The following is a 133,688-nucleotide window of genomic DNA, read 5'->3' on the forward strand; positions in this document are numbered from 1 at the left end:
GGTGATCTTGTATTCCGACGCCGCTGCCTTCATGGTATACAGTGGCTCAAAAAACCGTCCGTATGTTGGCATTTTTCACTATCTATGATATTGTGTGAGAATGAACAAATTCCTCAAGGACATACTTATACCACATTGTAGTATGGCTTCAGGGCTTTTATTTGAGCCCTACACCGTGGGAATCGGCGGAGATATGGTGGAGATATAAGGCTTATAAAATGATGACTCATGTGGACAGTTTTTTGAGTGTATATTAAAACTATATAAATCATTATTTATGACACCATAAAAATCATGCCACTATTATATAAATTATAAAGTGGTGTCATTATGTTATTTTATGACTATATCTAACTATATAAACCAGAATATCTCATGTATCATAGTCATAATCACCATGAAAGCCATCTCCTCTGCTCAAAGAGATAATATCCTCTCTCTGTCTTATGCTGGCCTCTCTGCTCGCCAAATTTCCTCTAGAACTGGAATATGCAAGTCCACTGTGGCCAAGTTCATCAAAGGAAAGCCACCCAGACAAGGAAAACTCTTGTGGAGGACGTCCATCCAAGCTTACCTCTACTGACAAAAGGGCTATTATCCAACATATCACTACAGGAAAGGCTGATAATGCTGTCCAAGCCACCCATTATATCAATTCCACCATCACTACCCCCTGTCTCTTCACAAACTGTGAGGAATGTTCTCAAGGCAGCTCATCTCAAGGGCAAGTAACAAAGAAGAAAAAGCCTCTTCTCTCCATCAAACATAGGCAGAGAAGGACTAGCCTTTGCCTTAGCTCATCAACACTGGGACTGTAGAGGACTGGAAGCATGTTATATGGTCAGATGAGACCAAAATCAATAGGATTGGGTCAGATGGGGAAGGTGTATGTATGGAAAAAAGAAGGGAGATGGCCTAACAGGACAGAGAGGTAATGGGACTGTCAAGTTTGGAGGAGGTTCTTTAATGGTATGGGGCTGTATGGGATGGATGGTGTGGGAAATGCTTGCTGAGGTTGAGGGAAGATGAATGCTGAGCAGTATGTGGACATTTTAAATGACCACTTGCTGCCTAGATTGGCAGAATCAGGGATTGATGAAGAAGATATCATTTTCCAACAGGATAATGATCCCAAGCACACATCCAGAAGAGCTAGGGAATGGTTTGAAGAACATAACATCAATGTTCTTGACTGGCCAGCACAGTCTCCTGATGTCAATGTCATTGAACATCTCTGGGAACACTCAAGAAAAGCTTCAAGCCTATGAAACCCCCCTAAAGGAGTATGGGAGCTTTGGGAGAGAGTAGCAGGTGGAATGGGGAAGATCACAGCTGAGGATTGCCAGAAATTAATTGAGAGTATGCCTAGAAGGATAGAGGCAGTAATTAAAGCCAAGGGAGGTCATACAAAATACTAGAATACCTGGTATTACTGTAAAATACTTGAGTCAAAAACTGTCCGCATGAGTCACCATTTTGTGAGCCTTGTATCTCCACCATATCTCCACGATTCCCACGGTGTAGGGCTCAAATGAAAGCCCTGAAGCCATACTACATGTGGTATAAGCATGTTTTTGAGGCATTTGTTTGTTCTCACACAATATTATAGATAGTGAAAAATGCCAAAACATACGGACGGTTTTTTTGAGCCACTGTACATATGACATATTGTTGGTTAGCATCTCGACTTGCCCACGGACACCGTCGACCTCCGACCCCAACATTCTTCCCAAGGTGAGATTTTTTTTGCACCGCTATCTTTGAGCGTGGTGCTCGGTTGGCCGTGAGGAGGAAGTTGGCGACGAAAGCCCTGATGATGTAGAGCGTCGTGCGTGCCGTTGTCCTCATGGAAGACGATGCAATGGATGATGGCAGTTTTGGTGAGCGGATGGGTCCACGGCCCATTGCACGATCGGCGTGGTTTTTGAATGTACCGTGAGATGAGCAATTATGTGTGTGTGTAGGGGGCAGTGAGGGGGAGGAGAGTGGGCGTTTGTTAGAGAGGGACGGCTGGATCGTAAGTCCTTCTTCATGCTCTACTTCCGCCTGATCCTCCTGCATGGTGTCCAGCTGCCTCCTCAAATCCATCATAATTGGGCTCCTCAACCCATGGTGAAGTCGTCGTTAATGACAGGTTCCGTGGTATCATAGGGTAGGTTAGTTTTGACGCTGCATGAAGGATTGGCGGCACTGTCAACACGCTCATCTTCAACATCACAAGTGTTGGGAGCATTGTCATGACGGCCATCGAATCTTCAATGTGACCGTCAGGATCAGGAGGGGGGGGCCCTTTTTCTTTTCCTTTGCTTGTTGGTTGGGTGAGGGCCTTAAGGTCCCTGCACGGTCTGTACCAGGAGCGGACGAGAAGGTTTTGGCAGCATACGCAGGGTATCCCTCCAGATTTCGTCAAGATCCTCATACCACGGGAAGTCATTTAAAACTTGCGCTACAACTAATTTAGTTTCGCCCAATTGTTATTTAAAAAACATACCTAGCAGATTGACTGCAGCGCCAGGATCCTCTGGATTGATTCCAGCCCCTGTCTGCTTGAAGCGCGCACAATTAGTCTTATATTTCCCCTTGAGACTAAATGTAGTGTTCAGTGTATATGTACAAAGGGGGGAGGAAGTATATGAAAAACATACTAAGTGAGACGGTTGCCCACGGCCTGTGTGAACTTTGCCTGATCCTCAGCATACACGGACTTATACATCTCATCCTTCTGGAATATATGTTTGGCGATTACTGCGTAGATCTTGCCCTTGTCACTCCCAGAAGGAGGGCCGTCATCATTAGGCTGAGATTTCTTTCCTTCATAAAAAAGTACTCGACGGTTGGCAGGATGATTGCGTAGGTATGTTACAAGTGTAGAAGTCCGATTGCAGTTTGGCGTTTCCCAGCGGATTTTGCTGATACCAGGAGTATCACCATGAGATGCGGCAGTGCTGGATGAGGGTAGCAGCCGTCCCACGTCCCCTTGTACCATGATTAGCCGCGCCCCTTCCCCTAGTACCCGCGTGCAGGCTGCATTTGGATAGCTATCGGCGAATTGGTGAGCTTTTGCACTTGGATCTTGAGTCGCTCTGAACGTCGTACTCGAGGGCGTATAGCAGGCATGGTGTACGCATGGACCAACTTCGAATTCAGACTCCGCTGGAAGTCTGCCGACGTTCCGTAGAGTGCTGAAAGAATTTGACAGCGTTTCAGAACCTTAATATTTTTACTTTGAATACCATTATTGTTGTCTTGAACTGCAGCACTGAGTCGCTGCTGACGACTAATTTGTAGTGCGTTCCAGCTCCCGAGTCCTCCAGATTTCAGACTTTGGCTTTAAAAGAAGATCATGTACTGGCTGCATGTTCTCTTTTGTTTTTCTACCTTCCAATTGAGTACGTCACAGAGCACTGGCCGAGGAGAACAAATCCGGATTCTGGAGAGACTCTTAGAAGTAGTGGTCACATCATATCAATGCTTCCGCATCCTCAGCCTGGCGCTTGTTTCATCCTGATTCGACTACCATTTATCAATCAAATCGTATATGCCAACTGATCTGTGGCTCTCGGCGCAACATGAAGTTGATAAGTTGATCTTGATAGTGATCATGGACTCGTCCTACTCTGTGCAGGAGGACACAGAGGATTATAATAAACTCATTGAGCGCCATCCTGCAACTGAGAGTGATGGGGTTGTTCACATTTGTGGCAGCATCATCAGCTTTGTAGACCATCTGGATGACAAATTCATGAAGAGTCTCCAAAACATCGATACCCATGGGACGGAGTATATCGACCGTCTTCAGGACGAGAAAGTACTTTATTGTACTATTAGCTGTTTGCAAGTTTTCTATGAACAGACGAGCCAGCTGGAACCCCTTGCGCAAGTGATCATGCAACAGTTGGAGCATATCTATTAGGTTGGTTGAAGTCAGTCCACTGCAGTACTTTTTTGATAATGTTTGTAGTCTGATGCTGTCATATCTACTCTTGGGTCTTCATTGGCTTCGTCGGAGATAATTCTCAGCTTTGCTCTGGCATCTTCTGCTACTGCTTTGTTCCTCATTCACTCCCTTTGTGTTCATCTTTACAAGCCAACAACTCCCTTCTGCACACTCGCACCATGCCCAGTCACATCAACCATCACACCTTGTACATTGGATTCTATACGGTATAAGACATGTTACTTATATTGCATCTGCAAGAGTCAATTCATTCTGCGGATGTTGCAATGCAGATCTTGTATAATTGGACCATTATACAGCTCAGGCTTTGTGCTTTCAGATGTAGGTTGATAAAAGAGGCTCAAGTGACGCTGCAAGACATCTTCACAACACAGCACGTGAAGGAGTTGCCACTCATGGTGTCTGCCAAACAGCGCTTTAATGTAGAGGAAGGGGAGACAGGACACAAGGAAGCCTGTGCAGTGGTCCCCATGGACATGGCTCGTAATTTGCCCAGGGTCTCTGTAATCAGACGACAAGAGTACGATGAACTTCTTGTTGTGTCAATATTTATGTCTTTGGAATGTATATATGTTTGTTAGCTTCCTCACAATGTTGGGAGTCGAGCCCCTTCAGTGACAAATCCCGTATTATACAGGTCACCCGACCCTAACGACTTTTGGAACATCGGCGATGACTTTGGTTCACTCGACAATGATTTTGGAGTGGCTGGGGAGTCTTTGGAGGAGAAGTATGAGGGTGCCGGGCTTGTTATTCGGAAAATGGGTCAACCTTTTTGGATGTATTTGATGCCGATGAATTTGTGGAGTACAGGAAGGGCAATCTCTTCTACCCTTTTGCGTCCAAGGAGGAATGGAAGTTGCTGACTATCTCCTTCGCTCATCCCTGGATATGGCAGCAATTGATGAATTCTTGAAGCTTCACATGGTATGGATTTGTACTCTGACAGTGATTATTATAATATAACTTATCTTTCAGATCCAAAATTTACAACTATCATTCAGCAACGCTAGTGAATTGTGTAGTCGTGCCGAGATGCTCCCCAGCGGACCAAGCTGGAAATGCCAGACCATTCCCTCACTTCATCCTACAAAACTTCCTATCCGCTTATTCTGGCGAGATCCTATTGAATGCCTGGAAAGCCTTTTCAGCAATCCTCTGTTTCATGATAAGCTCAATTTCATCCCTCGTCACGTGTACAAAACGGCAGCGCGGCTTCTGAGGGTATATTCTGAATGGTTGACAGGTAATTCTGCATGGGACGTGCAGGTATGTGCAGGTTCAGTCTACTCATTTTGCACTGTCTTGAGCCCCTTCAGTGACAAATCCCGTATTATACAGGTCACCCGACCTACATAATATCCCGTGTAATACGGGCCAGCGGATTATGGGCCGATGTTATGTATATACCCGATGTTGACGGGTGGGCTGGGAGGAATATTATTTCCGATGGAGACGGGTGGGCCCATCTATGCTGATGTTATATATATCATCGATGATAGCGGATGGGCCGGGAGAAATATTATTATGGAGATGGGTGGGCCCATGTGGGTAATATGTAGAGTAGGATTGACATATATTATAGACCTGAGGAGAGATGTATAGCAAATAGTATTATATAGACGGGTGGGCCGACGTATCAGTATTATTTTGTAGACGGATGGGCCGAGGGAGCGGTGAAATATTTATTAGATAGACGGGTGGGCCAACGTAGGGAAATATTAGATAGATGGGTGAGCCAAGGGTGGGGTGAATTATTTATTACATAGACAGGTGGGCTGATGTGGGGTAATATTAGATAGACGGGTGGGCCGAGGGTGAAGTGAATTATTTATTACATAGACAGGTGGGCCAACGTGGGGTAATATTAGATAGACGGGTGGGCTGAGGGTGAGGTGAATTATTTATTACATAGACGGGTGGGCTGACGTGGGGTCATATTAGATAGACGGGTGGGCTAAAGTGCAGAATTTTACATAGACGGGTGGGCCGACATCGGGTAATATCAAGTACCAAGTACTAAAACCCAAAACCCAAAACCCAAAACCTGAAACCTGAAACCTGAAACCTGAAACCCGAGCCCTGAACACCCAGACTCGGGACTCAAGAGACTCAAAACTCAAAATTCAAAACTCAACTGGAAACTCATACATTGTTACGAGTTAAGAAAATTCAAATTTAAGATGATATACATTTTTGTCATCTGGAAATACCGAGTACCGAGTACCGAGACCTGATACCCAAGACCCGAGATTCGGCACTCGGTAGTCAGTGAAATGAGTACAGAAATACATAAGATACTACATATTAGTTTCAAATTTTGACTTGTGAATCACCAGTCTCAAGTCTCGAGACTCGAATCACCGAGTACTGACTACCAAGTACCAAGTACCGAGTGCTGAGTGCCAAGTGCCAAGTGCCTTCCGAGTGCCGAGTGTCCTGATGCTTTCGGGCATTACCACCCAGATAGCCCTTGCTCTCAGGGGTCCATCAGAATTTAGATTATCTCAAACAGATGTGATTTGAGTGAGATATGAGCAAAATACTATATATCAGGTGAATTTCAGCATTGGAAGTTCAATGCTTTCGATGATTTTGATGTCGGGCCTCAATGCTTTCAGGCATTGATATGCAGATAGCCTTCACTCTCCGGGGTCCTTCAGAATTCGGATCGTATTTCAGCATCAGGAGTTTGATGCTTTCAATGATTTCAATGTGAGGCCTAGATGACTGTGTTCATTGACATGTGGATAGCCCTCAATGTCAGGAGTGTCGCAGAATTCATATGGCCTCACATGGACATATGAGGTAATGTAGGACATTCTCAACACATCAGGAGACACATAAAAACACATCATAAGGCACTACATCATGTCTTCAATAGTTATACCTATGTGTAGTATGATAGTGTGATCTTTAATATGCTGTTCAGGCTGACACTCATCAAGTATCACAGGTCTATTGTACAGACTTAGAATAAAATACAATAGTCTTAACTTGATAGTCATTACACAATAGTCTTAACTTGATAGTCATTACACGATAGTCTTCACTTGATAGTCTAATATGATTGTTGATTACTACATAATACATAAGCTGTGAGGGTTAGGATTATTATGGAAGATATGACAGTCATGGTTATTAAGAAAGCTTATATTATGCCTAGCAAGTCAAGACTATTGAGTTAAGACAATCATATCCTTAGTCTAGTAAGCACTGTCAAAGCTTGTGACCTTCTGGTAACCGTGTGGCAAAATCATATTTTGCTGATGTATATATCTTGTGATTGTAACTTTCTTGCACCAGTGCACAGTGATTGCCTTGAATTTCGATTTTTTTTTGTATTTAGAGATACATACCACTGACAGATACTGGTTCAGGGACTGGAACAGTACATTGGAAGCCAATCTATCATATTATACATAGGTGTGATCATAGCAAACCTGATGCAGTCCCTGATGATGTGTTTTTATGTTTCTCCTGATGTTTTAGAATTTTTCCCACACAAGGCTGACAACAAAGACATTGAACCTGCGAAGCTCAGACACACCCAATAAATTGTATTTTGCTCATATCTCCCTCAAATCATGTCTGTTTGAGGCAAAATATGATCCCCAACATCCCTTCAATAGTATATGCAATATATAAGGATACTAGGACAACAGGATTTATTCCTGTTGTGCTATGTGCTTACCCTTGGTGCAAGGCCTGACATCAAAAATCACCTGATATATAATATTTTGCTCATATCTCACTCAAGTCTTATCCATGTGAGACGATCTGAATTGTGACAGGCCCCTGAGATCAAGTTATATCTGCTTGTGAATGCCTGAATGCATTGAGGCTAGACATTGCAAACATGGAAAGCATTGACCTTACAATGCTGAAATACACACAGTATATGGGATTTTGCTCATATCTCACTCAACTCTTATCCATTTGGGATGGGCTAAATTCTGCCAGACCCGTGAGATCTAGGGCTATCTGCATGTCAATGCCTGAAGGCATCGAGGCTTGATATCAATAACATCAAAAGCATCAAACTTCTGATGGTGAAATTCACTTGGTATATAGTATTTTGCTCATATCTCACTCAAATCACATCCGTTTAAGATGATCTAAATTCTGACGGGCCCCTGAGAGCGTGGGCTATCTGGGTGTTAATACCCGAAAGCATCGGGGCACTCAGCACTCGGAACTCGGCACTTGGCACTTGGAAATCGGAACTCAAAACTCGGCACTCAGCACTCGGTAGTCAGTATATACATAGTATGGTGCAAATATCTCACTCAAATTATATCCGTTTGAGACAACGTGAATTCTGCCACACCCCTGAGATCGAGGGCTATCTACATGTCAATGCCTGAAAGCATCGAGACCCGACATCAAAAACATCGAAAGCATCGAACTTCTGATGCCAACATTCACCCGGTATATAGTATTCTGTTCATATCTCACTCAAATCACATCCGTTTGAGATGATCTAAATTCTGACGGGTCCCTGAGAGCGAGGGCTATCTGGGTGTTAATACTCGAAAGCATCGGTGAGCTCGGCACTCGGAACTCGGCACTCGGCACTTGGAACTTGGAACTTGGAACTTGGAACTCGGCACTTGGCACTTGGTAGTCAGTATATAGTATTTTGCAAATATCTCACTCAAATTATATCCATTTGAGACAATGTGAATTCTGCCACACCCCTGAGATCCAGGGCTATCTACATGTTAATGCCCAAAAGCATCGAGACCCGACATCAGAAACATCGAAAGCATCAAATTTCCAATGCTGAAATTCACCCGGTATATAGTATTTTGTTCATATCTCACTCAAATCACATCCATTTTAGATGATCTAAATTCTGACAGGCCCCTGAGAGCGAGGGCTATCTGGGTGTTAATGCCCGAAAGCATCAGGGCACTCGGCACTCGGCACTCGGCACTCGGCACTCGGCACTTGGAACTTGGTTCTCGGCACTTGGCACTTGGTACTCAGCACTTGGTAGTCAGTGTGTGGTATTTTGCATATATCTCACTCAAATTATATCTGTTTCAGACAATCTAAATTTGCCACACCCCTGAGATCGAGGGCTATCTACATGTTAATGCCCGAAACCATCGAGACCCGACATCAAAAACATCGAAAGCATCAAACTTCCAATGCTGAAATTCACCCGATATGTAGTATTTTGCTCATATCTCACTCAAATCACATCTGTTTGAGATGATCTAAATTCTGACGGGCCTCTGAGAGCAAGGGCTATCTGGGCGTTGATACCCGAAAGCATCGGGGCACTCGGCACTTGGAACTCGGAACTCAGCACTCGGCACTCAGCACTTGGGACACATTAAATCACATCTGTTTGAGATGATCTAAATTCTGATGGGCCCCTGAGAGCATGGGCTATCTGGGTGTTAATGCCTGAAAGCATCGGGGCACTCTGCACTTGGCACTTGGCACTTGGTACTCAGCACTCAGTAGTCAATATATTGTATTTTGCATATATCTCACTCAAATTATATCCATTTGAGACAATCTGAATTCTCCCACACCCCTGAGATCGAGGGCTATCTGCATGTCAATGCCTGAAAGCATTGAACTTCTGATGCCAAAATTCACCCGGTATATAGTATTTTGCACATATCTCACTCAAATCACATCCGTTTGAGATGATCTACATTCTGATGGGCCCCTGAGAGCGAGGGCTATCTGGGTGTTAATACCCGAAAGCATCGGGGCACTTGGCACTCGGAACTCGGAACTTGGAACTCGACACTTAGTGCTCAGCACTCGGTAGTCAGTATATTTTATTTTGCACCTTTCCTGAGTACATGCCCTTAATTTCAGAATGAAGTCAAGATGAAATCCAATGAAGTCCGAAGGACTTCCGGAGGCTGGCTACTCTGGTGGAGTGCTGGAGGACTTCTGGATGAGCACAGGAACCTTCCAGAGGAGTATAGGAACTTCTAGAGAAGTACAGGAAACTCTGGAGGAGTTTCACCTGCTGCATAGGGTCCAAAGATAAGACTTCTGAAGGTAAGCTTCCTAGATGGAAGCACATGGAGGAGAGACTGCAAGGGACAGAGTCCAAAGCAGGATCAGATAGGAGGAGTGGTCCAGAGGACAGGACGTCTGAAGGTTGCGCCATCTGAATGTTCAGATGTCCAAAGGTTAAGATGTCCAAAGGTTATGATGTCTGAAGGTCATGATGTCCAAAGGTTACAATGTCTGAAGGTTTTGATATCCGAAGGGTAAGATGTCCAGAGATCCAAAGGTCCGGAGGTCAGCAGGAGTGGACAGGATTATAGGATAGGAGAATAAAGGCTACCATGGACAAGGTCTGGAGTAGAAGCAAACAGAGGTAGGCTACACTTAGGTGGAGTCGGAGATAACAGGAAGTAGACATAAGTCTTGGAAAGACAGGAAGTGCCAGAAAGGCAAAGGTCCAGCTTAAGGAATCAATCCTTAAGCTTGGATAGAGATGGAAGGACAAATCCAAAGGTTTGGAAGTCCAGCCTAAGGAATCCTTCAGGTTGGACTCGGATCTCGGTACACTTCACTTGATTTTCGATATCCGGGACTCCATAGTCGGAACTTGAGTCTTAAATCTCGGGTGTCGGGTGTCGGTTGTCGGTTGTCGGTTGTCGGGTGTCGGGTGTTGGGTGTCGGGTGTCGGTTGTTGGTTGTCGGGTGTCGGGTGTCGGGTGTCGGGTGTCGGGTGTCGGGTGTCGGGTGTCGGGTGTCGGGTGTCGGGTGTCGGGTGTCGGGTGTCGGGTGTCGGGTGTCGGGTGTCGGGTGTCGGGTGTCGGGTGTCGGGTGTCGGGTGTCGGGTCTCGGTGGTCGGGACTCAATATTTGGGACTCGTTGGTTGGGACTTGATACTCGATTGTTGGGATTCAATGGTCAGGCATTGGGTTTCAGGACTCAAATCTTGGGCTTCGGGACTCGGGTTTCAAGACTCAGTAGTTGGGACTCAATTGTTGATTGTCGGAATTTGATAGTCAGGGCTCAGATATTGGTACACTTCACTTGATTTTCGATAGTTGGAACTTGGCATTTGGCATTTGGTAGGCTTGGATGATGTTGGCTTTCAAAGATCTATTATCATATATTGCTCAATGAAATACCAGACGATCGGAAGTGTGCTGGACATCACATATTCGTTTGTCGAGACCCGGGTCTTGGAACTCGGTACACTTCGCTCGAGTTTCCACTTCACCCCTTTGCAAGGCTCTGTGCCATACTACATCATTAGATGACTTTGAATTATTACCTCCATGATATACAACTAGCTGAGCTCCATCATGTCTACAATTATCATTCTCCTGGGCCCACCCGTTTATATTATATACCCCTATGTCGGCCTACCCGTCTATGCAATATATGTCTACCATTGGCCCACCCGTATATAATAAATCTTTCACCGCTCCCTCGGCCCACTCGTCTACAAAATAATACCAATACATCGGCCCACCCATCTACAAAATAATATTAATTCGTCGGCCCACCTGTCCAATATGATATATATCTGGGCCCACCTGTCTATGTGATAACAAGCACCCTTGATATACCCGGCTATTTGATACATATCTACCTTGGTACACCCATCTACATAATATCCAACTACCTCGGCCAATCCGTCTATTGAAAATTCATGTCCATCGGCCCACCCATCTACTTTACATATTCCCCACCTGGGCCAACCCGTCTCCATCGGGAATAATAACACTCCCGGCCCATCCGTCACAGTCGAGGATATATCTACCTTCGGCCCATGGTCCGCTGGCCCGTATCATATGGGATATTATGCACGTCCATTCACTCGTATAATACGGAGATATGTTACTGCAATATGTGCTGTCTTACCATCATTCCTGCAGAGCCAATATCCTAGAGGTGCTACAATCCTCAGCACTGTTTTATCTTCTGATAAAACAAATATCACTACCATGACTGGTGCCAGGATTGCCCATCCACTTCTTCTCGGCCTCGCCAACATACGTATGCATACTCGGACGAAACTCTCATCCAAAACATTCATGCTCATGGCTCTCCTCCCCATTCCGAAGTACCTACACCCCAACCAACGGATGCGTGGCATGCTTGAAGACTGCCTGGTGCATGAGTGCCTTTCAATTTTCCTGAAGCCCTTGATGATAGCGGCAGAAGTTGGCATCATGATGTCCGATCCAGTGGGAAATGTTCGACACTGTTTTACGCCTCTTGCAGCGTACATCGTCGATACCCCAGAGGCAGCCATGCTTGTGTGCGTACATGGGAAGACATCTCCTTTCACCATGGCTTTGTATCAATAGTTTGGGGATAATTTCCGGCACCCCCGCTCGTAAGCGTGCGATAACTCTCGCTCAGCTTGCCAGTATCGCAGTTGATCCAAATGATCTCGAGGCGTATTTTGAGGCATGCTCTGAACACTGTCTAAATGGTGTTCATGCACCTTTCTGAATGGGCTATCCCCGCACTGATCCCTCCATCTTCCTGATGCCAGAACCACTACATCACTGGCACAAGGAATTTTTTGACCACGACCTTCAGTGGTGTTTCAAGGTTGTTGGCGCCCAGGAGTTAGATTTCAGGTTTTCTATATTACAGCCCATCACAGGCTATCGCCACTTCGCAGGTGGAATTTCGAAACTCAAGCAGGTCACGGGCAGAGTTCATCGCGACATTCAGCGCTATATTGTTGGCCTGATATCTGGTTGTAGCTCCTCATCGCTTTGTGATTGCAATATGTGCCCTCATGGATGTCTGGTACTTGGCGCAGTGCCCTGCACCTGACGCCGACTTGCTGTCATGTATTGACCAATCCCTTTTGACATTTCATGAAAATAAGAATGTTATCATGACATTAGGGGCACGGATGGGAGCGAAGAAACCAATTGACAATTGGTTCATCCCCAAGTTGGAGCTCCTGCAGAGCATCACGTCTAGTATGCGCAAAGTTGGCGCCCTCATCCAGTGGTCCGCAGATGCAAACTGAACACGCCCATGTATCTGAAATTAAGGACCCTGCGCGACACACAAACGATAACGATTACGACCCACAGATATATCGCTATCTGGATCGTCAGGAGAAACTGCAATGTTTCACGATCACTACAACACTCAAAAGCCACAATCCTGCAGACGTTGCTGAGGAGAATGAAGGGGAAGAAGACAATATTGATCCTGATGAGTGGGAGCCATCTGATCCACGGACCGCCCTCCTGGAGGAGATGAATCAAACACGCATTACCACAAATTATTTCAGCAAAGCCAAGCAAAATGCTACCCTCAGCCGCAGAGAACTTGCTTACCCCCCTCGAACGTTTATAGGTGGTGCCACTGCTATCCATCTCAACTATGATCCATCTCAGAATGGAGTCAAAGTTGGGGACATTTCTGTTGACTACAATATACCGGATCTGCACGTCCTGCTTTCAGATTTCTTGCAGTGTGACGCGAGGGGCAGAGGAGTAGTTCATGAGGTCGCTTCAAGAAGGAGACCGTCAATCAATTGTCCTCCAATCCTTCCATTCGATCACATTCAAGTCTGGCATTCAGTTCGTCTACAGCAAACATCCTTCCACGATTCTAGCATCGTATTACCGCCCAGACTGTACATGCCTCTCCTTCGCGCCCTGGATGGCCCAAAGGCCGACGGGATTTTGTCCTGGTTAATATAGACGGAGCCACTGAATGGCCCAAATCAGGCCTAACAGGTTGGCACATTCACATTGCATATATTTATTCACCTATACAAATTGATGCACCCTTCGAAGGTCACACAATCTGTGAGTTATATCTTATCATATGTCCAATCGCTCAGCGAGGTTCTCGCATTAAATGGCGAGATCAATATCTCTGCTATGTACAGTGTTTTGAGTATTGGGCCAATTGATCCAGCCACCGGGATGCATACACTGGAACGCACAAAGCATGCTGATGGCTCTCCTGTTGGTAATTTCGTTCTGTTGAATCAACTTCGTGCATTCATCAGTGTTATCCCTCGACTGGGGGATGTGGTGGATGTGTGATTAACGAAAGCAACATCTTCGCATTACTCCCACTTGTTTTTTTTTGAATAAATACTTTGATAAAGAGATCTACGATGCCATTCACTATGCTTCACAATAATAGTATTAGTACTTACAATATTTACTCGTTGAACTGAATCGTTCGGTTGGTTCGAGAATATTTTTGCTCCATTAAGGGACAAATTTAGAAGCCCTATCGCACGAATGAGCGTGAATCATTGTGCATTGTGCATTGTGCAAGGTCTGAGCACAACATTGCTGTGTAAAACATGTCAACGACACAGTATTTCACCAATCACTATCTGCTGGCGACAGTTACCAGCTCCATCCCTGCTGGTGGCAATTTTTTACCTTGGATGAAGGAAGATATGGATTTATTGATGAAAAACGATCTCTTACCTATGGGTAGGGATGGCGCGCTCGCAGGAGGCAGACGAGTCTTATGGGAGGAGGGGATAAAAGGCAGGAAATCATCCATCCTGGATATCCTTATTCCGGGATCAGACCTCACAACCGAAGATATCTTGGGCATCAAATACATATAAAAAAAGGTCAAGCACTCTTACAGGGAGCATCTTTATTACAGAAACTGCGGTCTGGTCTAGAGTGGAGGCTCAATGGTGCCTTTTCAGGTCCTGTGAAGAAGTTAAGGCGGCGGCGGGAGTTGGGGAATGATGAGACAGACACAGACCTGGAGGAGATGAATGAAGATTCTATGATGGACACAGACGCCAGCTGGTTTGCAGCAATCGTTCGATGCTGGACAAAAGAGATCAAACCATCCCATCAAGACATCAGAAGAAAAAAGCTGGGAGCGCCTCTTGCGGAGCATATACTATGCTATGCGCAACATCATCCGCGAGGCCAATGACGAGTCCTCCCAACAAGACTCACTGAACCCCCTTCCCTTCAATGTTGTCCCAGATCCACGGTACTGGTCCTCCGAATTTGCCACCACACCCGTTCCAGACGCCACCGACTCGCGCAAGCCTGATTTAGTCCTCATGGACTACAGGCTGAAAAAGAATAAATCAGGCGAAAAGACCTGGGTGGATGTTCTCACCAATACTGAGATCACCAAGTCGGAATTGATTCAAGGAAAAGATATCCCTATATTCTTAGGGGTCGCCACCAAGGGATATCTTATAATGCGAGAACAGCCATGGCACCGTTTCGTCGTTTTGTTCAGCATTGCAAACCTCCAGCTCCGCGCTCATTATATGGACTGCTCTGGAATGATTATCTCTCAGCCCCTCCCAATTGGTGCCAATGCTGTGCGTTTTGTCGACGTTTTAAACACAATCACACTATCAGACCTAGCTTCCCTTGGGTTCAACCCTACCATTCACATTTGCACCGACCTCTGCTCTGCTGGTTCTCACAATGATCTTCCTGAGGGTATAGATCAAATGCCGGAAGGAACACAAGGCTGGGTGATGGACAATGATGGTGAGGTGTACTGGATCATGGCCATTTTATGGAAGAGTCGTGGTCTATTTTCGCGCGGGACCATTTGTTATCGTGTTCAAGAGTAGCACAGGACAGAATTCGCATTGAAAGATTGTTGGGTCAACGCAGAAAACCTGGATCATGAAGTGATGCTCCTCCGGGCAGTCAATGGCATTCCAAACGTGGTCAGTCTCGAAAAATATTGGGACGTCCAGTATGCCGGACAAACAGATTGCACCGAGAGGATTCGCGAACACATCAGTGAAAACCTTCCGGAAGCACCAATATACTCCAATAAGGTTCACCGTCGCATGCTATTGACCCCTTGTGGCTTCCGCTGACAACCTTCAAGTCCCTCCCTGAGCTAGTCAACGTTTTTCGAGATCTTATCATTGGTGAGTTTCTTTCGTGTTTGTTTACGTTCTTTGTAATGACAGCCGCTACCAGCTCACGAAGCAATGGTCACCCAACAGAACATTCTACACAGTGACCTCAGTCCCAACAATTTAATCATCCACGACGGAAAGGGTTACTTTATTGACTTCGATCACGCCAAATTCCTCAAAAACAATGCAGCAGTCAATTCGCGTGGTACTGTAAGTTATATTTCAATACATTCTTCGTGTATACATATCTCATATGCTTCAACCTTGAAGGGAACTGTACCCTATATTTCCTGCCGTCTTCTCAAGCTCATGGGAGACGTTCTGCGTCCATCCATGATTGACCACAGAGCCTCTGATGACCTAGAGTCTCTCTTTTACATCCTCCTCGAATTCACAACCACATACGAAGGACCCAGTGGTAAAACATCGGCCGAAGGAGTGCACCCTGTCAATGCCCCTAGGTGGCGCAAGGCTTACCTGATGATGGATGGAGATGGTCTGGGGACTAGTGGATCGTTGAAGAAAGAATTTCTCACAGAGAAACATCCGCCCTATGAACCAACACCATACTTCAAAGCTTGTCGCCCCATCCTTGAGGAATGGCGCAAGGCAATTGGGGACGCGCTGCACAACGAACGTGACTTGTCTCACAAAGAAATCCTCAAGATTATGCAACAGGGTCTGGAGAGAATTCTAAGTATGCCAGGTACCCCAACATCGCAAAGTGTTGCGTTTTTGCCAGCGACATCTGTCGCCACTCCTTCCCCTACTTCTCTTCCTCTCCCCATGCATCCTCATCACCCCATTTCTCTCCCTCCTGCTTCTCTCCCACCCCCTCATAATGAAGCTATGGCCCAGGATGCTGGTGTTCAGCCCCGTCGTTTGGGGCGGCAAACGCAGATGCTGCCTCCTGAACTCCCATCTGTTACCTGGGGCACAATTGCTCATTCAGCTTCTGGTTCCATGACATCACAATTCCATTCCTCTTCTCCTCCCCCCACTTCTGGCCCTATGGCCAAGGAGACTCGTCTTCGACCTCATCACTCCGGGCAGAAGAACAAAATGATTCCTCCTCCGCTCCCCATCATTGCCATTTATTGGCCCAAACGAACTTCCTGGCTCAGGTGCTGGCTCCATGACCGAGGAACTTCCTAGTAAGCCTCGTCGTTCTAAACGGAAGACTCGGAAGTAGGATTAATGGCACGTTTTACTGTGCAGACAATAATTTGCAAGGCAAGAAGCGCAGGCACGCTTCTTTTGCTCATTATTAGCTATCTTATTCTACCTTAAAACGAATACTGTATGCCATTGTTACTGCATGAACTAAGACCCTCGATATCGGATATCAGTCATTCTTTGTCAAGTGCTCATTAGCTTATGTAATACATTTTAAGTATTACCCCAACTGACTTCCTTACAGCTTCGTTTTCTTCACTCAATGCCTCCCAGGAAAAGGGCCAGACAAGGTTCCCCAGGCGATAGCTCGAGGAAGGGAGCCAAGGTGGCACGGGCAGATGCTGACGCTACTCGACGAAGCTCACGGTCCACGCGAGGGTATCGGTGGTCATGCTGCACAACTGCAAAAAACTGGTGAAACTCTAACGGCCCCAACAAGGCGCAAGAAGGCAGACGATCTCAATATCAGCGACTCCGAAGAAAATCCAATGGCTCCTTCGCAACTCAAGAGACGCAAGGAAAAGTTGCAGTATTTTTTTCAAATATTCAGTGAAAATACCCAACTAATAAACACTTGTCAGGCCAGCACTCCAAAGACTTCTGTTGAACCCGATTCTTCACGGCCAGAGAGCGAACGCACTCGTCTCCACATAGCCCGCCCTTCAGATAGGTTTGGTTTCAAGCCGTCCCAGTCCCAGGCAACCCATCCCGTCGGTCACAATCACAAGGAAGCCGGGTAGCGACGTCGCAGAGCAGGATTTGGAAAATTGTAGTGGATCGGGAGACTTGGATGATTTTGACGAGTGGGGGGAAGAGTGCCGATGAACACAAGACGCAAGATGAAAGACGAGCAGCTGACGATGATTTCGGGGGAGTACAACGATGGTCCAGCTTTGACTGATTCACCCCCAGGGGGTGATGGTAATGAACTGATGGAAATTGATGAAAGCCAGTCTGGACACAATGATGGGCGCACAGATACGATCCCTTATTATGTCCTTCAACACCATCAAGCGAAGAACGGACGTCGCAAGGCTCCTTCCCTGACCTGTTTATCAAGCGTGTGCCATTGGTTAAACGAATCACGTATTTGCTAACTTTCTCTAGAACTCTTGCAGCCACACTCTGACAAGTAACGCCTTTGGTCGTTCGAAGTCTCCTCGCCAATATTCACCCAAACATGTAAGCTCTTACTTTTGAATCTGCTTGTTTCTGATTTGCTACGCTACAGATCCCTCGTCGTCGGTCCCCTGAGACACGTACTTCTTCCACTCGCCTCAAGCCTCCCCAGCGTGCACCTCGAAAAGGGCCATCTGCAAAGGCTGGTTCTGCCCATGGGTAAGTTCAATGTTGATATTTACTCCCTATGCTCACTCAATGTCTCCGCATTCAAGCAGGGGTCGTGATCCCACGTCCCATGGACCATCTCGTCGACGCTCCCCGACTCGGTCAATGACTGCCTTTACTCGCTCAAGGTCTCCGCGTTCAAGCAGGGGTTGTGATCCCATGTCCCGTGGACCATCTCGTCAATGCTCCCCAACTCGGTCAATGACTGTCTTTACTCGCTCAAGGTCTCCGCGTTCAAGCAGGGGTCGTGGTCACACTTTCCGCAGACTGTCTCCTTCGCAATACCCCCCAGCTCAGTCAACAACCATTTTCACTCGCTCAAGATCTCCACATCGGAGTACATCCCGTGGATCATCTCCTGGACATTCCTCATTGCGGCCACCAGATAGGCGAGCCTCTCAATTCAATCACTCGCGGTCTCATACCCCTGTTCCAAGCCGTTCTCACTCGTGTACTCGTAGTCCCACACCTGAATCAAGGAACAGAGACAAACCCATGAACAAGCAGACGAATCCTTCGAAACTTGGGTTTTATCCACCATGTTGGCAAGCATTTCTCCAGGCCGCCAAATTAGAAATGTGCTTGCAAGCTGTTCTGACTCATCCTGTCCCAGAGCATCAGCATGTGCTACAGCTCGCACGAGAAGTCTTAGATGCAGTATTATGGAGTTACCATTCAAAGAAGATCAAAATGGAAAACAGTAAGTTTTAATTCACCAGTGTTGCTGTCATCTGATGCCCCTTGTCAAGGCTATTTCCCGCAGTATAGGGCACAGATGTCGCGCCTTGTGAGTCCTGAGTACTGACCGTGAACACGCTCACTGATTCATTGTCAGCTTTGCGACGACTTATTCACATTTCGCACCGAGCTCAAGAAAATCGTTATATCTATCACAAAACAACTGTACAGTATCTTTCCCAAAGCCAACATGGGGCAGAAGGACACCCTTCAATGGCATGTCGTCGAAGCGGCGTCGAAGCTGATCAAATCTGGCGACTATCTTTGATTGCCTGACTCATCATCGGTTAGTAACATCGTGGGGCAGTGCATATTACTGAAGCATTTTTCATTTAGGGCAAGTACAAGAATTTCGTTTCGCAAGTTCTCAAGGATGCATGTATCGACTTCTACTACGGTAATGGCAAAAAGGCCCTCAAGTTGACCAAAGAATTCCGCAAAACGATCCCCGTCAACGCGCTCATTCTCGTCAGCGCAGTTGTATGTTTTTTTAAAAATTTATTCTTAATGCTATTGCTGATGGTTTGACAGGCGAAGGGTATTCTAACTGGGTTCCGCAACACCAGCACAGACAAAGTCTCCGACCTGTCCGCTGATAAATGCAGGTCTGACTTCAACTCCCTACGAAGGTCGGTTGACACACTGATGGACAATTCTGAGTGTCGTCAGGAACTGGAAAGTATGCTAGAGGAATGGGCTGATGTGGGGATGATGGGTGAGTTTCAGGACGATTCTGATAGCACGGCAGGCAGCGATGATGTCAACATCGTTTTGTAGTAGTTTTTTTTGTCGTCATCAGTATCACATTTTTTTAATAGAATGACTGCAGCGCCTTACTAGGCCTGCACATTGTGTCTGTCATGTATTGTCTGTGTAGTACTACTGAATTGAATCTAAGTGTGTGTACTATGTCTAAACTGTGCAATGTGTCTAGTCTGTATAATGTGTCTAGTCTGTATAGTATGTCCAATGTGTCAAGATTGTGACTGTTTGTACAGGCTGTAAGGCTTTGTGACAAGCTTGTATAGGGGGGACTTTGTTGTGAAATTGTATTGCTTGTACAAGGGTTCAGTGATTTGCTGATGCGTCGAAGCGTGACTGAAGCGAATGACGTTCGTCGCTCACGTCATCGACGAAACGGAGAAACCCGAGCGTCACGCCGCCAGCGGACGGTTGTAAGTAGTTAAGACTGTCGTCCCTTAACAGTTACGCCAAAAGGCAGTGATAATCAAAGCTCAAGCTTGATTATCTCGGACAGTATCTATGTTGATTATGGGAACTCAGGTAAGCAACGAGCTTACAACGGTGTTGTTTTCGAGAGAAGTGTGCCACGGCCTAGGCCAATCAGAATGCATCAAGAGTGCCACATAGCAGTTTTTACCACATCACTCAGTACCACCATAAACTCTCGATGTCTGGTTTCCGTCGTGATATCCAGCTCCCACCACTCGATTAGGATGTTTCCTGCTGTCGGAAGTGCGGGGACTACGCAGCCAGTACATTTATGATTTAATCATGCAATAGAAAGCAAGTCTCTGTCCCATAACACTGATATCATGGAGTGTGGATGTCGTGGTTATAGGTTTAAATCGTTCACTCATGCTATTGTCTGCAGCGATCCTGGCCGGGAGGCTTGATTTCGAGGAAGGGATTGTTGTGGTAAAAGTCATGACGAAGTCATCAACAGAGTTGCCCCCTGAAAAGAGCCTGGGATCCTTGAAATACCCTGGGAGTTCGTACATTGGATAGATTGAATAACCATCGTACTCTTTCCGGAGAATCGCCTCATATTGGGGCGATTGTATTAAGCGGATCATCAACAAACAAATCGAGTATAGATCGGTCAAACATTGTCAAAAGAACTGTACAAAAGTGATGATAGCCTAGGGGACGAATGACCGTAAGCCTCAGGCTGTAACAGTAGAGTTGAGTTAACACCTCTTTAACTTTCGAGTAAATTTGAATTTCCGCAGGATCGCCATGTTGAGCAGCTGCATGGACGTGGCCCAATTGGCCGGCCCCAAGTCACACATTTATTTGAATAAGGTTCTTGAGCGTCAACAAGATATTTCCACACTGCGCATCTGATTAGGGCGCACCCTCCAAATAGTACATAGACCGGATCATTTAACATTATTTTGATTCGCAGACTTCTCATCATGCTCTGGGCCCCTAAGGCAATTACAATAATCGCATGTGGTCATGTCGTTCGAACACTAGATGATATCACTTCCAATTTTCCAGCTATCTTCATATGACATCTGAAAAATTCACTTACCCGCCTTTAAAAGTGATTATTGGAGCGACATGCTGGCTACTTTATACGGCAAGTCGTTGACCTTACTACTTCAGGCCTTCAAGCTTCGGGGCTTGTGCGGGGCGGTACAAAATTCAAATGCTGCAACGAGACCTTGGCGTGTACGCACATCTGCGACCAGCTGTACATGGTGATGGCAGTACTATGCTACTATCGACATGAATATAGCTGTCATCGTGGTATCAATCATTTTCGTCCAAAGCACCGTCATTCGTCCCTTGGATCAACCATTCACTCAGACGACAGTTTCGCACCAAGAAGGTTCGGAAAACGCGTCGGTTGACCGGACTCACTCAGCCATATTCACTTCTCACTATTCAGTCCTACAGAAAGCTCTCTTTTGGATCAAGAAGACGAGGATGATGATAGGGACGACGCTGCCATCGAACCCTCCTTCTCCTTTCCCGACCTAGACGAGCGGATAACAAGCTATCAAAGAATATGGCGCCGTCTTCCCAAAGCTCGATTTCTCCTCACCAAAGATTTCATCGATATCAGCCCTTGTTCACATCAAACAGCTGTTGACAGGACGCATCATGGGTGTTGCCATCATCCTCGCTCTGCAAATGCACATCCGAGTCTCCATTAGATGTCTACATCCTATCGAAATCCTCGGATTTCGTATCCCACGATCTCAGTGTCGAGTCCGACACGGTCTTTGAGGGGTGTCAATGCGATTACTCAAGCCCATCATCTTATCAACTCGAGCTTATGGTATCATGGGACCTGTAGATGGGAGTCGCGAGTTCAAGTGTTTCGTCCGTGAAGGCCGTCTCATAGATATGTTCCGCTTTCTCATCGTTGCTCAGACAAAACGACGACGATCATACTCATGTCATGCAGGAGTATCTCAACGCGACACAAATTTCTACGACTTCGTGAACGAGCCCGAAGCACGACAAAAGATTATCAAGGCGCTTCAGCGTCCTTGGGAGAATGGTCAAGTCCAAAGACTGTATGTGTCACATTTTCTTGTTGTAGTTCTTACGCTCATCGCTTTTATGAAGACATTGTTGATTTGTTGATGACCCGTGGCCTGTCTCGGGGACATGTCTTCGACTTCAAGCCATATCATTCCGAACGGATTCCCTCTTATTCACGTGAGAAGAGGTCTTGTCAGCCTTCACTCGGGGCAGTACATCTGAGCTCCGTATATATCAACTCACCTTCGCATCCGGTCACAAGACACAATGCACCAGTCCAGCAACACGATATACTACCAATCGAAGCCAAGTAGTGGTCAGAATATCGATGAGTTCTCAGATCTGTGGAAGGAGATTCAACAGTCTATCGACGGCGTTGATTAACAGATCCGATTATAACGTAGGATTACACTTTTAGAACCTGTCAAACTTAATACCTAGAGTCACTAGCACCACTGTCAGTGAATGCAGGACGAGTGGCAGCAAGACCACGAGCCATTCTTGTAGACGATGATGATGCCCTCATCCTCCACGAATTAGACAGTATCTGAGAATATATAAACTCCCTTAGACTTCCTCTATCCACTGGGGCATCCTCGAGTTTCAGACCTGCTTACTCGAGGCGCTTGCGAAGAACATTAGAAGTTTTCACAAATGGAATAATATCCAAGCCGATGATCCCGGGATATCAAGACAAATCCTCGAAGCAGGCGCTTTCAAACTTACGTGCACACGCAGGATGAGGAGTTGGTGGAGTGTGAGATAACGTGTTGCGGTGCATCGATCATCACGAGTCAACTAATATTCACCGTAGATCCTCACAAAATGAGCGGATATCACCGCAAGCCACGGAAATTCGACGCAGGAGATCATGGCGGGCCGGATGGTCGTCGTGTTTGCTCATGCCAAACTACAACTCATTGTATATGCTCAAATTAAAACGTGGATGTGTGGTAGCCAAAACAATATTTGCAATTGATACAAGAGTGGCCGCCAGAATGGTAATAAAAATGGTAGCATAGTAATAGGATAGCAAGGCTAGCCAGAAAATGCGAGCGCCAACACGGAGAGCAAACGAAAACACGCAAGTGAGATCAGACGTGAACTCGAACATGTTTCAAGCAACGGAAAACGAAATTATGATGTGATGATGCGAAGAACAGACGCAGAGCATGAAGTTGATGATCAATGTGCTGGGTCGGATGGATCATGGCACTGGCTGCAAATTCGTGGCAGTGTTCAACGGCCACTCTCATTTCTTTCAGTGAACGTATTCAAGTTCAAACCTGTGTACAATTGGGACCATAATTAGTGAAATACTAAGAACAAAGAAAATATACTTCTAGAATACCGGGGACTGTGTTATCAAGCATTGCCACCATCCCATTAGACCATGATCTAGAACGTCTCTCAACGGATAGAAATGGATACGAAAAAAAGTGCCAGTCATGTCACATGTGTGACTTCATTGTTCGTGGCAGTGCTGGAAGCTTGAGCGCTTGAGCACAGGCCTTGGAGCTTGGAGACTGGTACATGCGACGAACCGTAGGTATTTGCAATCGGTCGGTTTTTTGCACTACACCGTTTAAAAAAATCTGCTCATGAACTGTGGCACTGCAGATCTATGTGTGGTGTGGCGACTAGTTCCACTCAGCTGGACACTTCTATAACTGCAGGTTGCATCTGTCTCGGTTTCTATTGAGTTGTCTAAAACAACAAAACTAGGTTATGAACGCCTCTACTTAGGTAGTGATCAATACATGTCCTCCTTGGACCGTGAGCATACCTAACGTCTATTCCGCTTACAAGTACGTCCTTGACGCACGGATCAGAAACTTACTTCCGAGAACTCAACGTGGACGATGACTGCAACTGTTAGAACCGAGCAGATAAGCTCATGCTAAATATCGCACAATGTAGACGGGAACACCAGCTCCACAACAGGTATGTCCGTCCCAGCCGCCGTCCCACGGGATGCATTGCCTGGATTGTATATCTTATAAGCTGACTTCGCGAAGTCAATTCATTGCCATAAACCAGTATGAGTACTTTGCAAGGGACTCAACCTGATGCGTTCTTGTGGATCAAGGTGAGTGCTAGTTCTGTTATCAAGTCCATCCTAGATTGTTGATGTGTCGTCCTAGTACGGTTATGGTGCGGTTATTGTCCGTTAGCTAGTTTCATTTGTTGACCTATGTTTCTCCTCCTGATAGTTGCATTATCATCACTTTGGGTGAGCTATAGAAGTCGTCATATACTTGGCAATGGCTTACAATTTCAATTCAGGTTTATGAATATGTACTTTGCATAGCTGACTCGGTAAGTGGCATCTAGCTCGAATGTGTGACAGTGCGAGTCCTCTGAGTTTTACTTGCGCAGGTCACCTATCTTATCGAGTCCCCGTGGAGGCTTGGTACATTGTTTTATCTTGGCTGCAGTCACTTTCCATTTGCCTTCTTGTTACTAGGTATGCTTAGTGAGTATCAGATATGCACCTGCATATCGTCTTTTCTTACGTTGGGATGCCTCTTCAGCGATTTTTCAGCCTGATGCATCAAACGCTGTACGCACAAGTGATGCAGATATTTGAATTTTAACTCATACACCGATCATAGCTTTGTCGTTCCTATGAGGAAGCGAATCTCTGTGAGTCAAATGATACTCTACTCTGATTACATACAGATTGGGCATCTGACACCTCATTAGATATAGGGTTTTTGACGATTTTTTTCGCTGAGTGTAAGTCCCCCTATTGAAATAGCTGATTTTCCATTCTAACATCTGCAAAATCCCTGATGGTCCAGGTATCTTCGTACTTAGAGCATTGGCAGTATACCACCGGGACAGAAAGTGGGTGGTGTTTATGACCATCTTCGTCATCGTGAGACCAATACCAGCAAGCTGCAACCGACTCCGATATCTGACACAACCTCCACAGGTCCATCTAGTGCCGATGATCGTCTGCTTTTACAAATTTGCTTCATTGCTGTCTGGTGTGTGTGTTAGACTCTTTCCCTGCTCAGCTCTTAATCTTGATTTATTAACCAAGGAGAATGCTCGATCCCTGGGTTTATCAGATATGTAGACACGAAGGAAAAAATCTTAGTGTTGGTGATGTACATCTTACTGGCTTCTGGCGAGCTCGGTCGGTATCAGGAACTGCTATTAGTATGAGCTTGAACTGACTGCATGCACATAATTTCAGGCATATTGTTGTTTCTGTTGCATCGCACCGTCGATTTTCGGAGCAGTGGTTGGAAGATCGACAACCGTCTTAAGCGTGGTCTCTTGCACCATAATCTACTGTACTTCGGTTGGAGCTGTGGTTGGTGCTTGCATAACTCTAGAATATCCACTTGCTAAATGCGGTATAGCTTTTTTTGCTGGTCTCGGTCTCACCAGTAGGATCTCCTCGGTAAGTTACTGTGCACACTCAATGCCATCTCATTAACACGAGGCGTAGATTCCAGCGGCACACATAGTCGCACAGTTTGTTTATTCCCAATTTGGATGTGATGAGGATTACTTATTCGGCAGCAGGTATCATGTCGTTGTGCAAGCTCTCCTGGTCACACGAATGCACAGGGACTTCTGGAGATCGGACCGTGCCTTTTGTGGCATCTCCGGAGAGGATGTCTCTTTCGCAACATTCATGGTAGCAATTCCAGATATTGTTTGACGGTGCATTCCCCTCCAAATCACTGTGAAGCTAATTTATGCAGTTAGGATGGCGCTGGATCCATTCATTTTTTTTTTAAAAAAAAATCATTATTTATTGTCCGTTGGGGCAGCGCCCTATGGTAGACAATACACGTAGTATGTACTCTATCTTATAAATGATGTGTTCTCGGGTGTTGGGTCTTGTTCATGTTCAAATAATACATACATGAGATGCACATTTGCGCGCACTACCGTACTACCGTTGCCCAAGACGCGTGACTTCTCGTACTGGTAACGCTGTTGATTATTCTCACTCTTGGATAACACAACCCTCCTTTCCCACCTTCTCCTCCACTCTGACCGCCTTTTGGTATTTTCTAGGCTCTTTATGTCTCTGTAGAAGTTCCAATACATCCATATCAAGACATCATCAATCAAGCCCTTCAGAGTGCCAATCATGGGTGCATGACAGGAATTGGTAATTGTTGCAAGTACGGAAGCCTCGACTGATGAGCAAGGGGTGGAGGGCACTATGGACAGAACGTCGCAGGCGGTGTCATGATGATGTCCAGATCTACGGAAATTTTAAAATAGTATGTTCGTGACTCATCAATATTTCGGCCGTTTTCCGTCGATACGGTGTGGGCCAATTCTCACTGGGGTTCAGCCATATGTGGTCCAGTCCACGGTTGTTTTGATGATCCGACAGTTCTAAGTTCGGCTTGCGGAATAGCTGCAAGCAGACGACGCAGCAACAGCAAATCCCAAGAGATTTGACATTCAACGATGCACTCGTGGCGCCAATAGAGACATGGCCAGTGACTTGCACAGCAATTGCAACAGGACTCAACGTCCTCGTGCGAAAGCTTGGAAATTGCATTCATTTCACTAGATAAATTACAAATGCTCTACATATGGTCCAGCATAGGGCCCCGCTTCAACAATGGACAAGGATCTAAAATAAATAAAATAAGAACTTACTCATTGGGAGATCATTGGGAAAGCTTATCGTCTTCGTGAAATTTCGACATGAGCTTGACACCAACGAGATATCCTAGGAGCCACGTCAAGAGATATCGCGTTACCACGGCGTATTAGGTTGCTTAGTCGGACACACAGCAGATGCATGGTTCGGGCTGACTGCCCCTTACTGCCTGTGTATAAAAGTGAAGTCAGTTCAATAGCAAAGAATATCATCCAGCCCTGTCCTCAAGTGCAACAATGAAATCCATCTCACTCACCACTATGATTATGTCTGCTGCGGTGCTGGCGGGCATCGTTACAGCACAACAAACCCCCAACGGCCGCCCATGCTCCTATCCTGGTGAATATCTTCAGTATATGCGTATGCTGATGTCAGGACTTACGGGTACTTGCAGAACAGTATGAGTGCGGGCGATACGCGGGTTATAACAGGGGTTATCCGTATTTGTTTTTCTGTTCGGTAGACAGCACTATCGAGGTCATTGAGACTTGCAACTGTGGCGAGTGCTGTACGGTCATCGATGGAGGTATAGCTCCCAACGGGTACTTCACTTGCACGTAAGAGGAAAGGTGAGTCCGCTTCTGGCTTGCCATGTCAATAATGTCAGTGATACGCTACCGTGACAGCTGTCTCCGTAATTGGCACAGGCTGGCGCTGGGGAAATATGGTTGGGAGCTTAGGGTACAGAAACACTTTGTCGAGACTCAAGAACGTATTCAAATAAACGTGTGACTCCACGTCCTGCTGCAATATGTCAGTATTACATTAGGCTGCAGATATGGGCAGGACGAGAGTCTCACCAGACGTCATCGTCACCGCTACCTTCATCGATTGCTTTGGCTTCTCGACATATATACCTTCGATTATCCACCACTACCAGCACAATAGTGATGACAGATCTAATTTATCGATCCGCTGAGGAAACTGAATTGTGAAGATGCCTTGTGAGACTGGTCAACCGTCAGCCGGGTTGGTAATGATCTCAGTCGACAAAACCACTTTCCAATACAAGCGCAGGAAATCCACAGTTTTGAAGGCCTGTCCCTTGGTAGCGTGATCCGGCACAGCGTCTTTGTACGAGATGAGATGACGAACGAGCTGCAGACTGACGCGAACATACCTTGTGAGCTCCTCGAAGCGTTCTTCGAAAATGGATTTTCGTACAAGGTAAGACGACAAAGTGGCGTAAAATCAACAGCAACTCACATATTCGACACCTCATAGTGCACAATCCGACGTCCCCTCTTCATCAATATGATGTTTGCTATCGCTGAAGAAGGTGGGACAGCGCGTTTTGTTGATGCAAGAGTCATGAAGGTACGTCTGCAGGGATGAGTGCACAATTGTGTCCCAGGCCTGCAACGATGGCCACAGCATATGAGTACTGTCAAGGATGAATAAAAATATGTCAGAGATCTCTGTTCTTGAGAATAAATTCAATTTCAATACCTCTAGCGTTCTGACGTCCATGGAGTTACGAACAAAAGCCGCTGACTTCGGTAATGCTCTCGTAATTAGATGCGATCATTTTGTGCTCCTCACCCTGCTCTGTGCTAGAAAAAGCTGTCCAGGCCCATTAACCTCAACACTCGCGAATCGGATCGAATTCAACTAAGTAGTCTGGTCTCTCCAAGAGGCTCGTCGAGCGAATCGTACCTCGGACCAATCGACTATGCTCTGCTCTGCGCAGAAAAACAAGCAAGCCTGTCTGTCGTGGCGATTCCGGTAGAAATTGCATCAGCTTGTCTTCTGCAATGAGTAACACGTCTTGAACTGCCTTGATCTCATATGTGAAACAAGCCTAAGATTCTTCAGCACGCCTCCATCCGACTTCTAAGATAGAAACAAGACATATGCAGCCTGAGTTTTGGGTTCGCGAAACGACGAGCACTCGAGTGATGTATGAATGTTATGAATGGTAGCGTGCAAGACCGTGGCGGAGCTTTGTACGAAGTGATGTCCATTGTCGCTAGCAGACAACGTGGATGACCCGGTGTTATTGGTGAGCCTTGCTGGACACGTGTAGGGCAGGCTTTTGTTTACAATAATATGAAGGTTCGACCGAACGCAACGACATGCCACAGAGTCTCAACCTAAGTGACTGGTCACTGAGCTGAACTACCAATGGCAGCCTTTGGCAGGCTGTAAGAAGAGTGTACCTAATACCTAATACGCGCTTGATACAAACAAATGTAAACAAAGCATAAGCGTTGAAACATAAAAACTGGCTTCCCTCCAATTTGCTAGACCAGCATCAACGGCGAGGATGACGTTCTCACCTGTTCGTATCACGAAGGTCCCTTCTATAAAAAATGCACCGCTACTTGGTTTAGCAGAAGGCAATGGTTACTTCTCAAATGCTCAACTCGCTGCTCTCGTCCTCGTCGTACCATGGATCATCAAACGCATCCTTCCCTTTGTAAACCGTGGCGGCCTTAAGACATATCTCTTCATGCTCGTCATCACAGGTATCCCTGTCACTGTCGCTTATTGGGCTGTAGCGAGCACCTATGGTCGTCGCAAAAACGTCAAAGTTCTTATGCCCGGTAAAGACCTCGAAGACTACATCACTATCCACGACCCGGAACTCAAGGAAAAATACCACGGCAACACGAAAATCCCAATGCAGGTCTTCCACGACGCGTACTTTGAAGGCAAGATTGACTTTAAGGGTAATTTTTATTTTTGCGTTTCTGCTATGATTTCACCCTCACAACGCGCACAGGTGACGTGTTGGACATCATGGAGGAACGTCATGATTGGGCAAAAATGGTCATGACACCTGAACTTTTCAAATACGTCTTCACGAATCTCCTTCCCGAGGTCATCGTTCACTCTCAATCTCAAGACGAAGAACAGGTCCGCGACCACTACGACAGTAAGTTGTCTTCTACTTTTGTATTCACTCTACTTACTTGAACCATGTAGGAGGCGATGACTTTTACTCATGGTACGTGTCCTCCTCAATTCGACGATATTCTTTCTAAAACATCACAGGTTCCTCGGTCCACGCATGATCTACACCTCCGGAGTCATCAGCAGACGCCAACAAAGACGCCTCCCTTGAAGAACTCCAAGACAACAAACTCCGCCTCGTCTGTTCCAAACTGAACCTTAAACCCGATGACCGTCTCCTCGATGTCGGCTGCGGCTGGGGTACCCTTGCAGCCTACGCAGCCAAGAACTACAAATGCTGACGTCACAGGTATCACCCTTGGTAAAAACCAGACCAAATTTGGTAACGAGCGCATCAAGACCAACGGCGTCACCCCCGACAAGGCTCGTATCCTATGCATGGACTACAGGGATATCCCAGGCGGCCCTGGACACTTTACCAAGATCGTCAGTCTGGAAATGGCAGAGGCAAGTACTGCTTCCTCCTCACCTTCTCGTCTAACTCTCAACAGCATGTCGGAATCAGGCGCTACGGTTCATTCATGCGTCAAATGTACGACCTCCTCGAGGACGATGGCATCTTCGTCCTCCAAGTTGCCGGTATCCGTCCTTCATGGCAATACGAGGACCTGATCTGGTAGATGTCGTTGTCGTCTGATATCTCATACGCTAACGTCGCGCAGGGGTCTCTTCATGAATAAATACATCTTCCCCGGTGCAGACGCTTCTTGCTCTCTCGGCTGGGTTATCAATCAAGTCGAAGCCGCCGGGTTTGAAGTGAAGAATATCGATGTCTTGGGCGTGCATTATAGCGCTACTATCTGGAGGTGGTATTTGAACTGGGTTAGCAACCGCAAGGAGGTGTGTCCGTCTTCTTCTCTCTTCCTACTCATTCTACTCACGCGATACTGATCTGACGCGTCCTAGGTCGTAGAGAAATACGGCGAACGCTGGTACCGAATCTGGGTCTTCTTCCTCGCCTACAGCACCATCATCTCCCGCCAAGGTAGTGCCAGCGTCTTCCAACTCACCTTGCACAAGAACCTCAACGCCTACCACCGTGTTCTGGGCGTTGAGAATCATTGGAGTTTGCAGGTGCGCGATGGGAGGGATGCGGAGATTAGGTGAGTTTTTTTCTAGATTAGTTATGCTTTGTTGAACTGGACTGATGCGCGCGTTGGAAGCTTGGTGGAGTGAAAAACTACGTATACATATACGGACGGACGATGCGCGATGCGCTATATACCACTTGCTTGAATTAATGTTTTGGTCGTACAATATACCGACTTATTTGGAGCCCCAGCGTGATGTGCTTCTGCTGCTCCCTCCTTCGTGAATCCCGCCCTACACAGTATTGCTCAGATATGCGCATATATGATATGAACGTTGCGATCGAGGTGCCAGTATTGCTTTACATTTATTTGTCTATGATCCGCACGTGCACGGCGGGAAAATTCAACCATTGTCTCACTCAAGTCTTACTTTACCTTTTCGTCTGCCATAAACGGTTTCCACGATTGCGATGTAACTCCTTATCAACATCAGCGTCCTTGCATGATACATGTGCTTATGCGTCATCTCTGACGTGCATCCATGTATTAGGCATGAGACGTCTACAGCGTCACGGCTCATGGACTTGGCGTTGGCAAGTCCGGGTTAAATCTCGAGAGTTGATCGTCCCTCGTTCATATTCTGTTGGGGCAGTGATGACACGTACTCATTCTGAAGATGTCGAGTATCGGGGTCTGGACTGTTCTGATGGGTCCTGTGGAATCGTGTGGTACCCATCTCAATACTTGAACTTAGTGCAGCGCTCGATGCCATGTCAATGTTTACCATGCTAGTGTTTTTGACCTGGTTTCGACTATTATATCCCTGGTCGATCATCTGATTTGGGATCTGGCCGCTGACATCTGGCATCTAGAGCAGCGCAGATAATCGAACTTTTGTAAGTTTTTTTTCTTTGCGCCTTTTCATTGCAAACGTTCAGGTTCGAACCATCCAGTTTATAGTATCGATCCGACCATATCAATGGGCACTGTCACATTTTGACCATGATTCTATTCAGATTGTGATACACACTCCCTCAAAAGATGTTGACTCGCCTCAGGCTCTCAGCGGGCATTCCATCGAGTGGTGAACTACTAGTGGGGACATCATCGCTGCACGAGCAGCGATGATATTCGCACTAGCCACATCGAAACCTAGTAGCTATGGTGTTTGCACCTGAGCGGAGTGTTTCTTGGCAATAGCGGTTGGCATCTGGTATTTGGCCGTTGAAACGTCGACGTCTGAAGCGGCGCACGGAATACTGTACGAATCGAATTCGAATAGTAAGTATTTTTGCATCCATTCATCGCAAATGCTCATCGATATCTACGTTCGAATCATCTCTGTGCTTGTTTTGCTTTCATCTGTCGTGGTTTTCCTTTTCCAGGAACACCACGATCTTACCGACCTTGTCTGTTATATATATGGCGGTTGGACGTCGTCCCGTGGGGCCTCGCACTTTGGTGCCGAGTTGATATTTGAGAGCTCGAGCATGTACGTTTACGTGGACCCCCGCGGATCTCATTTCACAGCGTCTACTTCCCCACCACGGGTGCAAATCCAGACTTCACAAATACAAGCGCATACGGATAGAAAAGCGATGGCGATGGATGGCCCTTTGTGCTGCTGCACAAATATGGATGTGTCTTTGGATTTTGTGGATGTGTGATGGTGTTTTGCTCAGACAGACTCCGACTAACTTCGGTGCTGCTAGTAAGTACAACGGCAGAAATCCGAAAGTGCCCTGGATGACCACGATAGATTGCTTTGCAGCAGAAGGTACAATCGTCATCGAGTTACATGCACACGCTAATCTACAATCCATTTAATTGTATACAAAAACTGCAAGCCTCTCCAGCCCATCGTCCGACTGAGGAAAGACATGAGGAAACATCCACCACCCATGCGTCAAATCCGCATACTCCACAAGCTCAGCTATCCCGCCCGCATCTTGGATACCACTCACGATTTTCCGTGAGCTCTCAGCAACATTATCAGCTGTGCCGGTCATCACCAATGTCTTCGGCCAGCTTGCAGTGAATGGAATTAAGATGCCTGATGCTAGAGGGTCGTTGGCAGGGAAATTGCCTAGATATTGAGAAGAACAGGCTTGGTAACTTGATAGAGGTATGATGTCGTGAGGTACGGAGGTGGAGGAGGCGTAAGTGAGGTCTGCGTCTGGGGAGAAGAGTACGATGTGACCTGGCCTCGGCAGGGTAGATTGCGAGATGATGTACGTGAGGACAAGAGCTGGATGAAAGTGAGATACGAATAAGTAGTCGAATTTGTACCTTCGTCAGGCATGGAGTTGACGAGAACTGAAAACAACTTGATGGCGAGGTGCTGCAGGGATAATCGCACTAAATATGAAGTTCAGAATAGTACACACTGAAACGTGAACTCACTGCAAGCACACAAGCATGTGGATGATTCTGCAGAGATTCCCAGAATTTCCCACCATGCTAGTGGGTTACCGTCTTTGACTTGCTGATTGAAGGGCCATTCGTCACACCGAAACGCTTCGATCTGGTGGCACAACCCACTCACAATTTCAGCCGCAGAGAGTACCTTGAAGATAGAAGCCAGTAGTGCAGAGTCAGGATTTGTTGAATGTTACCTGTAACAATTGTGACATGTCACTCAACACCTTCATTCAAGTGCTCTCAGATGAGATTTAGATACTAGGCTATTCTGACATGGTGCTGGCTGATGCTGGATGCTCTATATAATTATTAACAATTATTAACAGGCTAAAAGTGCGTCTGACGTTCCTCGGTGTTATTAACCGGTTAATAACCGGATGTTAATAACCGATGTTAGTAACATCCCTATTTCTCACCGAGCCCTAGTTCCTATGGTGCGCGTCACTTAGGCACCACCAATTGTGTGCAGAGGCCAAATTGACTCGAAGTTTGTAACCCTAACCCTAACCCCTACAAGCCGCTGCCAAAGTCGACGCGGAGGATCAAAGCTACTCAGGCTCGTGCAGCTCGTTGGCCCAATAAGCCCACTTCTCCGTCTCGTTCACAAGCAGAGCATAGCCCCGTCGTTGATGCTATGCACAGCTGAAGGTCCAGCAGTTCAGTTCAACCAAGTACAAGTCCCACCGACGAGTTCCGGAGACTGTAGCACAACTTTTTGATTGACTGTCAGTAGGGTAGATAACAAGTGGCCAATCTGACTGCCGACGAAATTTTTATCTCCGTCAAATTTGACCAGATTGAAAATCGCTCTTACAGTTTTGTTCGTCTCATCAAAAGGAACATTTTTGTAAGAGGAATTAAAATTCTGACGTTTATTCAAGACAGTAGGACTTTAGCACACAATTGGTGGTGTCTAAGTGACGCGCACCATAGGGTGTTGCTCAATAGTTTTGCCCGATTTCTGTGAAACATCATTCTAGCATGAATTCAGTGCATCATTTCAGAGTAAAATTTCAGAGTAAAAAACGGCAATTTCAGCACCCTGATTTCAGTACCTAATGCCCTGAGTTTCAGACCATTATCATCCGATTTCGCTCACTGAATTTCACTGGAACTACTATCCACAGTGCAGAGGTGGCCAAATCAGGAAAGGAAAGCTTTAAACGTTTAGGGTCTGCGTAAGTAATTTACGAGAGGTTGGCCATAAGGTCAAGTCGACATTGACAACGACATTTTAGAATTGAGCAGCCCTTAGCTAGTATGCGCTGATAATTTTGTGATCGCACGAGAGGCTTCTGCGCCTGGCTGTACCAACGATTAATCAAAGCTAATTAAGGTTTAGTCTTCATCTTGTCGGTGACCTGATGTTAAAGATCTAGCAGCCTCTCTCACTATCAATATCCCACACCAATATTAGCGAAGAAGCTCGTCGTCTTTTTTACTTCGTCAGAATTTCCCTTAGCCATATTGGAACCTTGGTTGTTCTTTTGCTTCTCAACCTAGACATCCATCTCTTGCGATATCTTCATCTTACTACATACCATCCTATACCTTCAATGGCTTCCACTCTTGCACCAGTTCGTGTATCATCCCCTGCTCCAACACCAAGCAAGAACACTTGTAACACGCCTCACTGTCGCAAACTGTTGGGCGTGGACATAGAAACCAATCAAATATATTACATATATACCGAGGACCCATGGTGGGCTTATCGATCGAGGCATCATTCGCGAGGGTTCTCATAGCTAAAATCTAAGATTTCGATGAGCATTTTCCACTTCACGGCCGCACATGTTGTGCACCACTATTTCCTTACCAAAATATCACTGAAAATATCTGCAAGACTGCTCCGAGCTATACGTCACTGTCAGTCAACTCGTGTATGCCCTCTTGGAAAGCAATTGTAGTCATAACAGTCCCTTCATTAGAGTCGGCCAGAAGCCAAGCGTGATGTGCTCGGATGCTAAGGATGAGGTGTGGGCCCAGCACAAACAATTGCACGACGGAACCGATTTGGCTAACGCCGTTATAAATCTGGACTCCCACGGAAGAGGGGTTCTATAGGAATAATGATGAGAGGTAAGATTCAGACATCAGTCGCAGATTGTGCATACCGACAGATTGTTGGACAGATAGCCGAATGTGAATAAAGACATAACAGCAAAGCTAGCGCATGAGGAACTTCAGCAGAAAATTATGGTCACAGTTAAATCGCAAGCTCACGCTGCAAAGTAAAGCACGTGTGTCTTTATTAACACCATGAAACAGTCCTTGGTGTTCCATCTTGGTCGTCGTTGCAGTTCACGGAAGTGTTTTATGACAATCCAGACTGCAAAAGACAACGCGAGGACCTCCCATATGAGTCCAGTCACGTACTCCCAATCCATGCCAATCAAGAGTGGGGTGTTTGCTTCCGTAAAGTAGGTCATGCACTGATAGGCACCAGAGAGGATGAATTCCTCTGGGATTCGTCTCATGAGCCTGGTGCACTTGAATCTTTCATACAAAATCAAAACTTACCCGATCGAACATGGCTCTCGACTATCGCAAGGAGTACTCCAGTCGTGATCGTGAGAGTCAGGGAGATTACAGCAAGAAAGATGAGTATCTTTCGGGATCCCTGATACATGGCGTATATCCGAATGATCATGGCAACTTTGCATGACATTTCAGTGAAGTCAGTGCCACCGCAGTTCAGCAACTCACCGCCCAATGTGACTATTGTGACGACGGGCGTCCAGGTATGTAAGCGCCAAAGAATTTCGCCTGAAAACCCAGGTTACTGATGAGTCTCAGAGTTCCTTCAAAAAAACTCACAGCTGTAGGCGGTCATTATGTTAAACGAGCACGTTGACCAAGAATATTACTCACCCCTATGTAGAAGTATAGTTAGTTGGTCTGGAGTGGCAAGGCTTAGTGTGGAAGACCCACTGCATCATTCACTGAGACTGTCGGGACATAGACTGCATCCTGCCAGTCAGAGACAAAGAACACTGTAGGTGAGAAGACATACACAGGATAATGGTGCTGCTCGTGAGATGGCTTTTCAGTACAGCACCAACTTGACAGCACTAACGACATACCTACAGTAAATCACTCCAAGGCAGCGCACCTATCACTAGTCAGTGCAGCTTGCCGACGGTGATTGTAAGATAAGGTGCGTACACCGAGATATAGAACCGTGATGAGGGACCAGGGTTGCGACTGCCCAGAATTGAATATATTATCCATGTTGATACGGGGACTGTACTCACCCAGACGAGTTCGAACTATGGAAACGTACTTAGTGAGATGGCATCTCCGATAAATCCATCAACCTACCTCTTGTCCAGACGTTAGTGCTGAAGAATATGATAAGGAGATCAGTAATTGCTTCGTGATAAGTAGAATCTCGCTCACCCCAATTGTATATCACCAGAGTAGAGGATGCAACTGCGAAACCAAAACCAAATATTATCATTCAGTGAGAGCATCGCCAACATCTTCCGGCTTGTTTCCAACAAACCTGCGTAGTAGCTGTAAACGATCACAAAATTGATGGTTGGCCACCACTGTGGATCATTTGATGTATAGGTCATATTCAAGCGATTGGTATCAATGAGTAGTAACCTGGCGGACTAGAATCAAAGCTTGTAAACTTTAGCTGTTATGTAGTAGATCTGCTAACCAGTGTTGTGCGGAATGTTCGAATACACGGTTGTTGGATAGCTGTGGAACAGACGATTGTCTCTAAGGCTACCCATCATGATTCTCGAGAGTTTTTGCCAAGTACGCGCCTCAGGTCGAATTAGTAATAGCTATAGCGAAAGGCAGCAGTGGTCTGACCATATACAGTTAACTATGAGATTTTAATTTGTTCACCGGTTCACTACTTAGATCCCGTTCGGGCATCGTGAAAATGCTGCGCCACTGCTGCGACTGCTGCAGCAACTGCCGCGACCACTGCTGCGCTGCTCCCAAATAGTGAGTGCGCATCAATTACACTTACTGCTAGTCACTGGAACCTCCCAATCCTTGTCCTCCAAACGAACCATGGAGTCGAGTGTGCTCCCTATTATTATATTCACGCTCACACTAGGTCATGGTCAGATGGTATCATCACAAGTACTTCTGGTCTGCAAGTCAGGTCTCCCATATATCGTTTCAACGACTATCTTCCTTGTTGCCAAACAATCTTTCATATTGCATTGTAGTCTTATTCCTGCGTATGCAATGCTATTTTTCTTTCTTCTAAGCAAGTGACTGCGCAGTCGCGGGCATCATCTCAAGACGCGATCAGTGCCACCTTTCTTCGCTTTCTTGGTCCTCCATGGAATTTTGTTACCTCTCGCTTCCAAGGTCGTGACATATGTTGCTCGACATCGTTGCTGTCACTGAAACCTGGCCTGCGCTAAGTTGATTGTTAACTACGACTGTTTCGAAAGTCGGAAAGCATAACACCTCAAGGTTGTCTTCATCATAACCGGGATCTCCTTCATTACGATCATTGTGGTTCCAGTCGGATGGGAGCCCAGCATATGGGTCCCAACCATCTTGATGGTTCCCAGCATCCATGCCCCACTGATAGTTTCCTGCAGAGCCTGACTGAGCCGACTTCTTGAACAGGCACTGTTCGAAGACCGATAGACATTCCAGGTCAACATCCGTGTGGATCACGTCTGTGTTTTGTCAGTCTGGTTTAAAAGGGTCGACCATGCGGCTTCGAGAATAAATTCTTCCTGCGCATCTGCGGTGCCATCTCTGGGGTAGTCGGGATCCGCCTCCAATATGCTGCGCTTGTTGCATGCGAGCATAATACTGAGTGCGTGAGCAAATGCCGTGCAGCCTAACCATTGTACCATGATCTCTTGCGCCTCTTCGATGTTATCAAATATCCAATGGGCGACCTGTGCTTGCTGGACTGCGGTCAGATCACCACAATACTTGACAGTGTAGCCCTCTGTTAACGACACTTTCCTTCCCTGATGCTGTAGATTTCTTACTAATAGTTAGTACTAGTTCATAAACTTTCAAGTTGAGGATGAGGGAAACACTGAGTGACGTGAGATGATACAGATTGCTCAAGCCATCGATAACGGTGAAAATTGGCATCATCATTTGGAATTGAATATTGGCTACTGAAGTACTGACATTTGACTGACATATGTTGCAGCACCTTTGTGCACTGCAACATAACTTGCTGGGAATTTGATAATGTCAAAACTCAGGTTGTTATATTGCAGACTCACATTGTGATATACACTTTAATAGTGGATTTCGTATCATCTCAGAATCTGGAAAGCTGAGGTCTGAAATCTGGTGACTCAGGAGTTGGAAGTTCGGAACACACTAGAAATTAATCTTCAGTGCCCGCAGTTCAAGACAATAAGAACCAAGCAAGTTTATGTTAATTGTGTTAAGTCCTTCAAGGCACTGATGCAGAGTCCAGAGCATGTGGCTGGCAACAAGCAAGTTGTGTTTACTTAGTAGTAGTAGCGCACAGGTCAAAGTTTGGAATGTCGCAGCAAACCCCACAGCAGTCATCAGTGAATTTATGAGTCCGAGATATTGTAGCCATGATAGCTATAGGAATATATATATTTGCTTCTACTAGATATGGCCATTTATATGCTGATAAATTTGACGTGTTGATACATAGGCATGTATGTCTACACATCTTGAGTACCGTGAGGCATTCATGGAAAGGGCACAGCACAGCAACATGACACCCAGCAAGTGATTGTAGTGTAATGAGATCCCCATTGTTAAGCATTCTCATTTTCTCTGATTTTAGGTGTGAGTTACAAGGCTGTATAATATTTTATCATGCAAAACGGCATTAGCACTGAACACAAAATGTATATTACCATGGGCACTTGTAAACATGTAGTGACATTGCACCGTCACAGCCAACAAGGGATTGTAATGTAATTACATCCTCAAAGTCAAACATGCACATTTGTCATAATTTAAATCTTAAATTACAATGCTATCCATGACTTTATTGTGAAAAGTAGCATTAGCGTTGGTTATCAAATACATATTAACATCGGAAGTCGTGACAATGTTGTGACATTGTGCCATTGCAGCCTGTAAGGGATGTATTACATCATCCAGGACGCCAAGGGATGACAGTGTAGTCGTATCTTACTTGTTGAATAATCTCATTTTCCTTTGTTAATATCTTGGACTGCAAGATTATCCAAGACTTTCTCTTGGCAAACGTCATTGGAATTCGTCATCCAATGTAGAATAGTGTTGGGTTTGTACTGAACTTTGCGAGAAGCTAACTGGCAAGATTTTCAAGGGCAAAGCAGAGATGTCCAATATTACCTCTCTGATCCTTCAAACTTCCCTCCAGCCTGATACTTCCAGGAAACAAGCAAAACAGTAACTGCATGCACTAGTGCATCATGGCCGCAGGGACTTCATGACCCAATCTTTCTTCCTTTCACTCGCAGTGGCTGGTTTTTTTAGAAGACTCAACTTCAAACCCTTCTAGGAGTTCCACTCAGCCACTATCATCCATTTATTCCGCAGTGGGTCGTCCTCCGGATCACAGAGATTATGCTTCTACATCCACATTGTATGGGCAAGTGCAGCCAAATGACTAGGCTTATTCCAATCATTCCCAACATTCCAACATTCCAAAGTCCCGAAGATGATGGAAATCACTCCCTGACAATTGCTCTTTCTCCCCAAATTTCAGGTAGCACCGGCCCTTCTAGGCTCACATGCACAATCCACCCTTCACCTTGGTCTCAGAAGAGACAGACCACCTGCACCATCAAACACAGTCTGATTTATATGGGCCCGGGGCTGACGAGGTACATCATAACTCTTGCTTCTCTCATCGTCTCAGCTAGCTCATCACCTCCTTTACTAGTCTCCCTACTACATGTCACCAGGGTGTCATATACCATATTCCCGGGTACAGATCTGATCCAGATCCGATGGACATATCTGTCGTCCGGTCCACAGATCCGATCTGATTCTTATTTCATGTCCTGTTCATATAACTCTAACTAGCGTTCATCTCCTTTCGGTATTCCTGTACACTGGTATACCGGTTATCCTTTACTTCCGTTATGCTTACTGATCCGCTACACTTACTGATCCGCTTTAACTTATACTTCATTCCTGATTATGGTTCGTGATCCATCCAACTTACCAATATGCTGTGCACATACTTTGCTTATACTTCGTACATAGCCTCGCGCCTTTGCTTATTGATCATTCCGTTAGTTATCCGTAGTATATAAACCCTTGTACATGCGCTGTAGTAGATCAGTTTGAATATCATCTTAGATTGCACTCATTCCATCTGGACTCTAAGTCCCTCCGTTATCTGTCCGGACTTGAGTACAATACTCTTGTCTACTCCAAGACTTAGGATTGATTCCTATAGTCTATATATCCGTCTCTGTCTTCGGACAGTCCTCACCCGTTAGTCTCTAGTTCAGATCCAATCCGGATTAGCCATTACTCTATATGTTCGATATCTGGAAGCCTTAACGGATCCGTTATGAGACTTATCCATCTCACTAGATGCGATACTCCAAGACTCTGAAATAAGGGGCAAGACTCGGGAAAGGGGCACAGCGCACGAGCTGAGGCCAAAGCCCTTCGGATCCGATACTACTTGAGTACGGTCTTAACAGTTGAGGATGCTGATGGAGTCGAGAATGCTGATGGAGTCGAGAATGCTGATGGAGTTGAGAATGCTGATAATGCTGATGGAGTCAAGAATGCTGATGGAGACCAGGTTGCATTTGCCAACCATGCCATTGTCTCAGCGGTCACATACTTCTTACATGACAGCGAACACCAGTACCACCAATATGTTGGTCCGGACGGCAACTTCAAACCATTGGTTATAATGGTAGCTACCCTCTACCGATGGGCACTGCTGGAACACATGTCAGGTTTGTATGTCAAAAGCTTTTTTTATTCATCCAAAAATTCAGTTCACCACACCCACTATACTGGTTTATACGATGCTCTGACTCCATTGGAAGTAGCTGCCCTTACACAACTATTTACTAACAGCTCCGTACACATTCCAAATACACTTAGTTGAACTACCATCAAATCCCTTACAATGTTTACATGCGTCCCCGGCTGTGACACTGTCTTTTGTAAGAACTTTTGTGAATTCGGGTTATTAATGCAGCTTTTCATGACCGGCCCTCATGAATTCACTGATGTCACTGCCGCCAGGTTCTGGCATGAGTTTCAGACCCTCCATCACTGTAATCTTCTATGACAGTACCTTTGCATGAGACTGACCTACGATTGTAGCCCTCAGCACATCAGGCCTATGTAAATCATCACCCCCCAACTTTTCACCGCACCATCCATCGCCCTGTATATCATTCCTCAACACGGTCTCATGATGCGTCTGCTCGACATCATTGTCAACTTCTTCGCCAACCACATTGAGGACAAGCACATCCTTACCACTGGTCTCTTGCCCAACAAGACATAGACATTGACAAGGTCGTTCAACAGCAGTGCCCATAAATGCCACTTTGACACGGACTCCCACCAAAATGGGATCGGTGCTAGCTACTCTCCTGATAATCATAGTTTCTCCCCTTGGTGACATGATGTATGGTTAGACACGGTTCTTTTGGAATACCCCATTGTATTTTAAATGAAAATTTTGTACAGTACAAACCGATTAAAGAAAGACTCGGATGACTTGGAGGCTTTGAATGGTTGAGTTGGACTGTTCTCAAAAATGATATTTGCTGTGACCAGGAATCATCACGTGTGGTGTGCTCATTTTTCTGTCAGCCGCCATGGGCCCATCATCCTGGTCACAAGTCGCTCTTCTTTGGCACTCACTCGCACCTCAGAAGGAACATCAGTGACCCCCCCTTCTCCTTTCAAATATGATTGTCTGGACGATTTCTTTTCACAAGGCAGTGCATGTACCCAAGCTTATGTGAGCGTATTGTGCGACCTCACTGACTCAGCCACTCTGAGATAGTCACATTACTCATGTACAGCTCAGTACTTGCCTCACTGAGTCTACTACTCGGGGTTACTTGAGGCTCCTCTCTTCATTCTCTTGGATGCCTGGCATTGTTCTTCTTCCATTACTATTACCTGGTCCTGCAGGGTTCGGTGTGAAAGAGTAATAGCGACTAGGCTGGTTAGAAACTAGCGCTACTTATCCAAATAGGCGCGAGTGTAGTATTCGACCCAAGAGGACTGCTATTGAAGCAACTCCCTTCAAATATGCAAGGGTAGCGATGATGTGAAGGGCTAATAACCTATAGCGACCTAAGACCAAAAACCAATGAGTAGCGCTGTAGCGGTCAGCGACTAGCGACAAGTGAGTTCCAACAGAGAAACGTGCATATAAGTGAGGAGCGCTATGCAAGTTGTCCTATGCAATAGCGTTATGCGATGTCCGACTAGCGACAGCAAGAAGAAATTAAAAGAAGGGAAAGCGAGGAATAAGGTATGATAGTGCAAGTGGAATGCCTGATAGCAACTAGATTATAGCTCGACTACCGACAATGATCCTGACATTGTGAAAATCAAACTTATGAGGGAACTTTAGCGACGCGCGATCGGAGAGATTGGCAAGAGCGGAATCGATTGCACCAAAACTAGGATATAGTGACTAAAGTGACTCCGACACCAGCAAAGGTCTGGGGAAGGGAAGTACTGTACTGTATGTGCGATGGGTCATTTTATCATACTGCGTAAAAGTTTGGGAATGTGTAGGTGAGAATAGTAGCGACACTGGCGAGGGCACGATGTAGCGACAGGTAATAAGACATGCAGCACAGCGGAACATGAGGATACATGTAATAAGACCTGCGACTGATGAGTAGCAACATTGAAGGAAAAATAACGCACCAGCGGAGGTAGGTGGACATAGGCAGGACATGGGAGGACGGAATACCTAGGCGTCGGGCCGGGCAGCGTGCTATGGGAGAAAAGCGGTTCCAAAGCGGATAGCTTGGGAGCTGAATAGCGCTGGTGACTAGCACTTTACTCCTTTCCTCAAGGTAAGGCAAAATGTGCCTATAGCGCTTTAGGCGAATTTTCCCGCGCCTAAGCGCTATAGGGCGCCTGACTTCCCACTGTGTTTTCCCATGTCCAACCAAGTTCCCAGGTATGCATTTCTCCATTTATCATTTATTTCAACATCGTACCATGTTTATTTTCACTTGGTACACATTTTTCATACACATTTTTTTTACTTTACACAACACACATTACCACGGACCACCATCATCATAGACAGTCACCATCTCCGAGTTTTTATTATGTTTTGAATAAATCATCGCAAGCCCTAGTAGCAGTTAGCTCTAGTGGCCATATCCGCATCAGTTGTCTTATCAGCATCTCAGTACACGTCTTAACATCTCACTATTGCTCGCATACCGCTTTCACCCAGTTCCGCTTTTCGACGCGCGACTTTCCCGCGCTTCGCGCGCCTATAGCGCCTTTGTTCCCGCGCTTTCGCCTTATCACGCGCTTTGCGCATTCCCCCTAGAGTTGACCAGTGGATATTTTGCTTTCTCCGCTTCCCCTAAGTGCCTAGCGCTGGTATGATTGTCACATCGGTCCAGACACTCTGAGTCACAGCAGAGCACACCTGCTGAGGCTTGAGTTGAACTTGAACCTATGATAAATCCCTCCCCTGGATTTTCCAACTATCCACAATGGGCTTTTCATCTTTAGGATCTGTCCTGGAGATCAAGAGACATGCTAAAAGCACTGCGGAATGTAGTAAAGGTTTTAGTGCCAAAGCACTTGTTCAAGTTGGGTTGGCCTGTTCCTAGATGCATCTGGCTCGATCGAAGGATGCCGCTCGGGACCCAAAGATAGTTCTTCCACCTTCTACATTGCAGCTAACCTGATTATGACTTATATGAACCAATCACTCCGGTTATGCCACAGACAGAACCAATAGGAGCCCAACTCACAATGAGTTCCTCCAGGTCTTCCAGGTTCACACTATGTCTTTAGTGTAGAGTACCATCCAATGATATTATCCACAGGAAAGCAGAGATTCTCTGAACTATGTCAGAAGCTTCGAGGCGGAGCTTGATCTCGAGAGATTGTCTGTCCTTTCGCCCATGGCCAAATGTAGTACGCTGTCACTTCCAAGAGTTTGATATTGGCGTGACACACGTTCAGCGAGGGGTACCTAGTAGTTTAATGATTTTAATTTGCGAATCTACCGTAACTGATGGCAACGATCCATCTCAGAATCAGGCGCCATTATGAGGATGACAGATCATAGGACGTGACATGATGTTTCTAATCTAGTCAGAACTCCCTCGATATACTTCGTATTGAGCCAAGCTGTGACTGCTGTGTAAAGACTGTCACAGTGATGGCAAAGCTATGATACGGATCTACTAGTACATTTTTTGTAATATTCGGGCCACCAAATGTTATTTGCAATATGCATGTGACTGACTCAGTGCTGGTAGCCTTTCTGCATTTCACACAGCCCTGCTCATGTTCCGGGATGTCTAAAAGTGGAGATCAAGCGCAATACTATATCAATGATGGTATCGATAGTGCCATAACCAGACTAGGTCTTTTTAGGCAATCATGGTGAGACCTCAGTAAGTTTGCAAATTTGTACTTCAAGTGAAGTCAACATTGTGACCAGTTCAACTGGATTCATATAAAGGTCAGGTGAGCAAAGTATATCTACTACATAACCCGACATTGGTGCACAATGTGTGACAATCAGGAGATTCTCTCGCGGGATATCAACAGCATCATTGATTCTATGCCATCTACTCGCCGGTGCACTCGTCTTCAAACTGCAGCATATCTCCTTGGTGCCCACAAAGAGCTGCCTGATGTCGATGATCAAGGACATGTTCCCACAGACTACAAAGGGCTTGAGAAGGGTAATTCTAACACTCGTTCTCAGGTGATGTATTTGAGATACTCACATTGGATTAATAGTCGAGTTTCGGATCCCTTTGAATACCATGGACAAGAACAAATCTACGACCTATGTGGACCACTTTTACGCCGAATCAGACCTTCCCCTGGATATATTAGACTCTATGAGAGCTGCAATGGATCTTCCAAAAACCTACGAGAATTTGGGTTGGCGTTTGTCTACTGCCTGTCGTGTGGACCCTCCACATCGCCTTTTAACTTCCCAAGATATTAGCAGCACTTTCAAAGCCGCATGGGCTAAGCAAACCTCTGGATGGAAAAAGAAGAAAGTTGCGATTGAAATTGTCAACACTGTAAGTGCTTTGTTCATCTGTACAATATGGCCATGACAGTCACCTGTGGCAGATGCCTGTGCTAAAGAGAAGTCGTTTAAATGACAAGCAGGTATGTGCTCTGCGGGCAAGCAGAACTTGATGATGTCCAATCCATCACTTCTGCTATATACGGAGGAATTCGAAAATGTCAAACGGAAGTTGTGCTGCTCTGAGCATTGACTTCCGGGAGGTTCAGAGAACACATTCTGTTGGGTGGATGCATCACAGCCAAATGCTCCACACTACCCACTATGTACCCAAGACCTCCAGGAATGGGCTAAATACCTTGTACATGGTACACATTTACTATATGCCTACAAGCATGCTAGAGACACAATGCTGATGAATTTTAGTACAACACTCGAGATCCAAACAATGCTTGCATTACTCTACCCAGTACACCCCATTTCCACGATATTTGCAAGACACGTAAGGAAAGAATGTCCCTTCAACATGTACCCACTGAACTCACTATTGCCCGTCATTCATAATCACGTCCACCTTTCATCTGCCATTAATGATATGTGGACTTCTAGTAATAGTACACTTTCTGAACAGTGAGGTAATGATCCTATATCTCCTCAACCACTCAAGAGGACATTTGCTCTCTACATGGAGAGCGATGAAGAAGAAACGGATGGTGAAGCCACCACAAGACATCGACAAGGTTCTTGCCAGTATCCATTCCTGCTATCCTGGCTATGGAGTTCCGCAGTATGCAGCAACGCTGAAGGAGCCTGGAATATTATATCTGCAAACTGCCCAGCACATTTTAGTAGTAAATTTACACAGAGAAGGTTGGGATGTCGGAGGGGCTGTGTTACATTTCACAGCTGTGTTTGTTAACGGCTCAATGAAGGAGGAACGTGTGAAGGCAAGGAGGGAGGAGAAAGGTAAAACGAAGGATAAGCTGACAACACCGAGTAATGAAAATAGCCAGCTCTCTAGTAGGGTCACAATGGTGCATCACTTCTTTTGTGTTGACTTGCAGTATTTTACTCGCTCTGCCGCTATCCAGTACTGCACTAGATGAGCAGTATCAGCTAGCGATCATCTGTGATACCATCACGACCACCATTCAATAATCTGCAATTCATAACATCTCATCCTATCTTACCATACTGATTCTCCTCACTTTTAATACCCACTTTTGATTGCTTGTTAGCATCTGTGTGATCCTACTTATAGGCTATCTTGTACATGGATATTCTCGATAAGACTGACATGATTTCAATCGTACCATTATTTCATGCAGGGATTGTCACTCATTTAATCAATGTCAGCGGGAGAAATTCCTTCGAAGCCTTGAGAACAACGTGGCGCCTTCCTATTTCAAGTGAGTCTTCCAAGGCGAGCCAAGACTCTGAGCCAGACAACCCGGGGACTCAGGCTTGGTACCACCATGTCATGGCAGTTGGTGATAGCCAGCATACGACTTGGACTCATCTGAACTGGACACCAGCCAGCTTTGCTAGTGACTACCATTGCTGACGGTGGTACATACTTGGGTTTTTATCCAGATTCAAGATGTTTTAGAATGTGATCTCTCTGCTTTTCATAACTTCAAACGGTATTTCTAAATAAATCTAAGATCATATGCCCTCTTTGACAAGGTTATTTGAGAAAGGCCACCCCTGAGATTTAAACTCCGAAGAATGCTGACACTGACTACTATCAGCACTCAGATTCTTAGAAAGGTGAGTCACACTCTTGCTGTTTTGGCATGTACTAGTAAATGTGGGATACACAACAGTTCCTGCAAAATGCTGCCATCTGTCATGTTGGAACTTCTTGCTGTTTTGGTGCCAGGTGCACAGAAGTTCCTTGTGAAATACATCTGTCCAGCACTCTCGGAGTCACATTTGCTGTTTTGTGGAAACTGGTAGGTGCACAAAAGTTCCTGCAAAATGCCCGCCGAGTCATGGCTCAGAAATAGCTAATCGTCTATATAGTACTATAGTCCATCTGGGCGGAAGGCTTATCACATGAGATCAGTTCAGCAATGCTGCAGCATCCAAAAAATAAAGGTATGGTGCAGTGATACTGAACTGGGATTATTTACTAATGCCTTAAGTGCGTACTGCGAACTTCACGGTTTAGTAGGGAGGTTTGGCTCCTAGGGGTCTGCCTGAGGTGCCAGGGGTCCTGCCTGGGCCTTGAGGCACTAGGTATATGTACCTAGTGCATGTTTGTAGTCAGTCTTCACCCCATTCATCTGCTTTTGCCTTCTGCTTGGTTCGAGTCCCTTGTCCAGTGTGGCCCTCTCCAATGGGCAGTGACGACCCTAACCAGGAGATATCTAGAGAGCCAGTTGTTAAAACTCCGCTCACCATGATCATATTACCTGATATTGTTGCTGACGAAATCATTGATATGACCTTGAAGTTCCGAGGGTCCTTTGGCTCACCTTAACCATTCTGCCATGCTCTCCTCACTTTCCATTAGCTCTAATCCCTCAGGCTCTCCTAGACTTGACTATATCCAATCCACGCAAAGTGTTGGCAAGGGCTCTTGCGATGATCACAATAGGATAATGGAACCCATCGACTCCAACCAATGATCCCTTTCAGACAACCCCTCCCATTCCTCAGCTTATGCAACTGTGTCCATGAGCCTTCCTCCCATAACATCCCACATGTCTTGTTATGCAAAATGTGCTGCCTCAAGGTTTAAGCCCTATCAGCTTGGGAGGCATGTTCCTACTGCACTGGAGCACTGTTTTACGATGAAAAATATCTTGAAAGGCAATGAGGCTGATCTTAGTCAAATAGATGTCCATCAGGTATGCTGGCCTCATTCATACTGCAGTTTATACCATATTGAGAAGCACTAAAACAGGGCAAGGAGATATTCAAGAAAGGCATGAAGCATATGACAGATGCAATGGTCCAGTCAGCTGTCATCACAAAACGAGCTGATGCCAAATCCAAGCAGTTGCGCTGTCTTAATAACCGAGGGTCTTATATAAATACGTGTAAGAATGTAATGACACCACAATTACACTGGATAAGACTTCTTGCCAGTCCTTGATTAACATGGTCTACGACTTTTCTTCTTTCGTGGTAGATAATGTGTGAGTTCTTGGGAGGCTCGCTAAACCAATCAGTCAGATTAACTTAGCCGGAGCTTTATTATCTCTGATTGAAACTATGGGATTGTCTAGGATATACCGTCTAGACACTTGAACTGGTTTCCTGAATATATGGTTAACTGTTGAGAAGCTGGTCTCAAATGTGACTACATGGACCAAAGCTCGTGTTGGTCAATATACAAATACCTGGTGAGAACGCTGGTCTCACAAATAGCAACAATGACAAATAAAAAACAGTGACAAATAACAACAATGACCAAAGCTCGTGTTGGTCAATATACAAATACCTGGTGAGAACGCTGGTCTCACAAATAACAATGTTGACCAAAGCTCGTGTTGGTCAGTAAACACTACGTGGTGAGAACACTGGTCTCACAAAACTGGGTTTCTATCGCGAGAAACTTACGTAATCTCAAGGGAAACACTTTCCCTGCACTTGTCTGGACAGTTCTTACAAAGGAAATGGGCTTTGTAAGCAGCAATTTGTTCAGACTGAAGCTTCTTAGGTGAGAGTTCAATTTGCTCAAGTGGGAGTTCTATTTTTTGGGGGGGAGAATGGGCTCTCCTTATATACATTTTGTGTGGGAATATTATGTAAGTAAAAAGGTGATGTAATGACTTCAGAATGTGAGAAGAATATTCCAAAAACTGGAGCAGAATGTTCTAGCAGGTGCAAAAGAACATTCCAGAATATTCATGGTGGGATAATGACATCATTCTGAGTCACTATGAGTCACTATGAGTCATTATGAGTCATTGGAATGTTCTAGCAAATTCCATGGAACATGATATCATTATGACATCACTATGATATCATATCTTTCAACCAAAATACCTGCAGGAGTGTAGGTGAAGTCCTATGACATCATTATGACATCATACCCTGTAGGTACAATTTTATGAAGCATCTGATTAGTCAGAGCATCCTAATAGAAAAGTAAAGTAAAGAAACACTAGAGAAAACAACTCAGAAATAATGGAACAAATAATAGTACACAATACGCGGGCTTTTTAGATAGGTTTTTGTTAGGCTTTGAACTTTTCTCTATGGGTTTCTCTAGCCAAAGTGAATAAGCCAAATGAAATGCAATACCTTAACCTTCATTTTGCTTCTCATATCAACTAGGTCATTATGTGATTCCCATCTCACATATGACTTTTCTTCAAAACATGGTGGATTCATGAATCACTGAGGGAAAACTGAAACTATTGGACCAGGGTTTGATACCAAGGTATGGGTTGACTAGTATGAGGACTAAGCTAACAGACTTTGTCTTTTAGGGGGATACCTAGTAGTCATGTCCATGCATGATTCCCAAATTATGCAGGACAGCGCGCTCTCGCAACAGCTTGGGAACTTGAGTCAACCGAGAAGCATGTAGTCCTTCTTCAAACAATTATGAGGGACAATGCAGAACAGTATATTGCGAGCCTGACAGAGGCTTCCTTCTTTGAAAGGTTGTTGGTCAAACATTCTGAGCAGCAGCTGGAGGATGACGCAGATTTCACTGTTGCTGCATACACTCATGATTTCACGGTGCACCATATAGCAGACATGCAGCTTGATCATCTGGAGGAGGTTAGCGCTGAGCGGATGTTGTTCCCCAAGCCTGATAACCTGGACTCTGAAGATGTCGAAGATCACTTGGCCCAATGCTTGGATAGCATATCCAAAGAGGTGGAGAACCCTATGTTCACAGACCCTTCAGTCACTTCTACTGCATAATCTGTTGAGAGGACATGTACATTGGCCTGCAAAACTAGGTGTACAGGACATTGGCCAGTCTATGCACTTACTGTATAGGCCGGTCATGCAGAACCCTTGTAGGCTGATGCCTCATATAGAGAATGTTACAGGGTCAGCCAGTGGACTTCTGCACTATGGTGGATTAGGCCTGCTGCCTCTGCATTTGGTGGAAGGTGGCCGGCCGGCTGGCCATTGCATTTGAACTGATCGGCCAGCCTCCACATGCAGTCTGTATGACAGGGGCGGCTGATGGGCTTCTGTACTGTGGTGCATTAGGCCTGCTGCCTCTGCAATTTGTGGAGGGTGGTCGGCCAGCTGAACATTGCATTCAAACTGATCAGCCAGCCTCCCCATGCAGTCTATATGACTGGGTTGGCCTGCATGCTTCTTGCTTGAGTAAGTAGTCTGGAAATATCTTTGGTTACATTAAGTTCATGATGAGCTTATCAATTGATGTATGTAGTTTACTCTACTACATAATGACTGTAAATATTGTCTATTATTTGAGCCTCACTCATTTAAAATGTTCATCTTTTATGTTAATGAGTGAAAGGAGACCAATCATGGTGCTCTATCCTACACAGGTCAGCCTGCATTTCTGGACCGGCCACCCTAGCTTGTGACCCTATACTTTAACCGGCCAACCAGGGGATGCAGTCTGTTTGTGATGGACAGCCACCACTGTGATTTCCCATGGTAGATGGGGCAGCCTGCAGATCTAGACCAGCTGCCCTTGTTTGTGACTTTAACACCAACTGGCCAGCCAGGGGATGCAGTCTGTATGGGATGGACAGCCACCACTGTGGCTCCCCATTGTAGATGGGCCAGCCTGACTTTGCAGCCTGCAGCCTGGGCTGGCCGCCCTGGTTTGTGACTCTAGCACCAAATGGCCGGCCAGGGGATGCAGTCTGTATGGGATAGGACAGCCACCCATCTCACATGGGCCATCCAACCTTTGCAATATGTATTTGACCAAGTATGCATGCTCCACACCAAAGTCCGGCACATGTCACTTGGTAGGTTTTTTGCCCTTGGTAAGTGTTCCTCTGTCACAGGTTTAAAGTCACTCTGATATTTGTGCCATCAGTTGCCTGATAGGATTAAAGATGTTCTGAGCGGCTTGCCTTGGATATTGAAATCTGGCATGGCTGCCCTTCACACTCACTGTCAATGAGAGTTATTTCATGGATGCTGGGATACCTTACTAGATACAGACTTTCTTCACTCATACCACCATGATATTGTGTTAAAGTGTGCCGACAGAGTGTTTCGCAGGATTTTTCCTCACATATTCACATACTCCACCGACTATCCTGAAAAGTGTGTTCCGTCTTTATGTATACAGTGTATTACTCAACAAGTCTCAGGGTGTTAATTGCCAATATGAAGGACATGGGCTCATGCCCCTGCCCTCATTGCCTCATGCTGAAAAATATATTTGCTTCTCTAGGCCTTGTCAAAGATATGAGGAGCTGTATAAGTAATGTTCAAGTCTACATCGAAACAAATGTTGTCAAGGCACGAGAGTACATTTATCAATGGGGAAACACTGTGGATGGTGTGAAGGTTGAAGAGACACTCGGAGAGGGCTCATGGGTACCTGTCGTAGTGAGTGTCTTTTGTCCCTTATGCTGCCATACCAGCTCATACGAGTAACCCGTAGAATAAAATTTGTTGAGAAACTGGGAGGACTGGGCCTTAACCCCTTTCACATGCTCATCGTGGACTTTATGCACGAATGTGAGCTGGGAACCTGGAAGGCACTGTTTACTCACCTCATCAGGATCCTTTACATACTACCAGAAGGACTTCAGCTAGTTGCAACCTTGGACTCCAGGTAGGTAGTGTTTGTACAGTGCTTTACTGCCTAATAATAAGTATCACACCAAAAATCACACCAAAAGATTCTATCAGGTTCCACCATGTGGCAACGGGGTAATCCAAACCTTTTCAAATAACACATCTGAGATGAAACGACTAGCCACTCGGGACTTCAAAGATATTTTGCAGGTTATTCCTTTACTTCACTGTTACCTATGTAGTTCACTGATGCCCTTTATTTAGTGTGCAATACCTGTGTTTGAAGGGCTATTTCCCGCTCATCATGACGTGATTGTGCAGTCTCTTTTATATAGATTCGCACAATGACATGCACTTGCCAAGCTCAGAATCCATTCAGAATCGACTCTTAGTTTCCTTGACTCAACATTCAAAAGCTCTCGAGGCAGTTGCAGAATTTCTGCAAGTTTACCTGTGCTGCTTTTGACACTTCAGAATTACCAAAAGAGAAGGCAGCTTGTCAGCAACAGCTCGCCAAATGTGTTGGACACAACAGCGCTTCTTCAGCATCTAATGGCAGGCCGAGGGTGAAAAAGTTCAATCTAAACACCTACAAGTTTCATGCAATGGGTGATTACACGCAAACCATTAAGTTCTTTGGGACTACTGATTCTTTCACCACTCAAATTGTAGGCATCGTCTTCTTCCTATACTCAAGAATACTTCTGAAGTTATGTTATTAGTTAGGGGGAGCTGGTGCACAGAGCTTTAAAAGTGTTATATCCACTAACTTGCAAACTAGATACTCCAGCGCAGCTAGCGAAGCATGAGCGCCGGTGCTGTGTGTTATGGCGAATGAAGGAAGCAGCAGATATGTCCTCCTCAGGTAATGAATATCCGACCAACTCTCTTGCTATGTCCAAGTCGTTGATTCAGGACCATCATTCTATCTCAACAAGTAGAAATAATCCAATCTCGTTGTTTGCATTCCTCCAGGAAAATGATGGTGATCCAGCAATCAAGGTATATATAACATTACACTTTCTGCTAGTTGGACACTCATGACAGCTTGCAGAACTTCATCCCGAGGTTGAAGGACCACATTCTGTATAGGCTGAAGAAGTTGGACGTTAGTCACTGTGACCACGCATTTACAGACCAGGAATGCGAAACAGTCATCATTCCTAACAATACCATCTATTCAGTTCAGACCATGCAGATACATTATACAACATACAACATGAGGCGCAAGTATGATGCCATCAACCCAAAAATGCATGGAGACGTGATGGTGCTTTCAGGAGAAAGTGCTCCCACCCACCCATATTTGTATGCTCATATACTGGGTATCTATCACATGGACACTTGGCTTGAAGGCGGTGGTGAAACCAAAAAACAGCAACTCGAGGTTCTGCATGTCAGATGGCTTGCACCGTTGATGTTGTATGGGTCTGGCATGCAATGTGCTTGCTTTCCTAAAGTAGCATTCATTGAAGAGTTGGACCATGACACATTCGGATTTCTTGATCTTGGCCAAGTGATTTGAGGAATACATTTGATTCCTACATTCACTTCAGGGCACAGTTCAAGCTCACTTCGCTGTGGGTATCACAACCTGGCAGGCACATATAAGAAAAGTGCTCAGCCAGTATAAGTGAGTCTCAGCTCTGCCTAGCTGCTATACTCGCAGAATGCAAGAACGTTCGACCCTAAAGGGGAAGCAAGGAAAGCAAGGATCCACGGAATGATGCTGAACAACCCTGGTGAATGGCGGTGAAAGTGCGAGAAATGCGCTGAAGGCGCGCGCGGGAAAGCGGAATGCGAAAGTGCGCGGAGTGCGGGAAAGCGGAATGCGAAAGTGCGCGGAGTGCGGGAAGGTAGTGCAAGTGGTGCACAAGTGTAGACGACGGATACTGAGACTGATAAGGGGAAAAGTGCGGATCTAGACAGATACTGATAGTGCCACTAGCTATAGACTGATGCTAGGGCCTCAAGATGATGATGGATACATGCATTGCATGGAACTAACTGGTGATAGATACTGAGTGGTAGGAAGGTAAGGTGGAATTGTTGGTAAAGTGGGGTGTAAAACGAACATGAGTGTATGTAAGTTCTACCTAAGCGCTCTCCCAGGGCTCGGAGCCGAATAGGGAGCGCTCTAAGTATGTAAATGAGGTAAGGTGATGTAAAGTAAGGGTGCATAACGAAATGGGAAGTGTAATATGCTAAATATGGTCAGATAACGAAAAGGGACATACTGAGGGACTGGTTGGATGATGGATGGATGCTCCTGGATGCTGTGTGACATAGTGCGCTTAAGCGCGCACGCGGGAATACTGTGCATTGTGCGGGAAAGTATCGCGCCTATGGCACGTTTTGCGGGAAAGTGGTGCGCTCTATAGGGAAGTCATAGTGGATGATGGTGCGAGTTGTGCCATGAAGGCCAGTTGTCAGAATTCGTAAAATGAGCCCATATGAGCCTGCAGAAACGCGAGTCTCTACATCGCCATGGAAAATCACTAGCACATCATAATGGGGAATTAGATGACTGGGAAGTGTATTACATTGGGATGTGAGTGCAATGTGTTTTCTTGAGACTGAATGAACTCTTACCTGCCAGGGCTAGTTTTGTCAATCACAACATGTTCTTGCGTCACACCGACCTGGGCGTAGGACATCCGGTAGCTTTGTGGAGGACTGTTGGAGACTGTTTTGGCCTCCAAGCACTGGTGGAGGCTATGGATGTCGATGAAGGTGGAGGTGATGGTGAGTACCATGATGAAGCTGATGATGAACAACTGATGGACATTGACCTTGCTGATGAGGAATCAGAAGGCAAACATGATGACATTGAGGGTGAGGAAGAATTGGACAATGGGTTTGATGACCTTGAGGAGGATGTTAAGTATGAGTTTGATGAACTCTTGTTTTGAGATAGGCCCGACTTCAGTGATTTGTACAACCCTACCAAATGTCTGTTGGAATATTGATGTGTTCTATTTGATATACTAGATCGGCCGTGGCATCTCCCAGGGACAAAGTTTCTGCTTCGGGCTACATCCTTAGCATGACTTGGACAGTCTGACAGTGGCCGACTCATTTTGAACTCGAATGAATTAGGTGGCTGCCACCACGGTGAAGGATCTTCAACTCAGCTGAGGGTGCAGCTGATATAATTGTTGAAGGGAGGAAAATATGAGTGCGATATGCTCGTCCCTTAGGGGAAGCGGAGAAAGCAAATATCCACTGGTCAACTCTAGGGGGAATGCGCAAAGCGCGTGATAAGGCGAAAGCGCGGGAACAAAGGCGCTATAGGCGCGCGAAGCGCGGGAAAGTCGCGCGTCGAAAAGTGGAACTGGGTGAAAGCGGTATGCGAGCGATAGTGAGATGTTAAGACGTGTACTGAGATGCTGATAAGACAACTGATGCGGATATGGCCACTAGAGCTAACTGCTACTAGGGCTTGCGATGATTTATTCAAAACATAATAAAAACTCGGAGATGGTGACTGTCTATGATGATGGTGGTCCGTGGTAATGTGTGTTCTTTCAAGTAAAAAAAATGTGTAATGAAAAATGTGTACCAAGTGAAAATAAACATGGTATGATGTTGAAATAAATGATAAATGGAGAAATGCATACCTGGGAACTTGGTTGGACATGGGAAAACACAGTGGGAAGTCAGGCGCCCTATAGCGCTTAGGCGCGGGAAAATTCGCCTAAAGCGCGCGCAAGTCGCGCAAGTGTCGCCTAAGTCGCGCGCGTCGCGCGAACGTCGCGTTTATCGCGCTAGTGTCGCGTTGCATGCATAGTATTGTAGACTCGACCTACAGTGCAATATATGCCATTGTGAGGCTACTCAGGATCGAGTCTCTACATCTCCTGGGGGCTTAAATTCTGAGTGTCCCCACTCAGTGCATCATGTGGTGGACAAGCGAAGTTGCGATGAGGGTATGTGATGAGAGAGGAGTGTGATGCGAGCGTGTCTGATGCGAATGTGATGAGGCGAGACTGGCGTAGCAATGGCGCGCTAAGCGCGGGAAAAGCGGAGGCGTAAGGCGCTATACGGGCGTGAAAGCGCGGTATAGTAGCGGATTGCGTGAAGCGACTCTGGTGCATGCAAACATAATAAAAGCGCAGGGAAATGATGGTGACAACTGCCTGAATGATATGGAGATGACTGCAGTGAGGCGAGATTGATGTGTCTATGCGCGTGAATAAGGCGACATAGGCGCGCGAAGCGCAGGAACATTCGCGCTTGAAAAGCGGAAGTGCGCGAATGCGGTATTCAAGCGATAGCGTGACTTCAAGACGATGTAAGGGTGTAAACTCATGATGGCAATCGACAGCTGATGATGCGAGTATGGCGCGAATGTGCTGTGTAAGGCGTGGGAACATTCGCGCTTTAGGCGCCTGAGGTGCGCGGATGTGCGTGATAAGTGCGTATATCGCAGATGTCGCGTATGCGTCGCGTTATGCAGGGAATGTGAAGGGGCGAATGTCCAATGATCTCCAAGGCATAGAAGGCGAAACTGTGTGTTGTGAAAGCGGTCCATCCCATGTCCAAACCAAGTCCCACTATGCGCGCTAAAAATTAGGTGCTATGGGATTGAATGATATGAGTAAAACTATAGGTGAAAAAGCGAAAATGAAATGGTGGACTTTTGCGGATGTCCTGTCCGTCTTGTCTTCTTCATGCAACTATCAACATCTATGTCCTCCTATTGCGCTAAGCGCAAAAAGCGTGCGCGTGAGGCGCCTAAGGCGCGGGAATAAGGCGAAAGGCGCGAGAACGAGGCGCTATAGGGGACTATTCAAAGGTAAATGTGCATGGTGCCACAGCATGCGTTAGAAGCGAAAATAATATCCTACTGGGTTAGGTGGGCACGAGTCTATAGTTGTTTTGTTGTTTTTGTTGTTTTCTGCTAAGCGGATCTATGAGTATATATGTCAGTGTTTTATTAGTGTTTGAGGCGATGTAATGATGAGAAAAATGAAAGGAGAAAAGCGCTGGACAAAAACCAGGGTAAAACAAACTATATGCTATGAAAAACACGGTATATGGTGATTTTTCGCGAAAATGATGGTTGAAGCGGTTGAAGCGGATGAGGCGCGAGGCGAAAGCGCGTGAGGCGACAGTGTTAAGCGACAGGGAATGGTGTACTCTTCATCTTCAAGACTTTGCAACAACTTTTTCAACCAGGTATAAACCAATCTTCTTCAAACTCGCGATAGTGGTGGACTAGTGACTGGTGGGATGAACTCTTGCACTTGGTGGCGCCTATTAGGCGCGCGCCAAGGCGAGGCGAGGCGACAGTGGTTAAAAGGCGCTACAGCACGATAGGCGATAGGCGATGCTGGCGCGTTAGCGCATTTAGGCGCGAAAACGATTATATCCTCTGTATGCGCGAGGATAGGCTGAAATAGCGAAAATGTGTTAGTGAGTGATCTATGTGCAGTGAAATTAGGCGTGAATGTGACGCGAATGATGAGTATGAATGATATATCAAGGCGACATAGGCGCCTGATCATGAATGAATGGTACTTGATATAAAATGAAAGGATGTTATGGACGCGATAAGCGAACATGCGAAAAATGTGAATAAGGACAGATGGTGCAATGTTAAATGTAATGATGGATGATGTAGGCGGATGTATGTGTGTCAGGCGCGCGCCTAAGTCGCGCCTGAATGGCTGATTGAAGTATGGGTCATGATGAATGTGAGGAATGCAATTTAAAAATGATAAAATGGTAAAAATGCGATGGAGGGAAAACTTTGATGTAATGATGGGCGCCTTAGGCGCGTGAATTAAGGCGTGGGGCGCGCGACTGTGGCGCCTGAGTGAGGGAATGATGGTAAGCTTAAATGAAGGCAAAGGCGAAGCATTAGCAACTGATGAAAAACTCAATGAGAGTGAAAAACGCGAAATAAGCGAAAAAGGCGAAATGAGCGAAGGTTGAATATACAGTGCCTCAAAGTGCGTGACATGTGCGACCTCAGGCGCCATAGGGTGCACTGGAGGCGTGTCAGGGTCGCCTGAGACATGTTCTACTTGGTGGGTGGGTGACTTGATACATGGGTGTTTGACTGGCAAGTGGAAGTCGCTGAAAGCGGAAAACGCGATATGCGCGGTATTGTCAGTAACAAGCGGATTTAGTAGAGACAAACTGTGGTTGAAATGAGGCGCATTTTGGAGCTCTGTCACTGCAGAATGCTCCTGAATAGGCGCGCTAAAATGCGATTGGGGTTGAAGGTCATTGCTGATGATGGATGGCGTGATCTCGTCTGGTAGCGCATTTGGCACGTTCGCGATAGCGGTAGGTTCACATATGTCGAGCTGGGGTGAAACCACTTCGTCCAACTGATCTTCTGTGTCGCTCTGATGCTCTGTAGGTTCGCCTACAATAGGCGCCTCGATGTGTGCTGGTGTGAACGCGATTTCAATGATAGGCAATGTTGGAGTAGGCGGAAGGGGAAGGGTTTCGCGTATTTCGCATATTGGCGCCATAGCTGCTGCTACTAGCTGATCTTGGGCGCGTTCTGGTTGCTGAGGCGCACCTACAGGTGGCGCTTCAGGGGACGCTTCAAGGGGCGGAAGTGGAATAGCGGAAATCGCGCTAGTAGGGCGCATGTAGCGCTTAATTGCGCATTCTGGATACATGAACAAGGCGAAGTTAGCAAAATCTTCATAGGTGTTGTTACCTTCATAGCACTGGAACACCTCTCTCTCATTAGGCGCAGAATACTTCAAGGCATACTTGATAATGTCCTTATCTGACAGCCCAAGTGGTTGCGCGAGTCGTTCTACTGACTCCAGGAAGTTGACCAGTTGGGTGTAGTCACCTCCAAAACGTGGAGCAGCGCTGCAGGTGCGCAAAGGCATGCCAAAGGAATCTACTGGCGTGTTCATGGTGTGAAAGCGAAGGGGCGTAAATCGCGAATTTCGCGATTTAGGCAGAAAAGCGGAAAAGGCGGATATGCGGATGCGCGGAATAGGCGGAATAGCAAAGGCGGAATAGGCGGAAACGCGATAATGTGAATAAGGCGAAAATGTGGGAAGCGGATATGCGGATAGTGGAGTAGAGTGGAATGGAGTTGGATATGTGTGGATGTGCTGACTGATCCCCTCGCGGTGGGCTCCAGTTGAAGGATCTTCAACTCAGCTGAGGGTGCAGCTGATATAATTGTTGAAGGGAGGAAAATATGAGTGCGATATGTTCGTCCCTTAGGGGAAGCGGAGAAAGCAAATATCCACTGGTCAACTCTAGGGGGAATGCGCAAAGCGCGTGATAAGGCGAAAGCGCGGGAACAAAGGCGCTATAGGCGCGCGAAGCGCGGGAAAGTCGCGCGTCGAAAAGCGGAACTGGGTGAAAGCGGTATGCGAGCGATAGTGAGATGTTAAGACGTGTACTGAGATGCTGATAAGACAACTGATGCGGATATGGCCACTAGAGCTAACTGCTACTAGGGCTTGCGATGATTTATTCAAAACATAATAAAAACTCGGAGATGGTGACTGTCTATGATGATGGTGGTCCGTGGTAATGTGTGTTCTTTCAAGTAAAAAAAATGTGTAATGAAAAATGTGTACCAAGTGAAAATAAACATGGTATGATGTTGAAATAAATGATAAATGGAGAAATGCATACCTGGGAACTTGGTTGGACATGGGAAAACACAGTGGGAAGTCAGGCGCCCTATAGCGCTTAGGCGCGGGAAAATTCGCCTAAAGCGCGCGCAAGTCGCGCAAGTGTCGCCTATGTCGCGGAAGTGTCGCCTAAGTCGCGCGCGTCACGCGAACGTCGCGTTTATCGCGCTAGTGTCGCGTTGCATGCATAGTATTGTAGACTCGACCTACAGTGCAATATATGCCATTGTGAGGCTACTCAGGATCGAGTCTCTACAACGGTCACATGTCCTTGCCTGCCAGTGTACCTGTGTCAAGGCTTCAAATGGGCCATGTTCATTGTTTTTCTGATGAGTCAAGGACGAGTACTTCGAAGAAGTGATCGGTGAGCATCAAGCACATGCAGACAGCCATTAATGTTCTTCAGTGTTCACTCTGCCTGTATAATCATATATGCCATCTGAGTCAGTGAGTCATGAGGCCGTGACATTGTCACAGTAGTTGTGGGAACCATAGAAGTGTGTTACCCTGACTCTAGCGAGCTTTGCAGAATGACCTTTCCAACATTCAGAGGTGTCTTGCTTTTCTAGGTGACTGTCTCCTCAGAGGTACACTTGCCCTTCTATTTGTTTACACCCAATGTGCTGCATGCTAGATTCTTTGCCTGAAGTCCAAGTCATGTGTTGAAATTCAACTCAACCAACACGAGTAGTTTGGGCAGTATCCTGATGTTCAGAATCAAAGGTGAATAATCTGGGAGTGTACATTTCTTCATGGACCATTTAGAATTTTGGTTATCGAGCTGATCTCTGCCTTTTCAGTCCTACTAGTGTAACTGACAACAGTGACAGCCCAGGCTGGTTTCATATCCCTTCTTAAACCAAACGATGCATGGCAACTTCATATTTAAAACACTTCCTCCTGAACGTCAGCTGGTTATGGGAGGGAACTGGAGCAAGTTCACAGGAAGTGCATCTTCGGAATGGTGATTACAGCCACAATACAAGTAAGCATTGCTGTTGATCTTAATGGGAAGGCTGTCAATGTGTACTGAAGTATTATTGAGACTGGGGGCCAGTTTTGATGACCATTGGCCCTCAGAAGCCTATCACCCTTCACATGTACAACGTCTACCTCACAGATGTTCAAGTTGACGTCAGAGGTGATGTCTCGGAGGCTCTGAGTGTCACCAAGGGTCACTGTTGACTTGACGCTGTCTGAGAAGACTTCTGTTGGGTTGGCACCTGTGGTGCTGAAAAGTGCACTGAATTCTGTGATCCTCTCAGAGAGCATCAGTTCTAGGAGTGCCCGCGTTCAAGTTGAGTTTCGCATCCTGCCCTGAGTGCTTGAATTATCATATAGTCGAGGTAACTATTTCTGACTCGGTGAGTCCTTCCTCGTATAGCACATTATGTGGCCTAACGCATGGTTTTACAGGAAGGAAATAGTCTGGATATGAAAACTCAGAGGTGATCATTCTGTCGTGTTCAAGTTGGAGCCTCTGGCGAGTCAGCTTGTTGACCAGGAGGTGCTCACTTTCTTGTTCGAAGTCAACGACATCAGGATTTTTTGTAGTGGTAGTAAGCAATGCCTCTTTCTTGAGGGAATGCCATATAAGTGAAACTATGTCTATCATGATAGGTTCTGACTGGATTCCTGCCGACTCTTTTCTTAAGGCTAGTATGACATTGGATGATGACATGATGCGGCTGCTGCCACCCTTATCAAAGCCTGAGCCAAATGTGTACAAAAATGTTTCATACCCTTGCCTTATGTCCGAGTCCTGCTGGAGTTCACAGTGGCATGACCCATATGGTCTTCAAGTTGTGTTCAGAAGGCAGTGGCCACCTGGTAGATTTGACAATGGAGTTGATAGGAACTGGCAGCCACCACACAGATTGGAAGTAAGCATGCTGTAATCTTTAAGATGTTTGACATTCATCGTTCCTTAAATTAACCTAAAGAGGCTTGAGAAAATGACCCAGAAACGCTCATATCAGATCAGGGTGTGCAAAACTGGTTGTGACCAGATCACCAATTAAGGCTCAAGACAGGCTACCAAGTAAGGCAATCCTCTGCTGCTTAATTCAGGAACAACTCATTCAAGTCCTTAGGTCATTAGTGCACTTGGCAAACATATACAGTGGCTCAAAAACTGTCCGCATGTTTTGACATTTTTCACTATCTATGATATTGTGTGAGAATGAACAAATTCCTCAAGGACATACTTATACCACATTGTAGTATGGCTTCAGGGCTTTTATTTGAGCCCTACACCGTGGGAATCGGCGGAGATATGGTGGAGATATAAGGCTTATAAAATGATGACTCATGTGGACAGTTTTTTGAGTGTATATTAAAACTATATAAATCATTATTTATGACACCATAAAAATCATGCCACTATTATATAAATTATAAAGTGGTGTCATTATGTTATTTTATGACTATATCTAACTATATAAACCAGAATATCTCATGTATCATAGTCATAATCACCATGAAAGCCATCTCCTCTGCTCAAAGAGATAATATCCTCTCTCTGTCTTATGCTAACCCCCCATCAACACTGCCGCCACCGACTGTTCCTGTGGAGCCGTCACCTTGTGTTCAAACGTCTCCTCATGCTAGAGTGAAGCGAAGAATTGCCACCCTCTTGGAGGAGGTCAAAACTTTGAAGCAAGATAAAGCAACAAAACAAAGGCATGGAGAACATTTCTTGGCCTCACATAGTGATTTTGATCTATCATTGTCATCTAGGAAGACAACCTACTATGTTTCGCAGGGATGAGCAATTTGTCACATTGTCGCCCTCTACACTCCCATAGAGGATTTGGTTGCCAAAAATGTCCGGTGTTGTGAAGACAGGGATGGTGACTCTACTCCGGAGTAAGTATTCATGTTCATGTTGTTGAAGTTATGCTGGTTTATGCAAAGGAACAGACAAAACCAGCTTCAGCATGGCTACATTGAACTCACTAAGATATTACCGTGGATTCATGACAAACTGGCAAGCCTCGACTCGGAAGGAGTTGGAGGACGTGCTCCAAAAGGTTTTTCTCAATGTCACTTTATCATACTTCACGCTAATTTTTTATTTAGCTCAAGTGGGGCGCGGACTCAGCTCACGGTGACAATATGGGAACCCTAAAAGAACTTGTAGCCTCATGGGTGAACATTGAGTGTAATCCAACTCCGCTCATCAGGACTGATGACAAGCACCATCAAGGTTTCATAAACGATGCATCCGGTAAACTTCTCTGCCCATCGGAATGGTGCTGGGAAGACCCAGTGTAAGTGTTTGTCTTTGTCACCTACATGTTGCTAATATCATGTCTAGTGTCAGGGCTGGTATTCGTGACTGTACAACGACTTTCATCGTGTCTGAGAATTTGTGGCCGTCTTTCTTGTATGAAACCTATAAAGCTGACACCACAAATTTGGAGTGTGGTCTCTTTAAGTCGAAACTGTTGGTGATGGTGAGTGGCCTGTAGTTTTACAACTGATTCATACAGCTGATTCACAGCCCATCACATTACAGGGGTTCAAGGCAATATTTACTTCTCCCTCCTCCGCCAACGAAGTGGATGTGGATGGTGATGGTGCTGATGTCATTGAGAACAACCGACGTGCACAGAGATGCTCAGATCAAGCCAAAGTCAAGACATGCATTGCCTCTATTATAGGTATGAGGAAGGTGACTCCTTGCACAATTGTGTATGCAGCTTGCCAGGTAAGTCATCACAATACTAAGTTGCCTCTCACTGTGAAGCTGGAATTCAATTGTGCAGATCTGATTCACACTTTCTCACATCACCTCATGGCGCACCATTGATGGAGACTTCAACTATCAGGTATTCTGGGACAACATTGTAGATTTCTTCAAGGAAGCCCCAGGTCCAGCGGCGCAGACCAGAGTAAAAGCTCTCCTTAAATGGTGGACTAGGTAAGCTACTGACCGTCACCGATTCACCCGGATCACTAACTTTCTGTGCAGAAAGGTGTTTGGAAGAAACCATCAGGATGACTTGATGCTTAACGTTATTTCTCAAATGTCTGTCAGCACTCTGGCCGCCCAGAGAGAGGAAATGGAGGACACTGCATTTGACTAGTTGTTTGACATTTTACTTCATGTACCACTCCTACATTACCCTGTCTTTGATGCACTACTATCGCTACTACTACTAATGCAATGTTTTAATCTGCATATGGACTGTCTGAATTTGATGTTCCTATTGTCCGAAATGTGTAGTGCTTGATCTTTCAACACATTGCCCTTGTATGCTGCAAGGTCCAACACTATACATGATCAGCAATTTTAGGAACTCTGTTTGTTTTTTGGACAACCGGCCATACTAAAAGCAATGTCTGGTGCTGCTTATCAGTTCCCAGAAGAATCATTTGATAATTTTATATATGCATGTTCAGAAATGCACGAGACGAAGAGTAGGATGGTCCTGTGGCAATGGAGTAGAAGTGGTGTTCATACTCAGAATACAGAATGACTTGTGATGAGGCAGATACCATGAGGTCAGACAATAGCCCACCGAAGTCTGAAGAACCCTACAGCTTGTCGAAATAGTTAATTTAGGATGCCAATGACCCATCCAATCAAGCATTATTGATAGCTCACCACTACATATTCTAAAGCTCAGTGGCGAGGTTGATAAACACTGATTTTCCTTGTTCTCACAAATCTGGGAGGGTTGTCTTCCCCGGCTGATACAAATTTATTGTCTCTGTCTGTGATAATTGCCTGGTCTGTATCGCAGCAACAAAGCCACAGCAGTGGAAATTTGTTCTCAGAAATCCGGGAGGGTTATCTTCCCCAGCTGATACAAACTTATTCGTCTCTCTCCATGATAATGACCTCGTCTACATTGTGACAACGGAGTCAGAGTGCAGAAATTTCAGGCTGAGGTGCCATTAGAATTTAAATTGTGAAGATGTCAATGATTGCGTGAGATTACAATTTAGCACTACTCATTATGTATGCTTACAGTGTTACACCAGAGTTTGAATCATTTATAAATGTTGTCACTACCGTGGACTCTTTGACCTTGATCAAAATTGTACGCTTTTGATCCTACCTGAAGAAATGATCTGATGTGAGCCCATTCAGTCACATTGCATGTATTATACATGCAGCAAATGTTGAAAATATGCCATTCCACACAGGCCAGCAGACGTTGGCCAACTGAATATCTATGTCCATGTTTAACATTCGGCCGGTGGGCTCATGGAGTGATGGTTTTAACAGCTGGGCCCATGTATTGGGATGCTCAACATTAACATGTCAGCTGAGGGCTAGTAAAATCGGTGGTGTGATATTGTCAGCTGGGCCCACACACTATAGCTACTGTGTGTACCGATTGGCCGATGGCAAGTGTCTCATTCAGCCGATGATGGGGGTGAAGCATATATGTTCCTGTGTGGATTGATCTGGCAATTGTGGGTATGATGCCATCATATGGGCCGAGAGACATGAATACCTGTTCATGTTCTTGGCCGATGTGATTGCATCAGATATGCAGTTTTGTCGGCCCATACATTCGCATCAGTTTCATCAGCCGATCTGATAGCATCAGGTATTCAGTATTCTCAGCCCATGTGATGACATCAGGCAGTTACATCGGCCGACCTGATGGAATCAGGCATTCATTTATGTCGGCCCATAAGATAACATCAAGTATTCAGTTTCGTTGGCCCATACATTTTGATCAGTGCCATCGGCTGACCTGATGGCATCAGGAATTCATTTCCATTGGCCCATACGATAACATCAGGCATTCAGTTTCGTCAGCCCATATGTTTTCATCAGTACCATCGGCTGACATGATGGTATCAGGAATTCATTTCTGTTGGCCCATACAATAATATCAGGCATTTAGTATATTTGGCTGACATGATGGCATCAGGTATTTGTTTTGTCAGCCCATATGATAATATCAGGCATTCAGTATATTTGGCTGACATGATGGTATCAGGTCTTTTGGCCAACATGAGGGCATCATGTATGTATTTCCTTGTAAATAGCTGACACCATCATGTTGGCCGATGGTACTGATGCACACTTATGGACTGACAAAACTGAATACATGATGTTGTCATATGGGCTGACAGAAAGGTATACCTAATGGCATCAGGTCGGCCGATGAAACTGCATACCTGATGTTATCATATGGGCCAAGAATACTGAATACATGATGCTATAAGGGTGGACCAGTGTGACAATCATACCAGCACTAGGCACATATGAGTGTCATAGGCATATTTTGCCTTACCTAGAGGAAAAGAGTAAAGTGCTAGTCACCAGAGCTATTCAACTCCCAAGCTATCCGCTTTGGAACTGCTTTTCTCCCATAGCGCGCTACCCAGTCCGACTTCTAGGTATTCTGTCCTCCCATGTCCTGCCTATGTCCACCTACCTCCACTGGTGCATTATTATTCCTTAAATGTCGCTACTGATCAGTTGCAGGTCTTATTACACATATCCTCGTGTTCCGCTGCGCTGCATGTTTTATTACCTGTCACTACATTGTGCCCTCACCAGTGTCGCTACTATTCTCGCCTATGCACTCCCGAACTCTTATGCAGTATGATAAAATGACCCATCGCACATACAGTACTTTACTTCCCTTCCCCGGACCTTTGCTGGTGTCGGAGTCACTTTAGTCGCTATATCTCAGTCTTGGTGCAATCAATTTTACTCTTGCCAATCTCTTTGATCGCGTGTCGCTTGACTTGCTTTAAGTGCATGTTGCTAAAGTTCCCTCTTAAATTTGACTTTCACAATGTCGGGATTGCTATTGGTAGTCGCGCTACAATCTAGTCGCTACCAGGCATTTCACTTGTACTGTCTTATCTTACTTCTTGCTCTCGCTCTCTTTGATTTCTTCTCACTGTCGCTAGTCGGACGTTGCATCGCACTATCGCATAAAACAACTTGCATAGCGCATCTCACTTATACGCACATTTCTCTATCGGAACTCACTTGTCACTGATCACTATAGCGCTACTCATTGGTTATTGGTCTTAGGTCACTATAGGTTTTTAGCCCTTCACGCTATCGCTTCCCTTGCTTATTAGTAGGGAGTTGCTTCAATAGCAGTCCTCTTGGGTCGAATACTACACTTGCGCCTATTTGGATAAGTTGCACTAGTTTTCTAACAGCCTGATCGCTATTTCTCTTTCACACCGCATAGAGGAGATGTAGGAGTCAAAGTCGTGCTCCATCGCATCCACCCTAGCAAGGGTGTTGTGGTCGGCCATTTCCATGGCAGCGACTCTAGCTGCCAGAGAGACCACACAATCATGGATAGTTGGTTTGGCCAATGAGGTGGTGGGTGTGGCCGCAGGAGCAGGTGGTGGTGGTGGTGGTGGTGGTAGGATGGGGGTTTCATTGGTGACCTCCTGCCAATGCTCAGCAGGAAAGTCTTTCACCGATGCCATGGCTGCCGGCCAATCAATGGTCTCACTTGGCATCACCGCAGTGACATCAGTCTGCTGCTCAGTATTAGCCACATGAGACATGGCAATGTCTTCATCAGCCTCAACAGCGACATCTAAAATCGAGTTAAATATCGTTGACCTTTACAAAAAAAAACAGGTGACTCACCCTTATCATCCATGGTGTCCTCAGATTCTACCACAGGTGTTGGTTGACGTGCACAGGAGGCCACCCTTGTCGCCCTGGGCTGCAGTTTGGATGTAGAGGCGAGTGGGGCCTTTGACTGAGGACATTTCCGATTCGTCTATGGGCGTGTATCGGATCGCAGCCTTGATGTGCTGCTCAGCGGTAAGTCCTGCATAGTCAGCAAGTAGTTCCACATCCTCAAAGAATGGTATGAGGCGCGTTGGTGTGCCATTGAACTTTGGCGCAGCATTGGTTCCTCTAAGAGGCATTTTGAATGGTGCGGAAGACATGATGGTGGGTTGGACAGGTTGAGTGGGTTGAGCAGGTTGTACGACTGGAGGAAGGGCGGTAGTAAATGATGCTGTCGAGGAAGATGTGGTATGGATTGCGGGGTCAGGTACGGATGGAGGGAGAGTGCTTAGTCGCTTTTGCGGAGACAGGATAGAACTAGGTATGAAAGAGGCGGGTACGAAAAGGTTCTGCCTTTCAGGTGACTCGTCACAAGACAGAGTAGAAGGGGTAAGTGATGATGCAGTGGAGGGAGTGTCTACAGTAACGAACGGAACTTGAGGGAGCGGAAGGTAATGTGATGTTAATTGTCCAAGGGGTTCTTCCTCTTCTTCGGGATCTGGTGAGTTGGGAGTAAGATGGTGGATAACAGTAGCTTCTGAAGATGAGCGAGATCGTGAGTCAAATGCAGCGCGGTCGACTTCTTTGTTGGTGGTTTCTATTACTGAGTAGAAAAAATCTTCTTGTGAAATGTCGCTAAGGTTGTGAGGTTTTCAGGTCTCAGTAGGTCTAGGTGGTATGCCTTCCAGCTTCAAATGGACCCCTCACGGTGGGCTCCAGTTGTGAAAAACACAACCTGACTAGGCACTTGTAAAAGTACTCAATCAGTATATGTCTAATGCACTGCCTATGCTGCTATACTTGCAACAAATATGCAAGAACGTTCGACCCGAGGGGATAGCTACTAAGGACAACTCAAGATAAAAAGACCCGAAAGAGCGCTAAAGTGCGGGAATGGCGCATTGCAAGATAGAGTGCTAATGTGTGGGAAAGAGCGGAAGTTAAGAAAGCGGACACTGAGTCAAAGGAGGGTAATGGATAGCGAGTGAGATCAGAGGTATTGATTGCAAGGGTAAGGAAAGTCAAATAGGGGCCATAGAGCGCAACTAAAGGGTGACTACTTCTAAGTAAAACCTAAGGGGAAGGAATACAGTCAAAGGGAGGTAATGTCAAGGTAATCACCATAGGCTTCTTATACTAGTAAACTATACCATCTCGGACTCGGAAGGGATAGGATATACATACATGTAATAAGACTGTAGCACTTTTTACAAACTCGAGGCAAGGCAAATTACATACCAATGAGGTAGGATGGACAATGGATGGATTCCAATGTTTCGGGTGGATCCTAGAGCGTGAGAACAGCGCGCTGGATAAGCGCTAGATAGAGCGGACATGCACTAATGCTCCTATATGTAGACACATTGCTGGTAGTTCTGATAGTGCTATAAGCACGGGAATAGCGTCGGATAAGTCGTGGGAGCATGAATAGTGCTGTGGGAATGTGCGTGCATAGTGCAGGAAAGTGCAGAATAGGCATCACACAAGGGTATTGGCTGAGACAAGTGAAGACTGCTGATAGGGGAGTAGTGAATAATATGAGGGATAACTTTGGTCCACCTATTGAAGGTTTATGCAGGTATACATGCCTAGCGCCAGTATGATTGTCACAGTGGGCCGAGTTTTCCGACATCCAACTCAGCTTCAATGCCACGGTGGATGTGGTAAACAGTCTTGCCAACATGGTGGAGAAATTCAGGCAGGAACGCTTGGTCCTGATCCATCTTTCCCACCACCAGCGATGGGCCCAACCAGTGGTTCCACAGCCACAGCAATGGGCATCAAATACTTGACCGGTGTGTTCGGCCCTTCGGTTGCTCCCAATGCTAATTCTGTCGCTGTCGGTCAACCCTCAGCATCTCGCCCATTCAGTCGTCCTGATGTGCAAGGCAGCACATTTTCCAGTGGGCAACCATCATCTGAGTCAGTGCAGGCTAGTCCTTCATCTGCTCCTGCCATCCAATGTGATTTTAGTGTTTCATGCCCTGCTTCTACTACTTCCTCCCTCCCTTGATTGCAAATATACCCTTATGTAGCACATCATCAGTTAGTTAGATACTGTTGTCTACATGAATTGAATGACATTGATTTGGCCTGGATTGTATGTGATTGATTGTGTGATTCCAGTAGCAATTGCGCTTTGGTAATATATTGTATTTGACCAACCATATATTTGACCAACCATGTCTCTTACATTGCATATGACCGAGCTATTGACCGACTATCCTGTCTATCATCACAGAGGTATATGTTGTAAGCTAGTCCATGGTGCATCATATTTGACCTGACATATTTTGACTGACTGACTGACCGACCACCTCATCTATCATGAGGCCAGTATATTCTGTAAGCCATTCCATTACCACCGACCATGTCTCTCATACATCACATATGACCGAGCTATTGACCAACTGCCTCATACTTGACCGACATAGTCCTGACAAGTATATTTTGCACAAGTGACTCAGGGGACAGACCCAATGTTCACATATTTGACTGACCAATTGACCGACTTCCCGAGTCTATCATGGGCAAGTATATTTGTAAGACCAATCCATTGATAGAGCAGTGTCCATGATACATCTATATGCTTTGGGTGTCGGCCCATTTGTATATATCGGTACCTACTGCCCACTTGGCCGACCTGTTCATATCAAGCACATATTTCATACACTACCTACCACACAATACCTACCAAAGGCTATAGGAAAGTGTACACTTATCTACTATACCACACTATGGGCTCACTGTTGGTATCACATACACACTTGACATAGGGGCTTCGGCCCATCTGTATAATATGTCAGTACCACCGCCCACTCAGTCAACCTGTTTATATCGGGCACATATTTCATACACTACCTACCACACAATACCTACCAAAGGCAATAGGAAAGTGTACACTTATCTACTATACCACATACTATGGGCCCACTGTTGGTATCACATACATACTTGGCATGGGGCCACCTGTATGTATCACAACAATACATTGATGGGCCCACATTGGCTGGCATGTGTAGAACATGGATATTTCAAGCATTAGTTGTATGTATTTATCAAGGGTAAAGTGACTGCAGTATGTGCTGATGTAGGGTTGTGTTCAATGATAATTTGATATGCATGACTCTGACATTATTGTTTGTATGCAACTCAGCATCCATTGAGTAGTAACATCTACTCTAACACACCTTGGAACATTGTCTATCCTCCAAGGAATGTACTGTTCCAAGTGACAGGCAACAAACAATCAGTCAAGACAGGCAGTCTGTCCATTGTGAAGTAATCTCTACACCTGCATACATGAGGAGTAAGATTTGCTTTAACTTATATTTGAACATTGTCAGTGCTCTATGAAATATACTTTGTTGAGTCATGGTCGACTAATGAACATGCAACGTGTACAACTCTGCTGTTATGACCTCGTTTCAACACAGACTCACACATTTTACCCTCAAGCAAGTTACATGCATGTCATAGTCATCTCGAGTTAGCAAAAATATATGGGGTGAAGATGAAATGATATCCCATCCGCACCACCAGGGACATCACTAAAGGCTCTTTTACTTGGCACATTGCAACCTCCTTCCTTGACCCTCTCAATCTTGATCTGTATTTAATTTAATGAACAGGTGCCTGTTCATTTTTTCTTAAATCCATCTAAATGAAAAAGGGCACAAATCAAATAATTCTACTAGGCTGGTGTGCTTGCAAATTTGTCTTTCCTCGACAATGCCAAATATTCCCATGTCAAAGCAGTCAGCAGATATACAAAGAAGCACTGATCACCTGCAAATTGACAGTCCAGCTGAAGCTGACAAAGCCGGAAAAAGCTGGCACCACCACCATGCCACACACCACCTAAACTGAGTAAGAAGAGAAGGATGCGACCCCAGCCAGCATCGTCATCTGCCATCACCCTTCTTCCAAGACTGGAATAGATCACGTGGAGGGACGGAGGATGAGTGATCAATGTCGTAGATGGAAAAAATGGGACATTTTTGAGCTGTGGAGGAGCTCCAGCTGCTGCTGGGTCAGCCAAGGTGAGCCAAATTCACGCACCAGGGAACATTCCGAACGGACTGCAAATCTCCCACACTAGGACCGTCAATTTACCATCTGGATGCAGCTGATGCTTTGGTGGGGATGTGTCTTTTCCTCCGCGAAAAATTGACCTTGCAGCTGATGGACTGCAAATTGACAGTCCTCAGATTTGCAGTCCAGGCAAGGTGGCTGCTGGGTGCCGCCCAATTTGGCATACAGGTGCATGTCAGTATTTACTCCTTTCCTTGTCCTCCTCTCCTCACCATCATCTCCAAGTGTAGCGTCCACGACCATACTCATCCTCGTCCTCCTCTCCTCACCATTAGCGTCCACGACCATACTGCCCATCCACCTTGATTCAATAAGGCACCTTGCCATGGGCGTCAATGACCTATGGGATGTACATATTCATGCCTTTTCCAGTTGGTAGTTATGCCTCACCTCCATTTTTGCAGATGCTTGAGCCTGCCGTGACGACGGTGCCGATTGTGTCACTTGCCCTCTCAGAATGCTACATAGGACCTGCACCTCACTCTCCCTTCATTGTGGGCGTCAACGCAAGGTTAGTTTTGTATGTTGATTGTGCCTGTGTTTGATGACTCACTGCTCTGCAGCAGATGGTTCAAACAATGTCAGCAAGGAAAATGGCACCGTGCGCATGCACAGACTGGGATGAACCCTACCCTTCAAACCTTTCTCTTTCGTCTTTCTTGACTCGTGCAGTACCCAGTAAAGCTCATTTTCTGTTATGACAGCAATCAGCGGCCCAAGATCAAAAGAGGCCATCATGTGTCTACAAAGGACCACTGGATGGTGGATCCTACTCAATGGATCCTCAACATGTTCAACACGCAATGGATCACGGTATGTTATTTTTCTTTTAGCCTTTGTTTGCTGTCATTATTTCTCACCACCTAGGCTGCTGGAGAAGCTGAAGTGCAACTGGGGTTGATGAACCATGCGGGAGTCATTGATGCTGTCATGACTGACAACAGTGATGTGTTCGTGTTTGGTGCTCACATGGTCCTTCAAAAGTAAGGTCACCATATCTTTCCTGCTGGCACTTTCAAACTGTTCTTTTCTAGCTCAATGTTTTCTACAGATGCAACCATCAAGCTGTACACCACCAGTTCCGTCCAGGAACTGGTGGAGCCTCGCCTTACTGGTGATGTGTTTAAAACCATTGCAATTTGCTGCGGGGACGATTACGATAAGGTAACGAGCAATAATGTATCATTTGTCTTACTGACATCTCTGTTTAGAAGGGCCTTCCAGGGTGTGATTGTGAGACGGCTCTTGGCCTCATTCGTTGCATGGACACCACAACACTATGTGATGCTGTGTGTGGTGACAACTCACCTGATCAGTCTCTGCAACACTGGCAGGATGCTGCTTGGTACCACCTCATGAGTGATCCCACTGGTCAAATGGGCTGAGCTCACCCTGCCCTTGCTTGCTCCCTCCCAGATTTGTTTCCTGATCCCAATGTCATAGATTTGTATGTGAAACCTGCTGTCACTCCACTCATGGAACTGCCTGTTCTACGTTCTCTGGTGCCACCTGACCTTGCTCCACTGGCCCTGCTTATCCACAACCTCCTTGGTTTGGAAGCAACAAAACTCGTTAGTGCATTTTATTCTGCTGTCTGGCCTGTGGTTGTGTTGCATGAGGTCCTTGAGGACCCCATCAAAAACTCCCCTGTGAGTGACAAGGTCAGTTGAAATGTTGTGTTTGCTTGTAGATATACTGATGGGTGCTGTACACAGTCTGCCCTTGCCTCAGGCTGCACGAGGGTAGTGTCTCACTGCCATGCAAGGCAGCCAAAAAAGATCCTCGCAGGTGTTGCAGGGCGTCACAATGATGTGCCCATCAGTGATCTTGTACGAGCAATGCTCCAGCTGCTTCCAGCTGGAAGTTCCAATGGTCCGGATGATAGGACTCCATTGAACAAGTATATTCGAGTATGGATGGCTGACCAAATCTACGACTGTTGGGTACAAACAATGTTCCCTTCATCTCCTTCTTCCTCCACTTCACGTCCAAATAATTTGATTGACCTCACAGATTACATGATGCCCTGTCCTCCGTCGTCTGCAACTATCACTACCACTGCCATCCCTGTTGCTACCTCGTCCTCTCTGGGTGTCACAGACCTCACAGGAGACGAAGAAGAGGGTGATGTTGTTGATCTTACAGGCGAAGGTGGAGACGCCGAAATAATTAATCTTACTCTCTGATTGTCCGTGTATTTGTACTAGGCTACTCTCAAGCGCAATGACAAGTTCTACCACAAGCATGGCAAGGGTCCTTCCTTGGCCAGTTAGGATTCATATAGTGCTCTTGCTGCTCCCGAGGATTGTTGTTCCACGACAACAGGTACTTAAAAATGGTACCTGGATTGTCGAAGTTTTCAGCCCATCCTCCCCAGTCACAAATGTCCCGAAAGTCCCATCTGCACACTTTGTATAAAAACTGACACCCTCCCCATTGAAACAAATGAGTACCATAGGGACGTGGATCTACTCTGATGTCCAGGAGGTTGTTACGAAAACACTCGAGAAAAGAATCGGAGGTCTAGACTTGGCTAAGAAGAAGGTAGTGCAAAAAGCAAAGCAAACACACCATGCCGTCTGTGGGGTTCACACTGATACTGTCTGTGCCAATTTTCTTTCGGAAAACAAAACCATCCAGGTTCTCACACCTCTCTCTTGCCAACACCCACCAAACTGCAAACATACGCACAAGGCACATCCATGGACATTCCCCATCAGGATATACATAGAACGGTGCTATCCCTGTGCAGTCATGAGCTATACTACTGTGCTCTCTGAGTAAAGCACGCACCTCCATACTGATGTGTTTTTATAAACGGCAGCTTGAGTTTCACACAGAAGTCAGCAGGTCAAAGCTTTGTTGTGTCCTGCAGGAATTGTTCTGCAGATGCGTCTTGCCAGTTACCTTTGATTACCTTGTCCCTGACTTGAAAAGTGACATCTGCCCAAGTGATTCGAAGGGCCTCGTCATAACGCAAGAGGCAGATCATTGGTACAAGGTAAAGTAACAGAAGCATTGTGCAGATCACAAATCCTGCCCACTCAGCTGGATTTTCAGCCTTCCGTTTGCAGGATGTCAGTCCATATTCCTTTTGTGGTGTTGCCCATGCGAAATCCCAAAGTTACTTCGTGGTCGCCTTGTCCATAGCTCGGGCACTCGTGACAGCTTCACCAGACCGAACCTGGAGGACAATGAGTGGGATGTTGGCAGTTTTGATATGTGAGTGCACTTACCTTTCTCCGACGATGACTGACCATGTATTGGGAGATGGTTACAGAAAGTGATGGGTTCCCAATGTGCTTCCCAGCAACCATTGTGTGCCCGGACCATGGCTGTGTGCCCAGCTTATGATCACGACCATATTTGTGACTGACAGCGGCCCTCATCTTCTGTGCCATGCCATATGTCGCACATGGAACACTAGGAGCCTTTGCTTGGCCAGTCCAGATATCATTTTTGTCACACCTGTAGATTAGTTCAGTCATATTGCAGTGTACCATGTCGGGTCAGAATTGAGGAATATTGGACTTACTTATCCATGATCCAGAGTGCAACCCAAGTTGGAAATTTGGCTGGGAGGTTGAGGAAGAGGCTATCAACATCACTGGTAGATTGAACCTTGTCTATTGCTGCGCAAAAATCTTTAAATTGATTCCATACCTGCATGGCATGTTGTTAAGACCGTAGCTCAAGGGTTAATGGATCCGAAGGGCTTGGCCTCAGCTCATGCGCTGTGCCCCTTACCTGAGTACGTGCCCTTGATTTCAGAATGAAGTCCAGATGGAACCAACGAAGTCTGAAGGACTTCCGGAGGCTGGCTACTCTGGTGGAGTGCTAGAGGACTTCTGGATGAGCACGGGAAACTTCCGGAGGAGTTTCATCCACCGCATTAGATCTGAAGATAAGACTTCCCAAGGTAAGCTTCTTAGATGGAAACACATAGAGGAGGGACTGCAATGGACAGAGTCCAAAACAGGATAGGATAGGAGGAGTGGTCCAAAGGACAGGACATCCGGAGGTCCAAAGGGTACGTCATCTGAAGGTTACAGTGTCCGAAGGTTACGATGTCCGAAGATTAAGACGTCCAAAGGTCAGGAGGACCAGTGTAGGGACTCAAGTCTCTGCAGGCGCATATAGCCCATATCGCGACTCATGGCAACTGGCCTTTACTGCACAAACTTGCACCATCATCCATATGCGACTTCCATCATGTCTCTAGTCATTCTGCATACAACATGCAGCTTCCCCGCAAAACGCGCCATAAGTGCGTTTCTTTCCTGCACAACACGCAACATTCCCACACGCACGCGCTTAGTGCATTTCTCGCGCTTAAGCGCCCTGCATTGCCTATCATCCAGGAATGTCCGTCTATGTTCATCCACCTCATTGATATGTCATATCCCTTGCCTCGTGGTTTGTAACAAGCATTGCAGCGCTATTACATGTCATTACGTATTCATAGCGCTTATTCCTCCTATCCCTTCCACATCCGATGTGATTTCCATAGTATAAAGTTTGCTGACTTACTACTCAATCATCATTACTCTCCTTTGCTGTACTTCCCTCGCTATTGGGTTTTACTCTAAAGTAGTAGTCACCACTTGGGCGCACTTTGTGTTTCCAATGGTTATCGTTATCCGCTTATACTAGACTATTATCCGCACTCGTTATAACACTCGCTCTGCATTTGCACTCACTTTGCACACCTGTTTCCTCATCTGGTATTCTCTCGCACAACGCACACCTTAGCACGCACTCTCTCGCACTTCGCGCTTCATAACGCGCACTTTCCCATGCTCGCGCTTACATCGCGCTTTCGCATTTACTTCACTTTTCTTCTTGCGCTTTCGCGCATCTGTTGCAATACAAGGGTCATTCATTCCTCTGGTTCTGAGTTCAGTAGCAGTCCCCTTTAGGGTTGAACATTCTTGCATTCTGCGAGTATAGCAGCTAGGCAGAGCTTAGACTCACTTATACTGGTTGAGCACTTTTATTTCTTTGTGCCTAGCCAGGTTGTGATCCACACACCAGAGGAGCGAACAGGATTAGGACAAGAGATGAGAGGCTACTACGGACAAGGTCCAGAGTAGAAACAAACAGAGGTGGACTACTCTTAAGTAGAGACGGAGTTGACAGGAAGTAGACAGAAGTCTCGGAAAGACAGGAAGTGCCAGAAAGGCAAAACTCACTGCAGGCATTTTCCCATTTTTCTCCAAAAAACATCCAAAAAACATTGATTGAAAAGATAGAATTTTCCTCCCATGTTGCCTGTCAAAACATTGAAAAGAATTAATTCATGTGTTAAAGATTTTCTGTGCATGGGACATGATGCAAAAATTTGACATGTTCCTTCAAGGATAATACTGAATTTTCTATCTATTGTCTTTTAAGTAGCAGCTTACAATAATGTTAAATTTTTGTCAAAATATACTATGTTTTTCAAATGTTTTGTGTATATTTGAAAACACAGACAAGAAATTTAACCTCATTGTAAGGTGCTGTTTAAAAGAAAATAGATGGAAAATCCAGTATTATCCTTGAAGGAACATGTCCAATTTTTGCATCATGGCCCATGCACAAAAAATCTTTAACACATGAATTAATTTTTTCCAATGTTTTGATAGGCAACATGAGAGGAAATTCCTGTCTTCTCAATCAATGTTTTTTTGGATATTTGTTGGAGAAAAATAGGAATATGCCTGCAGTGACTGCGGCTTAGGGAGTCAATCCCTAAGCATGGATGTAGACAGAAGGATAAATCTGGAGGACCGGAAAGTCGGCCTAGGGAATCCTTCCCTAGGCCTAAGGAAAGGCAATACTAAGATGGACTGAAGTCCAAGAGCAGATGCGAGAGAGAGCAAGTCTATGTTGATATTTGAACTAAGGAAACTTTACAGGAGTTTTACAGAGGTTTATATACTGGAAGGGATCTGAGAGGATCATTGAGCTGAACACAAATGCTATGTACGAGCATGTGGAAACATATTGGTAAATATGAATGGAACATAAGTAAATGAACTCAGAGATGAACAGAGTACAAGGATCAATAAGCAAGACAGAAACACAGATAACCGAAGTCTGGAGTCAAGGGGATCACCATAAGGAGATAGATGCTGATTTAAGGTTTGAGCTTCGGATATGAGTATAGGTTGGATCCGGAGGTCTAGAGATATCGGATGAAGCGTCTGGATATCGGATGAGTGGATCCGGAGATATAGGTGAAGATGGAACTAGGATATGAATTGTGGATATAGACCGATAGTCTAGGGAAGGTAGAGTCTGAGATGGAATGAGCTTGGATCTGATAGGATCAAGGGTAAATGAAGCAGGCTTAGCTGCGGAGGTCCGGAGGTATAGATATATGGATGTACGAAGGTGTACGGATCCGAACCAATAGTGGACTGGAGGATTAAAGGCATGGATAAGGGTATGGAGGTCCGGATGTGCATCCGGAAGGTGTGGGAACATCATCGGACGAAGGTCCGGAATGCGGGATATGACACATGTTAATGACATGGTTCCAGAGACAAAACGAGATGTACCGCTGATAATCTGACAGAGTGGTGTCTACCACAACACCAGCCGATGCTGTTTTGAGGCTCGAAGAGAGTTGGCCATGGTCCACTAGTCTGGCAGCCATCTTCTTGGATTTTAATGGTAGAGGAACAGCCTCATTGGTGACTCTGACGGGATGCAGGGCGCCACATGCAGCCTGATTGTTGACATCAAAACTGTTGAGTAGTGACTCGACCTCCTCATCCTGGTCTTTGATGACAGCTTCAATACTGATACCTTGAGACTCGTCAAGGTAAACAGTGGCACCTTTGAGTTGAGTTAGAGACATTGTGGGTGCAGGATTACAGGATTATTGAAAAAAACTTACAAATTATTGCCAGAACATGCCGCTGATGGCTTGGAGTGGAGGCAACAACAACTTGGTTCAAGTTGCATGCTAGTATCACCTCCATCAAAGCTATGGCAGAGTCTGGTAATCAGATGCTTCGCCTCCCTGTCATCGGCCAGGAGTACACTCCTGGAGTGCCACTCGCTACATATCAATTTGTAGTGTAAGTAAATGAGCCCCTAGGACATAAGGTGACACTGAACACTCACCAACAGGACTTGAAGGACCACAAAGAATGATGTAAAGGAGAAGCTGAAGCAATACGGGAAGCCAATCAGTGGCAACCAAGAGGAGGTCATACAGCGCCTTTGCGAGTTTTCCAGTGACGAGGCTGACTGGCTGAGGTGCAGGGCTGCTCAATCTAACCTATTCTCATCTGACCTATAATCATGTCAGCTTGTTCCAACCAAAGCTCAAACAAAAGCGGGGGGAACATACCTCTCAGATGTCATTGTCCTGCAAGCGGATTGAGGACACATTCAGATCTGCAAAACAAATGGTCACTTACAAGAGCAAGAAGGGGGCAGATCACACACAATGTGCCCTGAAGGATAACGATCGTACTGCAAACACACACTGGGTAAGCTTCCCTATTAAAAAAATGAAATCAATCACTCACTGCTGCATTTCATACATTATGGCAGGCCAAGGCGGTCTTCAAAGCTTTTGGAATGCCAGCTGACCTCAGTTGCATGCCATCTGTCCCAAAACGCAGGTGCACAATGGAGGATGGGGTGCTGGGAGAAGACACATCATTGCCGGAGACTCTTGGTTCCCTACAGGAAAAGGTGTGTGAAGGTTAATTGGAAGATTAATGAGCTGCTCACCTGAAACACACTATTAACCGTGACTTAGGATTCATTTGCTGTCCGCATGTGCAGAGTCAAGCGCAATGTATTTTCAGTCAGGGACGATATCTACAACATTGAGGGCAATCTCAACAATGTGGCGTCTCACGTCATGGATTTGAAGACACTCATCTTGAATGGGCAATGCTCCACACTGCCACCGCCAGTGATATCTGTGAACACTGCTCCCCGCTGCAATGAAGTTGAACAACCTAGTAGTATGGTTTGCGCTGCCCAAATTCCCACTGTGTCAGCACCTCTCTCCAAGTCCCGTAGTTTGCCTCACCATAAGCTTGGGGTCATGATGCTTGATGGTGAATGGTTCAAATATGACAAGACCAAAGTCCCAGAGCCACCAACAATCCATTTCTCTCAGGATATTGACCGGTTGTGTGATGAGTGGGAGAGTTCAAACTTACTCTGCATTGGCGGCCACAGGATTCCCATCAAACACTGGGGCAAGTTCTACAAGAGAGCCAAGGGTGTCAAGAGTACAGCATGGGACGCTCTGCGAGTGGAATGGGGCAACTTGAAGGTGTGTTCTCTGTTTCTAGGTGCTGTCCAATATATTCTAGTATCTGAGGGAATCCACACACAGTTCATTGCTGAGGAACGTCAGAAATATCTGGACAACAACTCTTTCTGGCAGGCCTTCAGTGACAAGAATGGGAAGAATTTGTCTTATCAGCAACTCTTGAACCATCTTGCAGAGTATTGGCTTTCAGCAGCAGCTCAAGATGCCAATGATGCACGAACATTCTTTCATGGCAATCTCAATCACCCTATGGCTCGCAGCGCTTTTGATTACACCAAGGCTGGCAAGACCAATCTATCAAGCAAGGACGACACTATTGCAAAAAAATGGCACGAGCTGCTAGCAATGCGCCCTGACATTGTTGAACAATGCCAGGCAGACCAAGTCATCCCTCCCAGTTCACCTCAGTGACCATGTCACCTCCAACACTCAGGAGCGGGTTTATTTATCATATCTACCTACTTCTCTACTAACTGCCCTTGCACCAACATTCAGGAACATGTTTCTTTATCATATTTCAAGTGAGCGGATTTCTTTATCATATTTACCTACTTCTATACTAACCACCCTCACACCAAACTCCCAGCAGTGGGTTTCTTTATCATATTTACATACACCTACTTCTACTATCCCCCTACTTACTTCAATCTCTCTCTCTGGCATCTCTCCAATCATGATACTCATTAATTCCAAGGTTCATAGTCCATTATTTTCATTCTAATCAACTACTGTACATGAGAGTATGAGCTACATAATCTCAATGAATCACCATCTGCTACCTCCAAAATGCATCCAGTGGGTAACCCGAATTGGCAGTTCTTTGTGGCGGGCAGTGCTGCCACTCCTCCATTTCAGCATGTCTTGAGAGGATGACCATGGCATTCATTGACAAACGAGTTGATGATGGCCATGGCCTTGTTGGAGATGCCCATACCAGGGTGCACCGGTGCATTCAAAGATATCATTGACAAATGAGTTCAGGATGGCCATGGCCTTGTTGGAGATACCTGTATTGGGGTGGACCTACCTCAACACTAGTTAGCCTTGTCAGTAGTCTTTGCAGGTGCTTTCAAGGCAGGACTCAATGAAGAAGAGGGAGGGCATACCGATGTTACATCGTTGACAAACAAGTTGAGGATGGCCATGGCCTTGTTTGAGATACCTGTATCGGGGTGGACCTGCCTCAACACTCATTAGCCTTGTCAGTAGTCTTTACAGGTGCCTTTGAGGCAGGACTCAATGATGAAGAGGGAGGGCATACCGGATGCTATATCATTGACAAACGAGTTGAGGATGGCCATGGCCTCATTGGAGATACCGGTATCGGGGTGGACCTGCCTCAACACCTTCAAGGCTAACCCTGTCAGTAGTCTTTGCAGGTGTCTTGGAGGCAGTTGAGACACTTAGCTTATGTTGTTAGGTTGTTGATATTTGATTGACCTGATGGATATGGAGATGAAAGCAGATCAGATGTGAGTGGATCAGTGAGTGCCGAAAAGAAGATGTGGACGCACAAGAAGGATATTGTAAAGCACGTCTGATCCTGCCCCAAAACAGCAGTTCTTCGACATTTCAGTCTGTCTTGCGATCTGTGTCATTGATCATAGGTGGTTGAGGTCCAGGTGGAGTGCGATTGGAAATCAAGCCCAAGATGGAAGGGAACACTGTGGCTGAGCAGTCATGTGTCATGTTTGCAGTCTCAAGTGAGACTGCAAACCACATCAAATGGACCGTCAATTTTTCACACAAAGATTGTTACGATGCTTTACAATATATTGCCTTAAATAGCTTTCTCATCTGTTTACAGTTTCACTGATGGTCGCAGCAGGGGGCATTGATGCACATGTGATGTGACACTGACAAGTCTTGACGAATGAGAATGTGCGACAGCACAGACACCATTGTGCTTCCATCCCTTGCTGACTGCGAAGGCAGTATATCACGACTTTGTCATGAACCGCCAGCTCAATCTATATATGTTGACAAGGGTAAAGCAATTGTGCAGCACAAAGTCTTCAAAAAGTTCTTAATATGAAATATAAACGTTTGTAAATGAGAATGTTCGACAACACAGACATCATTGCGCTTCCATCCCTCGCTGGCTGCAAAGGCAGCCTGACACAATTTTGTCACAAACTCCTCCTGCTAGTCCATATTGGTGACCATCCATGGCTAAGAGCCCGTTCGGTAACCAGTATTTGGTCCACTTTACAATATATACATAACAACTGTACAACGGCGGCATAAGCAGCCATAGGTGGAGTCGGAAATATCTTTGCTTCTGACCATGACCACATATGCTCCTGCCAGTCATATTGATTTCGAGTATTGAAAGTGTGTCTTTGCTGCTGCCACTGTCATTATCCTCTGCACCCAATTCCAGATCATGCAGATGACACAACAAGACCCTAAGGCTGAGAAGGCCCACTGGAATGATGCAGAGACTATGGCGATGCTAGATTATCTTATCCTGCATCAATCAAAGTTAGGTGGCATGACCTTCAAGCTTTCGACATTCAATGATGCTGCTACCGATCTCCGTACCAAGAACTTGAAAACTCAAGGCGCCACAAAGACAGGAATACATTGCAGAAGCAAATGGAATACAGTATGTATCTCTCATCCCACTCAGCCACTACTACCATCTCACTGATCTTAATCAGTTGAAGACTGGGTACACTCAAATCAACAAATACCTTCAGAAATTGGGTGTTCATTGGGATCCTGTGGTTGGGGCCAATATTCAGGGGAAAGCCGCTGAAGATGCATGGTCAGATTATGTTGGCAAATTGGTATGTGATCATACGCTGATCTCCTCATGACACTCACTGATCTGTTAACAGTCCAACTCTGGTATGAAGCAGTTCAAACACGGATGGAGATTCTATACCAAGATGCAGCAAGTTCTGATGCGCATCAGTGCTGCGCATGGGGTGGCAGCCTATAATCCTGCTGCACTGGCAGCCACTGACCCTGCCACAGAAAATGTGCCAGTGCCAGGTTCCTCTACTCAGCCTGGTGGGGCGGGTGCTCCTACTAGCGACCCCAGCACTCTTGATGTGAGTGTGGTGGCTACCGCTAAAGATTTCACATGGGGGATTCCATCCCTTCATATTCCTGCACCAGTAGCCTCAACCTCTGTGATGGCTGCTCCCCCTGTATCCAGCTCTGGGAATTCCGGAAAGTGCTCTCATCATGACATGATTTCTGAAAGCACACCTCCCTCTGTCACCTCTTATACGCCAACATCAGAAGTAGCTATGTCAGAGGCGCCACACACACACACTCAGAGACGGACTTGAAGAAGCTGAAGCTTTTGGTGCAGGGTAAAAAACATAGTGCCATCGGCACCAACAAGACACATGTAACATCTAACAAGGGCATAAAGGAGGCTGCCAACACCGCTGCATTAATGAACCTGCAAGGCACAATCAACCACCTATTGGACTCTATCACAACGTCATTCACTGTCACTAACGAAAGCCACGTAGCCGATGAAAGATCGCATGCCTTGCAGAGCATGCAGGATGAGGAGGACTTGTCGCTGGATGATAAGCTGGCGCATGTGCACACACACTCATGAGGAGTCCAATCACTTGTTCTTCTTACTTGAACATCACGCAGCCTGAGCTGCGCATACCATTCTTATGTTCAATCCTCGTGGAGGCAAGGCAGGTCGTGAATTTGTAACCCTACCACATCCAATATCTTGTACATCCATTTCTACTCAATCGCCACATCATGCATATCACTTGTTGTTCTTGAATGTCTTGTATGTAGGATACACGAAGTTGTCAATGGTCATCATTCATCTATCTGCTCGATGTCAGAATAATCGTCTAAGTCAAGCTCACCCATATCCAATGTGTCAAGGTCATCATCATTGTCATCATCTCATTCCTGCAAGTAAGCTTGGTAGTCATCCCACATCTGTATTGCTATGCGATTACGCAGCGCATTCAAATTTGCGCTTGCATGCACATGCGCATCCATGTCCGTATTGTCAGGATCAGCTTCATCAAGCTGTCCCTGATGCGTGGGGTTGTTGTTGACAACAGTAGCTTGTGAGATATCCCCTTCATTTGGGTCGTTGATGGAGATATAATTGTGGAGCACACAAAGCGCAGCAGGGATGCATGCTTGTATCTCCATTTTATACTCTGGTGCAAGCAGCAGAATATGAAAACAGCGCTTCAAGACACCAAAAATATGTTCGATCACATTGCATGCAGAGGCATGTCAAAGATTAAACAACTCTTCCTTATTGAGTGGTCTAAAAGATAGCATCAATTCAAGCCCATGTTGAAAAAAAGTAGTCTCACCTAATGCTGGCGCCCCCCATTCTGCAAGATGGTAGTGGACACCACAATAAGGCACTAGGAGCTCAGGGCACGAGGGGAACCCAGCATCAGCAAGAAAGTACTTGCCAGGCAGAAGCTTCAAGCCCCCCTCAAGGGCTTCATCCCAAAGATGTGCATCAGTTGCTGATCCTTCCCAGCCAGTAAGCACATAGGTAAACTTGAGGTCGAAATCGCAGCTGAAAAGGCAATTTTGCGACACAAAACCTTTGTGGTTCTGATAGAGGTGATGGTCATATGAGCGGGGGAATGCATGAATATGGCTGCTGTCAATGGCACCAATAGTGTCCATGAAATATGGCCAGTGCTTTGGGTTGTCACGAATTTTAGAGGAGACCGGTGCATCATCTACAGGAAGATGAATGTATTGTGTGTAGAATGGGTGGGAGGATAGAATGTCAAGCATCTTGCGAAAGTAGCTATGAAGGAGTGATCAGTAGGCATCAATGTTGAACAAATAGATAAAACTTACTTTGAAATTGTTTCATTTGAACACTGAAAGCGCTCCCTGACATGTCTTATAGTAAGCCCTGTGACACACATGTAGAGAAAAATAGCAAGTTGGTCCTCTAGGGAGACATGGCGTGAGTCTGTGTGACCGAGTGCACGAAGCTTGTTTACCAGACCCTCAAATACATGCACATGCACACTGAGCTCACAATGCATTCGTTCAGGGTGGCCAACAATGAGTTCAATCACCCATTCTTGACCGGTAAGTGCAGATGTGTGGTAAGGTTCTGGATCATCGGGGATTTGTATTGATATGATTGAGTGAGTTGCAGCAGCAAGAAGGATATTGATTAGGAGCGCAATATAGCGAAATGCACGCTGCTGGACTTGAGCTCGCGCTAGCTGGTTTTGATTGGGTTGGTGACCAAGCTGGGCAGTGATGAGAGGACCCTGGGGGATCAGGGCTGTAGTAAATATTGGGTGTTGGAGTATTCACCCAAGATCCATCATCATGGCACTATGTATGAGCTTTGATGCTATTACTGCCCTTATCCTGATCGACTCACCCATCACTTTCTGACTCCGCCTACGGCTGCTCATGCCGCCGTCGTACAGTTGTTATGTATATATTGTAAAGTGGACCAAATACTGGTTACCGAATGGGCTCTTAGTAAGTACGAACAAGTCAAATTTCTCGTAGCATACACGGTCATATTTGGCAGGAGCAGAATTACGTCCTCCTACAGTTCCCACAGCTACAATTTCAAGCTTAAGGACTCATGCGTTCACTGATGTTGAACATAATCTGTACCCTAGTATTTGTGACGGAGCCGCGTACAGGCGCGTCAATTTCACCTGGCCCCGCAGCAGGCACAGCATTTTCCTAGTGCCTTAAAAACTGGCTTCCCTCCAATTTGCTAGACCAGCATCAACGGCGAGGATGACGTTCTCACCTGTTCGTATCACGAAGGTCCCTTCTATAAAAAATGCACCGCTACTTGGTTTAGCAGAAGGCAATGGTTACTTCTCAAATCTTCAACTCGCTGCTCTCGTCCTCGTCGTACCATGGGTCATCAAATGCATCCTTCCCTTTGTAAACCGTGGCGGTCTTAAGACATATCTCTTCATGCTCGTCATCACAGGTATCCCTGTCACTGTCGCTTATTGGGCTGTAGCGAGCACCTATGGTCGTCGCAAAAACGTCAAAGTTCTTATGCCCGGTAAAGACCTCGAAGACTACATCACTATCCACGACCCGGAACTCAAGGAAAAATACCACGGCAACACGAAAATCCCAATGCAGGTCTTCCACGACGCGTACTTTGAAGGCAAGATTGACTTTAAGGGTAATTTTTATTTTTGCGTTTCTGCTATGATTTCACCCTCACAACGCGCACAGGTGACGTGTTGGACATCATGGAGGAACGTCATGATTGGGCAAAAATGGTCATGACACCTGAACTTTTCAAATACGTCTTCACGAATCTCCTTCCCGAGGTCATCGTTCACTCTCAATCTCAAGACGAAGAACAGGTCCGCGACCACTACGACAGTAAGTTGTCTTCTACTTTTGTATTCACTCTAATTACTTGAACCATGTAGGAGGCGATGACTTTTACTCATGGTACGTGTCCTTCCTCAATTTGACGATATTCTTTCTAAAACATCACAGGTTCCTCGGTCCACGCATGATCTACACCTCCGGAGTCATCGCAGACGCCAACAAAGACGCCTCCCTTGAAGAACTCCAAGACAACAAACTCCGCCTCGTCTGTTCCAAACTGAACCTTAAACCCGATGACCGTCTCCTCGATGTCGGCTGCGGCTGGGGTACCCTTGCAGCCTACGCAGCCAAGAACTACAAATGCGACGTCACAGGTATCACCCTTGGTAAAAACCAGACCAAATTTGGTAACGAGCGCATCAAGACCAATGGCGTCACCCCCGACAAGGCTCGTATCCTGTGCATGGACTACAGGGATATCCCAGGCGGCCCTGGACACTTTACCAAGATCGTCAGTCTGGAAATGGCAGAGGCAAGTACTGCTTCCTCCTCGCGCCTTCTCGTTCTAACTCTCAATAGCACGTCGGAATCAGGCGCTACGGTTCATTCATGCGTCAAATGTACGACCTCCTCGAGGACGATGGCATCTTCGTCTTCCAAGTCGCCGGTTTCCGTCCTTCGTGGCAATACGAGGACCTGATCTGGTGGGTGTCGTTGCCGTCTGATATCTCATACGCTAACGCCGCGCAGGGGTCTCTTCCTGAACAAATACGTCTTCCCCGGTGCAGACGCTTCTTGCTCTCTCGGCTGGGTTATCAATCAAGTCGAAGCCGCCGGGTTTGAAGTGAAGAATATCGATGTCTTGGGCGTGCATTATAGCGCTACTATCTGGAGGTGGTATTTGAACTGGGTTAGCAACCGCAAGAAGGTGTGTCCATCTTCTCTTTTCCTACTCATTCTACTCACGCGATACTGATCTGACGCGTTCTAGGTCGTAGAGAAATACGGCGAACGCTGGTACCGAATCTGGGTCTTCTTCCTCGCCTACAGCACCATCGCCTCCCGCCAAGGTAGTGCCAGCGTCTTCCAACTCACCTTGCACAAGAACCTCAACGCCTACCACCGTGTTCTGGGCGTTGAGAATCATTGGAGTTTGCAGGTGCGTGATGGGAGGGATGCGGAGATTAGGTGAGTTTTTTTCTAGATTGGTTATGCTTGTTGAACTGGGCTGATGCGCGCGTTGGAAGCTTGGTGGAGTGAAAAACTACGTATACATATACGGACGGACGATGCGCGATGCGCTATATACCACTTGCTTGAATTAATGTTTTGGTCGTACAATATACCGACTTATTTGGAGCCCCAGCGTGATGTGCTTCTGCTGTTCCCTCCTTTGTGAATGCCGCCCTACACGGTACTGCTCAGATAGGCGCATATATGATATGAACTTTGCGATCGTGGTGCCAGTATTGCTTTACATTTATTTGTCTACGATCCGCACGTGCACGGCGGCTTATAAACGGTAAATTCAACCTTTGTCTCACTCAACTCTTACTTTTACCTTTTCGTCTGCCATAAACGGTTTCCACGATTGCGATATAACTCCTTACCAACATCAGCGTCCTTGCGCGACTCGTACGCGCGCATATATGTCATCTCTGACGTACGTACGGTATCAGGGATGAGACGTCCACAGCGCCACGGTTCATGGACTTGGTCTTGGCAAGTCCGGGTTAAATCTCGAGAGTCGATCGTCCTACCTAAGCCTCGTTCATATTGTTTTGGGCAGCGGTGACACGTACTCATGCAAAAGACGTCGAGTGTCGGGGTCTGGACTGTTCGGATGCGTTTTGCGGAATCGTGCGATACCCATCCCAATAGTACAGCGCTCGATGCCATATCACTGTTCACCATGCTAGTGTTTTTGACCTGGTCTCGAGTGTTATATTCCTGGTCGATCATCTGATTTGGGATCTAGCCGTTGACATCTGACATCTAGAGCAGCGCAGATGATCGAACTTTTGTAAGTTTCTTTCCTGGCACCTTTTCCTTGCGAACGTTCACGTTCGAACCATTCAGTTTATAGTTTATCAATGGGCACTGTCACATTTTGACCATGAATCTATTCAGATTGTGATACACACTCCCTCAAAAGATGTTGACTCGCCTCACGCTCTCAGCGGGCATTCCATCGAGTGGTGAACTACTAGTGTGAATATCATCGCTGCTCGTGCAGCGATAATATTCACACTAGCCACATCGAAACCTAGTAGCTATGGTGTTTTTCACCTGAGCGGAGTGTTTCTTGGCAATAGCGGTTGGCATCTGGTATTTGGTCGTTGAAATGTCGACGTCTGAAGCGGCGCACGGAATACTGTATGAATCGAATTCAAATAGTAAGTATTTTTTTGCATCCATTCATCGCAAATGCTCATCGATATCTACGTTCGAATCATCTCAGTGCTTGTTTTGCTTTCATCCGTCGTTGTTTTCCTTTTCCAGGAACACCACGATCCTGGATCCATGGATTCTTTCTGCGCCTTACCGACCTTGTCTGGTATATATGGCGGTTAGACGTCGTCCCGTGGGGCCTCGCACTTTGGCGCCGAGTTGATGTTTGAGAGCTCGAGCGTGTACATTTATGTGGACCCCCGCGGACCTGATTTCACAGCGTCTACTTCCCCATCACGGGTGCAAATCCAGACTTCACAAGTACAAGCGCATACGGATAGAAAAGCGATGGCGATGGACGGCCTTTTGTGCTGTTACTGCTGGGATGCCGATCAAGCTTGCGCTGTCTGGCTGCGTTTCGCAAAGCTCCTGCGCCGGTACTCAGGAAATCTGCCCACGTTGTGCCTGCACCGGTCGTTACAGAGTCCTGCGAGGGGCATGCTTGTGCAGGTTGGGGATCTGTTATTTGAACGGTAGTGTTGTGTGGTGGTATTCGTAGTCTTGTATGAGTACGCTTTTGTGTTTGGGACTTCTGTAGATGCACAAATATGGATGCGTATTTGAATTTTGTGGATGTGTGATGGTGTTTTGCTCAGACAGACTCCGACTAACTTCGGTGCTGCTAGTAAGTACAACGGCAGAAATCCGAAAGTGCCCTGGACTGACCACGATAGATTGCTTTGCAGTAGAAGGTACAATCGGCATCAAGTTACATGCACACACTAATCTACAATCCATTTAATTGTATACAAAAACTGCAAGCCTCTCCAGCCCATCGTCCGACTGCGGAAAGATATGAGGAAACATCCACCACCCATGCGTCAAATCCGCATACTCCACAAGCTCAGCTATCCCGCCTGCATCTTGGATACCACTCACGATTCTCCGTGAGCTCTCAGCAACATTATCAGCCGTGCCGGTCATCACCAATGTCTTCGGCCAGCTTGCAGTGAATGGAATTAAGATGCCTGATGCTAGAGGGTCGTTGGCAGGGAAATTGCCTAGATATTGAGAAGAACAGGCTTGGTAGCTTGATAGAGGTATGATGTCGTGAGGTACGGAAGTGGAGGAGGCGTAAGTGAGGTCTGCATCTGGGGAGAAGAGTACGATGCGACCTGGCCTCGGGAGAGTGGATTGCGAGATGATGTACGTGAGGACAAGAGCTAGATGAAAGTGAGATACGAATACGAGAAGAACTTGATAAATCATTACGCACCCAAGTTTCCGCCTGCGCTATCACCTGCGATAGTGATATTCTCGGCGGTAAAGCCTTTTAAAATCAGGTGGTGGTATGCAGAGAATAGGTCTTGTAACGCCGCTGGAAAGAGGTTATCGGCGACTGTCGCGAGTCTATAGGAAGGAGCTGCGATGATGGGTGCAGGGGATCCTTGTGCGCCAAATTTCTTCCCGAGTGCACAAAGTATGCGAGAGAAGAATGATATAAACCTCTGTTCTGCTGGATGCCCAGAGACGTTGCCGCCTCCGTGCACATGAAATATGACTTTGACGTCTTTCTTCGCATCAGCAAAGGACTCGGAAGGCGCATCAGTATAAAAGAAGATGGGAACCTGATCCGGTTGGATCGAGGTTGAGTGAATGGATGCAGGGATTTGAGAGGAAGGCAGAGCTAATTCACAAGAGATGTGAATTCCTTCCGGGATTCCTTCGCTGGGCACCTGTGCGCGCTCAGCAAGTGATTGGGCCTGTCCGAACGTAGGCTTGAAAGCACCCATTGCGGTGCGGATGCCATGAAGAGCTGCTGCTTGCGCAGGGGTCCAGGTGAGTCGAGTCAGTGGTGAAGACATTTCTGAAAATTGTATTTGTGATCTATCATTCGTGTGTAGGTATTTATGCGGGGTTCTATATGTATTATGCAGGCCTATGTAGTTAGGCTGATTAATGATTCAGACGAAAAGTGACAGATGCGGATTGCTTCGGTGCGTATTCAGAGCGCTACAGCGAGGGAAACGGACTATGATGATGTGTAGGGATGCGCATCGGGATCATCATGCATCATGGTCCGTTTGACATCGGTGCTCACTTCGTCGTTACAAAATAGCATTAATATAATATGTACTTAGCTTTATGTAAGTTAGTAACGGTGCTTACGCGCCAAGCCCCCAACGTCTGAGTTTTTCGCACGCTTGCTCATCCCTGGAGTGATGAATGCCCTGTTACCGTCCGTGGTGTATAAGCCAGGCTGGTCATCGTCGAGCCTACGCTGTTACCCCTCAACGAATCGGTAGCGGTGCGTGTGCACCAAGTCCCCGACTCCCGCTTCTGATCATTTTCTAATTGCCACCTGTTCACTGTGCACTTCAAGCTCTACGTTTGCGCCGGCTCTTTATGTGTTCATTCTTTCGCCCCCTGTCAGGGTGCATACGGAAATGATAGACGCGACGCGACACACGAGACACAGCCGACACAATCTAATCGCACCACAAGTATATAATTAGTTCAACCGCCGTGATGGAAATGCTAAGCCTCCTGGAGTCTGGACGGCCAAGGTAGGGGCAGCCGCAGAATGTTCTAGAATGCTGACGATAACAGTGCCCCCAAGCTAACAGGATGTGTGTGACAGTGATTGTATCTAGATGCCAGCTCCGCCGTGATGAGATTGGCGATGCTCTACAGGAAATCCTGACATTGTCCATAATTTGGCAAACACTTCATCGCACAGGCTATTCAAGGAAGAAAGTCAGTGCCTCATCACCAACAATTCTAATATGATGTTTGATTGATGTACGATAGATCGCTCAAGAAGCGAAAGCCTGAGAACGGAACATTCGCGCGATAAACCTGAGTTGACGTGGGGGTTGTGTGAGGGTACAAATCTGACATGTTAGTTGGACTGCCAACAGTGGACATATCCATAAGGTTTGACCTGGGCGGCGGCTCTTCAAGCTCTTTGACGCACGTCTGTTCTTCAATCAAGAAGGAACGATTGGTTGTCTTCCATGTTCCTTCTATCTGATCTACCCGTAGGAGACTACGTTTCTTCGCCATCAGCCACTCATGAGATTCAGTTTCAGACATACCAATGCCAACTGCTACAACGATCATAACATCTGTATCGCTTCATGGATTCAGGTGATATTTCGAAGGCCCAATTTGATCATGAGCGCTGAGCGCTAAGCAATGGACCGGCGTTTAACATCTTCTGAAGGTGTATCTGGTGTGTTTCACATTACATCAATCAAGCAACACAACAACGAATATAATCCCTTTATGCTCGTTTGGGCTCAGTCTCCCCTAAACAGCCCTTTACGACCAAGGAACATAGCCATCACTTCCAGTTCAGCCGTACAATCGCCAGATGGTGATATATCTGCCGGCACAAACGCCATCGTCAAACATCCACCAAGTTCTCAAGCTCACTCATATCCATTCTCGAAATACTATGACCCTAGTCTCGTATAATCCTTGTTAGTGGCCGTCCATTTATTCATATCGTATTTCCAGCTATTTTGTGGGTTTGTGGATGGCCAGTCGAATGATTTCCTGACCTAAGCTGAACTATGGTTTCGCAGTTGCCGGCTTCGCTGTGGTGATGTATGATTGGGGTGAGCAAGCTAGTAGCAAAAAAAGCTCATGTTCATATATCTTTAGTCCTGACGTTCGGACAAGAGGTATGTTCATGTCATGAGCGGAGCAAGAATCTCACTAACTGAATGATCCCATAGGTTGAACTGGTCTGGGTGAGCCGATTCCCGCACTAGAAGAGCAGCTTGAAAATAAAATTGATTCGTGCCAGAGGCAACGCTGGTCCCTTATGACCGTCTTATATCTCGGTGTATGTAGTCTGTGTTATAAGTGTGGTTGGCAAGGTCGTACTGATGTGGAAAATATTTTAGGTGCGCTATCTTGGAATATCATATGCTGTGTATGTCAAAGGCTAAGTAATTGGCGTTGTGCTAACAGTCCGCTTCATGTCTTGCAATCAGCATCAACATACTGCGTACGTATGTCTCCTCGTATACACTATTTATTTCTTCTGACTGGCGGCATGCAGTTTGGGTTCCAACGATCTCAATGGCAGATGCAGTGAGTATTCCCACCGATGTTTATGGCCGTTTAATGAACTGCACTCCCATGTAGGGGTGAATGGGATTCTCGACTATCTTGTTGGTCCGATTTTAATGACTGCCACAGCTGTGAGCTGGTTTTGAGTATGCGAGTCTTTGGGGCTGACCGCCAACATTACTGGATTCGTCAGGCCTTGTTCTGAACTCCACAAGGGATTGGATGGGTGTCATTGTATATGCAATATTAGGTGGTGCGCTGCGCAATACCTCCATGGTATCGAGTTGACTGAAACATCATGCAAGTCATCTTGATTGCTCGGTTACAGGCTATGTACCAGCAATCTAGAAAGGTGCTGATATTTCTCATTGTCACCTTCCTTGCTGTCAACATTTTCGACGGAGTGGTCATTGCGATATCAGCGAGGAATTCATGGGGTACGCTTAATCATGGATCAAAGATCTATGTGTCAGGCTCATGGAATAATAGCAGAGGAGCTGATTCTATCCGGCACCTTTCAGTGCACAGTTAGCTCCGGTGATTTACTTCTGCATTCCATGACTTGGATATTCACCACTGTATGGGAGGTCCTCGCGTTGTTTTTCACATTGTGGATTGCTGTGAAACACTTCCGTGAACTGCGACAACATTCAGCAGGAGGAATTATCGGGGACTGCTTCAGGGTGTTGATGGAAACTCACGTGGTTTACTTTGCGAGGTGAGCTCATAGTGGAATGTGGGTCCCTTGGTCCGCTGATCTGCACACGGTAGCGTTGTTGTCGTTTCATGCTTCGATCTCGGTTATTTTTTTTCGACGTTGCCAGCGGTAGGCTGATCTGCCACTACTTCTGCATGCAACAACTATTCATCATTTCTACAGGATACACTTGCCCTGGGAACTCAGATTTACTTTGGTTTGCTTGACATCTTCCAACTTGTGCGGATGTTTATACTAGGACCGCGCCTGATTCTTCGTGTTCGAGAATATCAGGCCAAGCTCGTGGCCGACCTGGATGCAGGAACCAACATGACTTCAATTTCTTTTCAGGAGCGCGTGCATGTGTCAACTAGCAGGAGTGTGTAGCGGGAGATGCTTGATGTGATTAACATTCGTCTGGAAAGAGCGAGAATTTACTCTTTGTTCGAAGTTTCGTCGTGATATCTATACAGGTCATTCGGTGTTCTGAAGGAGATTTGAAATCATCGTGAGTGGCGTCCAGAACTTGCACCGCACGTGCACTAAGTAAGACGTCAATAATTGCGTTGTGTACTGCAATCACCTTGAGATCAGGAATTTTCATTCCATGTCGACAGTGGTCCTAGAAGTAGTATTCCTTGAATTGATCAAACCCAAAACCAGGGAAGGCGTCGAACCAGTGCTTACGACTTGCTTACGACAATCGACATTTGAGAATTGAGCATCCCTACTAGTAACTAGCCTAGAATGTCTGAACTTAATTCGACAGTCACACAACAGCCACATCGGCGGCCTCCACTTTACATAAATGCTGCGCGTGAAGCACTCATGACATTGCACAGTAGATACCCACAATGATTTTACTCACTCTCTCCACTGAACGCTGTTCGCAATACCGTTATCACCAACGAGGAAGGTCAAATTATTTACAAGACAGAGACTCCGTTCGGAGTCGGACTAGCTGGCTTCCATACTACGACCATTCAGAAAATCAAGCCAAATGACGGCCAGCATCATATGCACGACCAGTTCGATGTTTTGGGAGAGATCGAGTGGCACAGCTTTACTTCCTCAAAGTTTCGTTATGGTGGAACTGAAGTAGAGACAAAGGAGTTCATTCCGAGGAGAGGCCTATTGGGTCGGTGAGTACATAGTGACCTTCTAAGAAATCCGGGCCATCATAATGAAATTCTGGCAGGAAGCGCATCTTCACAGGACCAGATAGCCGTCCCTATCGCTGGGACCTGAAGCCCAGAGTGGTAGTTGTGAGTGCGCTTCCACTTCAATGTTACTAATGCCTCTGTTTCTCACGAGGAGTCGGATTTTAGCTCTCACGGGACGATGCGTCTCGAATGGAGGTCGCTCGCTTTCATAGAGCGACTCTCGGAATTGTAGGAAGGAAACGTAAAGCCATGCTGGAAGTATCACCTGAAGTGGCTCATATGATGGATACCATCATCATGACGTTTATCTATGTCGAGAAACTCAGAAAGGATAAAGAAAAGTGAATGTCAGAGTTCTGGTCAGTCTGCGCACAAGTCTGTGCAGGCTCCAGGTTTCCCTGGGTACCCCTCAGCAGACTCGGCAAATTCAAGCGGAGTCAGCCATTCGCAGATGGGGCTCACCAGGATCCCCTTCTACTTATTCCTCAGGCGCTTAGTGATGGGCTTGCAGTATGATAATGAAGTATTCATTATCAGTGCTTGAGACATCTGTGCAATAATACTTGTGTAAATAGCCGTCCACGGACAACACTTTCCATCGAGGATATTAAAGTCTGGCTTTTTCGCCGGTTTGAATGATTTCCGCGGCTTTGTGAGCCAGCCTAGAAAGATCTTCTCAGAGCAAGTCGCAAGATCATCGTTGATGGCTTACCCATAAAGCGTGGCTTGAGGATGAGTTCCCAAGTGCTAAGATCACCCGTATTAGTATGCCCAAGACAACAACTTTCAGGCTTACGATTGGGAAGATGCTGGCGTCTGCCTATGAAGTGTATGTTAAGGAAGCTGAGCTCAGTTTGTCAAGAGAGATATACACACCACTCTCAGGTTGGTTGTCCCATACACCTGTAGAAAATCCGTGAGTTCGTCTCGCAGACAATTATACTCAAGGTTAACTTTGACCTTCAGTTCGTTATCGACGACGCCATTGGCGGATCGAGGGAGCATTGAGGCCGTCCCTTTCGAAGGATAACTTGCATTAGAAAAGTTTGCAGTTATCAAGTTAAACAACCTACCTATAGGATGGAATCCGCTGACGACATCTGAGCGGATGTAATCCATCAATTGTTCATCTGACCAAGAAGGTTTAGGATCGATGATTTCCGCAGTCAAGTTGCCCAGAGCCCCTGTCTCCATGATCTTGAAAGCATATTTCATAGCCTCCAAAAGCATCATCATATCTCGAAGAAGATTCAATAGTCTGTCTACGGGAAATAATAATTCATTTACCAATGTTCCCCAGAGAATCGAGCGTTGCTGGGTCAATTTCTGGTGAATCCAACACAGACGAAGAAGTCGCATGCACCTGTGGTGGAAGCATGAGTTCAAGTAGAAATTTGAAGAAAAAACAAACAAACATGTCCTCGACTCCAAGCATGCTGCAGGAAGACCGATATCGTGTAATGCTTAGCTTTTTCGTTTGTGCATCCGGCGTGGGTGTAAGCTGTGGGCGATCAACACCACATCCATACGTGACGGACAAAAGACGCACAAGGGAATAAAGCCACCTCTAACTGAGCAATACCATCGTTCTCCAGCCAGGCGCGTTGGACGTCGTACCATTTTTTCCAGGGCGAGTTTTGGACTTGCGGTAATTTCAAGGCCTCATCCAGGGTTGACAGTATACTCTGCATCTTGTCGAGTGGGATGAAAGATGACAATGGAATGAATACCAGGGTAGACAGTGTACTACTGAGCATCCCTGTTCTGGAATGCCGATATTGTTCTAGACTTTGTTGAGCAAAGGTTTCTGAATTGAGGTCATCCGTGGTCTCGTGCAAGCCTTTCAGCTCGGCGCCCATGGATACCCTAGGGTGGTCCTAAGGCAGGTATCAGGCTCCATTCGGTTCTCAACTGGAGGTGGCACCAACTTGAAAGTTTTCGCCAACGCCAGGTAAATCAATTTTTATGGGAATGTTCAGTCGACGCAAGAGGTCTGGATTCCCGATCCCTGGTAATGTAGAAATTCAATTCTAAATGGACCATCTGATACCATAGCTAGAGTGTCGCACCTGAAAGTTCTAGAAGCTGGGGGGTTTGCAGAGCACCTCACCTCATCATTTGGGTTGACATTTCAACCATCACAATAGACACTTACCAGTCGATATGATCACTTCCCGGCGCACAGGGACTTTGTAAGTCCGCCCCCCTTTATGATATTCAACCGCCGTAGCTTGCAAGTCACTGCTGGAGGTTTGTCTGAAAATCACTCTAGAGGCTTGTGCACCAGTGAGTACAACGATGTTTGGTCGGTTAGAAACCCGATCATAATACGCCTGGAAGAATAATTCAGCGTCAAATATTTCAAAATGACCTTTTCTGCCCCCTTACATTTGTGCTGTAAGAGCGTGTATTAGTTTGAGGATCAATGGACGCTGTGTACGTCCAAATGCCTATAATGTCTCCGGAAGCCTGATAACAACTTCAATTACGCTCATTTTGCCAATATTCAACCGCACTTCAGATTGGTTCGTGACTACACCCAACTGATTCATAGTCTCGAAAAATGGCAGAACGAGATCATAATAGTAGCTATATGCAGTCGTCTTGACATAGCCATACCTGGCACGGGAATGGAGCGTCAACACAAATTTGCATCCACTATGCTAGTCTTACCTGCCATGATTTTTCGCAACATTATCTGCGTTGTGCGCCTTGGCGTGGCGAGTTGGAGGGCTCCAAGCCTCGGCGGATTTAATTGCATCACTGATAGCATTCCAATTCCATCCTGAACGAGTTAAATCGGCAATGTGTTCCGTTCCATACTGAACGACGTATTACTGACCTTTGATGCCGAGTTTCTCCCAGTCTTTCGGCACATGAGTATAGAATTTATCAATTGAGTTACATGGCCCACTGTACTAACCATTATGCTCGAGCTCTGGAGCCACTATGAAGGTGAACGTTAGTATCTGATGGTACGAGCACGTAGAATGCATGCACGCACCGACAGTAAGCCATATAATTCAATGCTGATGAACCACCCAGAACTTTACCTCTAGAAATTGGTATCTCCCGATTCTGAGCAAATGGTTGGGGTTTTGTGATAAAATTCCAGTCGTATTTGGGATCTAAGCTCGAACTGTGATGCGCTGTCTTTAAAGCACACCTCCAGACTCACTTCCAACTGCCTTGCCGATCATGCCTTTACCGAGAGAAGTCGGAAAATAATGATAATCGTGAATACAAGGTTAATCAGTCATTGGACTCCTTACCGGGGACAAGAATCATCTCATCGTCCTTCCTCAGACCTGCTTCAATGACTCCTACGCGAACGCTAGCATTAGTTGAGAGGCTACAATATCCCAAAGTTAGATTTGAAGGGAAGGAAGAACAAAGATAAGTGTGTACATCGAGGCCAATGCAAGACCAGTTGTTCCACCCCCTGTAAAATTGTGATATGTATCAAAAAATCGCACACAGGCATAACTTGACATACCAATGATAATATAATCAAAATCCTCTTGAGAGAAGTCTGCAGCAGACACCATCATGTACCCAGGAGCTGAGAGGGGTAAAGGTTATCATATATAGGGCTCAGAATTCTTGTACACCTTGAAATAACTTGAAAATCCTCCACGATATGCCATGAATTGTAACATGTCAATGTCGACTTAACCTTACTGCGATCATTCTCTCGGCCCGTAAGTTACCTATGTAGACCCTAAACCTTTCCTGTTCTCGAGAAGTTGGTGGTCTTGAAATATCGTTATAGGATGGGAATGCTGTAACAGACGAACTGCAAATTTATGTAAGAGAGTCGTTGGAGAGCTTGACATCGTAACTGTAAGTGCATTCCAAATAGTCACAATTTGTATCATACCCATGTGATCAAGAGGGACGAAATTTCACATGGAGTAACCAAATTGAATTACCCAACCATGGCCACTGATACGCGATTCGAAGCACTGAAGGTGAAAAATCTATAATCGGCAAAGTCAAATGACAAACGCCTATCAATGTCATGTTATCTGCAGAACAAGCAGTCTAAACTTAATTGTGGTCAGCGCCACTTGAACTGTCTCACCACCTCCAGACATCGCATCAAACTCGTGTGGACAAGATAACATTTCCGTCGAAGGCATCGATTGGTATGTGGGAAGACCAGCACCTTGTTCGCTGGAAAATCGAATAGTATGCGAGAAGCAAGAACGCTGTGCGCAACAATCTGAGGTCTAAAATGGAGGGATGAGCTTCGACGATATGTAACATCTACATGTATGATCGACCAGACTAACGTGTCTAGCATCTCGCTGTACGAGAGCTCGGGACCTACTCAGTTCTTCGAGATCAAGTCAACAAAGAAAGAACTCACAGGTAGTAGCACAGCGAGTACAATCACATATCATATATCATGATCGGAGTCTGAGTCTGAGTGACGAGCAAAAGTTAATTCTAACTCCGACAAGCCATTGAGTCGGGCGTAACTTACAACATCTAGTCAAATTACATATTCTGCCAACTCTCTGAGCTCAGCCAGTACTACAGGTCTAACCCGAAGACCGGTTTATATTTGAGTTGCAGAGAAGCACTTCAAAATTGCTTTGCAAACTCCAAGTCTCCCACTGTTCGAGCTTCGAATATGTAATGGAACCCAGCTGTGGGAGGTGCATGAACATTTACAAGTTGGTGCGTTTGATCTTCGGTAGCATGATTGTTCTCATGTGAAGTTCTCGGCAACACATAGTACGTAGTGTCATCGAATCCACCGCATCCGCTCGCACCAAGGTCTAACCCTTCATAAAGTGCTATAGAAATAACCAGCTTCTCCCGTCAATCCACCGCCATCCACATGAGATACCCATCGTTTCGCAGATTCCAGACTGAGGCAACTGTATTGCACCACATTTCCTGTGACATCGGAAGTCAGACGCCGTGAGGTTATTCATGATGTCAATGCGGATGAATGTTAGAAGAATCTCGGGACTCGGGGCGTTTCTCGTTAGTATCGTAATGTGATTAACGACTGCGCACTGGTCAACCGGTCACATCTCCAGCACTGGCCGATATTCAACGGCTTCGCTGATAAATCAGTACTCCTGATCTGATGCAAGCACGGCGTAAATTAACTTCTCGAGAATGGATGGTCTGATGGCATCTATTTCAAGACAGCCGTCTGACAACCGGTGTTCAAACGTTCCACGCGACTCTACTTTGCAAATCCGCATGCCAGTGTTGCCAGTGCGGCGCAAGTCTGCTTGAAGCTTTCATTCTAGTACACCAAGTCGCTACTCGCTACTTGCTGATACTAATCATCGGAATATGGGTCAAATCTCAAATGATCGTATTTGGTGGCCAGTAATCAGTTCGTGGTTCGTGTACAGCTATCACGCAGGTTCGCTATTACTAGTAGTGATGGTCTCACTGAATAATCTTTTATTTGGGTTTCGCAGTTGCGTCCTCCACTGTGGTGGTGTACGATTGGAGTGAGCGAGATTATACTTGTCACGAGGCGATTATTGATATCCTTATATGCGGTTCTTCAGCGCTAACATCTGGACAAGAGGTAGGTTAATGAAATTAAAATTAGCGGAGAAGTCGTCTCACAAAGTATGGTTTTATAGTTCGAACTTGTCTGGGTGAGTGAACTTCGTATCAACATGGATAATATATTCAATTCGAGGCAGTCGCAGCCCTGGTCCCTCATCACTGTCATGTATCTTGGTGTACGCACCTTATCTTGTAACTACTATTGGCAAGCTGTACTGACTAGTTATAGGTGCGCTTCCTTGGAGTAATATACTGTGGGTATGTCATCAAGGCTAACAAGTTGGTGCTGCGCTAACGAGCCGTCTCTTACGAGCAGCACCATCATCATGTGTATGTCTTCTCACATTCATTATTCATTGTCTCTTACTGGCGGGATCAGGGAGTGTCCCGACAGTCTCGGTGACTGATACAGTGGGTCTTCCACACTGAGCCTGGCTAATTCTAGTCCAACTGACTATCCTTCTACATAGGGGTGAGTAAGACTCTTGGCCAACGTGTTCGTTCAACATAACGACCACTTACAGCTGTGCGTTTTTTTGAAAGAGCTCCGGGGCACCTCAGTGACCGGGATTTTCAGGCAATATTCTTTCGCGCTTACTCGACTGGACCCCCGCCGTCGTAATGGTCATGCTGGGTGGTGAGCTGCTCAGCTGCAGTAGCTCTGATTTCACTTAAATGTCTTGCAAAGTTGTCATGATCCTTCGGTTACATGCAATGTATCTAGGATCCAGAAAGATGCTCATCTTTCTCATTGTGATCTTCCTGGCTCTCACGATCACAACCGGAGTGGTCCTCATAATAGTAGAGAACTACGCTCGATGGAGTAAGTTTGATTGTGTATGAAATATTCAAGTGCACCAGGCTCATGAGATGAATACCAGAGGAGCTTGTCCTCTCTGGCACCTATCTGTGCATGTATCACTCCTCAGCAACAAACCTCCCATTTCTGACAGGCGGTGATTGGGAGTTCGTACCTGGACTCGTGTGGGAGGTCCTCACGTTGTGTCTTGCAGTCTGGGTTGTTATCAAACATTTCCGTCAACTGCGACGACAATCAACAGGATGGACTGTCAGGGATTTTTTCATGGTCTTAATAAAGACACATGTGCTTTACTTTGCAGCGTGAGCTCGTCATTTGAATATGATTATCTTTGTTCTTCTGAAGTTCTTCATGCGCTAGCTTTGCTGTTGCCTCTTGCTTTCGCACTCGGAAACCTGTCCCCATCCATGTCGGTAAGCACAATCTGCGATTGAGCTTCCGCATTTGACCACCATTGATCATACTTAAAGAACTACAACTCCTCTGTGGATTTCAGGTTTATAACGGTGTTTATCAAATTGCCCTCGAGATGCAGTTATTTGTACTGGGACCGCGCCTCATCCTTAGCGTCCGAGCACATCATGCTCAGCTTCTAGCTAACTCTGATGAAGAGACTGTCATGACTACAGTCGTTTTCCAAGGGCATATACACGAGTCGACTGACAGTGAAGCACAGCATGGGGGCAGTCTTGCAGGTGCTTTCAGGGGTATTTTGGTAAGGGAATAGTGACGCACGACATGTTCGGCTATGAGGTGGGAGATGCATGGAAAAGTGAGATGGACTCGGAAAGTGTTGCATTACCTGACACCGATACGCTATGATGTGTTTTCCTACATTATTTTGCCTATGGGAAGTCATCCATTAATGTAGCCTGGTAGAGAGCAATCCCTCCTCGATCACGGTTTTTCTGTCCACCCGGCCCTATCTATTACACAATAAAACAGCGAATGAATACAGGTATATACAATTTGAGGCGAGAATGACACCACAAGGAACATCAGCTGGCTGTGTATAACCCAAAGGAGAACCAAGCGTCACATCCAACGGCTTCATCTATTCAGATGTCTCGCCGACGTCAAGGAGTATCATGCAAGTCCCTGAGTTACACGTGTTCAACATCATTTATATATTATGTCAGATAAAAACTCAGAAACACCTACCGCAGGACGGAAAGGATGACTTCCACTATTCACCGACCCTCAGCAGGCCTCACATATCTGTGTAGGTTATAATTATCAATGACTATATATAAGCTGCTTTCGATGCCACCTACATAACCAATGCAACAATGAGAACAACAGTCGTCATCCCGTATGCAGTACTCGCCGTTCCCGAGGCATTCGCTGGTGGCAAATACTGTGGAAGCCGAGGCGTTGACACCCATGAAGATAGAACAGGTAAGGATGATCAAATAAGAAAGCTGCATGTCAATAGAGGTTTACTGGGTAGGAGTGAAGAGACAAGTTGAGCGAGAATGTGTAGTGACTTTATACCTTGAATTGATATACAGAAATTCCGTGACCGCCTGACAGGACAGGCCGATCATACATGCGAACATGACAATAGTGCTAGTGAAGAGGATCAGCACATCCCGGGGTATCTTGCGACAAGGAAATTGATCGCTGCATTCAATAAGTGCATCAGGGCATGAATAATTGTGTGGTTCGAGAGTGCAATAATAGGACTGGAAATCCTTCATCAAGTGAATTGTATTAGCCTCTAGGTTACGATTTGCCTCTGGTGGTGTTCGAGGAAGGCCCGAACCAAAACGATCGTATCACAGGGTCACATGAGGCTGTATGTGCATGTATTCAGCTTTCGCTACTGTACGCAAAAATGTCAGTAAGATTCCTGCTTGTTTAAAGCATCTGGGGAGTTGCGACGTGCCTTAATGCTTCAGGAAACACAACCATCCTGTCGACAGTTGAAACGTTGACCGGTGATCGGTGTCACAGTCCAACCATGTGCAGATCAGCAAGAAGATTGACCTTGTTACAAGTATAATTTGACGTTAACATTCAGTACTCCGAGTCAGTGCGCTTCATCCGTCGTGCAGTTTGAACGGTTTTCCTTTTCTAGGAACGCCATGGGCAATAGGAAAATGCTGCGCCACTGCTGCGACTGCTGCGGGGTTTGCCGCGACATTCCAAACTTTGACCTGTACGCTACTACTACTAAGTAAACACACAACTTGCTTGTTGCCGGCCACATGCTCTGGACTCTGCATCAGTGCCTTGAAGGACTTTACACAATTAATACAAAATCACTCGGTTATTGTTGTCTTGAACTGCGGCACTGAAGACTAATTTCCAGTGTGTTCCGAACTTCCAACTCCCGAGTCACCAGATTTCAGACTTCAGCTTTCCGGATTCTGAGATGATACGAAAGTCCACTATTAAAGTATGTATTACAATGTGAGTCTGTGTAGCAACCTGAGTTTTGACATTATCAACTTTCCAGCAAGTTATGTTGCAGCACCTTTGTCGCGGTCGTCGCGGTCACAATGTCGCAGCACACCCCAAATATGGAAAGAGGGGTTCCCGCGACGACCGCGACAAATCAGTGCATAACCAGTCAGTCAAATGTCAGTAGCCAATATTCAATTCCAAATGAGGGTCGATTTTCACCGGTATCGATGGCTTGAGCAATCTGTATCGTCTCGCGTCACTCAGTGTTTCCCTCATCCTCAACTTGAAAGATTATGAACTAGTACTAACTATTGGTAGGATACGTCGTCATCAATTTTAATCAAGCCCACTACCCCCTTCAGCTCGTGATCTGCCCAGGCTCAGCGATGCACATGCCAATCGATTCGAGACTGTACAGCTCAGTTTATACACCCAATCCAACACACTTGCCACCCACCTGTTCCCAGCAGCCCAGTCGGTCATTGGTACTGATGGGCAAGAAGTTCTGGCCACCGCCACCAAGCTGGATGCTCCTCAAAACACGAACATGGTCCCTCTCAGAGTAGCCGCATCGGCTGCTGCTGTCCTGCAACCGCAAACCTGACGGAAGTTGTGCTCACCTGTTTTCTTGGGGAGGAAGCCTATCAGACAGATCTCCTGATGGAACACTGGGCCAACAGGAACTGAGGAGGCGATAAGGGACGAAGCGACGATGTTGAGAACTGGCAAGATGGTTTTCGGACATGGCGTACATGTCTCGGAATCAGAACCATGAGGATTGTAATGAAGGAGATCCCGGTTATGATGAAGACGAGCTTGAGGTACTATGCTTTCCGACTTTCGAAACGGTCCTAGTTGACGATCAACTTAGCGCGGGCCAGGTTTCAGTGACAGCGATGATGTCGAGCAACATACGTCACGACCTCGGAATCGACAGGTAACAAAATCCCATGGAGGACCAAGAAAGCGAAGAAAGGTGGCACTGACCGCGTCTTGAGATAATACCCGCGACTGCGCAGTCACTCGCTTAGAAGAAAGAAAAATAGCATTGTATACGCAGGAATAAGACTACAATGCAATATGAAAGATTGTTTGGCGACAAGGAAGATAGTCGTTGAAACGATATATGGGAGACCTGACTTGCAGACCACTTCGAAGTACTTGTGAAGTTGTGATGATACCGTCTGACCGTGACTTTGTGAGCGTGATTATAATAATAAGGAGTGGGCGCACGCTCGACTCCATGGTTCGTTTGGAGGACAAGGATTGGGAGGTTCCAGTGACTAGCAGTAAGTGTAATTGATGCGCACTCACTATTTGGGAGCAGCGCAGTGGTCGCGGCAGTTGCCGCAGCAGTTGTGCAGCATTTTCACGATGCCCGAACGCCACGATCCTGGATCTAAGTAGTGAACCGGTGAACAAATTAAAATCTCATAGTTAACTGTATATGGTCAGACCACTGCTGCCTCCTTGGAGACAACCGTCTGTTCCACAGCTATCCAACAACCGTGTATTCGAACATTCCGCACAACACTGGTTAGCGGATCTACTACATAACAGCTAAAGTTTACAAGCTTTGATTCTACTCCGCCAGGTTGCCACTCATTGATACCAATCGCTTGAATATGACCTATACGTCAAATGATCCACAGTGGTGGCCAACGATCAATTTTGCGATCGTTTACAGCTATTACGCAGGTTTGTTGGAAACAAGTCGGAAGATGTTGGCGATGCTCTCACTGAATGATAATATTTGGTTTTGGTTTCGCAGTTGCATCCTCTATTCTGGTGATATACAATTGGGGTGAGCGAGGTTCGACTTATCGCGAGGCAATTACTGATCTCCTTATCATATTCTTCAGTACTAACGTCTGGACAAGAGGTAGGTTGATGAATTTATTGGAGATGTCATCTCACCAAGTACGTTTCCATAGTTCGAACTCGTCTGGGTGAGTACAGTCCCCGTATCAACATGGATAATATATTCAATTCTGGGCAGTTGCAACCCTGGTCCCTCATCACGGTTCTATATCTCGGTGTACGCACCTTATCTTACGACCACCGTTGGCAAGCTGTACTGACTAGTGATAGGTGCGCTGCCTTGGAGTGATTTACTGTAGGTATGTCGTTAATGCTGTCAAGTTGGTGCTGTACTGACAAGCCATCTCACGAGCAGCACCAACATCCTGTGTATGTCTTCTCACACACAGTGTTCTTTGTCTCTGACTGGCAGGATGCAGTCTATGTCCCGACAGTCTCGGTGAATGATGCAGTGGGTCTTCCACACTGAGCCTTTGCACTCCAGACCAACTAACTATACTTCTACATAGGGGTGAGTAAGATTCTTGGTCAACGTGCTCGTTCAACATAATGACCGCTTACAGCTGTGAGTTTGTTTGAAGGAACTCTGAGACTCATCAGTAAGTAACCGGGGTTTTCAGGCGAAATTCTCTGGGGCTTGCATAACTGGACGCCCGTCGTCACAATAGTCATATTGGGCGGTGAGTTGCTCAACTGCAGTGGCACTGACTTCACTGAAATATCATGCAAAGTTGCCATGATCATTCGGATATACGCCATGTATCAAAGATCTCGAAAGATACTGATCTTTCTTGCTGTAATCTTGTTGACTCTCTCCATCACGACCGGAGTGCTCCTTACGATAGTAGAGAGCCATGTTCGATCAGGTAAGTTTTGATTTTGTATGAAAGATTCAAGTGCACCAGGCTCATGAAACGAATCCCAGAGGAGTTCGTCCTCTCTGGCGCCTATCAGTGCATGACCTACTCTACGGAAGCAAACACCCCACTCTTGATTGGCCTTGATTGGGTGTACGTGACTGGACTCACATGGGAAGTCCTCGCCTTGTCTTTTGCAGTCTGGATTGTCATAAAACACTTCCGTGAACTGCAACGACGATCGAGATGGAACACCAAGGACTGTTTCACGGTGTTAATAAAGACACACGTGCTTTACTTTGCAGCGTGAGCTTGCGATTTAACTGTGACCGTGGTTTTTCTGCTGAAGTTCCTTATGCGCTAGCTTTGCCGTTATGTCTTTCTTTTCATTCGGCTATCTGTCTAACAATCTGGCGGTATGCACAATCTGCGACTGATGTCTGAATCTTACCACTCATCGTTATTCCTATAGAACCTCTCTTCTGTGGGAGTCCAGATTTATAACGGCGTTAGCCAAATCGTTTCCATCGTGCAATTGTTTGTGCTGGGACCACGCCTCATCCTTAGCATCCGAGCACATCACGCTTGGTTTCTGGCCGACTCTGATGAAGGAACTGTGATGACTACGATCGCTTTCCAAGAGGGCATACACGAGTTGACTGACAGTGACGTATAGCTCGGAGCAGTCTTGCAGGTACTTTCAGTGATATTTTGGTAAGGAAATAGTGGAAAACGCTCATCAAAGTCTTGGATTTTAGTTATGAGAACCCTCGTAAATGATGCCCCAATCGACAAGCCTACGATGGGTCCTTGGTATACATACACGTAATATATTCGATTGGTGTCTATGTTCACGTGCCAGGAAACCGGATACGTGACAAGACTCGGTCAGTTGGAACTTTCTCCTCGAGACCTGCGCTCAGAAGAGACATAGCCTGGTAGAGCGTAATCCCTCCTCAATCACGGTTCTCTATCCACCAGGCCTCATCTATTACACAATCAACGGCGAATGGCTACAGGTACCCACATTTTGAGACGAGAATGACACCACAAGGAACTTCCATCAGCTGTATATAACCAACGAAGGAGAACTAAGTGATACATCCAACAGCTTCATCTATTCAAATGTCCCACCGACGTCAAGGAGTATCATGCAAGTCCCTAAGTTACACGTGTTCAACATCATGTATCATGTCAGACAAAAACTTGGAAACACCTACCGCAGGACGGAAAGCCTGGATGACCTCAACGATTCACCGACCCCCAGCCAAGCATACCTGTGTAGGTCGTAAGTATCAATGGCTATAAGCCACCTTCGGGGCCACCTACATAGCTAAGGCAAGATCCAGAGCAACAGTCCCGATCCTCCACACAGACCTCCAAGTCCCCGATGCATTCGCTAGTGGCAAATGCTGGGGAAGCTGAGGCGTTGACGCCCATAAAGATGGAACATACAAAGATGGTCAAATAAAAAAGCTGCATGTCAATGGAGGTTTGCTGGGTAGGAGTAAAAATTCAAGTTGAGCGAGAACGCGTAGTGACTTTATACCTTGGCAGAGGGACTTCGCAGGTCTTACGTTGAATTGATATACGGAAATTCCGTGTCGGCTTGACAGGACGGGCCGATCATACAGGCGAACGTGTCAATAGTGCTGGTGAGGAGGATCAGTGCATCCTGATCTGAATTGCGACGAGGAAATCGATCGCTACCTTCAATCAGTGCGTGAGGGCACGAATAATTGTGCGGTCCGAGAGTGCAATGATAGAACTGGAAATCCTTCATTGACTGAACTGTGTTAGCGCCTAGGTTACAATTTGTCTCTGAGGAAGGCCCGAACCAAAACGCTCGTATCACAGGGATCACATGAGGCTGTACACTATTGCATTCAGCTTTTACTACTGTACGCGAAAATGTCAGTAAGATTCCTGCTCATCTGAGTCGCGACGTGCCTTGATGCTTCCGGAAACACAAGCATCCAATTGACAGTTGATCGGTGATCGGTGCCATGGTCCATCCATGTGCAGATCAGCAAGAACACTGACCTTGTTACAAGCATTGGGGTGCCAGGTTACCGCAAATGGCGATACAACAGACGTGTTATGCAAATTTGGGCGTCTCCCTACTCAAATGTCGTTTCCTTCTTGCGGGTTACATTCTTGGAATATATTTATAAATTCCGAGTATCCATAATTTCACAAGAGCATGTAAGGTAAGAGCGCAATAGGGCATGTCGGGAGCAAATCTAGGATACGAGGTAAGTAAGATTGTGTTCATGTCGGCAAGGGAAAAGACCCAGGAATCGTACGACGACGCTCAGGGTGATGATAATATGTGCCATGTCGTCGCTTGCCGGGCGAAGCAAGAGGTGTGGATGGTGATTGACTGTTAGTAGATAACAAGTTCTCCTGAGATGCATTAGCTCGGGCTGTGGACTGTCTCAGGCGTTGGACTCATAGTCCCGTAATCATCGTCCGAGTCGTCGTCTATCAACCAATCACCGTCTTCTGGTAACATGATAACACCCGACGCAGGATCGAAGCTCAGGCGGTGATTGAGGTTGCTATGCGGCTGAGATCCCCGCGCGGTGCGCGTATCCACCCATGGGTTCGAAGGTCCAGCATCCGGAGGAGGAACACCATCCTGGTTTTCAGAGGTACTCATGTCGGTAAGAGTGCCATCAATAGCGGGGTGAGATCGCCGTGATGCTCGAATCTTTCCTCGTAGCATGGTGTAGCGGTTACGGAGGTTGAGAACAATGCCTTGGTTGACATATGGAGACGCTCTTGACCCTCCTGCACGGTGCCCATTGACAAGGGTTTGCCCTTTCTTCAACGGAAGCCAGGGCTCAGGAAGCACGCCAGTTAGAGCAGGATGTCCGTATCTTCTTTTCCCGGTGCTAAATAAGGGATGAATACGTGACAATTAATCGAAACAAGTAACTCACTTCAACACGCCATTATACCAATTAGCCATAGGTGGTTGTGACTGAAAGAGGAGTAGGTCAAACGTTCTTTCCGCATATCGTATTACCTACGTAGTCCGTCCGTTCGTCTTCTGGAGCAACATAGAGCATGTCGTCGTTTCGTGCGTATCTCCGACGCATCAAATTGCTGAAAGTAAGTCTGCATCAGGGTCCAACAGAAACATTTGTAGACCTTACCTCTGCGACCACGTCACTGGATGTCCCTCCCGCAACCTCACTACATCCGCTGAATCTTCGCCCCGCTCTACCTCGCACACAGAACTGAGACAGACTGCGCTACTGAGAGGCTTGAAGGTTTCATAGATGTACCAGGACCAGATTGCGGTACCCGCAAGTAGCGGAACAAGAAGAGAAGACATAATATAGCATTTCCGCAAGGTTAAGATGCCGATCATAAACGTTTGGAAAATGATTATGCCCCAAATAAGCCTGACGAACGTGAGAGGCCATGCTTGGCCTTGAGATTCGTAGGGCTTATAAAACACTGAACCAGCGAGCTCAGAAACCCTCCAGCGAAACATAGCTTAAATCTACTCACCAAACAACAACTTGTACTTGTACACGAAGTAGGCCATTCCAAAATAGATTGCACCAAAGATAACAATCAATGGCTGGACGACGCTGTACAGGATGGTGACAACGAAAACGAGAATCGCTTGAGGGTATACGACACCATAGTTGATCATGGGAGGGGCATTCAACTCAGCGAAATCTGCCCAGATTAAGAATTAGGTTTACCATTGACATGTATAAGTGCTTACCTCGAGGTGTACGAGTCCTGAACATGCGTAAAATCATCCGGGGTATTATCACCCCCAGGTTAAGCAGCTGAAGTGGCATGATACCAAAGCCTGTCGTTCTAATTCAGCACTCTCAAGTACAAGTAAGATGATATACCCACCTTGAAGTATAACATACGAAAGGAAAAAGTGCCTGAAGGACATGCCTGAATAAAAAGGTGCAGATTACAAAGACACTGCCACTTACTTTGCCCTTCCCTGTTGAAGCGCTGTAGCTAGCTTTTCCGGGATCTTCGCGGGCGAGTTGGCGAGCTCGCGCACCAACTGCCAGTACGTGCTCGCCAAAAGGAAAATGAATACCACATTGATGAGGAGGAACAAGAAGTATCTTTCAAAGTCTCAGAAAGTGGATTTTCTGGCAAGTGGAATGAACTGACTTCCGCATCAGAGAGTATTCGATCAAGCTTCGTGCTCTGTACCCCTGAATATAGGTCAAAGCTAGTAATGCCAATCATAAGCTGCGCCAAATGTCTAGTAGGACAACACACCTTCAAGGATAAAAGGCAGAAGTGCGTTCAGCGTAACCATGGCGACAGATGGTAATGAATTCTGTACGATGGCACGTATTTTGTCGTTGCGATCGATGAGTCTTCCAAGCCAAGGCATTATTTTCTTGATCTCCTTGTAACTCAGCAGACTCGCAAGCGCGGTGATCGGGAATATCCAGAAGAATAGCAGTAGTAATACACAACCCATTACAAACACCTCACGAGCCAAGAGGTTTCCTGGAGTGTGAGTAATGTTCGACCAAACGATGTCTCGCGGTTCAGGGGCTGGGCTGGTTTTCACTTCCCCTGGGTCACATGAATGCGCCGCTTGCACAGCAATTTGCTATAGAGCAATTAGCGAAGGGCTATAAGCGCCAATAAACTCGACGCTTACTGCACTGGACATCTTCTCAAATGTAACGAAGGCAACTTGCGTTGCCTTCGTTTTCCCGATGCGACGCCACCTCCTGACTTTCTCGTCGGCCTCCGTAAACTTTGTCTCGAGATACTCGAGTGCATCGACTTTTCTGGAGAACCATCCTGGTCTTGTGATCGGACGCCGGCGATGTGGTACGACGAAACGCCCCTGCTGATTTTCCAGCAGTGACGGCTCTCCATCCGAGAAGTGGGGAATGACGTTCTCGGACGGGTCGTAGGATTCCACCACGCTCGGATTCCCCACGTAATTCGTCCATGCGCTCTCCAACTTCAGCAATGCTTTTGTCCTAAGGTCAAGAAGGGCTTTCAGGGTGCCGACTTCTCTGCAGACCGTCACGCTCTCAACGCTGAGCCCAATGTTTTCAAAGTACTCAGCGAGAGCCCGCTCAGACCGAAGATGGTTAGGCAGGCTAGTCACCATGACAGTCCTTCCGGGAATAGAATGAACCAGTTCGAGGGAGAACAGCTGCCGCGAGCGAATGAAGCGACGGTAGTTCCTATAAAGGAACCGCAGCGCAAGCAAAGTGAAAAGGTACGTAAAGAGAAAGTGAATCGTCAGATATGAGTTGGCATCGCTGATGAGGTCGAGCCAGTCCCGTCCAGGTGTCATAGGATCGTCTTCAAAACTGGTGGTGACTAGTCCCGGCCAATCGTTATCGTCTTCGTCAGTGCCACCTCCGATGCCGATGTTATTCTACAAGTAACATGAACCAGTGTTTCTCAGACATGCAGAGATACATACATTCCAATTAATGGGCATGATGACCGTGACAGCACATAAAGAGCAAACGGAAAAGAGGTAAAAGGAGGTCTTGAAGAAACTAAGGAGCTGTTTTGCACGTGAGTGATGTCTTAGCATACGCGTTTTGTGGCAAACTTGCCACTGCCGCGTCCAATCCAACAATTTGCAGCACAGTATACTCGGACACTTTCATAGTTGGAACAATCCATCCAAAAAACGCCTCGTGAGCATGTGCCTCGTGCGGAGAGAAGTCTGAAGGAGATTAGTTCCAACTACATACTACCTAGCAAGACCTTAACTACGCACCTTTTAGCATCGTTCTTGGTGCAAATAACAATGGCCATCGCTTGCGACAGTACGAGAAAATCAGGAAAGATGATAGTCCTATGGTGGAAGAGAGTAAGATTTGTGTCGTAAACCATGGACCCTCGAACTTGACTAGAGGTAGCAAGAGTGTGAGGTTGACAAATTTACATCTGGTTTGAACCTACATGTTGGGGGCGACCCTGGCGGTAATTCTGGCTCTTCGTCGCCCATCGCACGGACCAGGATGGACTGGATGACATCCATGAGGTTGAGTGAGAGGTGGTGCACGTGCCGGTAAAGCCCAACGACGAAGCAAAGCCGGATTCCCATAAATGGGTGTTTGGCAAAGGCCCTGGAACCAAACAACCGCTCCGACTTTTTAAGTTACGTCATGATATAGCACAGAAAATATAAACCAGTGATATATATATAGTAAGTAATTCTACAAACATTAAATCTCATCTCGTAAAAGGCAAACTGCTCTGGCGCCGTGGGCGACGTCGCACACGAAAACCGTCATGGCCGCATAATTCGGAGATTTTTTCGCAAACGTCGATTTTTGACTGGTAGCGGCGATCACGGTATGAGTCTCCGGGAAGAGTACATATACAAGCATGGGCATCAAACCGGATCCCAAGGCTCTCCACAGTTTTCCCATTCCTCTTCCACCATTCACCTGCTTCCGACAGGTCATCGACGCATGTCACAGCAAGAACGACCGGGACTTTCATCCCTGCAATCGCCGCAGCAAAGGTTTCGTAACTGTGGCGCAGTGCTCTGGTGGCCCTTGACCCACGCACACAGTATACTAGAAGATGCAGACCATCTTCTTCAGATATCTTCCTCAAGAAATATTTCAACTTTTTGGCAGGGAGCCAAGTCCGTTGGTATTGGTCCATGACTTCCCTCCCCGAGACCCACTGTATCGTGCAGAGTGTACCTCTGGCCACGTATATCGATCTCGTAGGCATGCTCTTCAGTGGTGCAGGGAAGTGCATCTGGGGATGTGGGGGCGATATCCTTGCCTGCAATCAGATTGATCAAGGAGCTTTTACCGACTCCAGTCTTCTCCGAAAATTACGATGTTTCTGCCAGTTACTGGACGACTCTGCTCGATTATGATCACTTAGAACGATCCATCGTACATCGCAGACGCACCTCAGATCTTGGCTCAAGATTGTCATCGAACTGAACAGGGTCTACACTACGAGAGCGAGCCCGATTGGTCCACCAGGTTTCACTGGACCGGTCAAGATATCGTTCAGACATGACTTGAAACACGAACTGTCATTTTTGATATCCAGAATCTCGGAGCGAAATGAGCTTACCTTATTGTCAGCACCAAATGGTTCAGGGATAGATCGAGCGGGGGGGTGGGACAGATGAAGGGTTTTATAGATAATCAGGGAATCTCCGTACAGATCTTGCATGTGGCGGCGCACCACAAACTCCTAACATGAGACAGACGTATCAGGTGACTTGAAGATCATGAGTTGGCTTCTTGGTTCAGATATGGATGGAAGCAGTGCCACCCATGAAGCGCGGGCCGCGATACAAGGTTCAGAGGTAGTCTCCCATAGGCAGACCAAATAGAAGGAATATGGTCGCCCCAGCTATCACTGTGGTCGAGGGTCAAGGGGCTTAACTGATTCTTCATCGTTACTATCCGGTATAGTGCTGAAGAAGGATCGGTAAAACCCCAGGATTAAGAAACTGGGAACCAAAAGGACAAAAAGCCGCTCGTAGTTTAATGCAACAGTATTACTATGTACAAAAGCAACACCGTCGCACTATTGTTGAACGGGAATGATGGAAGTGCACCGCAAAGTTCAAAATTTCGGACTCGTCCGTTTTTGGAAGAGGTTGTTTGCCAAAACCTTCCAAACATAACAAAACCTACTCATGCTTAGTGACTTCAGTCTTTCATGAGTCTTCATGCACATGTTCCGCTTTCTGTGCCGCTCCCATAGTCCATTAAAACCCTACCAACGTTTCTTTTCTAGCACCCGTCCATACCTCGCAGACGCTCATCCTGCTTCCTCCAATGTCATCCACCAAATCGAACAAGACGGTGCTCGCATCCTTCAGGCTGTAAAGAAGCGCGTCAAACTCAGGGATGAATTGCTAGCAAATGTAAGACCACCACTATCAACACCAGTCCAAAATACTAACTCAATATTCATCAGATGTCCGAGGATATGTCCTCTCCAGAGGACATAACACGCGCACGTCAACTCAAAGAATTAGAACCCTTGCACGAAGCATGGTCAAACTGGACACACGCTCGTCAGGTTTGTAATATTACATCCCATCGCTGTTAGCCCTGGCTCAATGCTACCACAGTAGTCCTTGGAAGAAACACTACCCCTCATACAAGATCCAGACCCAGCCATGCGCACCCTAGCATCGGAAGAATTCACCTCCCTCACTCATACCCTATCCACCCACATATCTACAACGTTTCCCTCTCTTCTCGTTCCTCCATCGTCTACGCGCGACTTACATGCTCTACTGGAATTGAAAGCCGGCGTTGGTGGATCTGAAGCAGCTCTGTTCCTGTTGGACCTCCTGCGGGTCTACGTTCGGTACGCCGGTTCAGTCGGGTGGCGAACAAGTATCATACAGAGCAGCGAAACCGAAAGCGGAGGGATGCGCGATGCTATCCTCGAGATTAAAGGTGAAGGGGCTTATGATGCACTGAGGTGGGAGAGCGGTGTACATCGTGTGCAGCGCGTCCCCGCAACGGAGTCGAGTGGACGGACTCATACGAGTACCGTTGCAGTGATAGTGAGTATCTAGTAAAATTGATTGGGTTATGGGTGACCTAACCCCTTCCAGGTTTTGCCGCTAAGCGAAGATGCTGAGAGCATGAGTGGGAATGATGAACTCTTCAAAATGGAGGATGTGAAGATCGAGGTAATGCGTGCACGCGGCGCAGGTGGACAGGTGAGCCTTTTGATTTCATGCAGAGTAATAGACTTTGACCATTGTCTTCAGCACGTCAACAAAACAGAGTCTGCAGTCCGTCTTACTCATACACCCACCGGTATCACTGTTTCCATGCAAGACGAACGCAGTCAGCATCAGGTAACCTGCACTCATTTTGTCGTTAAGGTACATCTAACATATAATTTGAACAGAACAAGCGTCGTGCTTTCCAAGTCCTTCGCGCTCGCCTAATGGATGTAAAACTTTCACAAGACATTGCAAGCCGCCGAGCTACTCGCCGGAATCTGGTGCGCACCGCGGACCGCAGCGAGAAGATTCGAACGTACAATTATGCGCAAGATCGCGTGACAGATCATCGAATCGGTCTCTCCCTCATGAACCTCACTAGCTTCCTGGAAGGTGATGGCGTGCAAGATTTCCTGGATGCCTTGCGCCGAAACTGGCAAGAAGAAATCATGGAGGATGTTGTTGGAGAGTCTGAATAAAACATGGCACCTGTCGTCTCTTATCATCGCAAGCACCCCTTCATTATCTTTCTGCTTAAATAGAAAACATAATTTAACCACGTCCGAAATATACGCAGTCCTACAAGGTATCACATTCCGATAAAAATAGCGTATCATAACGCACCTCTAGAACCCAAATCCAAACTGTCTAGACAAGACCCTCGTCCCGGTTATGATTTACATCACTCGACATCCTACAGAAAACCCAAGCTCCTCAATCTCCTCCCTTGCTGCCTCGCGCTCATTAGTACTCAGCTTCGCACGCGACTCCAGGGGGAACCAGTCAGCCATAAAGTTCAAGAGAGCATAATCAACGTTAGCTATGAAAACGTAAGCCACCCAAAAGCACAATGAGGGGCAAGCGAAGGACTCACTATGGTCGGCCTTTAGCACCGTAGGGGCCCTGCAAATAGGGCAATTCGCTTTCCCGAGCTTTTGAAGCTTTACTAGACATCTATGACGAACCAAGTCAGTCGATTTGGTCGTAACAATCAGTCTGAGAATAGCCATGCAATCACCTTACGCAAAATAAATGACCACAACCAAGTCTGATTGGCTTGAACGCGAGACTGGTACAGATAAGACACGAATAATCGTCGACGTGAGGCACAATTGGAAGTAGAGTTTCGCCAATAGCTTGCACGAGAAGTCGAGACAAAGGTGTTGAAGGTTGAGGGAACAAAGCCAACTCCGCCGACGGTGGAGGCGCCGGCAATGGTCCGTTCCAAAGTGAAAGAAGATGGGAAGGAAGGGGTAATGCGGTCCGCTTCGTATGCTTCTTTAGAATCTTGCGTGTCGCCTCGGCATTCGCGAATTGGAACTGCACGGCAGAAAATAAATATTGATACCAACTGACAGCAAAAAATACGCTCACCCTCTTCAAATCCAAGATAAAAAAGTTCATCCGCATGAAAATATCCAGCGCGTCCTTGCTTCCAGCCAGCTTGAGCTTGCTTCTCTTCTCCTGCATGCGTGCTTCGAACCGCTTCATCCGAGTCTCTGTTCCTCGATACTGCGTTCCCCACGAGTTCTCTCCCCGAAACTCTCAAAGATTTCACCTTCAACATACATCTGGAATATCTCCCTCCATGAGTATAGATCCGTATTTCGACTGCCAGAGCGGGGTCGTAATGTAGCAGCATTACTGACGGCCATTGAATAAGCCGAAAAGGAACGAGGTGCTGACGAGGAGGTGGGACGTGCTGTCGTACTAATAGCATACGCCAGACTTTGTAGCGTGGATGTGAAACCGCCATGCACAGTATTAAGGTGTTCAGCGAGTGATGCAAGGGCGGTGTTCAATAGCTGAAAGAACGCGGTATCAGACTGTAATGGTATGATAAGATCGTGGGTGCTGGGTTCTAAGGTATCAACGGGAGAACATTGAAAAACACATCGGACGTACTTCTTGGATGAGTAGCAGATATCTACCAGGGCCGTATTGGTTTCTAGAGCTCGGGAATGAAGCTGAAGAGCCTCTAGGATGCTGCCCGGTGTGGTCGTGTGACTAGATGCAACATCCGTAGCGTCTGTTGGATACTTGACTGAGAGCCGGAGACGAGGTTCAATATGAGAGGATGTCCCAGTAAACTCGTAGACCACAGTGGCGTGCAGTTGGTGGTCATCCGAGTCATCGCTGTCAGAGACTCGATCACACTGCTGTCGTATTCCCTCGATCTGGGCGGTCAAACTGGCAGGATTCTGTTGTTCTAGTAATTGTTGGAGCACAATCGGACTGAGACCAAGAGAAGAGAGCTCTTGGACCAGTTGATTGATAAGTTTCTTGAGCTGTCAGATGATGGTCAATGCTACCGTTGTGCAATTAACTACCATTAGACTTACTTGGCGGTACTGTATGGCGTTTTCACGTAGCTCTGGCGGTAATGTGAGCAGCAGTTGCGAGTATGTCTTTGAGAAGTGCATTTCGTGTCAACGTGCATGATACATGCATGAATTTACTAGGAGATTAGTTATTAGTGCCTGTCATAGATCTGAATATTTGTGGCGCGCGAAAAACATTGACAAGTTGACAACACTGTGAGTTTGTGCCATTCACTGAGCTAATGACAGGCCTGGCAGCTACTAGCGCCGTGTGGGCTTGGGAATAGTTCTACCTGCGACAGCCTGAGAGGCAGACAAATAGAAAATGGACCATTCACGAATGAAAAGTAGTAGTGTAGAACCATATCATTTCATCAAGAAGTATGATACTTTCTCATATATATATATAGGCGTCATAGAAACCTTATCGTGCTGCAAGAGTAGTAGTACTGCCAGGCCTCATGCATGTAACTCTGTGGGGCATTTTGAAGGTATCACAGGTGTGGGTGGATCCGCGCGGGTAGCCTGGTGTGTACTATGTAGTACGTTGAGAACGTACTCTGGAGTCTGCACTTATGAAATTGAAAATGAAAAATTGGAGGTCATGTGACACCATTACACAACCCATTGGGAGATCTTCTCGGAGTCCTCCGAGTACTTTACCTTCTCGTGAGTCGTGAGATATAGGTCTATCGATACCGTTTCGATATCCACACGTCTGTACGCGCTCTTGCAACCTTAAATTTATTCTCAATGGGTCCTACACTAACAGGATGACATAATCTGAAACACTCAATCGCATCGTCTTATCTTTCCCCCATCTGCCAGTGGGTGTTACTGCGGACACAATGCATTTCACACATACCCCTGAGGGTACGTGAGGTTGGTTGATCCAGGTGATTCTGTCTTCCCATCTAAATGATCCCTCAAGGCCTCACTCCCAGCAATGTACCTTGCCTGGTATATATTTGATAGGTGCATTCTAGCTCTACAGTTCAATCCCGCTGGTGTGCTGAAATCACGATAGCGCATACAGACTCACATGGCCCTTGCTACACCATCCAAAACTGCCTGTGTGTCACACAGATCTTGAGGCAAAACAGGATCACAGACATGTCCCACTTGTATGTTCATGTTTAAAGTGGAACGTGCAATCTGAATCAAATCGATCAACGTCAATTCACCGCCAGTCCTCTATGTCTTACAGCCAAGGCACCATGAAAATATTTTTAGGCCTTCTTTCCTTTTAAAATCTGGACTCCCTGGCCCTGCGCTTCCGGTCACGTCCTATGCCGTCGTTCCCATCCTCAGTCAATTCTTCTACTTTGTTTGCGGATGCTGATACAGGAGGTGATGTGAATTGCAAGCATGAACTTTGTGTGCGTGTCGATGAGGCATGGCGGTCCCCTCTGGCAAAGAAATCCCAGGCCGTTACTGTCTGATTTGTCACCTTGATACAGTTGAAGCAGTCAACCTCTCTCATGATCAATCCGCGTGACTTCAGACAATCAGCGGAGAGCATTTATCATCTTTCGTTTCTCATCCGGAATGGGACATGTGCCCTCCGCGTCGCAGACAACGAAGAACCGATGGTTTGTCAGTTGCACTTCCTGTGATCTTATCCTCTGTTGAACTCGCTCAGGCCAGGCCGTGCCACCCACTCACCAAGAACATGCTAACGGCGTGAATCGCACTCAAATGATCATGGAGTTCAACATGGCCACGGGGCGATGGATGCAGCGGGAAGTCCGTCTTCAGCGTGGAGAGGACCACAAACTTCCTGGGAGAGCCTTGCTGTACGAGGTGCCTCTCTCTCTGGTGAAATGTTGCAGACAACGGGGCGCAGATACTGCTCGTGCTGGAGTGGGACCTTAGGTTTTCCACGCAAGCCGTCATCGACCGTTCACAAACAATGTGGCGTTTGGCATTGTACTGCCAGAACAGACTCTGCTGTTACAACCCCGACAACAACGCCTGCACTGCAACCCTGCCTGCGACACCTGCGCCGGGAAATCTCACGAGGATTCAGCTGCAAGAGGCACATTATTAATGAGCACTGACCGATGAGTGGTATCAAACCCGGTAGCTGAAAATACCTCTGACGGCAAGCGATCCAGGCATTATGAAGGGTCTGTGCGAGAGCTGCTCTATGGAACGAGCCCCTGCACTCACCATGTGGTCTTCTACTGGACCATTCCGCAAAACTTACAATTTCATTGCGGAGATGCCTGCCGGAGCCCCAGCGCTCGGATACACGTTCTTTCACGAACGTTCCATGCATCCAACAGTTTGATTCGCGGAATACTGAGCAGGCATTACAGCGAACTCCGACGACGTCTCTGGCAACGTGTTGGAATATGCCCAGGGGAAAAAGAACGAGATCATCGACTGCGACGAGGTGGACATACCATGGTTGGTCGAACGGTATCATGAGACAGTGAGCACAAAGTCGCGGTTGTAATTATCCACTGACAAATGCCAGGTCCGTGAAGCGGGGTAGATTCTGGGTCGAAACTAGAATAGGCTATGGAATGCGGAATGTTTGTAAACGACAACTGAGAAATGCGAGCCAATACTAGGAGTCGGGGACTTGCTGCGGCAGCGGCGATAATATTGATACAGAACATAACATTTTAAAAGTGAACGCGAAGATACTTGACTAAAAAGTCACAAACTAAGTACATCATGACGCTGGCAGATTGCTTAGAGACAACATCTTCAATGACAAGCGGTGAACAGAATATTATCCGGCGTCCTACTGGTGCTCCTGCCAGTCTTGCCTAGCAAACACTGTTTGATTCATTTCCGACGTTTTGATGAGCTATTGGAGGTGTCCGATTCGAGTGTGCTGTTGCTATTGACCGGAAACTCATCCGAAGTTCGCTTTCTGGATGTGCCAATATCTGGGAATACAGCGGTGTTGGGCCTCGGAGAGGGGAAGGGTGGCCGAAGCTTCCGTTGTTGAGTGCCGGAAAATAGGACTGATGGCTGACAACCGTTCATTAGACTGTGCATTGAAGGTTCAACCTGAGGATGAGAGTGAGTTAAAAGGGGTTTCACAAAATAAAAAACAAAGTCAAACCTGAAGCAAGGCAATAACCTTCGCAAGTTTCTGTCCCTCTGATAAGATATCAAAACAAGACCGCAGTCCCTTCAAACACCACTGCCGTTCGAGCCAGGAAAGGAGGTGATCATTCCAGAAAACCTGGAATATATGGTTGAGAGTGTCGTCCCATGGATTTGGAACACGCGACAGGTGAACAACCCAGTTTTGAGATGCATACTTGAGAGCATCGGAAGATGATTGACTTCTTTCCTGTGCCTCGTTTGCAAAAGCTATAAAGAGATTCATAGCACGGATGATCTCCCTGTCAGGAACTTCTGGCGATACAGAGGTGAAATGGTCTTGGGGTATCAACGCCAGGAACATGGGAAACATCAAGAAATCCGGTGAGCTTTTGAGCTGCTGGACTACTTCGAAGGTTGGCAGTAAAGCCAATTCTGGGGAAATGATAAAGTTGCTAATTGTTTCCAACGTGCTCGAGAATTCTTCCATGGTCGCCCATACAAACCCCGCAGGAGTGGATTGCCACGCTTGACCATGGGGCGTCTGGAGCCAGTTTCGCCCGTCCGTGGTCTGAAGCCACTCTCGTCCTCCCTCAGTTTGGAGCCACTCTCGTCCTTCGTCAGTCTGGAGCCAGTTTCGCCCGTCCGTGGTCTGAAGCCACTCTCGTCCTCCCTCAGTCTGGAGCCACTCTCGTCCTTCGTCAGTCTGGAGCCACTCTCGTCCTTCCTCGGTCTCCAGCCACTCTCGTCCTTCCTCGGTCTCCAGCCACTCTCGTCCTCCCTCGATCTGCAGCCACTCTCGTCCTCCCTCGATCTGCAGCCACTCTCGTCCTCCCTCGATCTGCAGCCACTCTCGTCCTCCTCGATCTGCAGCCACTCTCGTCCTCCCTCGGTCTGGAGCCAGTTTTCGTCCTCCCTCGATCTGGAGCCAGTTTTGTCCTCCTCGGGTTTGCAGCCACTCTCGTCCTCCCTCGGTCTGCAGCCAGTTTTGTCCTCCCCAGGTCTGCAGCCAGTTTTGTCCCCCCCAGGTCTGCAGCCACTCTGGTCCTCCCTCGGTCTGCAGCCACTTTTGTCTTCCCCAGGTCTGCAGCCAGTTTCGTCTCTCCCCAGGTTTGCAGGCCACTCTCGTCCTTCGTCGGTCTGTGGCCAGTTTCGTCCTTTCTTGGTCTGTAGCCAGTTTCGCCCTTGCTTAGTCTGCAACCACTCTCGTCCTCCCTCGCTCTGCAGCCAGTTTCGTCCTTCCTTGGTCTGCAGCCACTCTCGCCCTCCCCAGGTCTGCAGCCACTTTCGTCCTTCCTCGGTCTGCAGCCACTCTCGTCCTTCCTCGGTCGCCAGCCACTTTGGTCCTTCCTCGGTCATCAGCCACTCTCCTCCTCCCTCGGTCTGCAGCCACTCTCGTCCTCCCTCGGTCTGCAACCAGTTGCGCCCGTCCGAGGTCTGAAGCCACTCTCGTCCTCCCTCTGTCTGGAGCCACTCTCGTCCCTCCTCGGTCTGGAGCCACTCTCGTTCTGCCTCGGTCTGCAGCCACTTTTGTCTTCCCCAGGTCGGCAGCCACATTTGTCCTCCCTCGGTCTTCAGCCACTTTCGTCCTTCCTCGGTCTGCAGCCAGTTTTGTCCTTCCTCGGTCTGCAGCCAGTTTTGTCCTTTCTTGGTCTGCAGCCAGTTTTGTCCGTCCTTCTGCAGCCAGCCTTGTCCTCCCTCAGTCTGCAGCCACTTTCGTCCTTCGTCGGTCTGCAACCACTCTCGTCCTGCGTCGGTCTGCAGCCACTCTTGTCCTTCGTCGGTCTGAAGCCAGTTTCGTTCCTCCCCAGGTATGAAGCCAGCTTCGTCCTCCCCAGGTCTGAAGCCAGTTTCGTCCTCCACAGGTCTGAAGCCACTCTCGTCCTTCCTCGGTCTGCAGCCACTCTCGGCCTTCATCGGTCTGCAGCCAGTTTCGTCCTCCTCCGGTCAGCAGCCACTCTCGTCCTTCGTCGGTCTGCAGCCACTCTCGTCCTCCCTCGGTCTGGAGCCACTCTCGTCCTCCCTCGGTCTGGAGCCACTCTCGTGCTTCCTCGGTCTGCAGCCACTGATGTCCTCCCTTAGTTGCAGCCACTCTTGTCCATTAGCGGTTTGCACCCAGGCACGTCCATCCACGGTTCTCAGCCAATATTGTAAATCTGAAGTACGATCTCCCCGAAGCCAGAGCATACAGATGAGAACTGACAGTGGCTCTGGTGGTCGAACAAGGAAGGATAGCGAAAATTTTAGTCGATGGGGGTTGTCAGGTTGCATAGCCTGGCTCTGTTTCTTCAGTTCTGAGAGCGCATCGAAAAGGGCCGTGCTTTCTGGAATATTTTTCATCATCAAGCGAAAAGAGGAATCTGTGAGTAGGGAGTGGGGTGATTGCATATTGTGTTCGCGTACTTGAGAGAGGCTGCAATTTGAGGGGTCGGAAACATAGTCGCGAATGGACGAGTGATAGATGTTCGCGGGGAGAATGCTGTCTGTAGGGATATCCATGACAGATCGTAGCTGTATCAATGTTGTCTGCACATCTCTGCCCAAACCAGGGCCAAGAAGTGACGAGATTTGCGAGATGGGAAGAGGGTCTGCGAGGGCGGAGACGATGGACAAGTACATGTAAGCCCGCTTGGGGTCGGCACACGTGGAGAGGATACAATCGTATAACTTGTACACCTCCGTTCCTGGTAGCAGCTTGCTCGTGAGCTCGAGCATGAGCTGCAACCGATCGCGGGGATCTTTGTCTTCATCATCAATAATAAACTTCATCATTGTAGACGCCACGATGAAACGTCTGCCCGCTCGGCTCGCCAGCTTCGCAAGGTTAACATCCGATGGCTGCGGGAAATCGGGATGGCGACATCCCAGCTCTTCGAAGGAATGCCGCAAGAAAATACAGATATCGTTGTCGACGTCTGCGCCGTCCAACGAAATCATGCCACCCTCCCCAGAAGTTCTCACAGGTATCTCACGCACCAATGGGCGCACCTCCTCGTTCTGAAAGACTTTGCGGATATGCGATTTCGAGCGACTCGTGAGTAGAACATGTGTTACGGGTAGATCAGTCTCACGAAGAGCCCGTGCAAGGGAAAGGATAAGATCGGTAAGCTCGAGTTCGGATGTGCATTCATCAAGGGCATCGACAACAAACGTCAGAGGCGGACACTCGCGCAATCTGGATCGAAGCCACCGGAGAGGTTTGAGGAAGAGAGCCTCCATCTGGTCACAGAGAGGTGTGTCGGGGCGTAGTAGAGCAGGATTGTCGCGGATGACTCTGTTCACATCCTTCCGGATGGAAGGAAAATTGTTGGCAAGCTGGTAGGCAAGCGTTGCGAAGAAATATCCAGTCGTGCACCATTTCGTCTGCTTGCGCGAGAAAAAGAATGTTCCCGCTAGCCGCTTTTCGACATTCGTCTCCTCTGTCACTGTTAGACCTTGCATTCTCTCAGCTACGGTGAACGCGACGGCAGACTTTCCGACGCCTGCCGTGCCATGCAGCCAAACAAGTTGATTCTGCTTCTCTTCGTCCAGTATTCGGTGGATGTATTTGAGGAGATCCACTCGGGTCCCTTCCAGACACTTCGGGTGGGGTAGACGTTCAGGGGAGTTATATTGGGCACCCTGGACAGCAACTTGGGACAGCCTCGCCCAAGTTCCTTCAAACGATGGAAGAACTGTCAAAAGGTCAGAAAGTAAGAGAGGGACAAGAGTGGGAAAACCGACATTGTTCCTCACTCATTCACGAAGGTTGTGATATGCGTGATGAAATAGACAAATTGGGAGTACTAGCTGGGTGCGGTCAGAAATTATCTGGGACCTATGTGATATTTATCTCCAGGGACGACGTACGAAGATTTGAATCAAAGTGTGAATTTGTTGTCAATGGTCCCGAAGCGCGATGGAGATGGGATGGAAAACTTGCTGGATGGTGGTGGGTGATACTTGGGTGATACAGTTCAACGTTCATGAACGTTCAAGCTTCAAGGACGAGTGGGTGTTTGTCCGGTTGCAGGCCCAGGCCACGAGGTTGCTGTGCATGCTGTACACTGTATAATTATCAACTTATCAAAATTTTCCGACGGTCGATACTTGGCTGGAACTAGTAGCCCCACACCCATTGTGCCTTAATCTTCGGCACAGGAAGCCAAAGGAGTACTTATGAGTCATGACGGGACGCGCTGGACAAAAATTCTTCCACACAGAAACAGTAATAGTACTGCAAGTTCTTTCTCCAAAATAACAAATTCAGTTGTCATTGTCAATCTTCTGATGGCCGTTGTTTACATTTGGCTGGCATCAGTGCAGGACATGGGACGATTGCACATGTAAACAAAGTCGCCAGCTCCAGAGGTGCGTGTATATTGTGTTTTATGCTGTTTCACTGCTTCGCTGCGTCAACCTGCCTCATTTTCATAGACGCCTAGGACACGAGGCTGTTCACCTCAGTGCATTCATGGGTCCGATTCTTGTCTCCACAGCTTCCAGAATGTATCCCATCGCATCTGATCGCGAGCAGTTGGTGCTTCCCAGCGCTCGAATCTGACCATCTATCCCACACGATCGCTGGATATCTTTTTTTTGTGTCGAGCAAGCTACTCCAGCACATCACTATGTCACTCCTAGGTCAAACGCATGCATATAGCTTACTGCAATATCACCCTTCATCGCGTCGACTCCCAAGACCTGCTTGTGCACCGGATGCAGCAGATGTTCTCTCTTCTAGCGTCTCAAACTCGTCAGTGATTCTGTGACGGAGGAGCGCTGCGCTCTGTTCGTGATGCATCTCTACTTTGAGCTTCGCTCACTCCCGGCCCAACTGGTTTTAGTTCTCTCATTCGTCAATCCTCTCCCAAGTCCATCATCATTGGAAACCTGCACTACACAAGTAGCAGTGCAACATGGTCGCTAATCCAGTTCTATTCCTGAGCTCACGTCCGTGAAGCTCGACGTCCTAGCGGAATTAATTGTGAAGATCGGAAGTATTTCCGGCATTGTTCTCTTCTCCACTCTGATGAGAACCTCCTGGTGGGCGTCTTGGGCTCCTGCGAGATAACGACCAACTCCGTCATCTGCGCCGACAAGACCGGTACACTCACGTTTCATTGGTCTGGCAACTTAGTATCACAGAGCCCGAATCGACTTCTACGTCAAATTCTCACCAGCAATATAATTCAAAATACCGCATTCAGCTTCAGCGCTCTCGTACATTTAACCTATCTGACTCGCATCTTCAAGTTTCACGATGGGATTCGCTGGTGATATAACGTCGAGGGAAAGCGAGGAGCCGGCGATGCAGAGGAGACGATAATAAATTGAATTATTTTTGTATGAAATATCTACATGAGCCGTCCTCCTTTTTCAACGTGTCTTGATACCTCCAAGACTCCTCTCGACCAACATGTATGCGTGTTGAGCTTAACTTGAGCCGACGGACTGCATCAGCGGAATTTCCTAGATGAGTTCCTAGACTTTACCATCTCTCAGCATCTCTCACACTGCTCACCACTTAGCAAAATCCTTCTGATCTTGGTTGAAAATAATCATATCCTTTGATGGCAGTGATGGAGATGTCAAATAGTGTCCTGCTCAGTAACTGTAAGTGGATGGCACTCTAAAGGCAGACCCACTCAACTGGGGCTTATGAAGTTTGAATTTGAAGTTTGAACCGTCATGTCCCTTATAACTGCCCGGCGTGGTTCTCGAAAATAGGTATCGGCTTTTAACTTGATCGCTATTTGTGTGCTGACTTTTCTGTCAGTATCAAAGTTCAATGATCAAAGAACTACCAACAGTGCGCCAGTTCACGCTGAGAACTTTTGACACGTTGCACCGGGGACGTACAACGTGAAAGTCCACCCATCACATCCCCGTGCACCAACGCCGCCGCCAATACAGCCAACCCAAAAGAATTGTATGGAAATATAAAGTTCTTTTCTTTGAGGAAAGTTCTAACATCGTACGAAATAAGTAGGACGTTGTCCATCGCGCGCGCGTCCACCATGACATGAAAAAACCGCCAATTGCTTCATTATACAACGTTTCATACAGTTCCGCCTCCTTAACCGCCTCGACAGACATGCCACCAGCAGGTCAAGAAACCACAATTCACTGAACCCAATCTTCCGGATATCGTCGTATTACTCAACTGCGGCGTTCAGTCTGATCCAGGGACGTACTCGGTGACCGGTCGCATCCCTTATTTGATGCGGCGAACCCGGTCCATCTCATGATGGCATCTTCGGCGGGAGGACTGGAAAACCTCCGAGTCGCAGGTTTTCACCCTGATGATGTTACGAATAGTGAACGTATACTAGTGCGTCTCGAGGGCTGACTGTGGTGATCCGGAAAAAGGGGCATCTAGCGGTTCTAAGATACGGTTCAAAATTGAGTAAACATCAGTCCCTAATTTCCCAAGTAGGTTTCTGCAGTGGGCCGCATATCGGACGCAATGTGTACTTGGTCATGGTCGTGTGTCACGCTGTGCTAGTAAATTCATACAGGTTCTTGTCGCCGCTGACCAAGGCAGCAAACAATGCTTTAGACATGAACCCACCAAAGTCAATGGGGTCTCGACTCCTGACACTTCTTCAATGCCGCTGTTCTCTCCGCTCTAATTATAAGTGTTGTACGTCTTTTACTAAATTACTTATCCGAATTTGCAAGGCCTAAGGTCCCGAAAATGAGCCGAACATAACACGAACCGTGACGAACGTCGAAGACTGCCAACTTGAACAGAATAAGTAGGTCTTTGCGCAATCTATTATCTATACCGTCGACTTCAGTGCCTTGAACCGGCGCGTGCTTAAGCGCCCACACCTGCTATCAAGTGGAGAGCATTCATATCTACAAACAGCGATTATTGCTCGACGTCCAACGCCGGGTGCGCAATGAGTCACTCCTTGACGCGTGCTCTCGTCGTGTTTTCGTGCGTTTTTTTTTCGCCTCCGTTTTCTGCCCATCGTGGAGCCGAGATTATCAAAAGTACCGTCACGGTAATGGAGGATGCTTTTCATACTCAAGCAATTTGGAATATTCGATACGATAAGGTCTGTCTCATCTCAATCCAGCGATGCGTTCTAGTCCAAATGACTACTAGCATGCATGCAGATTTTCATATACTGCTCCAGATTACATTTCCGACACTCATGATCAGGGCCCAGGCTCCAAGTCACTTACATCACTCGTTGACTGCATGTGACCGACATGTGGCTCGAACAAGTTCCCGCCCGCCACTGGTACTAGCATCGGATGTCGATATTAAATGTCGGTGCAATGTGCTCAGTTCAGTCTACCTGGAAAAGTAAGCTGTGTTGTCTACTAGAAGCGCTCGTTCAAAATTGACATTTCTCTTCGCTGGGACGCTACAGTGACAGAGTTCGTTTAAGTTTGATATCTAGCCTAGGTCTACGAAGTCTTTACACGTGAGCATTCATCATGCTTTTTTCTTCTTTATTTTCTTTGCCTTCTGTAAGCGCTTTGAGTCTTCGCTGTGCTTAGATTAAGTACTAATCTGGAGCCGAGATTAGGCTTCAGCCAAGGTATAGGGTCCAAGTCATCATATCTGCACGACCCAGATATCTCAATCCGGCAAACTTCTTTGATTGTATTTCATCCGAATGACCAGTATGCATACAGTTTGTTTGTCCACGAGTTTTAGAAACGTAATCTGGGCACTGATGGGCCTCCAATGTCACTCCTTGACTAGCCGCAACAATTCTTTCTAGGCTTGCCAGTGGTACCAACATCAGTACGCGGGTGGCATGCCTTGGTTCGGCATGGCATAGACGGTCGCACTTATTCAATTTTCTCTGACTCAATGACAGTGTCTGACTTCTATCTCTATATCCAGGGTCCTAAATGAGCGCTTACTCCCACTTCGCATAGAGCGCGTGTTCTTCTGTGCTCGGTGGAAATGCATGTAGCATCCTATTTCGACGTGCCAGATTCGCGTATGATTCACGTGCAGTAAATCATTCATGCGGAGTTCCATTCGTCCCCTTTAACTGCTGTTCATTGACTTGAACTTCGCAACCCACCTGCAGATAGTTCTTGATGGCTGGACAGAAGCTTTTGTTGGTATTGATAATCCTCATCTCCACTTGCATATTCGCTCTTTGCTGGGCGTTCATGATTATAGTTTGGGATCAAGAATATGTGATTCTCCCCGACCACGTCGTCGATCTCATTACAAGATATCCTACTGTACTCACCCTCATATCCACTGTGATATCTACGATTCTGTCAGTAACCACCACAGCGTAAGTTCATATAGTTAGGTGTACGTAGCGCTTCGCTGACATCTGCAGTCCAGTCTTCTATCGTTTGCTGTCAAAAAGGCAATCAACCACTATATTACTCGACCAATATCACTGGTCGAACTTCATACTGCAATAGCTCTCACCAAACCACAACCCCTTCTTCGATGGAATCATTACAAACTCTCATTTTTTACGTTGATTTTTGTCTGCTTGGTTGCGCTCCTCAATTCAAGGTTTGAAATTATGCTCACGAGCGTCATAACTGACGTATACCCTGTCGCAGCTGGACGACATTACTATTGCCGATACCGCTTTTGTGGCCTGTGCCGATTGAGGGCAGAGAACTGTACCTCATAAGCAATGCCTTCGACGCGAAACTAGGTCTTGACGCTACTAAGTCAGGAAGTAAGGACTGTGTATCCTTATTCATCGAGTGATACCCATTGATAACCCCGTTATAGATTACCAGAATGCTCACGATATCCTCGATATTATGGCGTCAATGAGCGGGACTTCAGCCTCACGTTCAGGCTGTTGCAGGCGGAAGTGATGGTGTTTTCGCCTTCAACGGTGTCTTATATAACAGTATCCACTAGTGAGTCCTGATGTAACAGCGTACCTGGATTAGTATCTCATTCTGTTCTCAGGTGGCATCCTTCCAGTGGTTGAAGATTACGCGGGCACGTCATTGCACCCTGGTGGTATTGGTCTTGAGTACTACGGTGGAAAAGTCGCGGTCAATACATCGGTCCTCGAAGACCGGGGCCATTTCGGATTAACTAGAAATTATACAGTGACACAACGGGGTCTTTCGGCGATTATTACCTTGCAGTGATCTAAGTGACCTTGACCCAAACGAGTTTCTCGCTGAACTTTACAAGTACCAATTCGTCAACTACAACTTGGTGGCAAGGGACAGCTTCTTGTCCTCTCGGCAGTACGTCTGCACGGTCCACCTGTATCTGACGCGGCCTGATATTGTTTGTCAGCGGGTTCCGGCTATTGGTCGACGGAGGAGAATGACAGCATTGGCTTTCTCGGTATTATTGTCTGTCCCACTCCGGTATTCGTGAACAGTAATGTCACGTCATTCGGTAAGCGGGTTCGAACGTTGAGAAGTATCAATGTTGATCGTCGCTACTACCTTAGACATCCTCCTGCAGGGCATGGGACAATATAATTTCTTGGATGCAACAGTCTGCAAGGTAGGCACCATATGTGACTTCGTTCGATGCTGACCTACAGTCAGGCAATGATCTCTGTCGATCAACATCCACATCAGTCCCATCCAGTCACTCCAATACAATGTCACCGCCTTCATATCGTTCCGTAGTGAGCGAGCTGTCTAGCTCTAGTCAGACGACGTACAGTAACCCTTTGGGGCAGTTGCTGCGGCTTAGTAGATTAAACACCACGAGTTCGGTGAATGAAACCTTGGTGAGCAGCTTTTGCCACATTTAAAACTGGCAAACAAATTGTCTTACTTGTGAGTTTCACAGGCAAACTACTTCCGCGGCATTGTAGAGTTTTCTGCCACAGTGAGTGAACGATCTCGTCTTACCCATCACTCTCAAACGGGGGCTGACATACTGTAGTACCTTCGTTGTGCCTACTCTGCGGAAGGTGCCAGTACGAATTCAACGATGCAGGACTTGTATTCGAACGCGGATGCTTTCATACCCCTGAATGGAACAATGTATATCTTCACCTACGGCTGGGACAGAAAACGCCCTACATATATCTATATTCTCTGCGTCTTCGTGTTCATCTGGACGGTCACTGTTTCAGCTGCGGTGTACAGTCTGATTCAGGAACGTACTCACCCACGCACTGGTCCCATCTTTGATGCATCGAACCCAGTCCATCTGATGATGGCGGCTTCGGCGGGTGGACTAGAAACTCTCGCAGGATTTGAAGATAACGGAGCTTTGGCGAATGAACGTGCACGAGTGCGTCTTCTAGATGGTCGAGGTGTGGCACCTGATGATGCAGTGGGAGAGAATACGTCCGCTCGGTCTACTAGATCGACAATGCCGCGGTTCGAGATTGTACCGTAGTTGAGCAGCCTACGGCTGGGCTCCTCGGTATAGCGTGACGTGCTATGAAATCTTTCATGTGTCTTACTACTTACTACCACATGGTGATCTGTACGGCTTGACCCGCCCTAAGCACACTACCGATGGTTTGGAGTCTGAAATCACCTGAAAGTACAGTACTTGTCACTTTAAAGTCTCGTTTTTGCCAACTTTTGTTTGTTCCTTTGTTTTTATGTGTGGCTTCACGCTTCTCAGTCTTAGGGTTTGGGGAATTAGAGATCCCACACTGGTTAACCGGCACCAAATTGACTCAAATTGACACATGGCCTTTTGATGCTGATTTGCGCTACTTTGCAGGTAAAAATGCTCTAATTTACACCGCCTATGACCATTCCTGCTCGCGCGTCCGCGTCATCCATCGGTATCGGTCCTCGGACGAAGGTTGCAGCTTGGTCAGCCGTCACCTTTCGTTGCCGACGAACCTCCACGACAGCCGTGGGTTGCACAGGGTGGTCTGACAGAGTATAGGGTTCAGGGAATTTGGGGTGGCTAATTTGCCCTGCTAATTTGCCTTGCTAATTTTACCGTGATGACAGGGTGAATTTCAGACCCTCGAAAACCAGGTGTCAATTTGGGTGAATTTGGAATCAAGTTATACTCCGTCGTCCCAGTGTCGATGACCGACGAGAGACAGTTTCAACAATTACGTGGCTTAACAGTCCCACTCGGAGCAGACAAGACATCTCAACATTAAAAAGAACATATACAGATTCGTCAGTGGCACCGCTGGAAAGCTGATGTGAGTGAAGTTTCAGTTGGCTGGACTCCCAACATACTCATACTGTTAATCAGCCATTAGCACCGACGGTCGCTCCTTCTGTCAATGGCGAGATATGTATGCAACCATCCATGTAACTGAGACACCGCCTGTCGTCCCGCCGCCTGCTCGAACCACCTACCATGACCACGGACATCATTTCGAGCTTGACCGACGAACATCAAGGCAGATGTTCAGACTCGGATGATGAAGATGGAGATTGGCTTGATAATGGTGATATTGCGGACCATGTGGGTTTAGCTGGCGTGAAAAGCACTGAGTTCGACGTGGGTAAAGATATTAACATATCATCCACGTACCTCCTCGATATTTTGTCGGACCACGCTCTACAGCCCACGGCTGCTTGCGGAGGTCTGTCGACACCAAAGGTGATGGCTGCCACAACTTCATCCTCGACACCGATGGATGACGACGAGTGGGAGGAATGGTGATTGGCGGCTTTGTTGTAGATTACGGTCAATTAGACCAAATTTACCTGCAAATTAGCGCAAATCAGCGTCAAAGAGCTATGAGTCAATTTGAGTGAATTTGCTGTCATTTACACCGGTCAATTAGGTCTTCGCAGAGGGTCGTGCTAATTAGCCGGTCAACCAGAGCGGGATCCCTAATTCCCCGAGCCCTACAGAGTATCGAGGAGGTCCGTGGATGATATGTCAATATATATGTTTGACCACATCGAGGCCCTCACCTGAGGCGGAACAGTTCCCCCAACTAGGTACGTAGGCTTTAACACAAGATACTACAGCATCTTCCGTGAACTTTCCTCTAGGATATGCTATGCTCTGACTCCCCGTGACACAGCACCTCGCACTCCATCCATACGGACAACCCAGATGGGCAATATAGTGATGACCGGTTGACCAGGAAGCAGACTCATTGCCTTTGGGCTTTCACTCACTGGCCTCACGAATCATTGCCATTAATTCAATGCTACTCTTTCTCTCTAGCTCCTCGCACCCCACCCGTTATTTCCCTGACACTTTATTCGTTTTCACAAACATGATTTCCCCATTCGCTCGAGTCAAGTCCAGATGGGTCATGGCAGATGTCACGGTGGTTGTGTCCTGCGAATCAGAGCCGCTGTGTTATCAACAGTCTGAGCTCCTACTCATCAGCCACTTCTTCTCATTCCTTCGTGCTCAGATAGGATGGTAGATCTTGAATGGATTTGATGATTGTGAAATCCTTGGAGGCTATCAGCCATCTGAGCTCAGACACACTGCTTTTACTTTCCTGCTTCACAGAACTTTCACATCGCGCTCCACATGTTCGACCCAGATGGATTATAGCACAGTTTTTTGTGCTCAGAAAAATGGTGCCTTCAAGTGATATTTTGTCAGGTGCGCTTCATTCCTGCTCAGCACATCACATATCCTTGCCATGCGCATCCGTGATAGAGGAAAACACTCGAGCTGTAAGTTTTTTGAAAACCATCGTACTCCGTACCCTATCATGCTCGAGTACAGACGATTGTCGTCGACGACATGACTATCTGACAGTGGTCGGCGATGGGTTGGTTCAATCAGATGATCGACGTCCAATCAGTTGACTAGTGGTCTCTCAGACATCGACACCCTGCTTCTATCTTTCATGCATGATCCAGCACTCCTTCTCTGCGGCCCGGATGGATGATGAAGGTGGCCAGGTGTTCTCGCTGATCTGACACAGTATCAGTCATCTGGGGTTTCACGACTCCCTCTCGCTTCTTCTTTTGCTTTGCTCAGGCACATGATAGATAGAGTCAGTGGGATCTGATCAAAGTATGTATATCAGAATATCGTGGTCGGCGCCTTACTGACACTTTCCCAGGTGCGCCTCATGCCTTCCGACTTGAAGCCCTGGTTCTCTGCTCTGCTCCCCTCTCAGCACTTCTCATCTACTTGCAACGCGCATTCATTCGTGACAGAGGCATATACTCACATCGTAAGTCCCTGTTACAAACCATCATGCTCGATATCGTCGAATCATGCTTGAACAGACGTCAATCAGCGACATCATACCAGTAGCACCCACAACAAGAATGGACCTGAATATCCGATGATTTGACATGGCGCCCGATCACAATAGTCCCTCCCAATAGTTGCGGAGGACAACGACAGCCGACTTTCACCCCTCACGCACGACTCATTATTGCTTGCTTGCTGTCAAGATGGGGTGGGTATGCATCTGGCCCGTTCTGCTTTTATCCACGACCCTCGGTCATTGAGCAGAAATGGCTTGATCGACTCACAGGCATCAACGAAGGTAGACAACGTAGATAAGGACCATCAGCGACGAGTCCATTCAGCGACTATTTAATGGCTTCCCAGGCACGCCTTGAGCCAACCATGTAAGTTCAAAGCCGAACTCTGTCGTATCGCGTCAGCTGAGAATTC

The 133,688-nt window shown here is 46.6% G+C and overlaps 35 protein-coding genes across 35 annotated transcripts; 24 read left to right on the forward strand and 11 right to left on the reverse strand.

The window, feature by feature from the left end:
- Positions 1–4,768: 4,768 nt before the first annotated feature.
- DFJ58DRAFT_663368 (uncharacterized protein) lies at positions 4,769–5,317 on the forward strand (the record flags this gene model as incomplete). Its single annotated transcript, XM_041382355.1, has 2 exons — positions 4,769–4,885; positions 4,937–5,317. Coding segments are annotated over 2 exons (498 nt in total), but the record flags the coding sequence as incomplete, so codon positions are not given.
- A 4,967-nt stretch (positions 5,318–10,284) lies between these two features.
- Positions 10,285–11,214, forward strand: DFJ58DRAFT_843202 (uncharacterized protein; the record flags this gene model as incomplete). Its single annotated transcript, XM_041392929.1, has 3 exons — positions 10,285–10,316; positions 10,544–10,973; positions 11,086–11,214. 3 exons carry the CDS (start codon positions 10,285–10,287, stop codon positions 11,212–11,214), a joined length of 591 nt encoding a protein of 196 aa, XP_041241706.1.
- A 690-nt stretch (positions 11,215–11,904) lies between these two features.
- On the forward strand, positions 11,905–13,989 carry DFJ58DRAFT_843203 (uncharacterized protein; the record flags this gene model as incomplete). The annotated part of the gene is made up of 8 exons (XM_041392930.1): positions 11,905–12,221; positions 12,271–12,299; positions 12,462–12,593; positions 12,679–12,768; positions 12,826–12,914; positions 12,943–13,628; positions 13,735–13,746; positions 13,830–13,989. The coding sequence occupies 8 exons, from the start codon at positions 11,905–11,907 to the stop codon at positions 13,987–13,989; spliced, it is 1,515 nt and encodes a 504-aa protein (XP_041241707.1).
- Positions 13,990–14,831: 842 nt separating this feature from the next.
- DFJ58DRAFT_730184 (uncharacterized protein) lies at positions 14,832–17,740 on the forward strand (the record flags this gene model as incomplete). Its single annotated transcript, XM_041385849.1, has 7 exons — positions 14,832–15,480; positions 15,535–15,737; positions 15,791–15,833; positions 15,886–16,034; positions 16,095–16,978; positions 17,245–17,529; positions 17,587–17,740. 7 exons carry the CDS (start codon positions 14,832–14,834, stop codon positions 17,738–17,740), a joined length of 2,367 nt encoding a protein of 788 aa, XP_041241708.1.
- A 99-nt stretch (positions 17,741–17,839) lies between these two features.
- Positions 17,840–19,862, forward strand: DFJ58DRAFT_730185 (uncharacterized protein; the record flags this gene model as incomplete). Its single annotated transcript, XM_041385850.1, has 9 exons — positions 17,840–18,061; positions 18,108–18,182; positions 18,232–18,338; positions 18,398–19,047; positions 19,097–19,134; positions 19,183–19,305; positions 19,422–19,565; positions 19,617–19,800; positions 19,834–19,862. 9 exons carry the CDS (start codon positions 17,840–17,842, stop codon positions 19,860–19,862), a joined length of 1,572 nt encoding a protein of 523 aa, XP_041241709.1.
- Positions 19,863–21,421: 1,559 nt separating this feature from the next.
- Positions 21,422–22,709, forward strand: DFJ58DRAFT_906892 (cytoplasmic protein; the record flags this gene model as incomplete). Its single annotated transcript, XM_041395036.1, has 7 exons — positions 21,422–21,663; positions 21,732–21,851; positions 21,992–22,116; positions 22,155–22,173; positions 22,246–22,357; positions 22,384–22,600; positions 22,632–22,709. Exons 1-7 carry the CDS (start codon positions 21,561–21,563, stop codon positions 22,707–22,709), a joined length of 774 nt encoding a protein of 257 aa, XP_041241710.1. The 5' UTR covers positions 21,422–21,560.
- Positions 22,710–24,366: 1,657 nt separating this feature from the next.
- On the forward strand, positions 24,367–26,004 carry DFJ58DRAFT_730186 (uncharacterized protein; the record flags this gene model as incomplete). The annotated part of the gene is made up of 15 exons (XM_041385851.1): positions 24,367–24,414; positions 24,470–24,479; positions 24,539–24,558; positions 24,612–24,644; positions 24,705–24,738; positions 24,793–24,801; positions 24,860–24,888; positions 24,941–24,971; positions 25,008–25,064; positions 25,130–25,206; positions 25,264–25,318; positions 25,375–25,470; positions 25,531–25,650; positions 25,700–25,740; positions 25,789–26,004. 15 exons carry the CDS (start codon positions 24,367–24,369, stop codon positions 26,002–26,004), a joined length of 876 nt encoding a protein of 291 aa, XP_041241711.1.
- A 3,184-nt stretch (positions 26,005–29,188) lies between these two features.
- Positions 29,189–31,070, forward strand: DFJ58DRAFT_797846 (sphingolipid C9-methyltransferase). The gene is made up of 9 exons (XM_041390651.1): positions 29,189–29,642; positions 29,696–29,848; positions 29,899–29,920; positions 29,968–29,975; positions 30,010–30,126; positions 30,176–30,333; positions 30,378–30,502; positions 30,549–30,726; positions 30,793–31,070. The coding sequence occupies exons 1-9, from the start codon at positions 29,237–29,239 to the stop codon at positions 30,991–30,993; spliced, it is 1,368 nt and encodes a 455-aa protein (XP_041241712.1). The 5' UTR covers positions 29,189–29,236; the 3' UTR covers positions 30,994–31,070.
- A 1,508-nt stretch (positions 31,071–32,578) lies between these two features.
- On the reverse strand, positions 32,579–33,219 carry DFJ58DRAFT_891677 (uncharacterized protein; the record flags this gene model as incomplete). Its single annotated transcript, XM_041394761.1, has 2 exons — positions 32,579–33,165; positions 33,207–33,219. The coding sequence occupies 2 exons, from the start codon at positions 33,217–33,219 to the stop codon at positions 32,741–32,743; spliced, it is 438 nt and encodes a 145-aa protein (XP_041241713.1). The 3' UTR covers positions 32,579–32,740.
- Positions 33,220–37,820: 4,601 nt separating this feature from the next.
- DFJ58DRAFT_623436 (uncharacterized protein) lies at positions 37,821–37,982 on the reverse strand (the record flags this gene model as incomplete). Its single annotated transcript, XM_041381069.1, has 1 exon — positions 37,821–37,982. A coding segment is annotated over one exon (162 nt), but the record flags the coding sequence as incomplete, so codon positions are not given.
- Positions 37,983–45,036: 7,054 nt separating this feature from the next.
- Positions 45,037–47,077, forward strand: DFJ58DRAFT_843209 (uncharacterized protein; the record flags this gene model as incomplete). The annotated part of the gene is made up of 6 exons (XM_041392931.1): positions 45,037–45,214; positions 45,273–45,565; positions 45,618–45,656; positions 45,940–46,015; positions 46,123–46,547; positions 46,775–47,077. 6 exons carry the CDS (start codon positions 45,037–45,039, stop codon positions 47,075–47,077), a joined length of 1,314 nt encoding a protein of 437 aa, XP_041241715.1.
- Positions 47,078–50,076: 2,999 nt separating this feature from the next.
- Positions 50,077–50,403, forward strand: DFJ58DRAFT_730191 (uncharacterized protein; the record flags this gene model as incomplete). The annotated part of the gene is made up of 1 exon (XM_041385852.1): positions 50,077–50,403. One exon carries the CDS (start codon positions 50,077–50,079, stop codon positions 50,401–50,403), a length of 327 nt encoding a protein of 108 aa, XP_041241716.1.
- Positions 50,404–57,422: 7,019 nt separating this feature from the next.
- Positions 57,423–59,114, reverse strand: DFJ58DRAFT_730195 (uncharacterized protein; the record flags this gene model as incomplete). The annotated part of the gene is made up of 1 exon (XM_041385853.1): positions 57,423–59,114. The coding sequence occupies one exon, from the start codon at positions 59,112–59,114 to the stop codon at positions 57,423–57,425; it is 1,692 nt and encodes a 563-aa protein (XP_041241717.1).
- A 3,677-nt stretch (positions 59,115–62,791) lies between these two features.
- Positions 62,792–63,943, forward strand: DFJ58DRAFT_730196 (uncharacterized protein; the record flags this gene model as incomplete). The annotated part of the gene is made up of 6 exons (XM_041385854.1): positions 62,792–62,884; positions 62,934–63,124; positions 63,172–63,310; positions 63,373–63,564; positions 63,686–63,777; positions 63,829–63,943. The coding sequence occupies 6 exons, from the start codon at positions 62,792–62,794 to the stop codon at positions 63,941–63,943; spliced, it is 822 nt and encodes a 273-aa protein (XP_041241718.1).
- A 2,973-nt stretch (positions 63,944–66,916) lies between these two features.
- Positions 66,917–68,933, reverse strand: DFJ58DRAFT_730197 (uncharacterized protein; the record flags this gene model as incomplete). The annotated part of the gene is made up of 5 exons (XM_041385855.1): positions 66,917–66,971; positions 67,030–67,396; positions 67,450–67,476; positions 67,514–68,232; positions 68,836–68,933. The coding sequence occupies 5 exons, from the start codon at positions 68,931–68,933 to the stop codon at positions 66,917–66,919; spliced, it is 1,266 nt and encodes a 421-aa protein (XP_041241719.1).
- Positions 68,934–69,181: 248 nt separating this feature from the next.
- Positions 69,182–69,610, forward strand: DFJ58DRAFT_730198 (uncharacterized protein; the record flags this gene model as incomplete). Its single annotated transcript, XM_041385856.1, has 1 exon — positions 69,182–69,610. The coding sequence occupies one exon, from the start codon at positions 69,182–69,184 to the stop codon at positions 69,608–69,610; it is 429 nt and encodes a 142-aa protein (XP_041241720.1).
- A 2,171-nt stretch (positions 69,611–71,781) lies between these two features.
- On the forward strand, positions 71,782–73,877 carry DFJ58DRAFT_843213 (uncharacterized protein; the record flags this gene model as incomplete). Its single annotated transcript, XM_041392932.1, has 9 exons — positions 71,782–71,865; positions 72,096–72,202; positions 72,258–72,292; positions 72,371–72,504; positions 72,559–72,674; positions 72,726–72,855; positions 72,903–73,062; positions 73,108–73,340; positions 73,407–73,877. The coding sequence occupies 9 exons, from the start codon at positions 71,782–71,784 to the stop codon at positions 73,875–73,877; spliced, it is 1,470 nt and encodes a 489-aa protein (XP_041241721.1).
- Positions 73,878–73,905: 28 nt separating this feature from the next.
- On the reverse strand, positions 73,906–75,092 carry DFJ58DRAFT_717213 (uncharacterized protein; the record flags this gene model as incomplete). Its single annotated transcript, XM_041384340.1, has 4 exons — positions 73,906–74,214; positions 74,263–74,484; positions 74,633–74,782; positions 74,928–75,092. 4 exons carry the CDS (start codon positions 75,090–75,092, stop codon positions 73,906–73,908), a joined length of 846 nt encoding a protein of 281 aa, XP_041241722.1.
- A 3,011-nt stretch (positions 75,093–78,103) lies between these two features.
- DFJ58DRAFT_730201 (uncharacterized protein) lies at positions 78,104–78,538 on the reverse strand (the record flags this gene model as incomplete). The annotated part of the gene is made up of 1 exon (XM_041385857.1): positions 78,104–78,538. One exon carries the CDS (start codon positions 78,536–78,538, stop codon positions 78,104–78,106), a length of 435 nt encoding a protein of 144 aa, XP_041241723.1.
- A 131-nt stretch (positions 78,539–78,669) lies between these two features.
- Positions 78,670–80,392, forward strand: DFJ58DRAFT_843215 (uncharacterized protein; the record flags this gene model as incomplete). Its single annotated transcript, XM_041392933.1, has 6 exons — positions 78,670–78,761; positions 78,823–78,942; positions 78,995–79,178; positions 79,243–79,386; positions 79,454–79,981; positions 80,045–80,392. 6 exons carry the CDS (start codon positions 78,670–78,672, stop codon positions 80,390–80,392), a joined length of 1,416 nt encoding a protein of 471 aa, XP_041241724.1.
- Positions 80,393–82,270: 1,878 nt separating this feature from the next.
- DFJ58DRAFT_686183 (uncharacterized protein) lies at positions 82,271–82,743 on the forward strand (the record flags this gene model as incomplete). The annotated part of the gene is made up of 2 exons (XM_041383305.1): positions 82,271–82,589; positions 82,651–82,743. Coding segments are annotated over exons 1-2 (315 nt in total), but the record flags the coding sequence as incomplete, so codon positions are not given.
- Positions 82,744–85,513: 2,770 nt separating this feature from the next.
- Positions 85,514–87,766, forward strand: DFJ58DRAFT_797868 (sphingolipid C9-methyltransferase). Its single transcript, XM_041390652.1, has 8 exons — positions 85,514–86,135; positions 86,189–86,341; positions 86,392–86,413; positions 86,462–86,825; positions 86,873–86,997; positions 87,044–87,221; positions 87,285–87,481; positions 87,541–87,766. Exons 1-8 carry the CDS (start codon positions 85,730–85,732, stop codon positions 87,551–87,553), a joined length of 1,458 nt encoding a protein of 485 aa, XP_041241726.1. The 5' UTR covers positions 85,514–85,729; the 3' UTR covers positions 87,554–87,766.
- Positions 87,767–88,485: 719 nt separating this feature from the next.
- DFJ58DRAFT_797873 (uncharacterized protein) lies at positions 88,486–89,491 on the forward strand. The gene is made up of 3 exons (XM_041390653.1): positions 88,486–88,780; positions 88,868–89,052; positions 89,283–89,491. Exons 1-3 carry the CDS (start codon positions 88,721–88,723, stop codon positions 89,323–89,325), a joined length of 288 nt encoding a protein of 95 aa, XP_041241727.1. The 5' UTR covers positions 88,486–88,720; the 3' UTR covers positions 89,326–89,491.
- On the reverse strand, positions 89,385–90,584 carry DFJ58DRAFT_797879 (alpha beta-hydrolase). Its single transcript, XM_041390654.1, has 2 exons — positions 89,961–90,584; positions 89,385–89,907 (listed from the first exon to the last, which is right to left on the reverse strand). Exons 1-2 carry the CDS (start codon positions 90,547–90,549, stop codon positions 89,483–89,485), a joined length of 1,014 nt encoding a protein of 337 aa, XP_041241728.1. The 5' UTR covers positions 90,550–90,584; the 3' UTR covers positions 89,385–89,482.
- Positions 90,585–94,349: 3,765 nt separating this feature from the next.
- Positions 94,350–94,972, forward strand: DFJ58DRAFT_663385 (uncharacterized protein; the record flags this gene model as incomplete). The annotated part of the gene is made up of 3 exons (XM_041382359.1): positions 94,350–94,606; positions 94,663–94,720; positions 94,793–94,972. Coding segments are annotated over 3 exons (495 nt in total), but the record flags the coding sequence as incomplete, so codon positions are not given.
- Positions 94,973–95,234: 262 nt separating this feature from the next.
- On the reverse strand, positions 95,235–98,249 carry DFJ58DRAFT_747040 (alcohol oxidase; the record flags this gene model as incomplete). The annotated part of the gene is made up of 20 exons (XM_041387503.1): positions 98,124–98,249; positions 98,036–98,069; positions 97,900–97,979; positions 97,806–97,829; positions 97,636–97,755; positions 97,551–97,574; positions 97,470–97,493; positions 97,301–97,412; positions 97,144–97,246; positions 97,016–97,096; positions 96,783–96,960; positions 96,556–96,635; positions 96,177–96,504; positions 96,043–96,128; positions 95,915–95,990; positions 95,701–95,865; positions 95,504–95,643; positions 95,424–95,447; positions 95,340–95,374; positions 95,235–95,289 (listed from the first exon to the last, which is right to left on the reverse strand). Exons 1-20 carry the CDS (start codon positions 98,176–98,178, stop codon positions 95,235–95,237), a joined length of 1,824 nt encoding a protein of 607 aa, XP_041241730.1. The 5' UTR covers positions 98,179–98,249.
- Positions 98,250–103,034: 4,785 nt separating this feature from the next.
- DFJ58DRAFT_915236 (uncharacterized protein) lies at positions 103,035–104,007 on the forward strand (the record flags this gene model as incomplete). Its single annotated transcript, XM_041395430.1, has 3 exons — positions 103,035–103,409; positions 103,460–103,579; positions 103,766–104,007. The coding sequence occupies exons 2-3, from the start codon at positions 103,462–103,464 to the stop codon at positions 104,005–104,007; spliced, it is 360 nt and encodes a 119-aa protein (XP_041241731.1). The 5' UTR covers positions 103,035–103,409; positions 103,460–103,461.
- Positions 104,008–108,352: 4,345 nt separating this feature from the next.
- Positions 108,353–112,128, reverse strand: DFJ58DRAFT_705429 (uncharacterized protein; the record flags this gene model as incomplete). Its single annotated transcript, XM_041383711.1, has 16 exons — positions 112,025–112,128; positions 111,840–111,971; positions 111,673–111,785; positions 111,534–111,620; positions 110,748–111,485; positions 110,354–110,696; positions 110,243–110,303; positions 110,053–110,193; positions 109,967–109,998; positions 109,827–109,916; positions 109,604–109,777; positions 109,243–109,549; positions 109,117–109,192; positions 109,027–109,067; positions 108,533–108,978; positions 108,353–108,501 (listed from the first exon to the last, which is right to left on the reverse strand). Exons 1-16 carry the CDS (start codon positions 112,101–112,103, stop codon positions 108,353–108,355), a joined length of 3,009 nt encoding a protein of 1,002 aa, XP_041241732.1. The 5' UTR covers positions 112,104–112,128.
- Positions 112,129–112,243: 115 nt separating this feature from the next.
- On the reverse strand, positions 112,244–113,232 carry DFJ58DRAFT_797938 (uncharacterized protein). The gene is made up of 5 exons (XM_041390655.1): positions 113,168–113,232; positions 112,998–113,110; positions 112,939–112,947; positions 112,761–112,904; positions 112,244–112,699 (listed from the first exon to the last, which is right to left on the reverse strand). The coding sequence occupies exons 2-5, from the start codon at positions 113,106–113,108 to the stop codon at positions 112,298–112,300; spliced, it is 666 nt and encodes a 221-aa protein (XP_041241733.1). The 5' UTR covers positions 113,109–113,110; positions 113,168–113,232; the 3' UTR covers positions 112,244–112,297.
- An 805-nt stretch (positions 113,233–114,037) lies between these two features.
- DFJ58DRAFT_663371 (uncharacterized protein) lies at positions 114,038–115,273 on the forward strand (the record flags this gene model as incomplete). The annotated part of the gene is made up of 5 exons (XM_041382356.1): positions 114,038–114,130; positions 114,186–114,626; positions 114,678–114,785; positions 114,837–114,926; positions 114,980–115,273. The coding sequence occupies 5 exons, from the start codon at positions 114,038–114,040 to the stop codon at positions 115,271–115,273; spliced, it is 1,026 nt and encodes a 341-aa protein (XP_041241734.1).
- On the reverse strand, positions 114,975–117,217 carry DFJ58DRAFT_891711 (SPX domain-containing protein; the record flags this gene model as incomplete). The annotated part of the gene is made up of 8 exons (XM_041394762.1): positions 114,975–115,614; positions 115,669–115,748; positions 115,813–116,114; positions 116,169–116,293; positions 116,320–116,655; positions 116,696–116,770; positions 116,803–117,082; positions 117,137–117,217. 8 exons carry the CDS (start codon positions 117,215–117,217, stop codon positions 115,472–115,474), a joined length of 1,422 nt encoding a protein of 473 aa, XP_041241735.1. The 3' UTR covers positions 114,975–115,471.
- A 1,379-nt stretch (positions 117,218–118,596) lies between these two features.
- DFJ58DRAFT_891741 (uncharacterized protein) lies at positions 118,597–119,004 on the forward strand (the record flags this gene model as incomplete). Its single annotated transcript, XM_041394763.1, has 2 exons — positions 118,597–118,711; positions 118,758–119,004. The coding sequence occupies 2 exons, from the start codon at positions 118,597–118,599 to the stop codon at positions 118,988–118,990; spliced, it is 348 nt and encodes a 115-aa protein (XP_041241736.1). The 3' UTR covers positions 118,991–119,004.
- Positions 119,005–126,877: 7,873 nt separating this feature from the next.
- Positions 126,878–128,100, forward strand: DFJ58DRAFT_483355 (uncharacterized protein). The gene is made up of 6 exons (XM_041380603.1): positions 126,878–127,227; positions 127,342–127,481; positions 127,549–127,602; positions 127,817–127,819; positions 127,887–127,968; positions 128,031–128,100. The coding sequence occupies exons 1-5, from the start codon at positions 127,069–127,071 to the stop codon at positions 127,903–127,905; spliced, it is 375 nt and encodes a 124-aa protein (XP_041241737.1). The 5' UTR covers positions 126,878–127,068; the 3' UTR covers positions 127,906–127,968; positions 128,031–128,100.
- Positions 128,101–128,233: 133 nt separating this feature from the next.
- DFJ58DRAFT_747045 (uncharacterized protein) lies at positions 128,234–130,704 on the forward strand (the record flags this gene model as incomplete). The annotated part of the gene is made up of 11 exons (XM_041387504.1): positions 128,234–128,439; positions 128,493–128,672; positions 128,723–128,844; positions 128,909–129,034; positions 129,087–129,270; positions 129,321–129,376; positions 129,429–129,533; positions 129,589–129,644; positions 129,685–129,876; positions 129,939–129,977; positions 130,035–130,704. The coding sequence occupies 11 exons, from the start codon at positions 128,234–128,236 to the stop codon at positions 130,494–130,496; spliced, it is 1,728 nt and encodes a 575-aa protein (XP_041241738.1). The 3' UTR covers positions 130,497–130,704.
- A 731-nt stretch (positions 130,705–131,435) lies between these two features.
- Positions 131,436–131,744, forward strand: DFJ58DRAFT_730219 (uncharacterized protein; the record flags this gene model as incomplete). The annotated part of the gene is made up of 1 exon (XM_041385858.1): positions 131,436–131,744. One exon carries the CDS (start codon positions 131,436–131,438, stop codon positions 131,742–131,744), a length of 309 nt encoding a protein of 102 aa, XP_041241739.1.
- Positions 131,745–133,688: the final 1,944 nt, after the last annotated feature.

The sequence above is a fragment of the Suillus subalutaceus genome, assembly GCF_016647625.1.
Source record: "Suillus subalutaceus strain FC151 chromosome Unknown DFJ58scaffold_85, whole genome shotgun sequence".
Classification (NCBI taxonomy): domain Eukaryota; kingdom Fungi; phylum Basidiomycota; class Agaricomycetes; order Boletales; family Suillaceae; genus Suillus; species Suillus subalutaceus.

Bases quoted from the DNA above. Each gene is read 5' to 3' on its own strand.
- DFJ58DRAFT_797846 (XM_041390651.1), top strand. From the start codon at position 29,237: ATGACGTTCTCACCTGTTCGTATCACGAAGGTCCCTTCTATAAAAAAT. The intron at 29,643-29,695 runs GTAATTTTTATT...CAACGCGCACAG, and splicing joins AGGCAAGATTGACTTTAAGG to GTGACGTGTTGGACATCATG. The intron at 30,727-30,792 runs GTGTGTCCGTCT...GACGCGTCCTAG, and splicing joins GGGTTAGCAACCGCAAGGAG to GTCGTAGAGAAATACGGCGA.
- DFJ58DRAFT_797868 (XM_041390652.1), top strand. From the start codon at position 85,730: ATGACGTTCTCACCTGTTCGTATCACGAAGGTCCCTTCTATAAAAAAT. The intron at 86,136-86,188 runs GTAATTTTTATT...CAACGCGCACAG, and splicing joins AGGCAAGATTGACTTTAAGG to GTGACGTGTTGGACATCATG. The intron at 86,414-86,461 runs GTACGTGTCCTT...AAAACATCACAG, and splicing joins GGCGATGACTTTTACTCATG to GTTCCTCGGTCCACGCATGA.
- DFJ58DRAFT_797873 (XM_041390653.1), top strand. From the start codon at position 88,721: ATGCTCATCGATATCTACGTTCGAATCATCTCAGTGCTTGTTTTGCTT. The intron at 88,781-88,867 runs GTTTTCCTTTTC...TATGGCGGTTAG, and splicing joins TTTTGCTTTCATCCGTCGTT to ACGTCGTCCCGTGGGGCCTC. The intron at 89,053-89,282 runs GTGCTGTTACTG...GGACTTCTGTAG, and splicing joins ATGGCGATGGACGGCCTTTT to ATGCACAAATATGGATGCGT.
- DFJ58DRAFT_797879 (XM_041390654.1), bottom strand. From the start codon at position 90,549: ATGTCTTCACCACTGACTCGACTCACCTGGACCCCTGCGCAAGCAGCA. The intron at 89,908-89,960 runs GTGCGTAATGAT...ACTTTCATCTAG, and splicing joins TAGCGCAGGCGGAAACTTGG to CTCTTGTCCTCACGTACATC.
- DFJ58DRAFT_797938 (XM_041390655.1), bottom strand. From the start codon at position 113,108: ATGTCTGAACGATATCTTGACCGGTCCAGTGAAACCTGGTGGACCAAT. The intron at 112,700-112,760 runs GTGGGTCTCGGG...CCTGCCAAAAAG, and splicing joins GGTACACTCTGCACGATACA to TTGAAATATTTCTTGAGGAA.
- DFJ58DRAFT_483355 (XM_041380603.1), top strand. From the start codon at position 127,069: ATGAGTCACTCCTTGACGCGTGCTCTCGTCGTGTTTTCGTGCGTTTTT. The intron at 127,228-127,341 runs GTCTGTCTCATC...ATCAGGGCCCAG, and splicing joins GGAATATTCGATACGATAAG to GCTCCAAGTCACTTACATCA. The intron at 127,482-127,548 runs GTAAGCTGTGTT...GGGACGCTACAG, and splicing joins AGTTCAGTCTACCTGGAAAA to TGACAGAGTTCGTTTAAGTT.